At 47.5% G+C, this 131,563-nt stretch overlaps 12 protein-coding genes across 13 annotated transcripts; all 12 read right to left on the minus strand.

Annotated features, from left to right (window-relative positions):
* Nucleotides 1-564: 564 nt before the first annotated feature.
* LOC128940006 (keratin, type I cytoskeletal 23-like) lies at nt 565-11,141 on the minus strand. Its single transcript, XM_054281325.1, has 8 exons — nt 10,512-11,141; nt 7,024-7,106; nt 5,525-5,681; nt 3,525-3,686; nt 3,309-3,434; nt 2,368-2,588; nt 1,666-1,691; nt 565-1,052 (listed from the first exon to the last, which is right to left on the minus strand). Exons 1-8 carry the CDS (start codon nt 11,139-11,141, stop codon nt 949-951), a joined length of 1,509 nt encoding a protein of 502 aa, XP_054137300.1. The 3' UTR covers nt 565-948.
* A 3,327-nt stretch (nt 11,142-14,468) lies between these two features.
* On the minus strand, nt 14,469-19,262 carry LOC128940007 (keratin, type I cytoskeletal 15-like). Its single transcript, XM_054281326.1, has 8 exons — nt 18,651-19,262; nt 18,084-18,166; nt 17,118-17,274; nt 16,670-16,831; nt 16,409-16,534; nt 16,078-16,298; nt 15,258-15,283; nt 14,469-14,766 (listed from the first exon to the last, which is right to left on the minus strand). The coding sequence occupies exons 1-8, from the start codon at nt 19,194-19,196 to the stop codon at nt 14,684-14,686; spliced, it is 1,404 nt and encodes a 467-aa protein (XP_054137301.1). The 5' UTR covers nt 19,197-19,262; the 3' UTR covers nt 14,469-14,683.
* Nucleotides 19,263-23,344: 4,082 nt separating this feature from the next.
* On the minus strand, nt 23,345-28,195 carry LOC128940166 (keratin, type I cytoskeletal 19). Its single transcript, XM_054281473.1, has 8 exons — nt 27,687-28,195; nt 26,253-26,335; nt 25,777-25,933; nt 25,388-25,549; nt 25,129-25,254; nt 24,792-25,012; nt 24,058-24,086; nt 23,345-23,574 (listed from the first exon to the last, which is right to left on the minus strand). The coding sequence occupies exons 1-8, from the start codon at nt 28,113-28,115 to the stop codon at nt 23,555-23,557; spliced, it is 1,227 nt and encodes a 408-aa protein (XP_054137448.1). The 5' UTR covers nt 28,116-28,195; the 3' UTR covers nt 23,345-23,554.
* Nucleotides 28,196-35,207: 7,012 nt separating this feature from the next.
* LOC128940025 (keratin, type I cytoskeletal 15-like) lies at nt 35,208-40,942 on the minus strand. The gene is given in 9 exon segments (XM_054281351.1): nt 35,208-35,235; nt 36,592-36,596; nt 38,112-38,132; nt 38,135-38,338; nt 38,431-38,556; nt 38,720-38,881; nt 39,081-39,237; nt 39,391-39,473; nt 40,286-40,942. Coding segments are annotated over 9 exon segments (1,227 nt in total). The 5' UTR covers nt 40,727-40,942.
* Nucleotides 40,943-45,280: 4,338 nt separating this feature from the next.
* Nucleotides 45,281-49,042, minus strand: LOC128940371 (keratin, type I cytoskeletal 14-like). 2 transcript variants are annotated; one of them, XM_054281755.1, is made up of 9 exons: nt 48,974-49,042; nt 48,314-48,478; nt 47,478-47,560; nt 47,127-47,283; nt 46,766-46,927; nt 46,477-46,602; nt 46,158-46,384; nt 45,907-45,995; nt 45,281-45,490 (listed from the first exon to the last, which is right to left on the minus strand). In XM_054281755.1, exons 1-9 carry the CDS (start codon nt 48,974-48,976, stop codon nt 45,471-45,473), a joined length of 1,032 nt encoding a protein of 343 aa, XP_054137730.1. In that variant the 5' UTR covers nt 48,977-49,042; the 3' UTR covers nt 45,281-45,470. The 2 variants fall into 2 exon arrangements, with proteins under 2 accessions (XP_054137730.1, XP_054137729.1); XM_054281754.1 differs by lacking the exon at nt 48,974-49,042 and having other exon boundaries at nt 48,314-48,754.
* A 2,761-nt stretch (nt 49,043-51,803) lies between these two features.
* Nucleotides 51,804-57,648, minus strand: LOC128940367 (keratin, type I cytoskeletal 17-like). The gene is made up of 8 exons (XM_054281749.1): nt 56,956-57,648; nt 56,118-56,200; nt 55,520-55,676; nt 54,779-54,940; nt 54,305-54,430; nt 53,863-54,089; nt 52,556-52,911; nt 51,804-52,103 (listed from the first exon to the last, which is right to left on the minus strand). The coding sequence occupies exons 1-8, from the start codon at nt 57,646-57,648 to the stop codon at nt 52,078-52,080; spliced, it is 1,830 nt and encodes a 609-aa protein (XP_054137724.1). The 3' UTR covers nt 51,804-52,077.
* A 6,791-nt stretch (nt 57,649-64,439) lies between these two features.
* On the minus strand, nt 64,440-70,018 carry LOC128940368 (keratin, type I cytoskeletal 15-like). The gene is made up of 9 exons (XM_054281750.1): nt 69,434-70,018; nt 69,262-69,344; nt 68,627-68,783; nt 67,878-68,039; nt 67,471-67,600; nt 66,541-66,763; nt 65,901-66,238; nt 65,353-65,454; nt 64,440-64,465 (listed from the first exon to the last, which is right to left on the minus strand). The coding sequence occupies exons 1-9, from the start codon at nt 70,016-70,018 to the stop codon at nt 64,440-64,442; spliced, it is 1,806 nt and encodes a 601-aa protein (XP_054137725.1).
* An 8,111-nt stretch (nt 70,019-78,129) lies between these two features.
* On the minus strand, nt 78,130-83,006 carry LOC128940370 (keratin, type I cytoskeletal 19-like). The gene is made up of 8 exons (XM_054281753.1): nt 82,515-83,006; nt 81,570-81,652; nt 80,904-81,060; nt 80,360-80,521; nt 79,778-79,903; nt 79,402-79,628; nt 78,814-78,932; nt 78,130-78,264 (listed from the first exon to the last, which is right to left on the minus strand). The coding sequence occupies exons 1-8, from the start codon at nt 83,004-83,006 to the stop codon at nt 78,239-78,241; spliced, it is 1,392 nt and encodes a 463-aa protein (XP_054137728.1). The 3' UTR covers nt 78,130-78,238.
* Nucleotides 83,007-87,752: 4,746 nt separating this feature from the next.
* LOC128940369 (keratin, type I cytoskeletal 19-like) lies at nt 87,753-92,450 on the minus strand. Its single transcript, XM_054281751.1, has 8 exons — nt 91,881-92,450; nt 90,872-90,954; nt 90,370-90,526; nt 90,047-90,208; nt 89,482-89,607; nt 89,152-89,378; nt 88,702-88,847; nt 87,753-87,934 (listed from the first exon to the last, which is right to left on the minus strand). The coding sequence occupies exons 1-8, from the start codon at nt 92,448-92,450 to the stop codon at nt 87,909-87,911; spliced, it is 1,497 nt and encodes a 498-aa protein (XP_054137726.1). The 3' UTR covers nt 87,753-87,908.
* Nucleotides 92,451-99,108: 6,658 nt separating this feature from the next.
* Nucleotides 99,109-102,408, minus strand: LOC128940372 (keratin, type I cytoskeletal 19-like). Its single transcript, XM_054281756.1, has 7 exons — nt 101,884-102,408; nt 101,476-101,558; nt 101,094-101,250; nt 100,847-101,008; nt 100,420-100,545; nt 100,098-100,324; nt 99,109-99,196 (listed from the first exon to the last, which is right to left on the minus strand). The coding sequence occupies exons 1-7, from the start codon at nt 102,406-102,408 to the stop codon at nt 99,109-99,111; spliced, it is 1,368 nt and encodes a 455-aa protein (XP_054137731.1).
* Nucleotides 102,409-108,035: 5,627 nt separating this feature from the next.
* On the minus strand, nt 108,036-112,435 carry LOC128940378 (keratin, type I cytoskeletal 14). The gene is made up of 8 exons (XM_054281765.1): nt 111,873-112,435; nt 110,205-110,287; nt 109,774-109,930; nt 109,353-109,514; nt 109,144-109,269; nt 108,835-109,055; nt 108,459-108,508; nt 108,036-108,270 (listed from the first exon to the last, which is right to left on the minus strand). Exons 1-8 carry the CDS (start codon nt 112,377-112,379, stop codon nt 108,173-108,175), a joined length of 1,404 nt encoding a protein of 467 aa, XP_054137740.1. The 5' UTR covers nt 112,380-112,435; the 3' UTR covers nt 108,036-108,172.
* Nucleotides 112,436-116,957: 4,522 nt separating this feature from the next.
* LOC128940379 (keratin, type I cytoskeletal 14-like) lies at nt 116,958-122,717 on the minus strand. Its single transcript, XM_054281766.1, has 8 exons — nt 122,141-122,717; nt 120,588-120,670; nt 119,920-120,076; nt 119,252-119,413; nt 118,463-118,588; nt 118,154-118,374; nt 117,550-117,587; nt 116,958-117,189 (listed from the first exon to the last, which is right to left on the minus strand). Exons 1-8 carry the CDS (start codon nt 122,645-122,647, stop codon nt 117,092-117,094), a joined length of 1,392 nt encoding a protein of 463 aa, XP_054137741.1. The 5' UTR covers nt 122,648-122,717; the 3' UTR covers nt 116,958-117,091.
* Between the last annotated feature and the right edge of the window lie 8,846 nt (nt 122,718-131,563).

Raw genomic sequence — 131,563 nt, forward strand, 5'->3', positions numbered from 1 at the left:
CTTGAGTTTGGCTGAGGCCAACAGCTCTCCCTGATGTTAACATGCACTGTAAACACCAGTCTGGCCTGACTGCAGAACCCTTCCACAGAGACAGTGAACATTAATTTGAGACCAAATAACTGAAATGGTTTTTTGAATTACCTGGATCATCAAGAAAGAATGAGAGTCTGGAAAAGTACTTACAGGCTCTGAGGGAAAGTGTGTAAAGACAGTGCTAGAAAATTTCTCTCAAACTGAAGAATAAAGAAATGTTTCTGGGGGACTATTTTTAGTGAAGTGACTTTGTAACACTCCTACTCATAAAGCTGTTTCAAATGGTGACATTGATAAGTTGTGTATAGGGGAGCTGAATAGTTTTGCTCATGTAAATGTCACCTGTAACTTGTGTCTCCTCTTTTCTTTTTTGTGTTCTTCCTGTATTGTCCCTCCTGAAACAATGAGGCTTTGGCTGTCCTGAGCCATGTCAGTGACACTGCCACAGTGGACTGGACATATGTAAGGGAAAGCAAAATCAGATATTCCAAGGTTCAGAACAAATAATGCATAAAAATTTATTGGCTGCAGTGAGGTATATGATGAGAGGCATAAGACCAGGAAAAAAGTTGAGAGATTATTCCCCTTAAATTATAGCTAATTTGCAGAGCGATAACTGAATCCCAGATGGATATTCCTGCCCTGGGGAGATGTGCACAATACATATGCCACTAGCTCAGCCAGTCACTTTAATTCAACAGCTTTTTTCCAGCATTTTGATGACTAAAAGCCCCTTAAACTACCAAAGTCAGCTTTACCCAGCTCTGTGTGGCACTTTGCAGTGTTAGGCTGCAGATCATTTGAGAAGCACGTTCACTACAGGATCCCTGTTTGACCCAGGGGAACCAGCCCACAGCACAGTGTTCCAGAGGGGCTGTGGGAGCTGGGGAAGCTGCTGGTGGGCAGAGCTTTCCTTCAGGCTTGTGGGGGGAGCTCGTTGATGGTGGAGGACACCACCTCCCCATTCACGCTGTCGTGGACAATCGCTTTGAGCTTTCGGTTGCTCAGCTCAGAGTGTTCTGAAAGAAAGCAAAGTTTAATTAGCCAAGGAGCAATGCTGAGACAAGGTGATGCAGGGAAAGCCTTATTTACAGTCATTTGCCTGCTGCCTCCTCAACAAAATTTTCTCTACGTGTTTTCTTTAAAGTCAATATTTGTTACTGCTCTGTGTGAAATGTGCTGCCAGAAAGTCACCCTGGGTCTGGTCCAGGTCAGGGCATATGAATAACACAGGGAGAGCCCAGCCAATGCAAATCCAGCAGATTATCCTGGATGTCTGCAGGTCATGCCCATGCCAGAATACAAGTTTCCAGACATGCAGATTTTGGGTTTGCTCTCAAGCCCTAACGCTGTTTTAGTCACTCACTGGAGTCTCCTTGCCATATCCCAGGAAAGCTTTAGTCTGGAGCTTGAGCTGTGGCCACTGACAGGGCTGGGGATCAGGCACAGCCCATGGGCTCTGCAGTGAGCCCTTCACAGCAGCCAGGAACTGCTTCTCAAAGGCCTGTGTGAGCCTGCTATGCACACCTTCCACACTTCACTCAGGTGAGGTTAAAATTACCCTGAGTAAAATTTGATTGGAAATGACAGTAATTAAGAGTCACTACAGAGAACAAAGTAAGGAATTTTTACCTTTAGTTTCAGATTTTCTTGCTGTCCTGTGAAGATAATGAAATAGAAAAAAATGTTAATTATTCCGTTTCAAAATGTTATTTGTCCCCTTCTCACTGTTTCTAAGGAGACCTCATCCCACTATAAGATAAAACTTTTAAAAAAGAAGGAAAAAGAGCAATGCTTTTATGCCATGTGAGCTTTCCCTTTGGTAGATACTCTCACTGGAAACATCCCTGGGTACATTCACTACTGCTGCCAGGGACAAGTGCATTGGTTCTTGTGTATTTGGAGTTGCTCAGGTTGATCCCAATTTGGTTTTTGACAAATACCCTCACACTTGGGGCCCCTCTGTCCTGCCTGCCTGAGAGTCGCAGTTCTAAAGGCTGCTGCTCTTCCTTTTTTGACTTCATACAAATCAGATGAGAGAATAAAAATGGGGCCAGCATTCTGCTATGCTGAGATGGCCATGCTGTGGGAGTGGAGAATTTTATTCTTTTTTTAATAAAAAGTTATATTAATTTAGGTAATCCAAATTACATGGGTACCAGTGTCTGTACTCTAAGTAGCTCCGGCTTTTTATTATGATCCGTCACATTAAAATACCAACCCTTGATGTAGTATGGGACTCACAAGCTTTGATTGAGCATAAACAAACAAACAAATAAATAATCCAAATATGAGGACTCTTCATCTGTTCCAGTCGGGGCAGCTCTGCCTTACCCGTCAGCATTCCCTTCCAGCAGCAGGCGGTATGTGGAAATTTCCTTTTCCAGGCGTGTTTTGATCCCAAGAAGAACTTTATATTGGTTATTTTGCTGCTTCATGTCGTGACGAACCTGGCTCAGCTCCTCCTCACACCTGGAGATGATCTGCTGCATGTTTTGAAGTGCAGCAGCGTAATAATTCCGAGTGTCAGCCAAGGTGTCTTCCAGCATGTGTTTCTGATGGGGCAGATAATACCAAGACCATGATTATTATTTATGTGGTAGATACAACACAGAAATACCAGCAAATTTGGTCTCTAGCTAGAAGATTGCAAAATTAAAGCTGTGGTAATTTAAACACTTATACATTTGCATAACTATTCTTGTGAAGGCAGCAGAACCACAAAGCTGTGCCGTGTGTGCATGAAAGGCAAAACTGAGTCATTTATCCCTGCCATATCCGTTCTGCTCAAAGCTCTGCTCCTGACACTGCTGTCTGTCCTGTCTGTTCTGCATGAGCTATCCAGAATTGCTCCAAAGTCTCCAGGTCTTTGGGATGTCAGCTTTAACCTGTGTAAGGCTATGTAATATTTGTGAAAGCTCTCCACTAATATTTTTCACACTTTGTGTAATTCATGCCTGATAACAGGGCTTGTAAATATGAACTTTGCATTCTTTGTGTTACTGTTTTCTTTCTAGACCTGGAGTCAGCTATCTCTTCTTCTTCTCATATTTTGTTGTAAGGAGACATACATTTTTCACTTCCTGATCATGGTTGCTGAATCTATTTTGCATATTTTGGCAAAGTCGAGCATGATCTGAATTCCACTTTCCCTCATACTTTAACAACTGCACCAAAGTTTTGCTAGGCTGTGGATTTAAATGGAGAATAGCTCCATGACAACTTCTGAGAATACATGGAGTGAGTGAGCAACCCAAGATGTCTGCAGCAGATACCTTACTAATCTGTGCCTGCAGCTCGATGTCCAGGGATTGCAGAGTTCTCCTCAGCTCCTTGATCTCATTCTCGTTGCGCTGGATCTGCTCAGGATTAGGGGTTGCTGCCAGGGACATTGCTGCACTCTGTGGAGCAGAAGCAAGAGAAAAACTCAGACTCTGCTCAGGCAGGTGCAGCCACAGGGGGCTTGGAAATGAGCAGGGACTAGCTGTTACCTGTTCTTTGTACCAGTTGTCCAGGCTTTGACGATTCTTTTCAATTATGGCCTCATAATCTTCTCTTATTTCTGCCAGAATCTTGCCTAAGTCTGCAGGAGGGGCCGCGTTTACTTTCACATTGACTTTGAAGTCTTGTGAGGAGCGATTGGCTTCCATATCCTGTTCATGTGTCAGAGGGAACAAGCAAACTTGTTTATAGAAGTAGAAAGTTTTCAGAGACCCACAGAGTCCCAGAGAGGTTTTGGGGGTAATTGTTATATATATATTAAGTTAACATTATTTGAAAAATTTTTATATTGATAATACTGTGATGTGAATTAAACCAATGACATAGTTGCTTCTGAGGCAGAACTTAATAAAAAACATGCAAGAAGATATTTTCATAGAATGTTTCTTGAAGAAATGGACTCAATGAAGAAGCACTGGCATTTTTTTTATTTATTTATCTATTAGAAACCTAAAACCTTGATGAAAATCTAACAGTAATTTCATCTTTCTTACCCTTTATGTTAATATTTATGGAACTATAACTAAGTTTACAGGGGAGTAATGTAAAAGTTCTATGTAATTGTTAAAGGAATAATTTCTTGAAGAAATGGACTCAATGAAGAAGCACTGGCATTTTTTTTATTTATTTATCCATTAGAAACCTAAAACCTTGATGAAAATCTAACAGTAATTTCATCTTTCTTACCCTTTATGTTAATATTTATGGAACTATAACTAAGTTTACAGGAGAGTAATGTAAAAGTTCTATGTAATTGTTAAAGGAATAATTTCTTGAAGAAATGGACTCAATGAAGAAGCACTGGCATTTTTTTTATTTATTTATCCATTAGAAACCTAAAACCTTGATGAAAATCTAACAGTAATTTCATCTTTCTTACCCTTTATGTTAATATTTATGGAACTATAACTAAGTTTACAGGAGAGTAATGTAAAAGTTCTATGTAATTGTTAAAGGAATAATTGGATTAAAGCATATAATTACTGTGTAAACAACATAATTATAGGACCAGTTGGGCAGGTAGGGTAACATTCCTTTCGGTGTAGCACAACCTCATGTGCCTGGTACCATTTTCAAAGCACCCAGGCAAAGAAGCCTTTTGGGGTATGACATCATGGAATGCAGATCAGCTGGACACAGGGATGGCTCTGCTGGTCCCCTGTGTCCATGAACTCTCCTGGGCTGGAGGGGGGTCAGCCAAAGGCAGCTGCACCCACCACTGTGCACCCTGTGTTTAATTCTCTGCTTTAAAAACCCACAGACACTGAGCAGGATGTTTGGTCCGGTGTTGGGTAATAACTGCAAACAACACCAGATCAAGCGAAACTAGCGTGTTTCAAGCAGTGGAATTATAAATGTGGGAATAACAGAGAGCACTGAGTATAGCTTTGGAGAATTCAGAGTAGTGTGGCTTTTAAAAATTATCTAATTACTGTGTTTAGGATTATGCAAGAATGAGTAATTTTGCCTGACTTCACCAACCATTCTTTTTAATTTTGATCCTTCAGGAATTTGAGATCTGTTTTGCTCAGGTTAGCCTGTTCTGGGTGACTCTGCTTGAATTTAGGGGGGTGGATAAAGGGCCCTAAAGCGATCCCTTCCAACCCTCAACCCCTCCATGCTTCTGTGAGTATGGGAAATTATATATTCAGAACTGAGGAAAAAGTCTGTGATGACTAAAACCCGGCAGCACTCTGTGTATTTATATCTAAGTCTTTCTGAGAACATTTCTGTCCAATATGTCAGTTATTATTAGCCGTGTATGACAGATGGGTGGGAGAGACTCCAGCAATCTGTTCTCTCTGAAACCCCAGTGTAATTGGTGAAGCAGACACAGGCTTTTTGCTTCACCTGACTCTGATTGGTGCCTCAGAAACAGGATTAGGTCCTGAATCATCAATCCCACTTACAGATTGTGGGTCTTACTCAGTTAATTACAGAGTAGTAAAGATTTGTGCAATAGGATTTTACCAATTGGAACTTTTTCTACCTCCTCATGGTCTTTCCTCCTGAGGATGTGCTCTTCTCTCAAGCCTTCAATTTCCATTTCCAGATCTGTGGTAATAATGGTCATGCCATCGAGCTCCTTCCGCAGGTTCTCCACATCCAGCTGCACTCCCTGCCTGCGACACTTCTCGGCTTCGTATCTTTGTGAGGAAAGAGAAGACACAACCTGCATGTTGAGAACTGCCCAACTCAGGCTCTTGTATAAGGAGAAGTAGACTTGCTCTCAGTCTATATAGGGAACCAGAAAAACCAATTCTGTTTCTAACATATGTTATTTAAATATTTTTGGATAGTCTTAACAATGAGTTTTATTAGTTTGCTATTTACTTTCCTCTCTCTCGTATCTTCTCCTCTATGGTAGGAAATAAAATTTCTTTTTTGCACCTCCCTTTTTGCATGTTAACATTCACCCAGTTGTGGAAGCTTTGAGAATACAATTCTCTGAAAACACTGTCAGCAAGCACTGATTGCTTTAGTTTTTCCAAAATGGTAACCTCTGAGTCCTTCAGAAAAACAAGAAAAATGTGATGGAAGCCAGTTACTAAAATTCCTCTCTAACCTCTTGCAGTGTCTGTAGTGAGCCAAAGGAAGGGAGATGCTGCTGTGTGTTCCCTTGGGCATGGGAAGCAATTTCACACCTCAGCATCTCTCTCTTTACTCTGTGTTTTGTGGGCTCTATTGGTGCTTCTCCATTCACCCAGTGAACTCAGTCTGAGTTCCATCCCTCAAAGTAGTTCCACTGGTTCCTTTTGTGACACCACTGACTGATAATGAAAGGCTGGCAGTGCTCAGGGTATCCAAGTTTGTCACAATATTACCAAAAGCTGAGATATTTTTATAGCTGATCACCAACTGCTAGAAATAAGAAAAATCTTCCTGATTCCTAAGAAGTCTTACTTATAGAAGTGTCAAATCCTTTCCTGTGGAAAGACCTGCCTGAAAGTGTTCTGTACAAAATTGTTGTCTTTTCAGTTGATCTGAGAACTCTCTGTCAATGTACTGAAAATCAGACTGTGCTGGGAGCCAGTGATGCACCAGCTCAGTTACTGTGCTCAATTCATGGGACTCCAAAGCAGAAGCCACATGAGGACAGGTGTTCCCTGCAGAGCTGGACAGAAGAGGTGATAAGTCCAGGAAATAGATTTGGGCTGGACTGGGAAGTGCAGTGCTTAGAGGGGATAATTTGTAATCCCAGATGACAGTTTTAAGTGCCTTTTGTGGCAAGTATCAAGTGCCTGCTGTCAAACCTGCTCGTCAGGACCTGCACTAAGTATCATAAACAGGGTGACTCAAGGTTCTTCAGCAGTCATTTGTGGGTTTTACATGCTTTTGGGTTTTTTCCCCCTGTTCTACATTGTTTTTATTCATCCAGTTTCGGCAGAAAGCCTCAGTAAAATCTCTTCCCTATTGGATTAGCAAGAAACATAAATGTTTAGTTTAATCCTCTTTCAAATCTAATGAGGAAACCAAAGAAGAGCTTACTTGAGCCTGAAGTCTTCAGTTGCCATGTTAGCATTATCAATTTGTAAAAGGATGCTGGCATTGGTGATCTTGCTATCCTCAATCTGGAAAACAGAGAATCCAACAGGAGAGTTGGTGTTGCCATGGGATGACAGTAAAGAATCTGTGCTGGTTTAGCCTCTTTGCTGCTCAAAGGAAGCATCTAAATAGTGGAATTCCCATGCTAAGGAGACCACAGGAATAAAAGCATTTCAGTTTCCTTATTCACCTAGGTGTTTTGCAATTTTGCTCTGTAATCTTACTTTACTCTTTTTCTTACTTTTTTTGAGGGAATGAACCAGGAGGCATCATCTTATTCCTGCCAGGTAGAGGATATGGATTTCACACAAACTTCATGGTCTATTAGAGAGTAACACTCACTGCCTTCCTCTGGTTTTGAGACCAGATTCTGCTCCTGTTCAGCATTGCTGACAAAGCTGCCTTGGGCATCTTTAGGGCAAATTTCAGTAAGAACCATTAAGCTGTGTCTGACTACAATCAAAATACTGGAGTTAATGTTATGCTTGTGCATGAACACCCTGCTGAGCTGGTGATGGTGGCAGCCACTCACTGGCAGGACCCTCAACTCACCACAGGCTTTAGCCTGGAGTTGCATGCACAGTACCACTGGCATCTGGTTGGTGTGGTCCATTCAGTTATGCACCTATAGCTGCTCTGAAACAACCAGCAGCGTGCAGTGATTGATTCAGGTGTCTGATTTTGCTTTGGGATTTGAAAATTGCCGTAAAAGGTGGAGGATGAAGCATGATCTCATTTCTTTGGTGCACTCAGCACTCACTGGAAAGGCTCATGTGTCCCTGATAACATGGAATAGCTTTTAACTATAGATCTGAGCATGAAAAGTTCAGTATTCCATGCCAAATCTTTGAAAGAACTCCAGCAGGAACTCACACATAATTATCAGGAAATCATAAATGCAGGGCATCGTGTCCTTTTCTAACACAGAGGAAAGAGAAGAGTGGTTGCCATCCCACCAGCTGCCTTCCCTCAGCATCCACAGCGCAAACCAAGGGGCACTGTGGCCATACAGAAGTCATTTACAGAGCTGTCAACACCTTGGAGTAAATTTCCCACACCTCAATGAATCACAAAGAAACAAGGAAATGATAAAATTCTCCTTAAGTGTCAAAGGTTCAGCTCTGTAGTGAAGAAGAAGGTGCTGTGGAATGTTTAACTAATCTGCTCACAGACTGTGCATTGCTGCGCAATTATCCGCACCTCGCGTACTGCCCTGGGACACCGCCAAGGCCAGCTCAAGAACTTTAACAATGCCCTGAATGCCTGGCTGCCTGGAATTTGGTGACAAAGAAGAGGCAATTCTTGAATCCAGCCTTGAAAACAACACGAGTTCCTCAGCTTTGTGCTGTGTACAGAATTGCTGTGGGACTCTGTGCAATCCGAGCACTGGTCAGTGCTTTGCCCACTGCTGTGTGGCCCCAGTGGCTCTGCAGCCAGCAGGAGATCTCACATGTGCCAGTTATCTCTTAACAATCACATGGAATTCCTTACTGCAGCCAACAGGAACATTTGCAGACTCTAGTACCAGTCTGCAAACTGTCAGCTTCATTAAGAACTCTCACATTATTATTGTATAGGAAATACACTCCAATTCCTTCTCAAAACAGGGATTTCCCAAGAAGGCTTCCTGCACTGACTTTACCTCTCATGTCTCCTGTCCTTTCTTCCATCTCCTGGAATGCTCTGTAGATCACTTTGCTTATTTAGCAGCACAAGGTGTTTGAATGAGACAGTTACCTGCAGAACAGGTGCTATTTCATTGTGTATCTGGGTTAGGATGGAGTTGGGCTGGAGCAAGGCTTTTCTCAAAACTTGTTGCTCCATCAGGCATTAATCCTGAATTCTGGTATCCAGGAGAGTGTGGTTAAAAATGTAGAAGCCAAATGAGTATATGCCTCCAAGTTCAGACAGGCAGCATATCATAGACATGCTGGATTATTGGATATAGGACCCTAAATTTAGCCTAAGTTTTATTTTAGGTGCTAAATTAGTTTCACCCTTTAAATTAACATTTAATTAATTTAATTATGGTTAATAATTAGATGCTATATTTTCACTCGTTTTACTGGCAGACATGCTGCTAATTGCAATATTTTATAGAGAAAGTAAAAATTCTGGGTTCAATCACTGAATTGTCACCTGTAAATGATCCTTTCCTGGCCTTTCATTTCACATCCAGGACAGCCACCAGCCTCCAGGTGTCTGTGGCCAGGGACAGCTGTTTAAGGGGTGACTGTTAAAAATAAATGGTTTGGGTACAACCTACTCAAAAGTGAGGGCTTCACCCCAATCAACGTCATGGTTTTCTGCTTAATGTCTTCCTAAATCTTTCTGATTTACTAATTCCAAATCAACCTGAACACATGTTCTTGATGAACAAGTTTTTATTTCTCTTGCTGTTAAAAAGGAAAGTGCCCAAGTGCCAGCTCTGGGGACGGTGACCTTTCTTTGTCCTTAAAACAGAAATGGGTGATGACAGTTCTGGCTCTCCATACACAAGCTGTGGTCCGAGCACCTCACCTACTGCCTGGAGGCAACACTTTTAGCTGTGAGCATGGAGTTTGATTAAGTCCTTGGCCCCAGTCAGCAAAGATGTGAATTAATACAATTTCCAAGCCTCTTTTAAAAGAATTTCTCGGGATCTTGAGAATGCCAAGTAATTATATTATAAAAAGTAGAGGGCAAATGACAACATTGCTTTTGGAAGAGCTTTGGGTTTTGCCCCATATGGGTATGTAAAGTTAATTACACTGATTAGTCACACAGATGGTTACAGTGCTAAGGATGTTCATTATGAATACAGATTAATATTATGCTTAAATTTGAAGACACGTGAGTTTGGGAGATTGAAAGAGTTACTGTTGAACATTAATATTAACTACTGGCAGGAACCAGAAATTCTCCTTTTAATTATAGTGAAAACATCCACAAGGAATTTGTCACTGCTATTTTCTTAATTACAATGAAGTATTTTTCCATCTGATTACATAAGCTCATTGGTCCCAAAACTCCTGTAGTTTCATTGTCTGCTACCGCAGGAATCAAAGAGCTGGAATGCCCCAGTCTGTCTGGAGACAGCGGCAGGAGAGGGGCAGGCTCTGCACTCCTCCTGCTTTGTAATTTGCTCAAGACTTGTGCAGTCAAAAAGACCAAGTTCTGCCAGCAGCAGTTACTCAAACCCCAGTTTCAGTACAGAAAGGAACACTTGGCAGCACAGCCAGTCTCTGCAGAATCCCCCTCACCCCCTTCCAGCCTTTCTTGTGCCCATTCTCCTCCTTGTGAACACGAAGAATATCCTGGAACTGCCTTTCTAAGGATTTCTAGCATTTCAAAGGTTTTATTTAACTTTGTTAAAGGAAAGCCATCAGCATAAAGTAGAACCCCAATTCCTTAGAAGAGCACAGAATGACACAGTCCCAGCTCTGACTTACCTGTCTTTGCATGTCAGTGACGTTTTGCTCGTACTGGTTGAAGTCATGCCTCTTTCCATGAGACTTTGTCCTGTGCCACTCTAGGATGCAGCTCTCCAGCTGAGCGTTGGCTGCTTCTAAGGCACGGACCTTGTCCAGGTAGGCAGCCAAGCGCTCATTCAGGTTCTGCATAGTCTGTTTCTCATTCCCACCCAGGAAGATGCTTTCCCCATAGTGCTCGCCGAAGCCTCCCCAGGATGCCCCTCCTGCAGCCAGCCAGAAGGGTCTGGCAGAGGAGAAGGAAGGATGTGTGCTGCTGGCACCACCATCTGCACTTGATGCTCTGTAAGAAGTTCCTTGCTGGGCCAAACCACACCCTGTACTACCCCTCAGGGACCCAGAAAAAAACTGGAAAGGGCCTTGGCTGGTGCTCATGCTTAGCTCTGTGTGAATCGAACCCCAGGTTTGGCTGCCTAGCACTGAGCAGCCTCTTCGCCTTCCCTGAGCAGCTTTATGCCTTTTCCTGTGGGAGTTTCCCTTCGATGAATGACTACAGCAACAAGATTGTGTCATCACGAAACGTGCTTCCTCTTGGTCAATTCTGAAGCATTTATGAGCCTGCACGCTGTTGTTGTTTGGAATCAGCTGCATACCGGGTTGCTTTCCTTTCGCTTGTTTGGGTTTTTTTTTTCTTTTTCTTTTCATATGATAATAGTGAGGTGTGGCCAAAATCCGTAGGTGTGGAACAGGATCAGCTCTGCCTCAGACTTCTCTCTAACCCTGTAGTTAGTATGTTATGTTTCCTGCTCATGAAGAGAATAAATGGGAAGCTGGAGCAGGGATGGGGCTGTGCAGATACTTTCTGTGGTACTTCTCAGGTTGTAGAATTACAGCAGCCCTTGGATCCTCAAACCTGGGGATTCTCAAGTGCAGTGTGTCCTATCAGCTGTCGAACAGCTTAGTGACCAAACAGCTTCAGCCTGTGGGAGATGTGAGGCTTTCATGAAGTCATCCAGCTTCTAAACCAAATAAACCTCCAGTCCAGAGTCAGCAATGCCCAGCTGTTCCCTTCAGCTGCCCATTTCCAGGGGAAATACATGAGAATTACATACTTTAATACTGACTTTCTCATGATTTGAGGTGCAGTCTTGTTTCAGTGGTCTTGTCTCAATAGGCAGCAATGCAAAGGTTTCTTGTTCCCAGCATTAATACGATTAAGATATTTATCTTAGCTATAGAACATGTTTACACTATGAGTTTGTAACAGCACTCAAAAGATTCAAATGATTATTTAAAGCTACCAGCCCTAAAAACTGACCTGGCAATCATGCAGGAATAGTCTTTCTCAAAAGTTTCAGTAACTTTCTGCCAAACTGTATCATCCAACAGGGAAAGGTGCAGGGTGGCTGTTGCAGATTGTCCTGTTCCTCATGCTGGTGAGGGGCACAGACTGGGGAGTGGTCCCGTGGCAACTGCTGGGTGTAATGGGTTTGTTTTGTCTTGTTCTAGTCCATGACTGAGGGATGAGATAGAGGAGGAAGATTTGGGAAGAGACATGAAGCTGAGTGGGCACAGGCTCTCCCAGAAATGCTGCAGCTATTTCCTTACCTAAGCGAAGGCTAAACCCTTCCCCAGGGTCTGCCCTGTCCCTGCTGATCATCCTGACTGCTGAGGTCAGGGAGACTGCATGGAGCAGAGTTAAACTGTCCTGGGAGAAACAGGAGGAGATGTGTTTTTCCCTGTTTGTTTCACTTGGAAGGCTGCAGCAATAAGGAATTGCTGCACTCTGGTACCTCCGGCCTCATTCCTGTCGGAGCAGGATTCGGGCTCCTCCTTGTGGCTCGGCCTTGGCTCTGCTCAGCACCTGCTCCTTTCCTTTTCCCCGGCTCTCTGTACATTGAACACACGCTCCTCTTCCTTCCCCAGACACTCCCTTCTGTAGAAATCCTGTCATTTCTAACTATTTGGGGGAAGAATTCGCTGAAGATGAGGTTTTCTAGCGAGCACAAGGTTTGGCTGTCCCCAGATATTCTGGTTACAGCCACATAGCTGCAGTCTGGGGTCAGCCCTGCTGCTGGGGAGGGGGATGAGCTTGAAGCATCAGACAAAAACTGAGGCCCTAACTTGAAAAAAACCTCAAATTTTAATAGCACTGATGACATCCTGCAGATCTAACCAGAGATCAATTTCAGATTGAATTTTCAGTTTAGCAAGCTGGTGTCTGTGCCCTGTCACACCGAGATGGAATTACACAGGGGTGTACAGAATAGAATGTGAAATAAAATGAATCCTCTGTTTCACCAGAAATTACTCCTTGGCATTCCCACTCTGCCTGGCAGTGAGGCTGGCAATGTGGGAGACCACAGAGAATATAATGGAATTAGCACATCATGAAAAGCAGATTTTTATTTTCTCTTGCAATTAATCCAAAGTACAGGTCTAGGACATGGGAAGTGCTTCCCCTGCGGCTCAGCCTTTCCAAACTGGAAAAGATGCCACACAGTTTTGATCCACACATGCTGAGGATTGATGAAAAAGACCAAACAACTTCAAAATCTGTCATGTCTCTTTGTCAGGCTGTAGTGCTGAATTTGGGTTTAGTCACCTCTTTAATCCAGAACAGAGAATGGAAGTGACACCCGGAGTAAGGAAATAAACTGTTGTCAGCAGGTGGCACCCTTGGATGGGGACTGCTCTGCTCCCTGGGAGTGGTGCTGCTCCACAGTCCTGGCTTGCTCCATCTGGGAATTGTGGGTGTTTTACTGGATTGGAGCACGGGAAGCAAACTGAGCTGAATTTCGAGGCTGCAGGTTAAATACAGGCAGAATATTTTGACAAGTGTATTGTACAGGTCAATGTTCTGCAACAATCACTGATTGATTCAGCTCTTCCATCTGGAACACAAATGGATGGAGAGCTGCCTGTGGCTGTAGTATTTCCTCTCTTGCTCTGTGAGTCACCTAGGTTTTGGATCAGGAAAAATATCATTTATACAATTCAGTTTTCCTCTTTAGTGGATTGAGATGTTGCTTTGCTGCAGTTTCCCAGAACCTCTTCCAATCTCCTTCCAGTGGGAATGCCAGCAGGATGTGCATTTCTTACCAGCAGCACCCATGGTCTCATGGCCAAACTGGTGATGCCAGCAGTGTATCTTTCTTTTTCTTAAATGTCAGAAAATAGAAGACACAAGAATCGTGTCTCTATTTTTGGAAGGAAAATAGAGCTTGGAAGGAAAATCATATATGCAATTATAGAAATTACATCATTTTTGATGTACTATAATGTGGAATGAATGTTCAGTGATGGGGCTAAGGATGCCTTTTTCAAACATGTTTATGTGAGCAAAGTACAGCACTTAGGTAACTGCTTTGTGTGCTTCTGGGGTTCACCAGGCTCTTAAAGTTTTATCAGCATCTCTTCAGTTCCACTGGTGGGGGATTTGTAGCTGGGAGAAGGTGGTGTGGCTAAAACCACAGGCACAGCAGTGACATGGGCCGGGGATGTTCTTCCTGGTGGATGAAAACCAAAACAGTTGCAGCAAACTCTGAGCAATTTGTTTCACCTGGACTGTGCCTGCTGCTTCCTTAGGAGCTGAGGGAATTTGCCTTGGTGCTGCAGGCAGTAAGGGACACAAATATATGCAGTTTTTTCAGAGATGCACTTTATTTGTGCATAAACTGTAGCCCTGTTGTGCCCTTGGAATTGAGAACAAAGATCTTAAGGATTTTTTTATGCTATCTTCTCTGTTTCTAACTGATACCAGCTCCAGATGGCTAGCAGAATCTAATGGCACTTTATCTGTCCATTCATCACCATCTTTATTATTATTTTTAAGGTTATTATTGTTATTGCTGTTGTTATTCCCCGAGTATCCCCTGGTTGGCTTCCAGCAGCCCATGCTGGGACAGCCTGTGAGCTGTGTGTGGCACAATGGCTTCAAAAAACACCATTACACTGGATTCATTTGCAGAAGCAGAACAGAAACTTTATTGTTAGGACACAATAGGGCACCAGCAGAAAACAGGCTTGGCATCTCTGATCCAGCGAGCCAATGCTCGTGTACAAAGGCAGAGCAAATCTAAGGAAAGACATTCTTGGGTACATTCTTGTGCTTTGGGGAAGTGAAAGGTTCTTTATCTCAGCATTAGCCAGTGTGAGGCTGCACTGGGTCCAGGTGGAGATTTGGGATTTCTTTACGGGTATCTCCTGTCACGGGTAGAAACGGGTTTTCCATCATCATCTGTGCCAGAGCGACGTCCTGAACTGCTCCCAAATGCTGTTGTAGGGGGAATAAAAAAATTAAATAGGGAACAAAAAAACCACTAAGGCACTGCCAACACCCTGGGGAGCTGAACCATGAGGCTGTGTTTGTTTCCTCACAAGATCTTTCACATATCAAAGGCAGAACTGCCTTTACATCTTATTTACTTTCCCTCCTGATCCTCATCCAGAAAACCTTAGGAGTGCACATCAGATATGGGTTTGGATGCATCTTGAATGTTACGTGAATCAGCAGAGGAATGAATCTTTGGGAGATCTGGGTATTTTAGAATCCCATGAGCAGTTCATGCAATCATTTTGGAAATCTACTGGTTTCAAAAATGCACATAAATTAAAGTGTTATATTTTTGTCTCTACATGATACAGAACATGCTCATTTTAGGGAAAATGGAATCTGTGGTAGTAAGAAATCCAAGGCTAAAAGGTTTATTTAATCCTATTTTGCCGGTTCATTTCAGCCCCTCATTAAATAAAAATGTTTCTTACCATCCTTGGGGTTCAGTCCTGACAACCTGTGGAAAAGAAATATTTGATTAATGACCATTCCTGACTTGTCCCCTGAAACCATTGAACCATTTAGGAATTTGTGTGGATGGGCAGGGTTTCACAGAGCTGCTCTCAATGGCTGGTTCTGAGGTGCGTTGCTACTAGAGGTGGTGTTAAGGTGCTTCCAGCTTTGAAATCCACCCCTAAGTACTTGAAAGGGAATGGGAACAGTGGTCAGACCAGTTCCTTGTCCTAAGTGTCTTCTTATACTGCTCCTCTCCTCAAAATGCCTCTTCTAGTAACTATGTAAGGAGCTGATTCCTCCTCAGACATCAGAAATAATTCCATGTATAGATCAGATATGAGAAGTGGGCATGAAAATGCAGATTTTACTGAAATAAGCTGGAGTCTGTTGCAGGCTCTTTTCTTGCTAGGGATACTGGTGTGTGAGGATGAGTATTTATTTTCACCTCTGTGCACAAATTGAGACAACCAGGAGCTAAAGAAATACTGGCAGCAGGTTTTTATAGGTTGTCTCAGCCTGAAGGCTCTAATACCAGTGCAACCAGAGGATTAAGTGAGACATATATAGGGGGCCTGGTGCCTTTTGTAATTCATCATGATCAAAATGGTGGCATTTTGATTTTCAAATCCTCCACACCAGCGATGTGAGTGGTGGCAGTACCAGGGACTTTGCCAGTGCTCCAAAGGCTGCGTGTGCAGGGAGCGTGACCGAGCACTCCAGGGTCAGCCTGGCAGCCCCAGCTCCGGTGTGTTGTTACCCTTATCTGCTCATCAGGACCGGGACAGAGCGACATACTGTGCGTCCTGGCCCTCCAGCAGATGGCGGTACGTGGCGATCTCCTGCTCCAGGCGACTCTTGATGTCCATGAGCATTTTGTACTCCTGGTTCTGGCGCTCCATGTCGCAGCGCAGCTCGCTCAGCTGCTCCTCCACGCTGGTGATGAGCGCCTGGATCTGAGCCAGCTGCGCGCAGTACCGGCCTTCCGTGTCCCGCAGGTTGGCCTCCAGCCCGGCTTTCTAAAGTGCAGCAATGGCAGAACAGGTTACGAGGAAGTTTGTCGAGTTGAGGAGAGGGAGGAAGGGGACAGTGTGAGGCAGCGCCTCGTGGTGTCAGGACAGCTCCGTACCATGCTGAGCTGCGACTGGAGCTCGATCTCCAGGCTCTGCAGGTTGCGGCGCAGTTCCGTGATCTCTGACTTGCTGGTCTGTATCTGCTGGGTGTGGGTGGCAACTTCACGGTTCAGCTCCTCAGTCTGAAAGGAAAAATAATGTAAAATCACATACAAATGTATAAAAAATCAATCATTATGAGAAAGGGAGGTAGGGACCTGCCAGTGCGGTACTGCTGAGGCAGAGCACTGCCGTGCTGTTTATTGGTGTGACTGTACCTGAGTGAAGAACCAGGCCTCAGCATCCTTACGGTTCTTCTCAGCCAGAGCTTCATACTGCTCCCTCATCTCAGCAAGAACTCTGGTCAGGTCAATGCCAGGAGCTGCATCCATTTCCACATTGACTGTTCCACTCAGCTGGTTCGAGTACTCCTTCATTTCCTGCATGGGCAGCAGACAGAGGACACAAAAAGATCAGGCTCTCTCCCCTCACACTGCTCCTGCCCCCAGCAATCCCTGCTGTGGTACACAGTGCCTGTGCTATCAAGTATCACAGATGGAACACACATAAAACATTTATCACATTTACTTTCTCATTGCAACAGCTTCTCTGTCTCTGTGTACTTACACAGGACACACGTACTTACATGTAACTTACATGTATGTTTCATTTACAAGAGATAAATTCCAAAAGGGAGTGATCTCCCTGCACTTCCAGGACTCTCACCTCTTCATGGTTCTTCTTCAGATAAGCCAGCTCCTCTTTCAGTGTCTCAATCTGCATCTCCAGGTCAGCTCTGGACAGGGTCAGCTCGTCCAGGACCCGGCGCAGGCCGTTGATGTCGGACTCCACGCTCTGGCGCAGGTACAGCTCGTTCTCATACCTGCAGTTCAGAAAAGAAACAAGCACTGGAACATGTCCGAGTTTGTATTCAGCAGAGCTATAAAATGATCACATATGGGAGGAACAGTGGACTGCAGATGAAAACATACAGATTTAGAGGTGTAAAAGCAATAAAGCTGTTCTTTCCCAATATCCAGCTGTGGCATAAGGAAGCACAGACAATGCAGTATGATTTTGTTCCTGGGGAGCACATGACATTTCACCTTGCAGAACCTAATACTGATTAGCAGTATCAATAGAAACATTGTCACATAGGACAGGAGTTTTGCAGTATCCTCTCAGATTTGCGTAGGAAAGCACAGGTGGGGCAGGGCTGCCTGGGATACAGGAGAGAAAATAGAAACCTGCAGGTGCATTGCTGCAGGGAAGGCAGCTGCACATGGACCTTTATCATCTGATGTACTGCTGAGCCTGGGAGGTGGAAAAACCCCACCTTACTCTAAATTTCAGACTCCAGCAGAGAAATGCTGAAGCCCCACAGCAATCTCTTCCTGCCACTCAGTTCTTTCTAAGTGAAAATCCCACCTATTCCTGCCTTCTTTCCTCTATGATTCAGGCTACTGAAAATATTTGAGTATCACAAAAAAATGAAGACAGGGGCTATAACTGATCATGCAAACAACTCAGTGATTGAATGCTGTGTTCTGTCAGGCTTGTACTCTGAATTGGTCCTTCATCAATGGATTCTGCTTGCCAGGATGTTTTGTGTCTGAAGTTACTAAAGAAAAAACTGCTTTGGGAGAGTGAAGAAAAGTAGAGTGAAGACAAATGAGCTCCAGGTGAACTTACTTCAGTCTGAAGTCATCAGCAGCCAGCCTGGCATTGTCAATCTCCAGAATGACCCGGGAATTGTCAATAGTAGCAGCAAGGATCTGCAATTAAGAAACATGGAGAAAAGTTCCTGTGAATAATGGTAGAATATCTGGTCCACATTCCATGAGCAAACCAGAGGGCTGTGATACTCTGTGCAGCACAGATCAGAACCTTAACAGGGAAATGTGTTTGTACAACACCTGATCTTATCTGTAGCCAGGTGAATTACCTTTCCAGCCTTTGAGGCCTACCTGTCACATTCTTTACTATTTGATTCCTGAAAAAATGCATTGATCATTCTAAACATCTTTTGCTAACTTTTACTGCAATCATTTTAATTTCAACAAACATCACATTGTCAGGATAAGATATTTGGTGTTTAAATTGAGAAGAGGCTACTCTATTCTGCTAGAATGCTCACGACCTCAATGTATTTGGGATAAGGAATTCACTACTTCTTTTGTAATTATTTTAAAGACATGGAACAGGCAGTTCCATAATTCTCTTACCTTCTGATAACTCATCTACATATGAATGTCATACCTTGTCTCGGAGATCTTCAATTATCTTGTAATAATTGCTGTAGTCACGGGCGGGGCTGGTGGGAGCTTGTTTCTGGTACCAGTCTCGGATTTTCACTTCTAAATCAGAATTGGCCTCTTCCAGGGCTCGTACTTTGTCCAGGTACGAAGCCAGCCGGTCATTCAGGTTCTGCATGGTTATCTTCTCATTGCCAGAGAGGAGGCCATCGCCGCCACCAAAGCCACCACCGAGGTCAAATCCTCCACCAAAGCCAGCGCCGCCTCCAAAGCCAGCACCCCCTCCAAAGCCGGAGCCCCCTCCAAAGCCACAGGCTGCTCCCCCTCCAAAGCCTCCTCCATAGCCCCCCCCGAAGCCGTAGCCTCCTCCTGAAGAGGAGACGTACCTGGCCGAGGAGATGGAGACGCCGCGGCCGCCGGAGCCGCCGTGGATGCTCGGGGCCCGGCAGGCGCCCCCACCGCGCACCGAGGACAGGCGGCAGCTGCTGCCCCCGGCACCCCCAAAGCCACCCCCGTAGGTGGAGGAAGAGCTCATGTAGGAAGTGGCCATGGCTGAAGCGAGAGAAGGAGCAAAGGTCAGTTATGCAGCCTTGCAAGAGAAGACAGCTTGTGCCTTCGCTGCCCTGGTGCCTCTTTTATATCCTCATGATGGGGTGTTGGGAGACAAACCCCACTGCAGCCCTCCCTCCAAAATTCCTCCTCCCTAGAGGTGAGGCCAATTGTGATGACATTCCTGACAAGCAGTGCTGGCAGCACATCGCAGGGGCTTGGGCTTGGGGTTTCTTTTTTTAATTAAACAAAAGGCATGAATCAGATGTTTTTTCTTCAGGCTATGGTTCTGAAACTTGGAGTTTACTTCTCTGACATTTAAGAATGGAAAAACAAAGTGAGTTCTGCCCCACCCACTTGCCTATTTCCAATGCTCACCATGGCTACCTTCAGAAAATCAACTTTTTCTAAAAATGAGGCTTAAGTAAAATTCTCCTTTTGTTGAAAAATGTAGAGTCATCTCTTCTTCTCACCATTTTTCCTTCTTTTTTATCTGCATTTTTTCCCTTTAAAATTTTGGAATGGAATTAGAAATGTTCTTATTCTTGATTTTTTCTTGGAACTAATATTTGGATTTTGGAGTATGAATTTTTGTTACAAAAAGCATCTATTCATGGCTCTGTGTGAAGAACAATCATCATCCATTAGTGTGCAAGGGAGAGTGGAAACAGTAAATTTATCAATCACCTTGAAATAAACCAGAAAGGTAACACAGATTGAAACAACTCAGTTAAAAGAGTAAATGTGGGAGGACTAAGATTGTGTTACTTTGGAAAATGTAAAGAGAAAGGGTTTAAGATAACACAGTTCTGATAGCAATGCATGTGTTTAATGCCAACATGCATGAGGAAATGGAGTAGCATTTGAAAATAGGACTTGAGAAACTCTCAGAAGAGGCACCTTAACCCTTCATTTAAAGCAGGAGTCTGAAACAGAAATACATTACTGAGCTAATTGCCAGTGAAATTCAGGAATTCAGTCCTGCAGCCCTGCTTGCCTGCAGGGAAGGCAGATTTGGGCAGTGTGTGAGGGAGCAGGAGCTGCCCCTGTGCCCTGCTGGGGACAGGCTGTGGGCAGTGTGGAGTCTGCAGAGCACCCCAATCTCTGCACAGCACAGAGACCTCAAATAAAGCTTAAAGAAGAAAGCTGATACGTTTGCTAAAAACATCATAAGGAAAGCATTGTTTTTAGCACAGTCTCTGGCAGTACAGAAACTGAGCTTAGAACTCAGGATGGGGATTTTGGATAAGCCAAGGTTCACAGGAGTTGTTGGAACAAACCAAGGGGGTTTCTGACATTTGCAGCTGAGATGTTAATGCAGGCACAGGGAATGCACAGCATTTTCACTCAGAGATGAGCACTTGGGGGGGAAGAAATGGCAGAGTCCAGCTGTGATGTGTCCCCACGGGCTGGCTCTGGGCACGGCCACTCGCTCCAGGCTGAGCAGAGCACACGGGTGGGTGTTCACTGCTCTGGAAACATGTTCCAAACTGAACCTGGCCCTTTGCCACAGCCCTTCAGTTTTGCTGCTGGGTAGATTAATGGTCTGTGTACCTTGCCAGATCCCTGTGTCTCCAAGGGTTGGTGGCTCATGAAACAAGTTTACACAAGCCCTCCTGAAGACAAAAAAATGTCTTAAAGACTCCTGTAATCAATGCCCTGAAGTGTGTGCACTGCCAGGGGCTGTTCAACCGAGAGAGCCCACAATAAGTAAATCATATTCCATTTAAAAAGCCCAAGCAACAAAACCCCACAAAATTTAGTAGGAAACTTTGGGGAGTTTTCATTGAGTCTTCTTTCACTCAGGTGTGATAAGTCCTTTGGAAGGTCAATGGTGAAACACACTTTGCTGCTTTCTAACATGCCCCAGGCATCACCTGGATCAGTATCACATGAACGCTTACAAAAACCAGATAGCAGATAAAAGTTGTTCCTTTCTGTTGAATATTTACCATTGGGAAACAAAATAAATCATGCTGCCAGTGCAGATCATGCCCCATAACATAATTTAGGCAACAATTTCTACACATTTTTTCCTTACAGGCTGTACAGGGAAATAGAAGCCAATCACTTGCTGAAATAAAAAAAAAAATATCAAAAAAAGAAAGGGTCTTTCAAGCTTATGCCTTTATTCTGGTCTCACTACCTTTGCTCAGAGATTCCTTATCCAGTGACAGATGGACTCATCCTTTTGCACAGTCTCAGAATTGTACCTGTGGTCCCTGAACTCCTTGGTTTGTCATCTTCCAGAGGGATTTCCTGGAAGACATTCCCTGACATGTCTGTGCTGCACAAACTCTTTTGTTACCTCTGCTGTGGGATTAACGGGGCTGACACACTCCAGCCCCTCCTCTCAGGACAGCAAGTTCCAGTCAAGCAGCAGCTTGTTTGTCATCTCAGTGATCCCTCTGTGAGTGATAAAACCATCACTCAGAGGAGACATGACATGCCTTTAGAAAACACTTTTTTTCCCCTCAACCAGACGCTGAAATTATAGTGCCTGAGTGATTTATATCTAACAATTTACCAGAAATCCTTCACTCTCTTAGAGATAGAGGAAAAATTAATAAAATTATAAAATAAAATTAGAACTAAGCTGTAGAAACAAGAATTCAGGATTTTTATAGCTTGCATTCTTGGAGCATGAGAATTTCTTGTCAGACTTGCACATTTGCAATACAAGCTGGACAATACCAGAAATCTGCAACAGTGAGCTCCCACCCTGACTGGTTTTGTCACAAGAAATTGTTCTCAGGGAATGGGATTTGTTAAGATTAAAAAACAAACCTGGAGCTGTTTGTTCTTTCATGCAGGGAGGTTTCCAGGTCTCGGTGTTGCAGGGAATAAGTTTGGTACAAAGCATGTGTTAATGTGTCTGCACTCAGCAACTGCTTGTACGGAATGCACAAGTTCTTCTTTTCCTGGCTCTTCCAGAAGTGAACCCCACAGAAATGGGTGAGCTCCTGAAGGATCCCCTGCACCCCATGTGCCTCCCTTTGATTCTGCCCATCTTTCCCCCTGCTCTCCCCATCTTGTCCCTTTCTCTGTGTCTTTTTGTCTGTTCTTCTCTCCTGTCACTGTTTTCCCATGTCAAAGTGAAGCCACTGCTTAATGCCACCATGCTTCATTCCAGAGGCTGAGCTGGGATTGTCGGTGTTAGTAGTGACAGATGATGTTGACAGGTCACCTGAGTCACTGCTCAACCAAACCCAAGCCCCAGCACCTTTGGATTGAAGAGGATTGCCCCACCTTGAGAGAGAGATCCAGAGCTTGGGTGCTCTGAGCACACACTCCATTAATCTGCTGTGAACAAGGGATCATGGACATTCCCCAGGATCAAGGAGAGAAGTGCTGAAAGATTTTATGATGTCTCCCTGAATCACAGACTGCAAACTGATCCACTCTAGGGGAGAGCAGTGTTGGGATACTTTCAGTCTGGGCATATCTCTCTTTTCAGTCTCCCCCAGCTGTGGAGCAAACTGTGCTTCTGGTAACAGCAGGAGCTGGGAAGGGGCTGGTTGGGCTGGAGCCATGGTTTGCCTTTAGCACAATCCCTGAAGTTTCCTTGGATGTCAGTTTGGTAGCAAATAAAACCAGAGGGTTGGAACTAAAAGTGATTCCAGTTGGAATTTCAGCTGGGATAATATCCTTGCAATGGCATGGGAGGTAAGTGGGCTGAAATTGGTGCTGGTGCTTTGTAAGCCCTGTGTGAACAGAGAATGGAAATGAAGAATTCTCCCAGCTGCAGCTCACCCCTGTGTGCCCCTGCAGGAATTATCTATGAACCAGTATTTTACTTTGTATTTTACTCTATGAACATCTCCCAGCTCCTGCCGCTCTCCAGAACCACTTCCCATCCCAGTGCCCCAGCTCTGCAGAGTGCACAGCATCACAGTGAGACACCCAAGTCACTCTTGTGTCCCCTCTGAGGGGCTGGGGATGCCACTGCCTCTGTATTCCAAGCTCCTGCCAGCAAGAGGAGCCAGCAGAACCAGGATGGAGCCCAAGCTCCCCACACTGTGAGCTCTCTCAGGGAGGCTGGCTGGCTGATTCCTGCCTGAGTAAAGCCAAACTCCAGTGAAATATCACAATAACTCCAAAGAAGAAAAGATTGCAAGAATATCATCTTTATTTGAGTAGATGCAGCAATTTGACACATGCAAAACCTAGAAATAATTGCAAAGCTGACCCAATTTGCATCTTAATCACCGCTAAGTGAATGAATCTGCCTAAACTTTGTGTGGCCAAGATCCTTCTGTGCTTCAAGAGTCATTTCCAGCTGTTCAGAGTGATTTCTCCATCTCAATCCACATGTGTTGTCTGCTTTCTCTCAGTTTGCAGATGACCTTTGAAGGACCTTCAGTGCTTGTCTCTTTTGTCTGCAGTAACATGGAGAGAAAGAACAGCAATTATTTAAGCCCAGCTCACACAGACCACTCTGTGGTGGGCACTGAGCTTGGCTGGGTCCTCATCTCTCATTCCCTTCTCTCAGAACTTTTCCTCTCCATCACCTGGATTTGACTCATCCCTTTTATGACACTGCTGACCTCTAACAGCTCAAGGCAGGTTTTACTGGCATGTTCCTGCAATTCCCCCAAGCAGGCCAAGCTTCAATTCCCCTTTCATCTGGGGAAATGATTAAGTGTTTTGGGCTTTACTTCAGCAGAGTCTGAGATGTTTTTATGATATCTGACATATTTTAATTCATTTAATTTAAATGAAATTTGTTCCATTCTAACCAGAGACATCTTTTTTTTTTCTCTGTGACAAATTATGCAGACCCCAGTCTCTAGAACAGACACAACCACCAGTTATGTGGTTTTAGAAAATAAAACTTCTCCTGAAAGAGAAGGAATTCTTACCGGCAGTTCCCGAAAGGGAGCCAAACATCCTATGGAACAAAGAGAACAATTGGAAGAAGAGTTAATACAACAAATGCAAAATGAGATGAGGATTGATGAAAGCAAATTGTCTATCAATCAGATACACTGTGTGCAGTCAGGGAAGAGACGTCCATATCCCTGCACTCTTTCTCAGCAAAGGACAGGGAGTTGTGTTAGGAAATACATTTTTAAACTGCATTGGAAAAAAACACTATGGAAAAGAAGTAACAGAGCAAACCAAAACCTTTCAACCCCTGCCTCATTTTTTTCCTCCTTGAGGCTGTATGAGATGAGATTGAGCTGTGCTGCCATGTGGGAGTCACTCAGTGACTGCCTTCACTTCTCTTCCCAGTATTTCCTCCCACACTGATTCCTGTTGGGTAAGAGTTCTCCACCTGGTAACAGGGAGTTTATGAGGATTTGATATTAATTTTTATATTCTGTAAAACATTATTAATGGCACTTTTTCTGACTGTGATGCAGCTGATCACTTCAACTGTTAGTTGCAGTTAATCTACTGTGCTGCTTGTCAGTTCCCCTTCCTGTTTAGAAACTCTTTGAGGTCTCACTTCATGTAAATGAAAACTGCAACATTTCTAGCTCCCGAAAAATTAGTTTGTTACAAATTGTATAACTCTAGGAGTACTGTGTTTACCAAGGTGCTGTGGCAAATGAGCACCATGGCATGGTCAGGCTGAGCAAAAGGTTCTTACTGGGACTCCTGGCCTTCCAGCAGCTGTCGGTACGTAGAGATCTCTTGCTCCAGCCGTGTCTTGATATCCATGAGGATCTTGTACTCGGTGTTCTGGCGCTCCATGTCAGCTCTGAGCTCAGCCAGCTGTGCCTCGATGCTGCCAACCAGCCCCTGGATCTGTGCCAGCTGTGCCCCGTAACGCGCTTCTGTGTCGGCCAAGGTGCCCTCCAGCGCCGCTTTCTGTCAGGGCAAAGCACAGGCAGGAGAGGTTGCTGCCAGTGCAGGACTTGGTGTGGGGAGGGAAATATGGGCCCTTTTCAGTGGGGGGCAGCCAGGCAGTGCCAATTCTCACGTACCATGCTGAGCTGGGACTGCAGCTCGATCTCCAGCCCTTGCAGGGTGCGCCTCAGGTCAGTGACCTCGGACTTGCTGCTCTGCAGCTGTTCGGTGTTAACGGCGACCTCACGGTTCAGCTCTTCAGTCTGAGACAGGGAAAACACTACATGAGAAATGTGTGGGGCATAAAGCTGTCACAGCATTTTTCTGTGTGTTTTAATAGTTGTTTCTTTCATGGATTTTTGTGGTTGGTGTTTGTGCAATATGGAGGGGTTTTACCTTGCTGTGGAACCAGGCCTCAGCATCCTTCCTGTTCTTCTCAGCCATCTGTTCATACTGGTCCCTCATATCTGCCAGGATCTTGGACAGGTCAATGCCTGGAGCAGAGTCCAGCTCAACGCTGACTTGACCAGCTACTTGTCCTCTCAGGGCACTCAGCTCCTGTGGGGAAAGGCAGAGGAGACAAAAGGGGACACAACTGTAAACTGAAAACGTTATGAACCTTCTGTCCTTTCTTCAAGGGCTAAGGTTGACTGACTCCCTGGGATACTGGCAGGAGAGATCCCAGTCTACACAGGAATCTTTCCCTCACTGTTGGAGAGCCCAAGGCAATCCTGAGGGACTCCACTCTTCTAGTGCCACTTTCAAACATGTTTCTTGGGGTTTACCTCCTCATGGTTTTTCTTTAGATAGGCCAGTTCCTCCTTTAATCCCTCAATCTGCAGCTCCAGGTCGGCTCTGGACAGGGTGAGCTCATCCAGGACCCGGCGCAGGCCGTTGATGTCGGCCTCCACGCCCATGCGCAGGCCTTGCTCAGTCTCAAACCTTAAAAAAGCAAAACAAACCCATTCAGGTTCACCCAGGCCACAAGAAACACATCATGAATGCATCTGGGTTTGTAGGATTTATGGTGTAGCAAATGCCAGAAAGCATTAAACCTTTCTCCACATATCCCATATTCTTCACATAATGCAAAATTTTCACTGGTGTTCTTAGCAAGAACGTGAAGGGTTGAACTGCATGCACAGGATCAAACCAATATTCACACAGGGGTTCTAGGGGCATTCCATTCCTGTTTCACTGCCCTTTGGCTCAAGGATTTTTGCCTACTCATGAGTTCTTTTCCCTCTCAGAAATTACTCACTTGGTTTTGAAGTCATCAGCAGCCAGCCTGGCATTGTCAATCTGCAGCACAATCCTGGCATTATCAATGGTGGCATCAAGGATCTGCAAACAATGAGAGCTCATTGCTGAGGCTGAAACAACTGTTATCAGCTTCCCTGCTGTGCAGATAAGAGTGAAGAGTCTATTTCACCTGTAGCTACAACAAATAGAAGTGTAGGGAAGGATCCATGATCTACAGCAAACACATCATACAGATTTATCACATACTTCTGCCAGGATTCTGTTTTGGACACATCTTTGTGTCCAGTGTATGAAGCGAAAGCCACTTTAGGTAGAAGTTCCACAGTGAGACAAAACTACATTCTGGCTGAGAGGGAAAGGACTTTGAGATCTTTGATCACATTTTTATTTCCTAGAATACCAGGATGGTGTTTATTTATTATTTTAATGCATTATGAAAGCCTCTGAAGGAAATTTTATTTAAAGGAATCTCTGTTCAGTTTTACCTGGAAAGCATGTCTTCTATGCCTGCCACTCCTAAAACTCAAAAAGTCATCCACAGACCAGCTGTATGGTTTCCCACCCCTAACTAATGGGAGCAAAACAAAGGAGGGAAGAGAATACTAACAGGAGGAAATCCCATTGCCATCAGATTTTAAATCAGGAGTGAATGTGGATGGGTTGAAGCAAGGAGAAGCAACCTGCGTGGGAGCAGTCATGAACTCCAGGCTGAACTCAGAAAACTAAACCTCAAGTTTTCTTTCTTTTATTTACATAGTTAATCAGCTACTCCCTGTGTTATGCAGGGTGTGTATCACCTCAGCAATCTGTTATCAGGTACCCATGGGCTCTTGGGGCAAATCCTGCATTTATATATGGGATTGATTACTTCATGACTGCTGTTTCCTTTTTTCCTATGCCAGATCTTTCAGTTCACTTAATTCCAAGGTTGAGTATGGGAAATGTGAAAAAGAAATTACTCTAAACCCGTTTTTATTTTCATTGTTAAAGCAGTGTGTCTGGGCCTCTGAGGGTTTTCAAGCTCTATGGCAGGTGAGAGGTTGCAAAGACAGGCAGGTAGCTGTCTGTCACAGCTTGGCTCTCATTATAAATCAGTTTATATATGGTCATATATACATTAACTGGTCATATGTGTGTCCATGACCAGCGTGTGTATAAACATAGGCTTTGTTAAAAGCCAACATTATCAGACTTCAGTACTTGGGCATCCCCCCCTGACTGGTTTGTACTTCCTCTTGGCTAGCATTAAAAAAGTAGATAATTCCATATTGAATTGACTTTAACCCCCCCACCCATTCCTTGCATTTACATCTCCCTCTCCCTCCCATGACCTGCAATGCTTTCTAGGTGTTCCCTAAGGATTTTTTGAGCTTTTCATGCTTCCTTTGTAAGTGGAAATCTAAGATGACTTTTGAGAAATATTAACACCTACCTTGTCTCGAAGGTCCTCAATAGTCTTGAAATAAGGACTGTAGTCCCGAGCTGGGCTTGGTCCTTGTTTCTGGTACCAGTTCCGGATTTTGGTTTCCAGGTCAGAGTTTGCCTCCTCGAGCGCTCGCACTTTCTCCAGGTAGGAGGCCAGGCGATCGTTCAGGCTCTGCATGGTGGCCTTTTCATTTCCCGACAGGAGCCCGTCACCCCCATAGCTAAAGCTGCTGCTGAAGCTGCCTCCGCCATAGCCTCCCCCCAGGCCGCTTCCCAGGCCAGAGGAGACAAACCTGGCAGAGGACACGGACACACCTCTGCCACCCGAGCCCCCGTGGATGCTGGGGGCCCTGAAGCTGCCCCCGAAGCGGAGGGAGGAGGCTCCGGGTCCCCCCACCACGGAGGAGCTGGTTTGCCTGAAGCTGTAACTGGCCATGGGGAGGAAGAGCAAGGAGCCGACCTAAGCTGCACCTCAGCGATTCGTGATCCCGAAGCAGGAGAGTGCCCAGCTCCCCCACCGCACCGCTTTTATGCCGGTGACAATGGGAGTTGTCTCCAGAATGTGTTATCTGAGACCCATGGAATTTATCAGCCCTAAGCCTTCTGCCAACACGGCGGTTCCCCTTATTGGTCAGTGGCCGTGCAGTGGGCTGTTTCCTCCCCCAGTACCTCCACACGGAGAGGGATCCCCTCCCCCGGACCTCTGCAGCTTGAAGCGAAAGGTGGGATTTGGAGGAGGCGTCTCCTGCCGAGGGGAGCGTTCCTAAACCTGGTTGGAGTTTGCCTACGTGGAAACAAAGGGGTTAGGAGCGCACCCACTGCGGCCAAGCCGCGGTCAGAGGGAGTCACACAAAGCCTTGTTTTAACAGAGTGATTCAGCCTGATAACAGAGCTTGTAAGGAGCCCAGATGGTGAACAATGTGTGTGGACCTTCACGTTCCCACCCCTCTGTTTCCCTCGTTCCCCTTGAGAAAATGTCTTCTTTCAGAGAGGAAGTTTTCACTCTTTCTATCTTTACTCTTGGTTCCGTTTGGGCTAACAGAGAACGTGCTGTATTTTGAGAGTGGTTTTCTACAGACTCAAGAATCCTCCTGAAGCAGCCATGGCTGTACCTGTAGCAGAGAAAAGCAGTGACATCCCTGAGTAACTGGGGAGTGAGCAGAAACAAGTGTCTGATTACACACTGAGTCCTTTGATTGCTACTGAAAGAGAGAAGCAAAGAGAAGAAACAGAATCACTCAGTCTTCTGGTCTTTGAGAGTTATGAAAATGTTATTTCTAAAATTTTCAGGTCCTCTATTATCCAAGATGGATTTTCAAAAAATTGTGTTACTTCCTTCCTCCAAAACACTTCTGAGGAGTTCCATAGAATTTGGAGGGAATGACAAAGAAAGAGAATGGATGGAAAGCTCTGGCCTGGCAGCACTTGCAGCTCTTGGGAGCAGTCAGGCCTTTCTGTATCCATGAAAAATGCTCCAGGTGTTTCAGGCTACACAATGAGGTGCACTCCCTGTGTACAGAGGTGTCAAACTGCGGGGCAAATTCAGGGAGGGAAAGAGCAAACAGCAAATGGGAGGCCAGCCAAGGCACCTGTATCACCAGCTAATGAGGAGGCCGTAGCAGGAGGGATTCTGCAGTGACTCAGGTGTGGAATATATCACTGGATACACAGAGGATGTGTTCCACACTTCTGCCCCAGGACACCACAGCAGAGCTCTTTGCTCTCTGTGCAGATTTTGCCTCCCACAGCTCTCCATCCTGCACTGCAATGCTGTGCAGCCTTTCCTCAGAGGCCCAGGGATGCTCCTGCTGCCAGAGACACACCAGTTCCTTCTGGAGACCTGAATGTCCTGTTCAGCCCTGGGTGGGACAAACCTGCCCTGCCAGTCACTGCTCCAAGGGCTGGGAACAGATGAAATATTGGTGTCAGGAGGTGACTGAGAGAAAACTACTGGGGAACAGTTATTTTTTTGTTAAATGTAATATAATTAGAGCGTAAGAGCACCAATGCGTGTACTTTTCTTCACTGAACAGAAAAGCAAGAAGCTGAAAGAATAAATACCAGCGTGTTCTTTTTGAGATCTGTGTCCTGGTGCAAGGAGAGATGAACATGTGTCCCTCCAGGTATTCCTTCAGCATTCCCTGGACTCCCATATCAGGACCTCAATGCAGTGTATTTTTGGGTTGTGCAAAATGAAAAACTAATCTGTGGTGCTGCGTAATATTTTATGATCCAGCTCCTGAAAATTGGGATCTGGAAGGCTTCTGGATGCCCTCTGCAATACCTTGAGTAAAGTAAAAAGTAAAAGCAGCAATCCCCATACATTGCACTGTCAGAATATTGATCAGGTTGGGTTTGCATGAGCTTACAGGGAAGAATCTCCCAAAGAATGAACTGCAATTCTTAGTGGCAGTTTGGAGGTACAGCTGGAAGTGTCAGTAAGAAGAAAGGATTGGGACACACAGTCAAATGGATTAATCTGATTTATAACACCAAATACAGCATAAGCCCCTAGTACTAAATCAGTCCCTCACACAGCATTTTTGCTAAAACTTCTTTCTAAATCTTTCGACTTTCAATTTCTGTTTCACTCTAATGTTTGCATGTGTTTGTTTTGGTAAGGACTCCCTTAAGGTGAGAATGTGTATTTAAATGCTTGGAAAAGCCTTCAGTACAGCAAGCTGAAGAAGGTGCTGTTAGCATTCACTGTAAGTCTCTTGTTCTGCCAGTACTATAAACCTAATTTATGGTAGGGTCAGCTTTTTCCCAATAAGGAATGGTCAGCACCGGGAATTTCCCTTATCTGCACCTTATCAGAGGGGAAGGGAGACACATTTTTTCAAGCAGAGTCATCCAGACACACCCAAGCTCCTGGCTAAGACCTGGTTCTGCTTTACCTTTTATCTTCTCTGCTTTGCCAGTCGCTGCTGCTTTATAAAACCATTCAGTTGTTTCAGGGTAGCTTTATTAATTGTCCTGTAAATCCTTTTTTACTTGCCCTTGAGGACACTGCTGTATCCTTCTCTCTTTTCACATCCTGCTGAATTTGCTTCCAGGGATAGATAATGAATTACACTTTAATGAACTTACTGAACATTTTAAGCAACTTTGTTGGTGCCTGCAATTCCATGGATGCATCTATGAATGAATGAGCAAGGCCAATTTATTATTCTGGATTTATCTTTTCAATTTTTAACTGTTTGTCCCTTCTGGTAATTTTTCATTTCTGCCTTTGCTTCCATCAATGAAAATGTGCTGCTTTTTTTATGTGCACATTTTGAGTCTCCATTTCTTCTCTTGCTCACATGAACTTTTTCCACTCTCCCCACTGATCATGTCACAGACCCTCTTAAGATCACAGCTTGGGATGTTTTTCTCCCCTTTTAAAGATCAGAGGCATGAAGTATTTGCAGCTTTTTAATTCAAGCACAAAATTTTCTGTTTTTTCTTTTAAACTTCCTTGTGGGAAGAGCCAGTGACAACAAGCTCTGATCTGCAGCTGGTGCCAAGGTAACTGCAGTTATGGTTTACCCAAGATACAATTCTCAGCTGTCTGGCTTTTACAGCCCATAAATCTTTTTTTTTTTTTTTTTTTTTTTTTTTTAATGCTCAAAACCTGGCATTACTATATATTCTGTGAATGTGCCAATAGATTGTGAGACAAGAATGCTGCTGTGCTGAAGAGGCAGGTCCCAGCACATGCACACACAGCTGTGAGTGGCTGGAGAAGAGGGTTGGGGAGAGCAGAGCAACACTGAGAATTTGCTCAAAATTATTATTTTTGTGAAGCAGAGGGATTGTGGTGAAGGGAATGCACAGTTTCTGCACTGAAAGAGGTAAGAAACAAGGTTGTGTAAGGGTTCTGTGTTAACAGAAATTGTGAGAGTTAAGACACAGTACAAGACATTTCTGTCCAGGCTCTGGTTTGTTCGTGGCAGCACAGAAATGATGGATCAATGAATTCAGCTGATCTGGAATGATTCCTGCCCAAGCTGCTGCACTGCGATTGGGGCACAGAATTTAATTTGTCAATGATTGCCATTTATAGAACATTTAAACAGACTGGTATGAGGAAAATAAATAGAAGATCCTCCTGAATAGCTCAAGCACTTTAACTGGGAGCAGTGTAAATATTTCACAAATCCTTGAAACTGGCTGTGGTGTGGAAATGCTTCATTATTGTCCCTGTTTCCCTAGAAACATAACTAACTTTAAACTCCTGACTCCTCCATCATTCCAGAACTCTAATGATAAAGTAAATAGTGGAGTAAAGTACCTGAGACAGGAAAATAAACCAAATTTTCTTATCGTGTGATTAAAGATTGTGTGGGAAGGAAGGCTCAGCTGGGGCACCAAGCCCTGGGGAGTACAAATCAACTCACTGGATGTACTTCCACCCTTCCTTTAACCTGTTATCTGGCTGGTAAATCTCAGCAAGGTATGATTGGGCTGGAAACTATTATTTGAGAGTCAAACATCCAACTGACAGGAGGATGTGTTCCAAAAGTCAGGTTTGTGCAGGCAGCAGCAAAGGCAGTGCCAAAGCCCAAGGGACTGAAGCTGTCCCAGGCTGGGGCTGTTGGACTCTTGCCATGGCCTCTGCATGCTGCACTGAGGGAGGAGCCCTGGGGCTATCCACAGCGATCTTCCCATACACCACATGGAAAATTCCTGCTCAAAAAGAAATCCTAGACCTGGGAGGGACACAGAGTAGGATGGGGCTCATAGCCCAGAGCTGAGCTGTTTTATTCTGTTCCCATCAGTGAAGCATTTGTGTGTCTATTATTTATATCTCTGTGCTCATATATTTACATGCATATACTTGTATTTATAGACTTCTATATTATTATTTCTCTTGTTAATTTTGTAAGAATATATTCTGATCACAGGAGTAAGCCACAGCTTCCAGTAAAGGCAGAGATTTGAGTGTGCAAGCCTTAAACATTAGTTTAAACATTAGTTCTGGGTCTAATTAGAAAACAAGGAGCTCTCTTAGTACCCTCCTGGTGGATCCTTGTATTTGAACTTTCCTGATCCTGCTGCTGGTTTCATGCTCAGCTTTTCTTGACAGGAATTCTCAGAGCCTGAAGATCTCTGGTTGGGCTCAGTGAGACAATCCAAGAGAGCAAATCCTGCAGCCTCTGGTTTGTGGAGCTGCTGCCAGGGAGGTGCTGTCAACACTTGGTCCACATGGCAACTCTCAGCCCATGGAAACCCCTTTGGAGCCCTGCTTCTGCCTGCCCTGGCTGGTCACACAGCTTTTAGGGAACAAAGGGGATTTCTCAGTACTTTTGACAGTTTATGCCTCCTTTATAAAGGACTGAGTTACTCATGTTTGTGTGTACCAGGAAAGTCCCTTCCTGGGCAGTCCTGATTGTTATACCTTAACTAAGAGCTGTGGTTTTCGACCAGACTCTGCTACCCATATACCCATATCAGCTTTAAATCTTCCTTTAATTAAAAACTGAGGTTTGTGCCAACTGTCTTGTGTTTTGGGCAGCCCACCACCAGCAAAGCAAGTGACTGAAGTGCTTTCTGAGTGCTTTTTCATGCTTTCCTAATAGATTCAGCTTTAACAACTGATAAAAATCTGGTGACATGATTTCTAACAGCATTTTTGACAGAAAGGAGTTGTTGGAATTTATTTAAAATCTTTGTGTGTGTGTGTGTGTGTGAGCGCTGTGATTTTCAATAGTCTGACATCAGGCTGTGGGAAAGCACTGAACTAAGATTGGGAATGCTGTCAGAAAATGTTGATTGCTGAGGCTGTGGTGGCTTTGATGCCAGCCCTGCATGGGTTGGGAATGCAGGTGTGTGCAGGGAAAGGTGTTCCCTGGAGCCAGGCTTGGCAGAGCGTGGGCTCCCAACTGCTCCATTAGCAGTAATTGCAGTGTGCAGAAACCTCTCTTTAGGCACTGCTAAAACAGCTCTGAGAGTTCAGCTCCAGTGGCATTTTTGGGGTTCCCCGTGGCAGGAAAGAAATGATGAATCTGACTCCATATTCTTAGAAGGTTTATATTATATTATATTATATTATATTATATTATATTATATTATATTATATTATATTATAGAATTCCTTACTAAAACTATACTAAAGAATGGAGAAAGAATAAAGACAGAAGGCTTAACAAGAATCATAATGAAAACTCGTGACTGCTTCCAGAGTCCAGCCTGACCATGATTGGTCATTAAGTCAAAACAATTCGCATGTTGGATAAACAATCTCCAACCCCAACCCAAGAGAAGCAAATCAGATAATTATTTTCTTTTTTCCCTGAGGCATCTCAGCTTCCCAGGAGAAGAATCTTGGGCAAAGAGGAGTTTTTCAGAAAATATGACAGTGACAAATTCTGCTGTGCCTGAGACTACGTGTTTGCTGTCACTTGTCCTTTATCATAGGATCATGGAATGCTTTGGGTGGGAAGGGACCTCAGAGCTCATCCAGTCCCACCCTCTGCCCCAGGCAGGGACACCTTCCACTAGAACAGGTTGATCCAGGCCGTGAACACCTCCAGGGATACAGCAGCCACAATGTGGAAACACTTAAAGAAATTCTGAGTTTGTTAGGATTAGCACTCCAAAGTGTTATATGTGATGTGAAACCTAACAGAAATTATTACAGAGAGAAAGGATTTTCCTGCATGAATTCTCATATTTACTTAACTTAGCTGCTGCTATTTTTCATGGTGATGGTGGGCTGGTGAATGTCAGAAATGTCACAGGAGCAGCTTCCTTTCCTCTTGCTGTTTGTTACAGGCACAGTGAGGCAGAGTTTTTTTTCTCGTTCCTCGAGTTGGTGGTGGGCTGAGAGGGAAATCTGCCTTGTCACCTCTGTGGTTCCATTTCCTTGTAGCCAGGGGTGCCAGAGCCTGGCAGGACTGAGCACAAAGGCACCAGGAGGAGCAGTGGGCTGTGTGCCTGTCCATACCTGACAGCTGCCCTTGCAAATGGAAGCATTGCTGTTTTTTAGGTCTCAATCCTGGAGCTGTGTCAGAATCCTGATCCCCCTTGGACAACCCAGTCCACTCAGTTCTGGTTCTTTTCTTGAATTTCTGCCCATACAGCCATTTCACTCTCTTATCTTAATGAAACCTCCTGAAAATGTTGGATTATCCACCCGGAGATGATTAATTCCCAGAATTGAGTCACCAGCCGTGGGATTTGGGGCTTTGGGAAGCAGGAGAGGCACAGAGCGCCCCCTGCAGGCCCGGCTGTTAACCACAGCCACCGAATCCAAGGCATGACATAAAAATAAAAACAAAAACGCGCCGATTTTCCTGTTAATGAATCTGTTCTTTCCTTGTACTAACCGTGTCCCAGGCCCGAGGCTTTAATTTAATTTTGAGAGTGTTTCGAGCAGTTTGTGTCACAAAACCTACTTGTTGTTTCCTTAATTGCCATCAGAGGATGCCAGGGAGCCGACCCAAATGGAGGACACTCTTGTCACCCACAGATAAATCTTTTCCCTGGTATGGAGCTGTGGACACGCCACTGGAGCAGGATAAAGCTCAATAACAGCATTCCCTCATGCTGCCACTGCAAACGTGTCGGACCTAAAAGAGAGCAGAAGGGAAGCAGGAGACTCAGGAATGTTCCCAAATGGCTCCTTTCTGGGATTACAGACATTTTTCCTAGTTAAACTGTGCCTAAAGAAGGTATTTGATCCCAAAGTCCATTCTAGCTGGCTAGTGCTGAGGGGTTTTGGGATAGTCAGCATTGGTTGATAAGAGAGAGGAGTAAAAGGGATCATAAGGCAGAAGGATCTCTGTTACTTGCACAGGGCAGAAGAGTCCTGTTATGACTCCAAGGAGTGGCAGATCTGCTTTGACTTTACAAACCTTTGTTTCCCATGGAAATATTTTCTCTGACTCATCCCTTTCCTGCTGTGCTGAGAATTCTGCCTGGATTGTAACATGGAACATTTTGATGTATTTTAAAATAATACCTTGTTATCCAAAATGATGATGTTTTACCTGTCCTGACTCTTTGCAAGCCAAAGTGTAAGTGTAAAGCTGCATGACAGGATACGAAATGTGATTTAGGAGGTGTTCAGGGAACAATGGAGCCTCTGAGACCCACCCAGGGTCTGGGGCAGGGCGGCAGTCGAGTCACTCCCCTGCTATGTGGCTGACCCTGTTCAGCAGCTTCCTTAGCCCTGCAAATCAAACACTGAAATGCAGATTTCTGTTTGAAATGACTGAGATATTTCACCCATTTTATTCCTCTGTTGAGCCCAAATAAGCTGAGTGTGGAACACGAAGTGGGGCAGGTTTAGTAACAAAGCTTGAACCTTGCCTGTACCGTGCCATTCTCCATCAGAATTCCACACACCGTGGATCTGGGAATGACCCTATGGAATATAGGAACACACTCCTTCATGTGGAACTTCCAGATAAAATTCAGATTTTCCAACATGTCAGGAGGAATAATCCCAACAACTGAATGTTGGGTTAGTAGAGTTTTCGTACTCCTCACTCATTTCCTGATCTAACCCTTTGCTTAATTGATCAAGATTAGACAGAGCTCTCACTCAGAAGCTGGGAAGGGGCTGTCTGAATAGGACTTCTTGTTCAATGACTAAGGAAAAGTGGTTTTGATTTGACAAAATTTTCATGAAATGTTGGGGTTAATTAATCCTGATTTTTCATTTCTGTTGCTGGATTGGCAAATCAACTACTTGCAACTTACTTATTTACTTATCAACTTACTTATTTATTTTCCCAAGCCAAGGCTATTTTGCCTGTGTCTTACCAGGGTAAGACACCTTGCTGTCTTTCCCCTCCTGTGCTGTCCCTGTCCTGCTCATGATGGGGAGAAATGGTGGGCATTTCTAGCCAAGGCTGATCCAACACCACACAGATGTTATGGTCATGTTGCTCTGCACAGTGAAAAGGCTTCACAGAGCTTACACAGGCTGTGAAAAAGGGGTTCTGTGAAAAAGGGGTTCCCTCACGCCCTTCTATTCCCCATAGGTGTCACCCTTGAGTTTAATGTGGATGTGTTTATTCATCTCCAGGATTTTATCCAGTCATCATATGATTTAGAATTCACGTATTTCTTTGGAGCCATATTATGCAATTCACACAACCTTAATTTCTTTGTGTACCTGACTTGTTATACCTAAGTGTAAATAGGATATTAATATACCAAATAGACTGCCGGACACAGAGTTTTCTTTGCATTGCAGAAAGATAAAGCTTTATTTGAGGGATTGTTGTTTAGTAGAGAACCAAGTGCACTGCAGAGACCTGTGTGTGAGCACAGGGATCACAGTACTGGACAGGATCAAAAGGGAGGGGTAAATAGTTTTAGGAAAAGCCTAGTAATTATTAATTTTGATTTCATGGATAGCATTTGGAGAGCAGTCTGTGCATGGGGTAGGTCACGCCACGCTGAGGGCTGGCTGCTCCCACGGCACTGACTGGATCAGGGAAGTCCAACACGTTGGTGGTATCTTAACACACTCTTGACTGCCCTGTGGAAAGAAAGAAGAAACCATTGCTCTGATAGGGAAACCAAGAGTCTCTTTGCAGCACTGACATTTCAGATCCATCCACTATTTAAATATCCATTTGTTAGCAAAAGCATGGGAAAGGAGCTTAGCCTGTCTCTGGAATTGGAGCCAAACCACTTTGAAATGAAGAGCTTTGTCTGTGAATGGTTTAATCCCTGCTGTAATTGCAGATGTGGAAACCATAGCACAAGGTTGGTACTAACAGGAAAAGGGGTGAAACACAAAATATGAAAGCCATAAGTTTGGATGCTCTTTGAAAGATGTTTCTTAGCTGCCTTATCACTAGATTGACCATGACAGTGAGAACTAGAAGAGTAAGAGTGAGAGGACATACCTCCTCCTCCTTGGAGAGCTCCTTGACATGATCTGTAAAAGGAAAGGAGTTTTAATGAAGGGAGCAATAAATACATACTGACATCATATGCAGTGCATGTAACAGCTCAGCTTTTCCTGGATCTTGCAAATGTATTTTTATATATATATTTTCATTTCATTCAATTCAGCTGTATTTTCCAAGAAAATTATAAAAGCAGAGACAGCAAGAGACTGTTGCAGTAAAATTCTTGTACTCTCATAGTCCAGCTGTGCTTGTTTGTCTGCTGACAGAAGGAACTCCATTACAATCTGGTTTGGCACGGTGATTCCTCTCATGGAAATCACTCTGTGCAAACAGGTCAAGAGGAACTGATTAACTCTAAACCTGGCAGTAACAATCTGCTCTGTGTTTCCCTTGATGTTTGATTTGATGATGAGGTTTTCGATAGACACATTTCAATGCAGATGCCGTGAATAAAAGTTGCTGAACTGAGATTTCAGCTAGAGACAAGTAAAATATTCTGCTCTATCTCCTGTAAGTGCCAAGAGAGAAAAGCTTGTGATAAAATTTGTGCCCTTATTTGCAAACAGACAACATACACAAGATCCTGTTGCCCCTCCTGCAGCAGCGACCGGTACTGCTGGATCTCCTGCTCCAGGCGCATCTTGATGCCCAGGAGCATCTTGTACTCCTGGCTCTGCCCCTCCATCTCACAGCGGATGCTGCCCAGCTCCTCCTCCACGGAGCAGACCTGCGCCTGGATTTGTTGGAGCATGCGGCCGTAGCGAGACTCGGTTTCTGCCAGGGAGTTTTCCAGAGAGCTTTTCTGGAAAGGCAAACACAGGACATGAGGAGCAGAGTTCTACAGCTGCCTGCCCGAGCCAGGGAGGGAAGGGCCTGCAGATGCTGCCCCCGTACCGTGCTGAGCTGTGCCTGCAGTTCGATCTCCAGGTTCTGCATCTCGCGCCTCAGCTCGCTCAGCTGGTGGCTGCTGGTCTGGATGTCCTGGCTGCTGGAAGTGACCTGCTGGTTGACTTCTTGGATCTGCAGAGACAAAGCCCAGAGACACTTGCTGAGCCCCAAGGGAGCAGATTTGCTGAATGAGAGCTCACATCTGCAAGGAGCCTCTCTGTTTCAGCCAGTCCTGGTACCAGGGTGTCTGGGCTGTGCCACCAAAGGAGACTCCACTCTGGGCATTGCTACATACCTTGACTTCATACCACTGCTCCACTTCCTTGCGGTTCCTTGCAATGATCTGCTCATATTCATCTCTCAGGTCATTCAGGATCTTTGTCAAGTCTTGTCCAGGGGCAGCATTGACCTCCACGCTGACATCGCCACCAGTTTGGGACTGGAGCTGCCTCATTTCCTGCAGGGAGTGCAGAGAGAGAGACAAGAGCACACACAGGTCAATTGTTGTGCTGGGGACTGTGGGCAAAGCACTACAAAGGGACAAAGGAACAACAATCCCATGGCATAAGGGGAAATGGACTTGTTATGTGATGATGGGAGCCATGAAGAATCAATGGGTTGTGTCTTTGGCTGTGCTATTTATCATTGGATCGTACCTCCTCATGGTTTCTCTTGAGAGCAGTCAGCTCATCCCTCAGGGACTCCAGCTCACATTCCAGGGAGGACCGAGTGCTGGTGAGACCATCCAGGATGTTCCTCAGGCCATTGATGTCAGCCTCCACGGTCTGACGGATGACCAGCTCATTCTCATACCTGTACCAAAGGAAAGCAAAGCATTGCACACTCATTTAATTTCGATGTGTAGGCTTGATCACACCACTTTAGACAGGGCTTCATCCACCTCCATTCATGAGTCTCATAAAATTTGGGACACAGAAGAGGCAAGGTTCACGGGGAGCTACTCACTTCATTCTGAAGTCATCAGCAGTCATCTTGCTGTTGTCAATGTCCAGAATCATCCTGTTGTTGTCCACAGTGGCCGAAATAATCTGCAAAAGGGGAAGTAGGTGTCTTTCTGTGTTCTAGATTTCCAGAATCTAGAACAGGTAGAAGATTCTACCAAAGAACACTTTGGCAGAAGGAAAGCGAAAAGCAGAAAAAAGACACAAAGCTTTAGTAGAGTGTTACTGATTGTTTTATAGAGTAGTGCTGAGGCCACAGAAAGCTCCTCAATTGCCACAGGGACTAGTGTGCAAGGTTTTGGCTTTTCAGAGGTTTTGATGAAAGAGTATATTGATGGGGGAAAGAACAGAAGAACAATTATTTTGGGAAATGGCCAAGCCCCATGGGGTTCTGCACTCTGGGTGTAGGAGGCAGCGTGGGCTTTGCCCAATGCCGTAAGTCATCTCAATATGAAAATAGTTGGATGTAATGGAAGACCTCAGTCCTTCCACCTGGTGTCTGTAGGAGTGTGAAAGGACAAAGGGAGCTCAGATCCTTCCATCCAGATGCTTTGGCTTTGCACTCCATGCAGTTGATGTGGCTGGGAGCAGAGGGAAGCGCTGCAAACCACACATGGCTGGTTTGGAGGCAGCTGCACAACGTGGGATGTTCATGGCGTGAGCCAGCGTGTCTGTGGCTGTGTCCTGCTGCCTGTGGGCTGCTCTGAGGGTTTGCTCAGCCAGGGGATGGATGGGAGGTGCAGCTCAGCACGTTTGTGCCTGTGGTACCACCGGCATGGCCATCCCACAGGTGTAGAGCCCAGAGCTGGGGATGGAGGGAGGAGGAAGAAGCAAAGAGGAAGGAGGAAGGCCTTAGAGGAGAGAGGAGCATGTGGGAGATGGAGCCAGGATGATCTTACCTGACTTTGGAGTTGTTCGATGGTCTGGTAGTAGGAGCTGTAGTCCTTGGAAACGCTGGGAGCTTGTTTCCTGTACCACTCCCGGATGTGGTGCTCAAGCTGAGCGTTCTCTTCCTCCAGCATGCGCACCTTGTCCAGGTAAGAGGCCAGGCGGTCGTTGAGGTTCTGCATGGTGACCTTCTCATTGCCGCTGAGCAGCAGGTCCCCGCCGGGGCCGCAGCTGCCCGCAAAGCCCCCGCCAAAGCCCCCGGCCATGCTGCCCATGCTGCCCATGCCGCCCATGCTGAGGCCGCCGCCGTAGCTGCCCCCGCCGATGACGGAGGAGGCGTAGCGCCGGCAGGACACGGAGGAGCTGCGGCCGCTGCTGCCCCCGCAGGCACCGCCACCTCCTCCTCCGCTCCGGTACGAGGTGCTGGACGTTCTCTTGATGCTGCAGCTCATGGCGAAAGGATCAGATGTTCAGTAGTCAGCCCCAGGTGCGAAGCTGTGCACAGCGAGACTCAGGAAATCAAAGTGCAGCGGGCTGTCCTTGCTGGTGGCTATTTATACCTGCCCAGGTGGGTGTCACCTGCCAGGCAGTCCAGCTTCCCATGGGGTTTGCCAGCCGTAGTGCTCATGCAGAAAGTGATGTGCTAAGGGGAATTTCTTTTGGGGCTTGGGACAGCCCTCCCCCCAGGTACTGGGTTTGCATGCTGATTCACCCCAAGCCTGCACTGCAATTTCGGGTGGGTGGCTGTGAGTTAGATTTTGTTGGAGATAGCTCGTTGCTGGCTACTTAGTGACTGAGACTCATTTTAATAGTTGTTCTTTGTTCTTTGGAGTAATTTTCTTTTGTCCTCAAAACAGGTGGTGAAAGAACCACCTAATCACTCTGCTTTAATTTCAGATTTGGAGAAGTATGAACTCAAACACCCTTTGTGTGAGGCTGGTTCAAATTCGCCTCGGAACTGCCACTTCTGGAAACAGAATCTCTTCAGAATTTCTTTTTTAGGTCAGAATCTAGAGTTCAGGTTTAGAATTTCTTTTCCCTAGAAGAGAAAGCTCACTCTGGGCACTGTCTCTCAGAGTACTTAGTGGTAAATCACAGTAGAATGAGCTTAACAGCAGCCGTGTTATTTCTGTTCTCACCAAAATCTGGTGGTATCACTTACAGGAAATCCTCCTGTCTCATGCTCTGGTATGCATGCAGTAATGCCATTTTAAAGCTGTGAGTTTTTAAACATTTTTGTGCATATTTCTAATGACTCAGAGGTTATCTTAAACTGAAATATGTACGTGAAATCTATATGGCTGCATTGGCTGTATCCTGGGAAGGAGGATTTGGCTTGGCCAGAGAGTGGCTGAGATTATCAGCTGGTTCTTGAGGAAGGAGGTACCAGGGCTCTTTGAAATACAGAACAATCCTACTGTCCATGTAGGAAAGGGCACAGTCTGGATTTGAGTGTGTTTGGGCCGGAAACTAAGGGGAAATTTTTAACTATGGGAAGCAGAAGGGACTGAAGAGTTTCCATTGCAGGAGCTGTGGAAGGAAGAGAGAGTTTCAAATATGATCTAGTCAATTGATGTTGGGGATTTTATCCTTGTATAACAGAGGTAGCTGTGATGACCCTCGAAATACCCCTTACCTTCACTCCCTTAGTGCTGTACCACTGCAGCCTTTTGGTAAGGGGGCAGATTGTGATAAGCCCTTCTTTGGAAAGGAAATTTTGCCTTTAAATAACTTTTGGAAAATGTGAATTTAAGACTGAAAGACAAGGGGTCTCATTATGTGGGGGCTGAACTTTGATGGAAATCCATCTCTACTTGGAAGTTATAATTTACTCCAGTTTTTGGTGTTGGTTTCTCCATTTATGCTGTTACTTACACACACCCTGCAGTTGTGGCTCAAGCAGGATTTTTTTTTCTTAGCCACAGTGATTATTAGATCCATAAAGTTACTAATATGTGTTATGGCTGACTGAAGGATCGTGGAAAACCATTCACCCTCTTTCTTGACACACCACCACCCCCATATCACAGAGCCTTTGATCTACATAATTATGATTGTTGTTTTATTGGTAGCTCTCTAATTATCCACACGTCAGAACCAGGTGCTTTGCATATGTTATTGAGACTGAGTCATCTTTATTAAAAAATAAAAATTATTTTCTCACAGGGTGTGATTCCTTAGTCATATTTTCCTCATTAGATTGTTGAAATGCACTTTTATTCTCCCGTATGAGAAGTTTATTGCTGATTGGTGTTAGTGCCAGAGGTGTTGATTTTATATCTCCTCCTCAGCGTCGTTGCATCACAAAACCCGGCCCAACAATTTCTGACATTTCCCAATGCTGTAATTTCTTGCTGACACCATGTGCCTTTTCTCTGTCTCTCTGTTCCTCTCCTCTTTTTGAATAGGTCCTCTAACCATCCTTACTGCCATAACTGCATCTCAAACATTTCATCTCTGGACTGTTCTGTAACTTGGGGGTATTTCCGTGTCTCCATGTGCATTTCTGGCCACTGTCCTGTGGCTCTTGGCCTGAGTTGGCTGTTGTGAGTGAGTTTGGATCTGCTGATTTACTTCACAAGCCAGAATAGCCAAGACTGTTCAGGAGCCATTACCTTTCACGATGGACAAGCAGGTCAGACATGTTCTGCTGAGGCTCCTCTGCCATTCAAAGGTGCTGTAAGAGCTTTGAAATCACATTTTCCCCTGGCAAACCTTTTGTTCATAGTGTGCCCCATGGACCTCTGCAAGTCAGAAGTTTGTTTGAAGTAGGAGTGCTGTGAATCCTTTTCAGTGCTGTTTACTCACTGGTGAAGTTGGATGCTCCAAACTGTCAGAGGAACCCAAAGCAGCCTGTGGTTTCCACAGAGGCTGTGATGCCATTACTGGATGTATGTCTTCAGTGACACCAGAGGGAGAGGACAATCCTAGATACAATTACTGATAATTAATTGTTTTACAGTAAATGAGTCAAATGTGGTCTTGGTAAGAAGAGTACTACTCCCAAGAGTTTCATCAGGAACCCCATTTATGCATTCCTCATCCATTGTCCCGCAGCATCACTCAACGTGAGCATGTGCTCAGTTCATTCAGAGCTGTAGGATTTCCACAACCCCTCATTCTGGGCTTGTCTTCCTCTTATGTCACTCTGTGGGGTGGGCTCATAAACTTGTGTATGTATAGAAAATCCTACAGAAAATCCTATTAACTGTGAGCTATTTTAATTCCACAGCTGATCTAAATCATTACTCATAGTCCTTCCTACCAGTGAAAAAGGACAAATTTAGAGATGCTTCCCAAGGGAAATTAAGCTCTTCCAGCAGAAGGATCCTTTCCTGTTCCCTTCTCTCTTTCTGCTTCCATGCACTCCTGTTATCGATGATGGCAACTAATTGAATTCTACATTCCTCAGTTATAGACATTTTCTGTAGTTTAAGGTTCCATAATCTGGTTTTAGAAGATGTCTCCTTCAGCTGCTTTGGCTGCAGTAAACACAGCTGAGACCTGAGTGAGCTCTGGCAGCCTCCAGAGACAAAAGTCATGTTTGCATTTGCTTTACATCACTTTCTATACAGTTAAAACCTGAAATGAGCTTTTTATTCATTATAGACAGGCTTTTATTCACACAAATTCCTGATGCTGGACTGATAAAAGTCAGTTTTTCAACAGAAGTAGAAAATGTATTCTTTGTGGACACTCACTGCAGGCTGCAGTCAGGGTGCTGTGCTGGCAGAGCCAAGGCATGTGGTTACTGACAGAAGACCTAAGCAAAATCCAGCTCTTCTAAGTTGGTTGTGATGAGAAAATGTTTAATTGCATTACCTTAACAGATCAATCTTTCAGTGTGAAATGAAATGGGAAATACTAGAAACCAGGTTTAATCAGTGGGAAGGGACAAAAATGACAAACATGTATCAGTAAGTGATACATGGCTGATTTCGTGTGTCTGGTGCACAACAGTCAGAGTCTGAAAAGGGCTTCACTCTGATCTTCAGAAAGCAAAATACATCTAAAGGAGCTGCCCTAATTTAATATTGCTGTCTCATCTCTAATTTTGTTGCATATCTTATGTTCTTAAGCAGTAAAATATAGAAGATACCTTCAGTGAAAGGAATGTGTCTCTCATTTCTCTTAAGGCAGACTATCAACCAGCTGTGTGTACTAACAGAAATTGGGTTCTTGGTATTATATCAGTATTTCAATTGAAATTTCTATCATAAAACACTGGAATGCTTTTGGTGCATGACACTGAAGGGAACAGATCCATTGTCTTGCTGTCTGTTTCTCCCAACAGAAGTCAGCAAGATGTCATTCTCTGTGCAACAGAAGGTGTAGAAATACTTGTGAGGAAGCCCCTTCATACTGGAAGAACCTCTCCTGAGTCACACCTTCCTTCCCACACTACTCTGGCTGTGATGAGATTAATGGACCCAGATAACTCACAGTAGTACCATTGGCACAATTTAGTAAAGTAACAGTTCATCTCCTGATAGTTACCCATCATTTGTATTTTCTTTCTCCTTTCATTCATATAATTCATTCTTTTTAGTACAAATGTCAAGGCAAGGGGCCAGAAAGCAATCCCTTAGTGACCATTAAGAAACAAAATGGTAAATGGTTTTTAACATCTCAGGAAGGAAAAAAATTGTGTCAAGAACTGACAACAAGATTTCTCTTTGCAACCTTATATCTCTTGCTTGTGAAGAGAGAGTTCTGCCAGCCTCACCCAGCAGTTCCCCTGGCAGAGGCTGGCTGTTGTCCCACCTCACACAGCCGTGGTCACAATTCCTGATGTTTCCTTTCACTCAGTGGTTCTATCCCAGCACTGTGTCCATTTTCCTAGTGCAGAATGGACTGTTGTGGGATCCTGTACCCCATACAACTCCACAGCCTGTATTTACTGGATGATCTGGATAAGTACCCGCACGAGGTTGCTTACATTTATTTTCTCAGACATGTTGTGATTTGAATTGCAGACATAAAGATTTATTAGAGCAGAGTTACCAGCAGAGTGTAAGCTCTTTGACAAAGAATGAGTTGCCAAAGACAAGTTGAGTAAGCCAAGCATTGCAGGCAGGAGGACGGGGTGATGGGGCAGGTGACCAGGCTCGTCCAAACCCTTCCCTCGGCCGTGCTGCAGAAACTCGTGGGTGTCTCTCGTCGTAGCTGGGCGGTGCCAGGGTCTCTCCTGCTGCTCTAGCACACTCTTGACTGCCCTGTGTGAGCACAGAGCAAATCACTGCCTTCAGGGGAAGTCTGAGCATTCCTGCTGGGTGGAATTCTTACACCTGACAGTGTTAGCAGCAGAGGAGCAGAGGCTCCGTGCCCAGCAGCACTCTGGGTGCTTTCTCAGAACTGTATTTTTTATTATTCCAGTAAGCGAAAAAGTGTTTCCCATTCAATAAAGTTTATAAACTATATTTTATATTTAGGCAGAGGGAAGAGGAGCACTTGCTGTATTTTAACCCCTGATTCTGCTGCCACAGAGTAATGACGTTTCTCACTCCCAGGCTAATGGACCTCGGAATCTTTCCCAGCCCAAACAACAAACCTTTTTCTGACCAAATACACTGCAGCTATTGGGGCAGATGTAACCCACTAATAATAACATGCTTACAAAGTATTGACTTACCTGACATTTCTCCACACTGGGAATGAGAGAAGGAAGCAGAATATGACTGGGAGGATTTTCCACCTCCTTGGAAAGCTCCTTGGGAGGCACTGTTAAAAAAAAAAGCCAACAGAGAACTCATCAAAACCTACTAACATTGGATATTCAGTTGAAAGATATGTTGATGTAGCTTCAGGGAAAAAAGGTCTCTATTGGCAAATAAGTACATGAGGGTTTCTTTTGACTCCCTTGCCATAATATGAAATACATACACAAGATCCTGCTGCCCCTCATTCAGCAGTGCCCGGTACTGCTGGATCTCCTGCTCCAGACGGGTTTTTATCCCCAGGAGCATCTTGTACTCCTGGCTCTGCCCCTCCATCTCACAGCGGATGCTGGCCAGCTCCTCCTCCACAGAGTTGACCTGCACCTGGATTTGCTGCATCAAGAATCCGTAGCGAGACTCGGTTTCTGCCAGGGAGTTTTCCAGAGAGCTTTTCTGGAAAGGCAAACACAGGACATGAGGAGCAGAGTTCTACAGCTGCCTGCCCGAGCCAGGGAGGGAAGGGCCTGCAGATGCTGCCCCCGTACCGTGCTGAGCTGTGCCTGCAGTTCGATCTCCAGGTTCTGCATCTCGCGCCTCAGCTCGCTCAGCTGGTGGCTGCTGGTCTGGATGTCCTGGCTGCTGGAAGTGACCTGCTGGTTGACTTCTTGGATCTGCAGAGACAAAGCCCAGAGACACTTGCTGAGCCCCAAGGGAGCAGATTTGCTGAATGAGAGCTCACATCTGCAAGGAGCCTCTCTGTTTCAGCCAGTCCTGGTACCAGGGTGTCTGGGCTGTGCCACCAAAGGAGACTCCACTCTGGGCATTGCTACATACCTTGACTTCATACCACTGCTCCACCTCCCTGCGGTTCTTCTCAATGATCTGCTCATATTCATCTCTCAGGTCATTCAGGATCTTTGTCAAATCTTGTCCAGGGGCAGCATTGACCTCCACGCTGACATCGCCACCAGTTTGGGACTGGAGCTGCCTCATTTCCTGCAGGGAGTGCAGAGAGAGAGACAAGAGCACACACTGGTCAATTGTTGTGCTGGGGACTGTGGGCAAAGCACTACAAAGGGACAAAGGAATGACAATCCCATGGCATAAGGGGAAATGGACTTGTTATGTGATGATGGGAGCCATGAAGAATCAATGGGTTGTGTCTTTGGCTGTGCTATTTATCATTGGATCGTACCTCCTCATGGTTTCTCTTGAGAGCAATCAGCTCATCCTTCAAGGACTCCAGCTCAGATTCCAGTGAAGATCTAACCAGAGTCAGGTCATCCATGAGATTTCTCAGGCCATTGATGTCAGCCTCCACGGTCTGACGGATGACCAGCTCATTCTCATACCTGTGTCACACACACAGAGACAGAGAAATGGGGAAATTAAATACTGACAGTCAATAGCACACATCTTTCTAAGATCAGTATTCCAGTAAAACAGGATGACTCAGTAATACCACCCAGGGCAGTGCTCCCTTGTCTTCCTAGATGATGATGAGAGTGATTTAGTAAACATGCAAGATTCACAGGGAGCTACTCACTTCATTCTGAAGTCTTCAGCAGTCATCTTGCTGTTATCAATGTCCAGAAGCATTCTGTTGTTGTCCACAGTGGCAGAAATAATCTGCAAAAGGGAAAGGTGGAGAGAAGTCTTTCTGTGTTCTCTATTTCCAGGACAAGCAGTAAGAAGGCTCTAAGCTTTGGTAAGTTGTTATTGAGGGTTTTAAAAGTATTTCTTGCAGTAGTGCAGGGGCCATATGGAAGGGTAGCGATCCAGATTTACTTTTTAGGGAAGCTTGTGCTATCACAGACCATCCTGCCAAATCCATGCTCTTCTTTTTCTCAAGTTAGACTCAGCCCTTATGAGTCCCAAAGAGTGTTTGCAGCCCTTTCTATATAAAGTGCTTTTTCACAGTATCTGTTTAATCTGTTTTTTTGGTACTGTGTGACCGGATTGTAATGGAAGACCTCAGTCCTGTCTGCAGGAGTGTGAAGGGACAAAGGGAGCTCAGATCCTAGTTTGGCTTTGCATTTCATCCAGCTGATGTGGCTGGGAGCAGAGGGAAGCGCTGCAAACCACACATGGCTGGTTTGGAGGCAGCTGCACAACGTGGGATGTTCATGGCGTGAGCCAGCGTGTCTGTGGCTGTGTCCTGCTGCCTGTGGGCTGCTCTGAGGGTTTGCTCAGCCAGGGGATGGATGGGAGGTGCAGCTCAGCACGTTTCTGCCTGTGGTACCACCGGCATGGCCATCCCACAGGTGTAGAGCCCAGAGCTGGGGATGGAGGGAGGAGGAAGAAGCAAAGAGGAAGGAGGAAGGCCTTAGAGGAGAGAGGAGCATGTGGGAGATGGAGCCACGTGTGCCAGGATGATCCTACCTGATTCTGGAGTTGTTCGATGGTCTGGTAGTAGGAGCTGTAGTCCTTGGAAACGCTGGGAGCTTGTTTCCTGTACCACTCCCGGATGTGGTGCTCAAGCTGAGCGTTCTCTTCCTCCAGCATGCGCACCTTGTCCAGGTAAGAGGCCAGGCGGTCGTTGAGGTTCTGCATGGTGACCTTCTCATTGCCGCTGAGCAGCAGGTCCCCGCCGGGGCCGCAGCTGCCCGCAAAGCCCCCGCCAAAGCCCCCGGCCATGCTGCCCATGCTGCCCATGCCGCCCATGCTGAGGCCGCCGCCGTAGCTGCCCCCGCCGATGACGGAGGAGGCGTAGCGCCGGCAGGACACGGAGGAGCTGCGGCCGCTGCTGCCGCCGCAGGCACCGCCACCTCCTCCTCCGCTCCGGTACGAGGTGCTGGACGTTCTCTTGATGCTGCAGCTCATGGCGAAGGGATCAGATAGCCCCAGGTGCGAAGCTGTGCACAGCGAGACTCAGGAAATCAAAGTGCAGCGGGCTGTCCTTGCTGGTGGCTATTTATACCTGCCCAGGTGGGTGTCACCTGCCAGACAGTCCAGCTTCCCATGGGGTTTGCCAGCCGTAGTGCTCATGCCAAAAATGATGTGCTAAGAGGAATTTTGTCTGAGGTAAGTAAAAGGCATTACCATTCAGCGCAAATATGTCTTAGTTGATTCACATCTAGCTGCACTATAATTTATTGTGGGTGGCTCCTTGTAGGATACTTTGTTGAACAATGTCGTATGTCTCAGTTTCTGTTAATCTGGCAATATCGCGCTGGTAACGGCAGCTAATGAAGCTTCTGCTTCATTGTCTGTGGCCATTACTTTTTATGCTTTGAAGCTCAGTAGCTCAGCTTTAGTCTTCCACCTGAGATCACAGACATGATTCATAACACCAGCAGCCTCCAAGGGACTCTTCATTCATTGATTTATTTCAAATTTCATCAGCTTTATAGAAATCTACTTTAATGCAACAAAATTAAAACTTTGAAGACTACATTGCCTTGTCTGTTACAGAAGAAGACTTGACTCCAAATTTTTCAGTCTGTGTTGAATAAGCTCCTGATGGCATTCCGCTTTCTCTCAACATACAGCATGTGGATCAAAGTCTTTTTTCTTTTTGAAGAAAACTCTGTGTAACAGCCACGAAAGTAACATTGTGCAAGGGAAAAGATATTAAATCTTTTCCTATCTAAGAGCTCCTAATTTTATTGTAATGGTTTTAAATGGACTCGGAGGAAATTGAGAGGAGAAATATTTTACTTCGCATATTTTCATCACTGCATTTTAAATAGTAATTTCTCAGAATACATCCTTGAACTATATAATACAATGAAAAACTAAGTTTGATTAAAACAGCCAAAGATTAGATCTGAAAAAAATATCATCATTACCTGAGCTCATTACAGTGAAGGGTGTTTTGCAACCACGACAGAATACCTTGCACCACCCAACAGAGAGTCAGAAATCCTTGTGTACTTTTTTCCACTGCCCGTGCAATAGGGAATGGCAGTGAGCTGCTTTTTCCATCTTTACTAATCAGGCTCCTGTGAAACTGAGAAAAGCCTTGAAGAGAAACAAATTTTCAGATTTCCAGCTGTGCATTAAATATCAGCATTGCAGTTCTACAGAAGAGTCACTGGGCTGTGCAGAGGAAGCACAAGGAGCTGGTGGGACCTGCTGTGAATTGCCACATCAAAATCAGCTTATCTACAGAGAGGGAGGATGGATTCAACCTAGAGGTGTTTCAGGAAGAGGTTCCATATTACAGAAGAAGAACTAAGCCCATTCCTCTCTCTGGCTGCAGCTGTGCAGGTTTGTTCACCCTTGGTAGCTCTGTTACCCCGAGCTGCTGCCACCGTTGCTCAGGGGCAGCAGGGCCATCCTGGGCTGGCACTGGGGCTGTCCTGGGCTGTCTGGGGCTGTCCTGGGCTGGCACTGCCTCCATTGAGCATGAGGGGAGCTTCTGGCAGCTTCTCACCAGATTTATTCTCAGAAACCCCCCTGTATCCCCTGCTACCCAGACCTTGCCACACAAACCCAAAACTGTGCCTTATGGATGTAAAATGATTTGGAAATCCTTCCTTCCCTCCACCTGGGTCTCTCAGTAGCTGCTGTCTGCATTCTGTTTTAACCCCTTCTGGACTTCACTGTATGGTGTGTAGCACTTGGTGCCTGTGGGGCAGCAAAGTAATGAGGAATCAGGGAAATAAATACTCTTCCAAGGTTAGTTTAAAGCATGGTTAGTTTAAAGCCATAGTGGAGGTCCCTGTCCCTCTCCCTGCACCTGTAGGAGGTGACAATGCAATTCCCTCCCTTAGAGGGCTCTGGAATACACACAATTCTTAATCCTCAGTCCATCTATCATGAACACCATGGCTCTTTATGGCTGGTGTGTGTAGTCCAAGTTTCTAAACCAAAGAAAGAGACATGAGCATTACTAGAATCTCATTGTTCCTGTTGCATGTCCTTGGCAGCATTTATGCAGCACAAACTCTGTTTAACAAGCGCCTGCAAAGGCTCATTCATGCCAGCACAATGCCAGCACACTTTGGCTTGGTGTAAGTCAAGTGTTTCTGTTTCCCTGAATGCTTTCCAAGTGCTGAGATGGCAGTGTGACGTGCATTTCTGGAAATCAGTTTTGTATCTGTTCTCTCAATCCATACTTATGTGCATCTGTTGTGTTACTCAGCAGTGCTGCTCCTCTCTGTGGAACTCACATTTTGTTTCACTCTCAGCCCCAGAGGCCCCTCCCTTGTGTGCAGCCCTGCACCTGCAGCTCAACCTGCAAGACTGTGTGCAGGTGAGATGCACCCTCCCCTTGGGCAGCCTCACTGGAATTTTGGCCCCTCAGCTGCTGGGATATACTGGTAGCTGTATACAGAGGTGAATATTCCAGGCTCTTTTACATGTACTAAATTTCTCAGAGGTTAAAGGTAATTGCTGTCAATGTCAACATTTTGTGGAAATGAACTTTGTAAAGTTCTTGTAAATTATATTTCCCTTTCACTTCTTATAATTTCAAAACAAGATCCCTTATCTGTGCATTTCCAGGTTAAACCACGGAGTATCCATCAAGGTTTTGTGAATTGAAACATTGGTTTCATTTTATGACCACAGCTCTGTAATCATGAGTTCCTTTGTGGACACTCATGTGCTCACCATTAGAGTAATTGAGCACTGAGGTTCTGCAGCCCCTTTAAGGTTGATATTCATCTGTTGGGTCTCAGAACTTAGCTCCCAGGAATATCTGACACATTATTTAAAAAAAGGCACAGCCCAAGAAGATTTTGATCTGTACCTGTTGCTCAGAAATTGTGTTTTAACTCTAAATTTTGTTATCAACTACTGGAGTGTGACATCAACCTCTCTACCTGGGGGTGTGTCTTGGCATGACTTTGTGTTTTCTAAGTGTTTACACCCACAGAAGGAAAGAAAAACCCCATACCACATTCTGGTTGCATCAGACAGAAATTAAATTTTATTAGAGACATTTTCCTGATTCAGAGCAACCTGAGTACCAAACAGGTTGGATCTGTAAAGCAGCAGTTTGAGCGCCAATAACCAAAGCTGCAGAGCTTTGTGGGCAGAAGCAGCACAGAGCATGCAGGGCAGGGGGAGAGGTGGCATCTGCACCTCCCAGGAACTGTTCAGAGCATCATCTTTCCTTGGGAGTGTGGGGAATGCAGCGGATTTGGGCCAGTTTCATTTTGAAAGGTCTTGTGCTGGAGGATCCTTGATGCAAATTCTTAGTCAAAAGATTTTCTTCCATATCCTGTTTAGAGACAAAATAAGCACAAAATTCATAAGTCCTGGCACTGAATGTCTGAGATACCATTAGGATTATGTGGGAGTGGCCATAAGCATTCCAAAAGCAAAAAGGAAAACTCCAGCATGGCACAAAGGCTGCAGGATTTATGAGATTCTGCAAAGAATGAGACAGATGGAAAAAAAAAACAGCTGAGGTTAAACTACAAGATCAGCTGATACCACCTACAGAATGGAATAGAAATGGACTGTGTGCTCTGGAAGTGGAGTTGATCCTTTGCACACAAAGAGGAAAGAATTGTTAATAACAGTAAATCTAATTCTTCCCAGAAATTTTAGTTTACCCTCAATACTGTTTGCCTCTGGAAGAGTATGTTGGTATAAATTAGTGCATAAATTAGTCAGGATGTAACTAATTTAGTGACTGAGAGAACACTATGCCCACACCAGAGTTCTCACCTTGGCTTTCACCACCACTCCTGCAGGACTGGGACTGGGAAGATGAAGAGTAGGAGTGGGAGCTGCTGATGCCTCCTGAGGTTCTTCCTCCTCCTCCTCCTCCAATGCATCCGCCACCGCTTCCACCTCCCATTCCTCCACTTCCTCCTCCCATTCCTCCTCCACCACTTCCTCCTCCAATTCCTCCTCCACAACTTCCTCCTCCCATTCCTCCTCCCATTCCGCTGCTGCCACCTCCATATCCACCACTCATGCCACCACCTCCTCCTCTTCCTCCTCCAGAATAACCACCACCTCCAATTCTACCACCTCCCATGCCTCCTCCCATGCCTCCTCCCATTCCTCCTGCTGGGATTCTGCAAAGAGAGAAAAAGAAGGGGAAAAAAAATAATTAATCATTAGCACTTTGCCATCCAAAAGCCATTGAACTGCATCTGCTGCCCAGGAGCCAGCACCTCTCTGGGCCATACTGCTGGTTAGAGCCCAGCACTGCACAGCAAAACAACTGCTGTGCCAAAAATTATCCCCTCTGTCAACTTCAACTTGAAAAGCAAGAGCTTTTGCTTTTCTCACATTCTGCCTAGGGATTCCTTGCAATACACATTTACAACATGTTGCCTTTATAGTTTTACAGGATATTTACATTTGCTTAACAAACAAAACTAGGCTCTCTTACATGGTTTTCCTTGTCCAGCCCCAAACTGGTAGTTTAGAATTAATGTCATGGACATATTTTAAGAAAAATTCTTTTGCTAGGATCTTTTTCTCCTGCGAAGCTGAGAGGCCTCAAAAATGAAACGTAAGCAATAATTATCTGCTGCTGTGGAATGCAACAGGTGCGTCTGTGATTGGTCTCATGTGGTTGTTTTTAATTAATGGCTAATCAAAATCCAGTTGTCTTGGACTCTCTTGTCAGTCACAAGATTTTATTGTCATTCCATTCCATTCCTTTCCTTGCTAGCCTTCTGATGAAATCCTTTCTTCTATTCTTTTAGTATAGTTTTAGTATATAGTTTTCTTTTAATATACTATATATCATAAAATAATAAATCAGCTTTCTGAAACATGGAGTCAAGATTCTCATCTCTTCCCTTGTTGGGATTACCTGCAAATTCAACAAATTTCTGCATTAATTTTTCTGCACTTGAGTTACATTCTGAACAGAAGGAACTATCTCACACCTGGGAGGCCATTGGCCAAGCCAGCTGCATCGGCCTCATTTCAGTACAAAATCTCTTTTGCAAATCTCTCCTGTTACATTTCCTGCTGGTGACTGACCAGCAGCTGGGTGTTCTATCAGTACGTACACAAGGTCCTGCTGTCCCTCCTCCAGGAGTGCCCTGTACTGCTGGATCTCCTGCTCCAGGCGGGTCTTGATGCCCAGCAGCATCTTGTACTCCTCGTTCTGGCTCTCCATCTCACAGCGGATGCTGGCCAGCTCCTCCTCCACGGGCCCGATCATGCTCTGGATCTGCTGCAGCTGCATGTTGTAACGACGCTCTGTGTCATCCAGGTTGGACTGCAGAGAGTCTATCTGCAAAGGGAAAACAAAATGCGGTGGTTATGGGAATGTGGTGGTTTTAATTTATTTGTGTGGGAAAAGAGATCTTCACAAATCCTCAGGGAAAAGAGTATCATTGAAGGTAAGAAATCCAATATCCCATTCTCCTTGGATGGATTACTTGCTGGCTGTAGCTCTTCTTCTCACATACAGACTGTGTCACAGGTAAAGCAAATGCCTTTCCTTACCATGCTGATCTGTGACTGCAGCTCAATTTCCAGACTCTGATATTCACGCCTCAGCTCAGAGATCTGCTGGTTGCTTGATTGTATCTCCTGGCCACTGGTGTGGACTTGTTGATTAACTTCTTCCATCTGAAAAATTGACATCCAAAATTGAGGCATTTTTTATCATTAGAAGACACTGTTATCCTAAAAGCATCAGGAAATCGATTAATAAAAATAAAGATTCCATGCAGACTGTTTATTTCCCACAAGCCACTCTGCCAACACCCTGGTAATTCACTGGCTGCTGGAACACAGAGGCTCTACTTGTTTTACCACATAACTGATACTCCAGGACTGACCTGTTGTAGAAAGCTGCCTAAAGTAATTGAAAGTTATTGTCCCTTAAATAACACATGATAAGTTGCCTTTCACCAGCTGTAAATAGGTCCAGTACTTTGTGAAGGATTTAATTAGCCAAGCCTGCCTGTGCTTTACCTTGGTTTCATACCAGCTCTCCACCTCCTTCCGGTTGTTCTCAATGAGCCTCTCGTACTCAACGCGCATTTCATTCAGTTTCTCCATTAAGTTAATGCCAGGAGTAGCATTGACCTCCACATTGACATCTCCACCAGACTGGCCTTGCAGTCCTCTCATTTCCTGGAAAAAAAAAAATCACAAAACCCCCCATGAGGTTCTCAAAGAGTGAAGATAAGGAGGAATGGCATCAGTTCAAATAAGGGAAGGAAAAAGACATGGATCCTCACACAAAAGGATTCCATCAAAAAGGCCTTTCCTGCCCTGGCCATGGAACAATTCTGATATTCCCAAGGTTCCAGTGCTCACAGCCAGGCACTGCATGCATGGTGACCCTGGCATTGCCTCCACAGGGTTGTAAGGAATTCTATGCAGTGGGAATCTTTTCTTCTCAGTGGGAAATCTCATTGAAGAAAGTAAAAATGCTTTCTTTTGACTCCTCCATATAGTCTATCCAATTTTCCTTCCATGAGTTCAGCAAGCAAACTGTAGTTTGTACTGAAAGCCATTCATCACCCTGGTATCACGTGTTGACCTGGTGTCTCATGCACCAGCTGTGGGCAGCTGTGCCCTCTGCACACTCCTCAACATCAAAGCTGGCTTGTGTCAAGTTGGGTGATCAAAACCTGGTTGCTGGTGGTGGAAAAATCAAGGGGAAATTCATTGAGTTGCCTTTAATTATTGAAGTGTGAAGAAACTTACCTCTTCGTGATTCTTCTTCAGGAAGATCAGTTCCTCCTTCAGGGACTCAAACTGTGTCTCCAAGTCAGATCTGGACAGAGTCAGTTGATCCAAAAGTGGGCGTAATCCATTGATATCACTTGCCACACTCTGGTGGAGGGTGTATTCAGTCTCATACCTGAATACAGACAAGAAAGAGAGTAAAAGTGCTGCCAGACCTCTTTGTTTGGTATCTCAGTTATGGACAGTTCCCATTTACATCTGTAGTCAATTCCTAGAATAAAGGACCCCATTCTCTTTCTATCTCCAATAGCTGTGTTTGATTTCAGTCCAGTTTCTCTCTGTGACATTTATACCATGAGGATTATGCTTATAAATCTACATACAAGGATGGAGAAACTTAGAATGGAGTCCCTCAAATGTGTCTCTTTAAGAACTTATCTGGAGAAAAATAATAATGAAAACCCAAAGCAATCCTTCTCAGAATGCTTTTCCCAACAATTCTCTATCCTGTGATTGTAGCCAAAAGTCTCCAGCTTCCACAAAGATTAATTGGTAATAGAAACTAGAGGGGATAAAGGAAGGCAAAGTGGATGGAACCAGGAAGGGAGTGGCTCACTTCAGTCTGAAGTCATCCACAGTCATCCTGGTGTTGTCCATGTCAAGAAGCATCCTGTTAAGGTCCACATTGGCACCAACAATCTGAAATGGAGAGGCAGGTGTTATTCAGTCAGTTGTCTTTTCAGTCTGATGACAGAGACAAGAAACACCCGTGCACAAACACCTTGCAGAAGGGATTTATGGCAATGTCAAGCCTTCAAACCTGACTAGAGCTGCAGGAGCTATTGAGAGAGATGAGTTTATTGATTCCAGATAAAAGAAAGTACCTTTACTGTTAAATATCCATTAAAAATACCTTCTTGGAAAGAATAACTAAATTAACTCCTCATATTCAATAAAAAAAAACCAACAAACAAGCAAAAAACCCCAACCCAACCAACAAAAAACAGCGAGAAAGCAGAATCTCCATTACTTTTGAGAATAGCCATGTTCACACAAGAGATACATGACTGTTAAATGGCTGAGGGCTGGAACAAGACTAACTGCACATGCTGACTCATCCTCTATATTCACAAAAACATCCAATTAATATGGCAATAATAGCACAACACAACCAAGGATGAAGTCTGCTGTTAAGAGTGAAGAACGAGTGAGCAGCAGCCCAGCATTGAAGGGAGCATGGCACAGGCCGTGTGATGGGCACTGGTGCTGCTCTGCCACTGCACCCAGCAATGCTCCCTGCACCAAATACATGACAGCAGCTGGTCCCCACACCACTCTGCTTCCTGACTAAAGCCCAGGAATGGGAATATCACCCCAAACATGGGCCTTGTGCTGCATGAGGAAAGCGCCATTCCAATAAGAACCTGTTCTAAGTTAATCAAAGTACATCATACCTGGTTTTGCAGCTCTTCAATTGTCCTGTAGTATTGGCTGTAATCCTTGCTCTGAGAGGGAGCCTGGCTTTTGTACCACTCCCTGATCAGCTGCTCAAGCTGGGAGTTTTCCTCCTCCAAGCGCCGCACTTTATCCATGTAGGAGGCCAGGCGATCATTGAGGTTCTGCATGGTCAGCTTCTCGTTTGTGGAGAGCAAGCCAGAATCCTCCCCAAAGCCCATGCCACCAAAACTGCCTCCTCCATAGCTGCCACCACCACCAAAGCCACCACTACCCCCAAAGCCACTGAATCCACCTCCACTGTATCCACCACCTCCATAACCACCTCCCATTCCCCCAAAACCACCCCCTCCTGATCCAAGTCCTCCTCCCATGCTTCCACAGCTCATTCCTCCTCCATAACTGCCACCACTCATTCTGCCCCCATAGCTGCTGCGGCTGATCCTGCCACAGCTGCCACTGCTGAAGCCTCCTCCATAGCTGCTCCTGGAGCCTCCTCCACCAAAGCTTCTCCCAGAAAAGCCCCCGCTGCCTCCAGAAGAGGTGTATTTTCTTGAGGACATGGAGGAGTATCCACCAGACCTACTCCCTCCACCACCTCCACCACTGCATCTTCCACCACCACCACCACCACCTCCTCCTCCACTGCTAATTCTGATGGTACTGCTCGAAGATTTGGTGCCACAGCTCATGGTGACAGCAGGAAAGAGTGAAACCGCAACCCCAAATTTAGCTGCAGAACCTGATAAGCTTCAGGACTACAAGTGTTCATCCCCAGCTCTCTGTATTTATACATTTGACACTGGGTGTCACCATCAGGGTGTTTCCTTCTCCCAGGGCATTTACCAAACTTCTTGTTTGTGCCAAGAATAATTTGCTGAACAGTATTTTTGTGCAGATATCTCAGGCAATCCAGCCCACAACTGGGCTTCTGAGGCTTGGTTAAGGTTGAACATCTCACTTCTTTTGAGTGACATATTCTTTTCATTTAGAAATTTCTGGAATAGGTAATTCCTCTGCTAAGGTTTTGTAGCTGCTATTGCTAAAGATTGTTGTTTGTTCTCTTTTGTTCTTTCCAATTTTGTGCATTTCAGATTTTCTACTGCTTATGTACATTCTACAGCTTATGTTCCATTTCTCACCATACGTGGTAGTGCAAGAGTTTTATTAATAGGATTGTGTGACTTGTCTGTGAAGATTGTACTCATGTATCCCTGCCAGCACTTAGAGAACATCTTATTTAATAGGAACAGGCTATTTCAAACAATGCAGAGGGATTCTTGTTTAAAAATCAAGATCCCTCCTTTGTGAAGAAAGTGCTAGGGCAGCTCACAAGCAGCCAAGTCCTAGAATTCAAAAAGAAAAATAATCCTGAACTCTTTTTATCAAAGCACTGTTGATCTAAAATGAATGAAGATCAAGGAGGTGTTAATTGTATTATAAAGTCATTTGTATCCCAATTAGAAGCTCTTTTATTTCAGACAATGATTTAAAAACTAGTGTGTGGGAAGACTTTTTATCATTTAATATAAAGCAGCTCACTCTATTGTTAATGTGTCATATATTGTAGTTGATAAAGTAATTATATCTACTGTTCTTAAAGCAAAGATCCTTGAGATTAAAATAGCATCTTGAGAGAAAAGCTGAAAGACTTTTTACACAAATCAGTAGAAATCAGATTGTTGAGACCACAAAAGAAACGACCCCACACTTCAGTGTTGCCCTGATCCCCAGATCCCTGATCCTGGATGGAAGGGTTTCCATCCTCACTAGGTAGGTTGGATTCCAAAGCCAAGTGTCTGAAGGCAGATGTGCAAATAACAGCACAACACCAGCATTTGTGTCTTGCTATAGATGGACCCAAAGTGTCCCCAGTTTGCCCAGGAGAACATGCACGGTTTCCCAGTGACAGTTCTGTTCTTTCTGAAATGTCTTCATTGCCTGCTCTCCTCTCTGTGGGGTTATGGAGCCTTTAATGACTTATAGGGAGTTATAAAATGTACCAATCTCCCTAAACCTCAGGTGTAGGAGCAGAGGGCTCGCCCAAGGATCTGCCATTTGTGCTCTGATCTCCTTCTCCCAGCCAAGACCTCCTGGAGATGACAATGCAGCACAGTCCTTGCTTTCCAAAGGCTGCCTTGGTGGGATGTTGATTGTAAATTCAGGATTATTTAACATTTCCTGACCGCATCCTTTGTCCTGCCATGTCTGTGCCAGCATTGCTCTATTGCTGCTTGTGCAATTGCTTTCAAAACCTCCTGATTTTATCTTGCTATTTGATCTCTCAATGGCTGAAGGATGATGAAAGATTCCGAGCACTTTGGTGATGGAATAATTTCTCCTGATTCTCAGCTGTAGGCTGGTAGTGACACCTCAGCAGCATAAACAGTTTCTGGGCTTTAGCACAGTCTGTTATTGGTACAGAAAGAGGGAGTTTGCTACAGGCAAAATGGTTTTTCTTTTCTTGTGCTGTTTTGCCTCTGGGTCTGGGTAGTGCTGCTTTGCTCAGTGGGACCCTTTGTCACAAACTCTGCTGTGGTGAGTAAAATTGATTCTCATGTTCAAATTCCCATCAGTGATTCCAGGGATATGCCTTAGACGTGCTTTTCACAGCCAAGATAGAAGATCTGTGAGTTTGTTAGCGATAGCAAATGCAAAATTCCCCAGAATGATTAAAGAAAGAGTAAAAAAATTGCCAAAATAATATCTTAATCTGTTTCTTTATCTTCTGACAACCCACATTATTTCCTATTTTACTTACTGTGTCTTTTTCCATATGTAACTATTCACAGCAGGGATTTGTCCATATGTAAGAGTTCTTCTGATAAAGGTAAGTCTTATTGCAAGCTTGGAAAATACTTTAAAAAATAAGAACAAGGAAAGGAAAGATTCAAACCACTAAGTGGGGAGAACTTCCACTCACCCTGACATTTCATTTTAGCGTCGTATTTTTACCACTCTTTGTATGTAAAAGAGGATCATAAATCACAGATTTTGCCTATAGAGCTAAGGTAATTTTTAAGTCACATGCGTGTAGGGTGCTCCTGTTTTGTCTTTAGCACTGCTGCTATTTCATTTTTGTTAGTAGTTCCACCTGGGTGTGGAACACCTTGGTTTACAGGAACCCTGCTGGCCATGAGGCTGGGCCATATTCCTGTGTATTCCTGGAGCTGAGAACTGCCCTTGGCATGTTTGGTTTCTGTCACAGTCACTGTGTGTCTCTCTGGTGCAGGACGCTGAAGTGCCTCAAAAATACAGGTGAACTATGAATACTTCATCCTCCTGTAAAGTTGCACACACTGAATTCCCTCCTGGCTTATTTTTAAACACTTTTTGATTATTAAATATTTGACTGTGCAAATACTTGTAAACCAGAGAAGATCTGTTCTGTGGACAGAATGAATTTTTGATTTCTGAGCTCATTAGAAGGGCCTTTAAAGATATTTGTTCTCTGATGCTTTTCACTAATATATTATATGGATGATGTAATTTATGGAATTACCCAAAAAGGAACCATCAGGTTTAGGACCATCTCTCATCTCTTTCCCCTGTGTGATGCACAGTGGAATGTTCTGAGTGCACAGCCTCTACCCAGGCTCAGCCCAGCCGTGTTCCTTCACTCTCACTCTGTTATTGTTCTCCTTTTAATCAGGTCTCTGTGGTCCATATCAAAGTGACTTCCAACCACCAGAGTGCTGACAAACGCTGGGAGCAGCCCATGCTGCAGAGCTGGGAGATTCTCCAACAGGCTGGAGCTGCTGCATTCCAAACAGACCTGGAGAAAATGTGTTCTCCCTTTTGTACCTGTGTGCTGAAAAATGGAAACATTTCCCCTTAATTCAATGTCATTCTGCTGCCTCAGGCAGCTACCAGAGTTTCTTTTCTTCTGTTTAGTGACCTCTTCCCATCATTCTTACCAGAAAATTTTATAAGAAGAGAGGGTCTGTTTTCACCTCAGAGACGGTGCTCACTCCTCATTCCTGCTTCAGCTCAGAATGTTCTAGTGAAATCACTGTTGTTTCTGAAGAAATTTAGATTAGACCCAGCAAAGCAAACAGGAACCCCTAAGGCAGCAGCGGGCTTGTTTGTGAAGTTTAAAACTTCCAGCACTCCCCCAGCACAACTTTTTGTGTAGGATAACCTGAACCCTCCATGCAAGGAGGCTGATGGGAAGAACAGATCCTAAAATTGCACACGTGGGCTTTGCCATGTAGCTGTGAGAGCTGTGGGTCAGGGGGTGTGTGCCCCACTGCTGGGGACACTTTGCAGGCTGCTAATTCCCTCCTGTCAGCTGCCAGTGTTTCTAGCAGTTTCTGAGCCACAATCAGAGTGGTCCCACTGTATTTCCCCAGTCTCCTACAGGGTGAAGGAATTAGATTGGAATAATTCCTTCTGCTGGTACCAAAACAGAACAGCTGGAGGGCATGGTCAGAACACCAAGGTCCCTGCCTCTCTCTGAGGTTCAGGTACCTCAGTCCATTTGGGCTGTGCAGCCTCAGAGCCCCCCAGAGCTGTGGGCACCCACACCTGGCTGGCTCTGCTCCGTGCGGGGTCCTGTGAGATGGCGCATGGAGGGTGGCACTGCTGTGGCACGTTCTGCTCATGCTGGGTGGGGAAGGAGGACATCCATGGCATCTGCTGTCCTTGCAGCACAGCAAGGGAGGAAGGTCTTGCTGGGCTGAGCTCTGCAGAGGATTTACACACTCAGGGACAGCCCAGGTGGGCTCTGCCTGTCCCCTCTGCCACGATGTACCTGCTGTCCTCATTCTGCAGCCCATGAAGATGGCCTGGGGAGCATTTGGCAGCTAACAGGGCTGACAGTGAATGCTCAACAAAAGAGACATCAGCACAATAGACACACAGGCAATTTGGAAATGACATCTGTGCTTTCAAATGGACACATGGATTGCTTGGGAGCTCTGAAGCCAAACACAGGAGTGTGTGCACATTGCTTTTTGCCTAAGGTTGCTCTGAAGGTCTTGTCCCAACACGTACGACAATTATCTTCTCAGAGCACTAATAGGAGCACCAGATAAGTATCCGAATTGCAACACTTTGTGCTCATAAAATTAAAGCTTATTATGCTGATTAATGACTGCATGCAAATAAAAAGTGCAAAGTTCTTCTCACTCCTCAGTATTGCTGCTGCCCCACTTTGAGCCTCCCCAAGCTTTGACACCTGACACTACAATGTTTGTATTTTTTACTCCTGCTTTGCAATGGTTTGAGTTTTCCAGCTCTGTTCCTCCATGTAAGCCTGTTTTCTCAGTAAGCAAGTGCCAGTGGTAACCCAGGTGCAGATTTTGTAATCCAAAATGTAAAAAGGAAAGAATCCTTAAAACTGGCTTTTTCTTCTGGGGTCTGGTAAGAAACTATCTCATTTTAGTCTCCTTTTTGTCTGTAATGAGTGCTAGTTCCATGATTAAGTAGGGGGTTTTGTGAGCTTATTGGTGGTTTGTATTTATTTTGTCATATACCATAGCATGCAATAAACCATATTATAAAGCTGATTTACACTGTAGAAGATGCAAACTCATTAAATGTATAAACATTATAAAAACATCTTGTTAAGAAAGCCACAGATTTTAGATAAGGAAAAGATGTACAATCAATGCTGAGTAGCAAAAGTAGTAGTAGTAGTAATATATTATTTATCCTTATGGCTCAGAAATTGTTACTGATTATAACATATCAAAATAAGCATTTAAATCAGCAGCAGAAGTGCACTGAGTATTGCAACATGCTGCGCCCTGGTACGTGTCTGTGCTCAGCACTGGGTTCTCAGCCCCTGCTCTGCCTCACTGCCCTTCCCACGCTCCAAATCCCAGGTTCTGCTTTGCTCCTCCAGGGGTCAGTTCAGGAGAATTTCTTCTGCAGGGTTAAATGCAGAGATGCCTGATAACCAGCAGTAAAATACTAAAAGTAAGTTGTATTTTTGGAAAGGACAGGAGCAAGAGGTGTCAGTGGTACCACAGTGGCAGAGAGCAGTGAAGTCCAGCACGGACAGGCTGCTCCTCTGAGTAAATCATATCCAAGCACCCCAACAGCCTCCTGGGTGTCAGTGTGAGGCCAGAGAACTGTAAATCACCATGGGACAGCCAGGAAGCAGGCAATGAGCAGCAACATTTTTGAGGTTAACTTGGCAGGCTCCTAGGGGAGGGATGAGAAGCAGGGCTCCTGGATTGGGAATATTCCTTAATTTGGGTTGTAAATTGAGTACCCTGAAGAGTCTGAGAAATAGCTGTCATCACCTGCCAGAGGTGGAAAACAAGCAGAGCAATTGGAGATAGTAGGCTCAGGGTACAAGTAGCAAAACAGAGACAAGTGTGATGTGATGCTTCAAGGGGTTAAAAATGAAGAAGGTGATTTTGCAACAGCTGGAGTTGAGGGTATCCTGACAAACAATCCCCACCATTGCTGTGATGTCAGGCCAGGTGCATCAGCACATGCCTGTGTGTGCAGGAGTCCTTCATGCAGGTGAGCTGGTTCCTCCACCCCCCAGAAGGACACTGGTCAGGAAAAAAATCAGATTTTTTTTTGTTTTCCAATAGTAATTCATGGCCGAGAGCCCAGCATAAGGCAACACTGTGAATCACTGGCACAGATCTGCCTGGAACTCAGGAGTTTGGGATTCCTGTTCCCACGGTCTCCCACTCAGTCTGGCTTTCCCAACATTCTCCCATGAGTGATGCCTTCCTCAGAGGGAAAAAAACAAACCTCATGCTTGTAAAACTGAGAGAGAAAGGCTCATAGAGTGATTGTTCTATTTGGGCTTAAGCAGGTGAGGGGAGAGGTGTGCACAGGAGAAAGGATGAATCTGTGAGCAGGTGTTGTGTAAAATACAACATAATATACAAATATACATAATATACAAATAACCCCCTGGGTTATTTTCAAGTGAAATTCCCAACAGAGCTCATATTTTCAAGAGGTTTTATAGGGAATAGTCAGTTCCTTAAACCCACCCTTTTGTCCCTGATGGAAATCAATAGCAGAAGGGTTTTGACTGAGCATTGTTCCTGGCAGTGCAGACTGCAAAGCTTTGCCCAGTGAGTGGTGAATATGTCACTGAAAACTTTGGGTCTTGTGGGTAATCTGATACATCATTGTGTATTCCACAGGTAGAGTTTGATATTTATAACTGATTCAAACAAAAATCTCTGCTAAAGGAACTTGGACTAGACACAGCTTTCTGGTTGCATCAGAGAGAAGCAAAGATTTATTAGCATTTATTCCACAGGAGCACCAATCACAGTGGAGATTAACTCAGGTAACAGTGATTTGGAGCAGAAACACAGATGGAGGAAGCAGACAGAACATGCAGAGAGCTCTGAAGAGCCCCTGGAGTGAGCAGAGTTGAGTAAGTTGGACAAATGTTCACTCCTGCTCGTGGCAGGGGACGTTCAGCCTTGCTCAGTGGAGTCTTGCTTGGTCCAAAGGCCTCACTGGGAGGTTGTGCAGTGGAAGATGCTGGTCTTGCTCATCACTCCTCAACCTTTCTAAAACTCCCTGTTGAAAGATGGAGGAAAACAAGAATTTCTTTGAAGAATTCAGCATTTTTAACCTTATGTTACTTCCTAAGTATCACCTGTGCAGTTCTCAATGCATCAGGGTTGTTCCCAGCCTTCTGGAAAGATCCAGACAGTGCCAGACCTGAGTTTGTACAGTGTGTGTGCAGATTGAGCAATTAACTACCTGGATCTGCTTCTGTTCTCAGCCATGGCAGTGCAAATCACTTAAAATTAGTGTGGCTGCAGCACTACAAACCAAATACAGGTGAACTTAGAACCTGCATTTGTGTGTGTATGGATATTTACAGTAGATTTTTATAAGTTAAAGAGAGATGGCACATAATATGCTTTAATCTTGCCTACCAAGCATTAATATAACATTAATATTAATATATAACATTCCACTGCCCTGGAGTGTTGCAGGGCAGAGGGGATGTTTCATCAGAGGAACAACTTTTTGCAGAGGAATTTGCAAAGCCTATGTAGGATTTTTTTAAAAACCTAGACCTCATCTACACCAAATCTTACCAAATAATCTTCCTCATGACACAAAATCCTCCTGAATTCCCTGCCTTGTTTTCAGCATCAGAAGTGTCTGTACAGGGTTCCTGCTGTTTGCACTGATGGCTTCAGGCCCTTTGGGTGAGAGCCAGCTCTCATGTCATGACTGACTGTCAGTCTGCAGTGGAAACTGTGTCTGGGACAGAGCCTGACTGAACCTGGTCATTATAAGGAATGAATGCCAACCTCAAAGCAGGACCATTTTCTGTCTTTTCATTAAAAATCATAAAATGGAATTGAATATTTCTAAAAATGACATCTTTCTGCTCATTTTCACCACTTTCAAGCTTTTGTCTGAGGTGCTGCCTGGACCTGGACCCTTACCCCGTCTCATCTGTTTTATGGCTTCAGACACTTCCTCCATGGTTGCTCCTCTCTCCAATGTTTTATTTCCTTCCAGGCAGAGCTTCATGTTTTCAACACTTCCTGGAACCAGAGCCAGGAAGTCAGATATGGATCAGACCCTTTGGTCATTCTCCATCATTTGCTGCTTCAGTATTTTGCAGCCAATGACACTTTTAAATGTTTTGAATGTTCCAATTATTCTATTCTGCTTTAAATAACCCCTGCTTAATGCCAGTCACATTTCTAACTTCTGACTTTCCTAATTCCCTGCATACTTTGGATTTGGCACTATTTTCCCTTTTCCCCCTCCATTTCCTCTTTTCACCCATCCTCTGACACAACTCTTCATGCCATCCTTCGTGCTGCTCATGTTGATTTATCACTAAGAATAAATGTCACAGTGGCCTTAAAACAAGACTGGGAAAAAAAATAGCAAAAATATTTCCAGGAAGGAAGCTGTTAGATCCTTTCCTGCTATTCAGAGAGAATTGTGGAATGCAGGATGTGTTTTTTAATTCAATTTTTACCTGGGCTTTCACAAGAGTCGCCAGGCTGGGACTGGGAAGATGAAGAGCGGGAGAGGCAGGATTTACCCCCTCCTCCTCCTCCTCCTCCACTGCCACCTCCTCCACCTGAAGTTTTACCACAGGTTCCACCTCCTGAACTTCCTCCTCCACTCCCTCCTCCTCCGCTTTCAGAAGAGGAAGATCTTCCATAGGATCCTCCGGTTTTTCCTCCACTGCTTCCTCCACCTGAGGACCAACAGCTTCTTCCTCCATGACCTCCTCCTCCTGAAGATCCACTACTTCCTCCATGACCTCCTCCTCCTCCTGAAGATCCACCACCAGCTCCTCCCTGTGAAGTGCTGTAAGGAGGAAGGGGTGTGTTATTTCTTTCTTACCTTTCATTTTCCCAAAAAATGGCATCTCCTGATGTGCCATCACTTCCTGATTGTACTTAGGGGAAGAAATGGCAAATTACAATTCTAAACACTTTTGTACAAGTACAGCTTTGCATGCTGCCAGCTAAGATTTAGATTCCATGTGAATTCTTGTGCTTGTAGTAAATATTTTGATTAATCCCTTGCACCAGTTCCTAATACAAACATTACTGCTGCCCTCTTTCCCTGATGGCATCGATAGAAAGTTAATTAACTGATGTCTGTACCTAATGCCCTGCTGCCCCTCGTGCAGCAGTGCCCTGTACTGCTGGATCTCCTGCTCCAGGCGGGTCTTGATGCCCAGCAGCATCTTGTACTCCTCGTTCTGGCTCTCCATCTCACAGCGGATGCTGGCCAGCTCCTCCTCCAGGGGCCCGATCATGCTCTGGATCTGCTGCAGCTGCATGTTGTAACGACGCTCTGTGTCTTCCAGGTTGGACTGCAGAGAGTCTATCTGCAAAGGGAAAACAAAATGCAGTGATTAAGGGAATGGGGCAGGATTAGATCATTCTCATGCCCAACATGAGAAAAGTCCCACATGGTGTCATATAGAATTTGCAGGCAAGCCCAGCGAGGGGAGAGAAATGATGCATATTACTCCATCTTATCAGAAGGCTAATTAATTATTATATTTATTAAATTTATTTTATTTATTATATTATTCTATACTATATTTTATAATATAGCATAGACTAATATAATAAATAATATAATGTAATAATAATGTATATAATGTATATAATTGTAATACGTTACATCTAAGCTGAATCTGTCAAGCACTCACTCTGCACACACTGCCCAGAATCTCGTGACTGTCAGTGACAGTCCTGACACACACAGACACACACCTGGCCCTGATAGGCCAAGGAGACAAAACATCATCACTGTGGGTGAACAATCTCCATGTTGCATTCTACTTTTGGACAAACACGGGCACAGCTAATGATAAGAATTGTTTTTCCTTTCTCTGATGTTCAGAGAATGTGAAACCCAGAAATATTCCTGGGGAGAATTGTGCCTTGTTTTTCTCTGTGAAGAGAAATGTGGCTACAGTGTCAGGTGTGCCAAGGATGCTCACTGGCTGTCACAGCTGGCATCCTGGCATTCCAGCAGCTCCTGAGTTCTTTGCTCACCAGGGGATGAGGAGCAGTTGTTACCTACCTGACTGATCTGCGACTGCAGCTCAATTTCCAGGCTCTGAAATTCACGTCTCAGCACAGAGATCTGCTGGTTGCTTGATTCTATTTCCTGGCTACTTGAGTGGACTTGTTGACTCACTTCTTCCATCTGAAAAATGAATGTAGGGAATTGCAGCTTCTGAGTTTTACTTACTATGCCAACATGGCAGTTTATCATGGGACCATCTGGAACACAACAATTTGCAGAAGGGGCACTGATAGAATGGAGCTGTTAAGCTTGCTTGTGTGGCTCTGCCAGAGCAATTCAAGCCCACTTGTGATTTACTTCATATTGACCAAAGGGACTCTACTGTTATTTTGTAAAATCAATGGATGTTGTGTCATTCCTTTACAGGAAGTTCTTACCAAGAGCTGTCACCATTTACCTTGCTTTCATACCACTTCTCAACCTCTGCACGGTTTTTCTGAATTATAGCTTCGTATTCTTGTCTCATCTCATTCAGTTTTTTCAGCAGATCCTCTCCTGGAGCAGTGTTTATCTGCACATTCACATCCCCATTGGACTGGGATTGCAGCTGTTTCATTTCCTGCAGAGAAAACCCAGGCCCAAGGACAATGAACACAAATGGAGCCTTTCAACAACATACATATATATGACAGTAATTCCTACCCAAGAATTCATAAATGTTCACTCTATAGTGAGGGTACAATGTGTTTGGAATCTTTTGTCCTCCCACTAAAACAGCTGTGGGTGCCTGGGAGCAGGAACTCCCATATATATATATATATATGTATGTATATATCTGTATATGTGTATATGTGTGTGTGTACATACATATATATACATATATATACATACATACATATATATACACATACATATACATACATACATACATATATATATATACACATACATATACATACATACATACATATATATATATATATATACACACACACATACATACATATATGTGTATATATATATATATATATATATATATATTTGGAGGGTTTGTGTTGCAATTATTTAGCCTTGACTTTCCAGTCCTTGTTTGTTGAGGGGGCTGAGCTCAGGGGCACCCTGGAGCAGCCTGGCCGTGCCCCTTGGTCAGTGTTGGATGTCAGATTCCCACATCTCCAGTGTGCATTTCAAGGAGCTGGCTCTTACCTCCTCGTGGTTCTTCTTGAGGTCGATGATCTCCTCCTTCAGAGACTCAAACTGCATTTCCAGGTCGGATTTGGCCAGGGTCAGGTTGTCCAGCATGGGCCTCAGGCTGTTGAGGTCGCCCTCCACGTTCTGCCGGAGCCCGCTCTCCATCTCGTACCTGTGCCAGGGGCAGGCACAGAGGTCAGCCATTTAATTAATAATATTACTTAATAACATGAAGTTATTATTCTTTATACTAAATAAATGCAAAGTTTAATATTAATATCAAACTTTAGTATTAAAATGTGTTCTGTGGTCTCTTTCATCCTCTCTTCTTACTACAACTTTGTGCAGATTCCATCTATCTAGTTAACCTGACTTTCAGTGATAGATAATCCAAATATTTATTTTCTTAAAAATAAAACTTTCTGTAAGCTCTGGCTCTGCAGCCATAGGCAGCATACCCATCAAAGACCACTCTAGGAATACTGAAAAATTTGAAGGTTCACAAATTATTTCAGTTGTGCTGTCATGGAAGCAGGAGAAAGTCAAGTCCCTGTGGATTGATATTTGTTTATGGAATGAATCTATGAAGTTAAGTTCAGGAAAGCAGGAGGAAGGAAGTCAGTGCCTGTAAAAGAGGAATATATATTTACTTTATTCTAAAGTCTTCTGCAGTCATCTTTGTGTTATCCAGCTCCAAAAGTACCTTGTGGGTTTCCACAGCTGCAGCCACAATCTAGAAGAGACACAAAATGTTAGGAAAACATTTCCTGTGAATCCCTCAGTCTGTCAGTGCTACAGCTTCTCTGGCAAAGAGCATCCTACCTGCTTTTGCAGTTCTTCAATTTTTTCATAATAGTGGCTGTAGTCCTTTGGGCCAATAGGACCTTGCTTCTGGTACCACTCCCTGATTAACTGTTCAAGATGAGCATTTTCCTTTTCCAAATTCCTGACTGTCTCCATGTAGGAAGCCAGGCGTTCATTGAGGCTCTGCATGGTCAGCTTCTCATCGTAGGAGAGAATTCCCACATTCCCTCCCTGAAAGCCACCACTGCCAAAGCTGCCCCCACCGAAAGCAGCCCCACCTCCAGCAAAGCCCCCAAAGCCACTCCCAGACCTGAAGCCCGTTCCCATGCTGCTGTGGCCCATTCCCCCTCCATAGCATGCACCCCCCAGTCTCCCTGCACAGCTGCTGCTGCTCATTCCTCCTCCATAGCTGCTGTGCCTGCCATAGCCACTGCCCCCAGCACAGCTGCTCCTGGAGCTTCCTCCACCACAGCTGCTGCCAGAAAACCTGCCACCACCACTGGTCCTGGAGGTGACTGTCCTCGAGGAGGAATGAGAGCTGCCCCCTCCACCGCTGCTGCCCCGCAGGCAGCTCTTGAGGGGCTGCTTGGAGCCACAGCTCATTGTGGCAGCAGCAAATAACTCAGGAGAAAAGTCAAAGCTGGTCCTACAGTTGTTCTGGAATCATAGCTCCAAGTTCCAGCCAGCCTCCTCTGCATTTATACCTGAGACAGTGGGTGTCACCGTGGAAGGGAGTACCCGCTTTCCATGTGTGGTTACAAGCCTTAATTTGCCAAAGGGAGATGCTTGGCAGTGACAGGAAGCTTAACCCTTCCTCTAAGTGTTTGTGACCATTTGTTTATTACCACAAAACATGTAATTTCTGTTGGGTGGCTCTGAATTAGGGAGATCTCTGTTGAGATCTAGTGCATGGGCTGACAGTCACCCGAAACAAATTCATCCCACTCACCTCGTCCTGGTCACAGCCCTCCCAGCACAACACCACACTGCCACAGTACAGGACAGCAGTGGATGTTCCCATCTCTCTTCTAATCCTCAGATATTTCTCAAGGAATTCTGGCTGATTTTTTTTATAGCTAACTGAGATTTTCATAGGTTTATTATTATCCTATGCTGTATGCTCCTTATTTGCAATCCTTTATTACCTTTGGAAAGCCCACTGCAGGGTGCACGTTGTAGGTGCACAGAACCACTCTGACTTATTTGTAATACCTCATAAAAACTCAGTGAATAATGGCAAATATCACATGGCAGCAATTATTTCAATCACACCTCTATAATTGTGTTTTATAAATAACAAATTAACTATGAAAAATGGTATCACAACAACTGCAGAACTGCTCTGTGTCAGGCTGAGGGAAGGAAGTGTGGCAAGCTGTGGCAGGGAAAAACCCTTCCTTGGACCAAGTGCAGGTACAGGATGGTTGAGAGACCTGGTCCCTCCTGACAAGGCTGGGAGTGTCATTGGTCATGTTCCTGAAGGGGATTTGGAATTTTATCATGATGTTTTCCCTATGCAGCACAAAGGCAATACTTGGAGGAGAAAGGTAAAATTCCTGGTTTGGGGATTAAGTCAATAAACGACATCAAAACAGCATTTTTCCTTCAGATTTGATTTCCATTCACAGACGCAGCATGGCCAAAAGTAGGAAATATCTGCTGTCTTCCATTTTCTTCTTTTAAGATTGTATCTTAGCCCAATGCAGTGGATAGTTCAGCTGTACATCTGCCCTGTGAGCTCTCACAGCACCCTGAGCCTCAGACATTTCTCCCCTGGGTATCTCTCACCCCTCTCCTCCTGCCCAGGTACCTGATCCTTAGCAAATCCCAGTCTGTTACCTTGTAGGTGGAGCTGTGACACCCAATTTCCTCTATTGATTTGGGATATTACTGTTTTCTCACTCAGCCTTTGTGGTGGTGCTTGTTGCTAATTAAGTTTTGTTTGTTACAGCAACTGTTTATGGAAACAGCTTTTGGTAGAGGCCCCTCCCAGCACACCCTGGCCCACGCAGAGGACATGCCTCACGTTCCACCTGCTGCTCCCCTTCATCTCTGAAACATCTGAGGGAGCAAGGCCTCCCCTGCATTCTGGAAATTTCAATGGTTCACCTCAGCACTCAGTGGAGTCTGGGGGATCATTTTCTCCACTGAGAAATCCTTTTCTCCCAAAGGGAATGAAATTCTCTTGTATACTCGCAGCTATTTTGGCTCAAGGAGCACCTGGGTTATGTCCCATTTAACTGATACAGAGACATGGGAACAAATCCATGTTGTTCTGTATAATTCTGCAGAAAGGGTTTGTTTGTTGGTTTGGGGGTTTTTTTTAACCTCTATTACTTTACCTTTATTACATCTTCTGTATCAGTAATTTCTTTTAGGAAAATCAATATTCCTGTCTTCCCTTAACAAAAGAACATTTTTGGATGGTTTGAATATCAGTGAGGATGCTTGTGTGCAATTTCATAGCTTCATTTTTAATACATGAGAGGAAGATTTCTTGCCATTTTCCCCCTAGAACTTGTGAAGGCAATGTGCTTCAAGAGTGAAACTTAGCTCCTTAAAACTGAAGAAGCCTGACAGATCCATCATGTCTGGAAATCCTGGCCAGGATCAGAGATAGAAGTTACAGTTCCTGAAAGGAATGTTTTATTTCAGAGCTGTTGTAAGATGGAAGCTGGTTTATGAGCTGGTAATTTTCTCTGCAGTTCTGTCTCAGAGTATTGTCTAGGCCCTTGCAACACACTGAGCTTCCTGGTGATCTTAGATAGTGATTCCAGCAAAATCCAGAGATGCTGCTGAAGTGCAGCTGGAGGGTTGGGAAACCTTCACATAAAAATGATTGCAATAAACTTCAGGAACTGGAAGGATCCCCAGCAGTCCCTGTGAAATGGGAGAGTGAAATGTTACAGAATCTGGGCTGGTGCTGCTCACTGCAGCAGAGCCAAAAACTGGGATGGGAGAATGGAGAGTTTGGGGGATGTGGATGTGGAGGAGGAGGAGGAGAAGGAGGAGGAGGAGGCAGATGGCTCCACAGTTGTTTCAATGAGGCCTCTCCCTTTGCCTGTGATGAAACAATTACGAACTCTGCCCAAAGAGGAGGATGGACTATTTAAGCCTGAGCTCCTGCCCAAAGAGGAGGATGGACTATTTAAGCCTGAGCTCCTGCCCAAAGAGGAGGATGGACTATTTAAGCCTGAGCTCCTGCCCAAAGAGGAGGTGGGCTATTTAAGCCTGAGCTGCTCACCCAGCACCAGCAGGAATTCTCCCAGGATGGGCAGGAATTCATCAGCATTTCAATGCCCGGGTTCTCTTGTGCTCTGCACAGCCCAGATTGGCTGAAGCAGAGGCTGCAGGAGAATTTTTTCCTTTGGCAGTGTGGCAGCAGGAAGGGGCTGGGGCTGTGGCTGAGCACACAGCAGCTCCTCTCAGCCCCCAGGACCACCTTGCTGTTGCCTTCTGGAGCAAGGCAGGCGACCTGGTTCAGAGAACAGCACGGTGGCCCACTCACCAGGGCCACTCGGGCCAGTGACACACGCAGACATCAATGTGATGGACGGTCAAAAGGCGTTTATTATCTCATCTCTTGGGTTTTTATAGTCTAAGGGGTCTCTACGTCAGCATGGGTCTGTCTTTACCATCTATGGTTAGTAAGAGGTGGACTGTTACTGGGTAGGGGATGGAAAGTTACTGGAATTTGGTTAAGGGAGGCTACCCTCCTATGTTAGTTTCTTATCTATGGGAAGCAGATGGTCTTATCTAAGGGGATCAGAGGGTCCTGGCTTTCCGTGACATCGCGAGATCTTCCGCAGCGCCTTTCCCTGTCTACCACACCTTGCCCAGCTCCACACCCTCCCCACTCTGTTGTATTTGGGAGAAACCACCAAGGCTGCTGAGCACATTTGTGGGGTCACAACTGGACTGTTGTCCCCCTTTCTGGTGCTTCATTGGGATCCTTTTCCATCCTTCCTGCTTCTGGTCAGGTCTTGTTGGAAAATTCAATTCTTCTATGCTGCTACACAGAGAAAAACTATGAAATATTTACCTGGGGAATATGACTCATTCTCATAATTATATGTTATAAAATAATTCCCATTATATGATCATCAGGCAGTTTTATTATCACCAGGTAATCCCATAGGATTTCTCCATAGTAGAAAAGAAAGCCAGGCTGTGCAGTGTGACTGTGTTGGAGGATGAACATCATTCTTGTTTGTACTCTGCTCTTCATTCCAGTGAGCTCCAGCTGCCTGACACATAGCATTAAGCTGTTCTCTTCCCCATTAAAATTTAAATGATGAGGACATTTTTCTTATCCAATAAAAAGCTAGATGTTTGAAAATGGAAAAATCGGATTTAGATCAGTTGTAATGTATTAGAGCTCAATCACATTTATTCTTTCAATAGCAGATTAACTGAGAGTTCTAAGCAAAAAGTAATTCCTACCCAACAATTCATAATTGCTCACTCTGTAGTGAGGGTACAATGTGTTTGAAATCTTTTGTCCCCCCACTAACACAGCTGTGGGTGCCTGGCAGCAGTTCTGTCCAGAAATATTTGAGGTTGAAAATGCTCAGTTCCAACAATTTCCTGTGAAAAGTGTGATTTTCTATAAATGTGTTTTTATAATTAGAAATAATTCTGTCAAAAGATGGTGTCTCATTCTTCTCCAGGCATGGGGCTCCTAACCAGAATGCTTGGGTTTGTTCCCACAGCCCAAAACACACAGCATTGTTTTAGATCTCAGTGGTATTCTGTGAAAATCATCTGCAAGTGGTGGCTTTGGCAGTGCTGGGTGAAGGACTGGACTTGAGGATCTCAGAGGGATTTTCCAACCTAAATAATTCTGTGATTCCCTTATGCCAAAAAACTATTTATGCTCTTCTTAAGCAAAGGGTTTTAAAATATCTGTTTTGAAGTGAGAAAGTCCCGCCTCTCCTGAACTATTCTGCAAGACAGGGTGTAATCTTGGTGTCCACCCACACCCCAAGGTGTGTGGTCACAGGGAACATCCCTGGAATCTGTCCTGTTGTGTCCAATGGTCCCAATGCAGCACGTTCAGCCACTGCTCAGTTAAAGCTGGGCTTGGCATGGACAGCTGACCTGCTGCCCTCTGGGAAGGGCAGTGGGAGAGTCCAGTGCAGCAAACATCCCTCCCTTAGGAAAAGCATCATTCCTGCCCACATTCTGCCTGATCTGTTACTCATTCCCTATTGCAGAGCCGAGCAGTGATGAAACATTAAAGAGCACCTTCAAAAGCTCCACCACCCAACATGAGAGATGGTGGTTGTGATAGGAGCAGTAATTAGGTGAGTCAGGGCTCTAAGAGACTTTCAGAGCACAAACCCTTTGGTTTGGAGCTGCTTCATTGTGGGTCCAAACAGCCCCTGGCCCAGCTCTCTCTCTGGGGTCTCAGCTGCAAGACCCTCATTAGCAAAGAGTCATTACAGCACATTTAGAACCCGTGGGGAGATCCTGCCTTTCACTGTGCTCCCACTAACGACACAATGCAAAATACTCCGGCGCAGTTTGGAAAACAAACAGGTATTAACAAACTAGTGAGCGAGTTTCAGTCTGCGCCCATCCCGCACACCCCCGCACGGGAGCACAAACACCTGGGATGTGCGGGAGGAGGGGGACACCTGCACCTCCCTGCAGTCACACACAAACCCGGGACACCTGCACTGTCCCTGCAGTCACACACAAATCCGGGGCACCTGCGCCGTCCCTGCAGTCACACACAAATCAGGGTCACCTGCGCCGTCCCTGCAGTCACACACAAATCAGGGTCACCTGTGCCATCCCTGCAGTCACACACAAATCCGGGACACCTGTGCCATCCCTGCAGTCACACACAAATCCGGGACACCTGTGCCATCCCTGCAGTCACACACAAATCAGGGTCACCTGCGCCGTCCCTGCAGTCACACACAAATCAGGGTCACCTGCACCTCCCTGCAGTCACACACAAATCAGGGTCACCTGCGCCGTCCCTGCAGTCACACACAAATCCGGGACACCTGTGCCATCCCTGCAGGCACACACAAATCAGGGTCACCTGTGCCATCCCTGCAGTCACACAAATCAGGGTCACCTGCACTGTTCCTGCAGTCACACACAAATCCGGGACACCTGCACTGTTCCTGCAGTCACACACAAATCCGGGACACCTGCACCGTCCCTGCAGTCACACACAAATCCGGGACACCTGTGCCGTCCCTGCAGTCACACACAAATCAGGGACACCTGTGCCGTCCCTGCAGTCACACACAAATCAGGGTCACCTGTGCCGTCCCTGCAGTCACACACAAATCAGGGACACCTGCACCTCCCTGCAGTCACACACAAACCCGGGACACCTGCACTGTCCCTGCAGTCACACACAAACCCGGGACACAGCAACCTCGTGAGAGTGTGACCATTGAATTCCAGCGGGGCTGGAGCAGGATGCCAGGGCTGTGTTCGGGGCACTGGGGTGTCCCCAGCACATCCCGCTGGGAGGGGACCAGCCGAGCCCCCAGCGCTGCCTCTGCCGCAGGAGCCGAGTGCCCTCTAGAGAGCACCTGCAGCGCCGGTCATTCATCCTGCGTCTCCAAAAAAATCTCAAAATATATGTGTGCTGACACGTACAATGTGTCGGGATCGCTCGGCATGGTGGGCGAGGTGGCACAGAGGGAGCGCTGCCCACCCGGGGGGCTGCACAGGGCTGAAATTGCTGCAGACCCTGGATCAATGCATTTTTATATCATTTTAATCACATATTATTGTACTTCTGTTGGATAGGCTAACAGCAACTATTTCCACTTAGCCACAGTCGGGATTAGCCCTTATTTAACTTAGCGTCTCTGGGCCCCTTAGGAAAATGTAAACTCGGTTTTAAGTAGTTTCAGACCTTGGTCTCAGGTTACAGTGTTTGCACACCTGGGGCAGAGCAGGGACAGGACGGGCTGGGGACAGGACACTGACAGGTCAGTGTTTCCTTGGGATCTGCCAGCTGGGAACAGCTGACACCTGATGGAGAGAGCTGGGAAGTGCCAAGATTTCCCAGACACTTTCTCAATTTCCTTGTTTTTCAGCGCAAGAAGCATTTGCAGTTAGTCAAGATTACTAATTATTCCAGCTTCTGTTATTTTTTTTTTCTTGGTGACTTTAAATACAGAAATGCAGTGTTAATGGCAAACCTCTGCTTCAGACTCGGCCCAAACTGGACACTTTTTGGATTGGCCAATTTTGCCCTTTTTTTCTCAGGCACTCTCAGTGTCTCTGGGGAAAACAAATAAAATAAAACCAACCCAGTACAGGTCTTTTAAATTTCTCTTTCCTCTGGGAAAAACAACCAAACCCAACCCAGTGTAAATATTTTCACAGGTTCTTCAGTTTGGTATTTCACTCTGTGGTACAAGAGGGGCAGTGCCGATGGAGCAGAAGGTGAAAAGTCAGATGCCAAATTCCCAGGATTTTAGTTTCGATGAGCATCTGCCTCTCGCTCACGGAGGATCCGATTCACGCTGTTCTGCTGGGAGGAGCGAGCAGCAGCTCTGGGGCGTTGCTCAAGGGAGAAATTCGAGTTTGGGAAGAGCAGGAGGAGACCCTGGCCCGGCCCAGGAAGGTACAGCGCTGCCGGCAGGATCCCCGGTTCGTCTCCTGTCGGGATGAGCATCTCCCGGCCACCAGGGATCACTCTTGTCCCTTCTCCGCCTCCTCACTGCCAAAATTCCGCCCTCCCTCTGCCGCTTCTCTGCTCCCGGCTTATTCCGGCCACAGCAGACGCAGAAATGTTCCTTTACACGCGCGTGGCACAGTCAGGAGCGGGACTTGGGGAAATGAATTTGACTTTATGTTTCAAATGTTTTTTAATTTCTCAACAAAGGAGTCCAAAATATTCCATACGTGTTTAGGTGTGAGAAATCTTTGTAGCAGGTCACATAGGGTACAAAACCAGCTTACGGCTTCCAGACCATTAGCTCTTTCTGTCCCGTGGGTGTCTCTGCACAACTGTGGATGTCCAACCACCCCTCGGCTGTCTGAAGGGCAGAGGAGCTGAGGATATCTGCTGCCCTGCTGGCAGGGACACTGTCCCCTCCCCGGGCAGTGGTTTGACACAGAGGAGGTGAGCCTGGTCTGCCCAGGGGCATCTCCCTGCTCGGACATGCCCACACTGCACGAGTCTGGGGACAGGCAGGGCCAGGAGACACCTGCTGAGATGTGTGTGACAGACACCGTGCTCCCCAGCACCAGCACATCTCCCAGTTTAACACTGACACATCTGGAGATGTGCACCCGAGATGGCTGCTCAGGTGGTACCTGTGTGTGGATTCACACCTGCCTGAGCCTTGGGAATTTCTGTCACTGTTCTTTCTCTGACTCTTCCTGTGCCACACAGGAATGGGCAACATCTGCCTCAGGCTGTGACAACAGGGAGGAGCTGGACAGATCAGCAAGGCCGCTCTCTCCTGCTGGCAAAGCAGCTTTGTTCCCAGTGCAGGATGATCCTGACCGGTTTTGGTGCCCCTTGGATGGATCAGCAGCTGGTGTTCAAAAGGAACTCAGTTTCAGACACAGGTTCTTGATTGCATTAGGCAGAAGCAAAGTTTTATTAGAAACATTTTTCACCAGCAGGTGCATAAGTGACCTGACTAGCTCAGGTAACTTCTAGAGGTTACAGCATTGCAGAAGAGAAGAGCAGAACAGAGGAGGTGGCTCCTTACACCCCCTTCAGCTACGTGGCCAAGCATCACTGAGTTACTTCTACTTTCTCTGCACAGAGGGTGCAGTGAGCAGGGACTGTTCTCTGGGTTTCCCTGTCACCTTCCAGTCCGTTTCTCCTTAATCACAAATTCTCCTGCAGGTCACTGGAGAGGAAACACAGCAGTGTTATTGGATTGGAACACAAGCAAAATCCTTCACATAACAGATATCAGATCCTGGTAGTGCCCTTGTTTCTGGAATGTACTGCTGAGCTGATGCAGCTGGCAGCAACCCAGGAAGCTCCAGAAATTCCCTAAATAATTTGCTTTAATGGGAATTTTCACTTGTAAAGTTAGAGGTTTACTCTTCACTCTTTCCAGACTCTTTTGCTAAGCTTTGGCTGTTGTCTTCTTCACATCTTCTTCCAAATTTTCCCATCATGCTTTATCTCCCTGGCCTTCTCCTCTGCATTATACTGCTCCTTTTTATATACATTATACTCCTCTTTGCTTCCTTTATTCCATGTTCAGCCCAAGCTCTCTAAACCCATTTCTCAGTGACAGCACCACGGTATCAGATCCCCCCATAGCACAGTGACTCTGAGAGGATGCCTGTGACACATCCAGGAATGTGCTGTCTCCTGGCCTCAGTGCATGAGGAAATGAACCAAGCCAGTTCTCCTTTTGTGAAAATGCAGCCCTTACAACACTTACCTTGTATGTCTCCAGTCTTGCAGGGTGGGACCTGGGCCTGGCAGTGGGCACCTGAAGTTGTTGTGTAGGTGTGGCTCGTCCTAATGACCCCTCCACCAGTTCCCATTCCTCCTCCGTGACTAGTGGGATAAATTTGGTGAGAGAAATAGGGAATTTTAGAGCTTTACATGTCACTGCTGACTGACTTCTGACACAAAGTCTCAAATTATGGCCTTTATAGGCATTACAGTATTTACATCACATTTTCTTTCACTTGCAGAGTTGCTTTACATTTGTGCTCCGCCTTGGCATGGACAGTTCTCACCCAACTCACTATAAGAAAGGGACTGTCACCAATGCTGACATAATGCCAGCAGTGACGGTGTTGTCACCAGCAGTTAACAGATTTGGTGTTCTGCTTTGCAGATCCCAAGCACTGACATTTAGTTCTGATTGACATGTTAATCACAAGGAAGTTGTTAATGAAGCAACTTTTTCATCTTAGAGAAAGCCTTTAAGCAGGACTGAAGATCAGGCTGGATACCCAATCTGTAATGCAGATCCCTGACATTTTCATTTATTTTCTAGTGGATCTGGAGAGGTACTTACATGAGGTCCTGCTGTCCTCCTTCCAACAAGCACCGGTAGGTCTGGATCTCCTGCTCCAGGCGGCACTTGACGTCCAGCAAGGTCTTGTACTCTTGGTTCTGACACTCGATTTCTGCTCTTATTTCAGCCAACTGCTGCTCCACACACGTGATCTGGTTCTGTAGCTCACTGAGGAGAGAGTTGTACTGGCACTCCGTTTCAGCCAGAGATGATTCCAAGTTATTTCTCTGATAAGATAAGCAAAAAAACAACAATGATTTTAGTGTAACCCTCCAGTCCAAAAATGAACAGGCCATTCTCCACCATTGTGCTGGTTGGTTTCTGCTGAGAAACCCAGCAGTGACCAGTTGGAGCTGTGAGTCAGCTCATCACCCACCTGGCTGAGCTGAGCTTGGAGATCGATTTCCAGGGTTTGCAATTGGCGTCTCAGTTCAGTCACTTGGTTGTTGCACGTCTCCACCTCCTGACCGCTCGTAATAACCTCCCGATTCACCTCCTCAATCTGAAATCACCAATCCAGGGTAAAGAGCTTTAGGCACATCTGGGTATGCTGGATTTGCTTTGATAGGGGCAGAACATGGTGAGTAAAAGGAAACAGGGAGCAAGGCAGGTTCTCTATACACAGGGTGTTCCCTACCAGCTCCCCTGCTTGTTCTTTTTACAAATCCCATTAACCTCGTGGCTATTAAATCTCTTTAATCCAAATGTGGAATATCTCTGTTCCAACAACACACCACAAGGCCTTGTGGCAAATGCTGCTGTTCCAGATGGGACATAACAAACTGGTCAGACAGGCCTGTGGCTCCTGTGGAACACAGGGTATAATAAGTGCTGCTCTTGGGCTTCACTGAGAAGGAAGAACTGCTTATTGTCTCCCTGTCTGGTCTCTAAAAGGCTCCTGGGCCCGGGGCTGTGTGTGTCAGTCTGGTTTGCAGCACAAGTTTTGTTTGTTGCTTACCTTGCACTCGTACCAATCCTCGACTTCCTTGCGGTTGCGCGCTATCAGTGTTTCATACTGGCATCTCAAATCCTCCAAGATTTGCCTGAGATCTGGTCCCGGGCAGGCATTGACCTCCACACTCACATCTCCAGTGGATTGCTTCCTCAGGCAACTCATCTCCTGGAAATAAATCCCAGATCAGATCATACTGGTTTTTGGAAGGCAGCACAGAAGAGCAAAGCTCAGTGGCCAAGAGCTGCCCTCACTGTCAGACCTTCCTCCCTGCTGTGGCTGTGAAAAGCACTGGAGGATGGTGCAAGTGTTTTTCCAGGGAATCTGTTGCCTTATTTATTTCTTCAACCGCTGCAGTCAGCAGCAGCTTTCCCCTCTGGCACTCCCAGTGTGAGCATAGCCCCTGCCAGATCTCCCTTCCCTTCTGAGGCAGAGTGCTCTGAGCCCCAGAAAGTTCGATGGGAAAGCTGTAGCCTGAAAGTGGATAATTTAAATAAAAAAACCAAAAGCTTTCTGCCAGGGCCATGATGCAGGGCTGGGCAGGACCTACCTCCTCATGGTTCTTCTTCAGGCAGCAGAGCTCCTCCCGCAGCGACTCCAGCTGTGCCTCCAGGTCAGACCTGCACAGCGTCAGCTGGTCCAGCACCTGGCGCAGCCCGTTGATGTCGGCCTCCACGCTCTGGCGCAGCGCCAGCTCCGTCTCGTACCTGGGTTGTGACATAAAGCACAGATTCAGGATGGGGATGTCCCACATGGCTTCTGTTTGTGCCAGGATCTCCTTCCCCAGCTGCATGCTTTGACCTGCGTTTTGCTAGGTTTCTGCATGCCTTGGATTTCTGCACCACTTCGTGTCCGTTAAGCTTTTCTTCCTCGTGTTTGTTTTTTTCCCCTGCTCCTTCTCACTGTATATTTGGTGTCACTTACTCAGCTGCATTTCTGCTTTGTTGATCCCATCTGTGCTGGTCTGGGGTGAAAATGAGCCACTCCCTGAGCTGCCTGTCCCCAGCCTCACCACAAACGCCGTTGCTAAATGTTTTACCCAAGAACACTAATTAAGGGAGGGCTGGTGACCAGGAGCAAAATGCCTTTCATCATCCTGCCCTACCGAAGTGGTGTGGGGAGACGTGTCTGGAGCCTCTGTAATTGGTGCTCTGAGCCTCTCAGGGAGGGGGAAAGGAGCAGGGGGGAGGCAGCAGGTTCATAGAGGGGCACTCACTTCACACGGAAGTCATCAGCAGCCATCCTGCTGTTATCAATGTCCAGGATGATCTTGTTGTTATCAATGGTTGCGCAGACAATCTGGAAAACAGTAAACCATGAGAGATGTCTCCTCTCTGCTGTTCTACTCTATAGATTTTTCTGCCTTGCAATTAGGTAGGAACTCTTCACATTTCTCTTTTTCTGTTGCTTTCTTACATAAGTAACCTTGTCCCTTCAGCAGAGAAGCTGAGGGAGGTGGCTTTGCCTCCTTTACTCACAGAAGAAAGGAGATCAGCCACACAGAGCTGGGAATTAAAGAGTTGTGGGATGGAACTTTCCAGTTTCAAGATCTGAAGGCAAATTCCAAAGACGCTTCAAAAAATAAACCTAAAGAACCTTCCTTAAGATAGTAAATCTCAACTGACATTCAAGCTGGCGTGTTCTGGGCTTCACATTTAAGGACCTTCAGGGAACCTGGAGGGAAGGGGTCTTTAAGCCTTAAGATCAGCCATACATTTCATTGTGGACTTATTAATGTCAGGCTGTTTGTGTCACTGTGACAATCAGTTTCAATTCTCAGCTTTTCCCACCTAGAGATTCATAACATTTCGTTTGATAAAACATCCAAAGTGTATGTTTTTCATTGTCTCATAGTTTGCTTTGCTCTCCCTGTGGGGCTGACACCACTACATTTCCTCAGAGTACATTGGTAATATTACATTTACAATTATATAGTCACATACAATGTACCAAAGCACCCTGCTCCTCTTTCAGAGCATTCTCCCACCCATACCACCTTCCAGCACCCACACTCAGCAATGTCACTGGGGAATTTGCCAAAATTCCTGTTTGCAAAGACATTCACAAGCACCAGAGTTCCCTCCCACAACTGCAGTAGGTTCTAAACACAAACTCAGGAATAAGCTTTCCAAAGGGGAAGAACAACCTGAGGGGGGCTTACCTGGTTCTGAAGATCTTCAATCTCTTTGTAGTAGCAGCTGTAGTCGCGGGGCTCGCAGGACAGGCCCTGTGTTGCATACCACTCTCTGATCCTGCACTCCAGCTCAGCATTCTCCTTCTCCAAGCACTTCACCTTGTCCAGGTAGGAGGCCAGGCGGTCATTGAGGTTTTGCATGGTGACCTTCTCATCGCAGGATGAAAGCAAGCAGTCTCCACCAAGACCCCCAACAACCACACCGCCTCCGAGGCCAAACCCGAGGCCGTTGCCATAGCAGTTGCCACCTCCATAGCTCCCACCAGCCAAGCTCCCAACACTCAGTCCCCCTCCATAATTCACTCCACCGCAGTAGCTCCTTCCAGAAAAACCTCTGCCACTGCCTATGCCAAAGGAAGAAATCCGTGCTCCACCACCACCACCACCAATGATGCAGCTGCCACCGCTGCTCCTGCCTTTGCTAGACACAGTAATGGTCTCCTTAATGTTGCAACTCATGGCGACAGCGGTGGGAAATGCAAGCAGAAGCCCAAAGCAAGATGCACAGCTTGATACGAAATCAGACTGCGAGCTGGCCCTGGCCGCCCATCCCTATTTATACCTTCCACAGTGGGTGTCACCTCTGCTCCTTCTTCCCATAAGGCTGGCTACTCCAGCCATTGGTGCCAAGAATAATTTCTCAAAGGGAAGTTTCCTTTCAAGAAGCCTGGTAGACAAGGAAGATGCTTTACATGTCTCTTGCTAATTTCAAAAATACATTAGCAATAATGTTTTATGAATCATCAGCTTTTTGTTTATGATGCAAACTTACAGCGTTAAGCCAGGAAAAACACTGTCCTAAATTACATACCAGGAAGAAATCATTAAAGGTTATTGCATCAAAGAGGTCTTTATCTCTCATTAATTTATTTTCATTTTATTTTGAATTGAATAAGCAGTTTTCATGCAAGGTGCTGAGGTTGGAATATGTAAGATGAAAAAGAAAGAAGAAATACTAAGTTTGCTTTTCGAGTGATGTATGAAGAATGATGTAAGAACTCTGGAAAGATCAGAGACACAGAGATTAACCTTTAAATCTCTCCACTGCCAAGATGACAAATCTGAAACACTCTGCTGTGAGACAAGTGAGACCAAGAAGGGAGCTCATAATGGGCGCGGATGAAAGGTTCTTCATACATGATTGTGGCTCTCCAGTAATCCACAAAGGATTTGTTTCATTATGTGGAGTGTGTAAAGGAAGGTAAAAGTGCTTTAAGTATTTCCTGTTGTTCAGTGAAAGATAATTTCTGCACTTCTCCTCATTATGGATTGTAATTGTTGCTGGGAAAGGGTGGGTTTGAAGCACTGGATGGGAGTGGAAACATCCTATGGCCAATTTCTCTGTCAATACATGCTTCATTTTAATCAGAGCTTTGGGATTGCTGTCCTGGGACATATAAAGACAGAACTGCTGATAGAGCTGCAGAGCAGTCACTGCCCTGTGCAGTTCTACCTGGGCTGGAGAATCTGGATTTGGTACAAACTAGAGACTGTCTATCAGTAATGTTTCCAAATCTTAATTAAGCAAAGAAAATAAAAAGTAAGAATCCTTTCACACTCTTGTAATCAAAATTCAGGCTAAGCCTCTTTTCTTGAGATGTTTTGCTGAGGTTCCAGAGCACTGGCCTTCTCCCTAGGGAGCCCCTTTCCAGTGGCCATGGAGCAAGGGACAGGCATTCCATGGCTTTCTGAACCCAACAGCTCCTTGTAAGAAATTCTCCAAACCTCCTTCAGCAGGGAAAAGTGAGCTCAAACTCTTGCTGAAATCCTCACTGAGTGTCAGGATTGTGGATTGGAATAGCTATTGTTATGGCAGGTAAATGACCCCTTTACCTAAGGACTGACTTTCCCCGGTATCCATGGATTTACCCATCACTTTTTTGCTCTTATTCTTATTTCTGTTGAAAAGATGTCTCCCCTTCTCTTTGCCTCCTTGGATATTCCTTATCCATGCCATGAAGGCAGAAGCATTCCAGTGATCTCTCCAGCAGGCTGGAAACAGGTGAGGAGAGGCTTCCCACAGTGATTTACTCCAAGCTGGCCGAGCTGCAGCTGGACCCAACACAGTGCCTGCACATCAGCCTACCCTCCCTGACACACCGGGCCTCCCTCTGGCCCAAAACCACACAGAAATAAAGCTCAGAATAGCTAAAAGCTCAAATAAAGTTTATTGTGTATAGGAAAGAATCACCAGATTTCATTGCTGGGACTGGAGAAGATAATTGGGAGTCAGGGTGTGGTGGCAGGAGCAAACCGAAACTGCTGAAAGCTGCGTCGCTGGAAGCTTCGCCTGCTCTGCGGATGATTCCTCAGGAATTTCCCAACAGCTGCGTGCAGCCAGCATCTCCTGAGTGAGCACACATTCCTTCCCCAGCCCCGCAGTTATCACCGGGCACATCAGTGTAGCTCAGGCAGAAACACGGGATGACTTGTGCTCCGTGGGAGTGGAGGGTGTCTGCAGGCTGGGGACGCTCCTGCTCCTCCAGGACACCTCAGTCCCCTCTGCCCCTCACAGCTCTGGGTGCCTGCAGCAACCCCCTGTGCCCAGAGCTTCTCCTGCACACACTTCCCTCTGTCTTGTTATTTATCCTGTTTGTCTCCAGGAAATGAGGGCACTAAGACAAAACTAAGTAATTGTTCCTTAAAAAATTAAATTAAGCTTTCCCTCATGTTTTCATTCAGTTATTTGAACTCATGAGCTTCCTGGGTCTGTCTCATCAGCACAAAGAAATAGGAAAATCTTATGGAAATGTAGCTTCCAACCTTTGCAGCTCCATAATTTGCAGCTCTTTAATAAATGAAGCGTTTCCAGGGTGTTTTCTGCTGGGGAACTGTTAATCACAACCTGCCTCTCCTGAGCTGCCTTCAGGACTCAACCCAACTTGTAGGTCCACAAACAACATCAGAGCGTCCCAGGAGCTGAGGCTGTACCCCCCAGGGCCTTTCCAGAGGCATATTCATAATTTCTGGATCATTAGAGTCTCTTTCTGACCGTGTCATTAGTTCTCTTTCACCTCTCAGGAATTCAGGACAGCTCCTTTATGAAAGTGCATGCTTTGGACCTGCTGGATGTGGTGGAAAGGGTGGGAAGGTCTTTGATATGAGCCCAGGGAATCTGGAGGAGCAGCTAGATGTCAGTAGCAGTTCGCAAGAGGAGGAACCAGCCCACAGCTGGTGGGAATCAGCTGGGGCTGCCAGGAGAGACTGGGAAGCTTTTACATACCACAGGTAGCCAAGAGCTTCCAGAAGAGTGCAAACTGGAAGAGTCTCAGTGCAGTGTCTTTGTATTTCTAGAAACAAGAGTGTGAGGACTCAGATTGGGAAGGATTGAGGCCAAAAAGTGCAGCAGTGGGTTATGTCACTGTCTGTCTTTGCACTGAACAAGGCGGGAGGAGACAATGGGAATGGAAAGGGAAAGATTTGCTTTTCAACTTCTCAGCCAGAGGTCTGAGAACAACGGGGATATCCACTGGAGTCCAACACAAGGGAATTTGCCATTATAGCCACAATTTGTATCTCTTTTGAACTCTTGTGAAACACTGGCCATACATATCTACTGAAAGAATTCTGCATCAAGTCTGGTACTTCATGCAGGGCTGGAACTGAACTTTAAATAAAGCTTAATTTGTTTTGGTTTAAAAACTTCTACCTTTGGCCACTCCTCTGAATCATTGCAGGTGTTCCAGCACTGCATTATCTTGTCTTGCCCATGGATACTATTAGTGTCTGGTAGATGAAATAAAGAAATATCACTGGAACATCTTCTCTCTGTGGCTCTCACAACAGGAGAAGGGCACCTTTCACCTGCTCCCTGAGACATTAGTGGTTGAACTTCTTCAGGCACTTGCTGCCATGTTAAATTTCTGTTTCATCAGAGAAACTGGTGTCTTTATAAAAGAACTGGCAGTAGAAAAGTGTGCCACACTATACTGTATGTCCAGTCCTGAAGTGGTTTTGTCTTTGTACCTGTTCTCCTGTCCTGAGTCTGGCTGTTCCATAACTCCAGCCTTTGATGGAAAAGGAATAACCAGGAGTTTTGCTTTACTGGGTCATCTCACAGGTGAATGTGACTCTGTAACAGCCACACCACTACCAAAACCACCACTGCTTGGCTTTCTGGACCAACAATTTAATCCTCAAAACACCCTCATAACACTTTGAACTGCCAGTTCTCCAAACCCAGTGACTCTGCCAGCTCAGCGTGGCCCACGGCTGCTCTGCAGGTCAGGGCCAGGACAAAACCAGCTCAGCACCAGCTGCTGGTCAAGGCCAGGGAGGGACTGACCTGCCTGGTCTGTCACAATTGGGTGGCTCTGGGTGTCCAAAGGCCTTGCCTGGCTTTTTTCCTCAAATCTATTCTCTGATAAGCTGCACCTTTTCAGTTCCCACCCTGCCCTCTGCAGCTTCCCAGACAAGGAGTGTTTAACACAGAGATGATCTTTCAACCACTCTTGATGTTCAGGTTGAAACTCTTGGCAATCAGAGAATGACCAGTAAATGACTCAGTCCCCGTGTGAAAAGAGAGGAGATAAACCTTTTGCCTGCAGTCCTTTTCCCAGTGTGAAGATTCCCATAGAATGAAAGGGATAGGTTTGAACATAAGCCATGTCAGCAGAAATGGAATCAGTTTTGGACACCAAGATTTCATCGTCAACAGTCCCCGGGCTGGGAGATGGAACATGAGAGTGCTCAGCCCAGATCTGTCAGCACTAGACTGGGACCAAGGCAAACTATCTTTGGATGTTCCATCACTGACTTTCAAAGTTCTTCTAAAACTGTGTTTCACCCAATGCTGTGTGGGAAGGACACAGGCCTGTCCATGGGGGTCAGGGCAGGTGTCACACAGGAATGGGCAACATCTGCCTCAGGCTGTGACAACAGGGAGGACAAGCTGGACGAGACCTGCCAGGTCAGCAAGGCCACTCTCTCCTGCTGGCAAAGCAGCTTTGTTCCCAGTGCAGAGTGATCCTGACCAGTTTAGGTGCCCCTTGCTCATGGATCAGCAGCTGGTGTTCAAAAGGAACTCAGTTTCAGACACAGGTTCTTGATTGCATTAGGCAGAAGCAAAGTTTATTAGAGACATTTTTCAGCAGCAGGTACATAAGTGATCATAGCCCTGGCTGACTACAGCAATAGTCTTGGTGCTGGGCCACACACAGCAATACAGACTGAAAAGCAAATAGCAAAATAAAGCAGAATGTGGCTCAATGCTCTGCTCATCCCTCTGACACATTGCTTAGCATGGCTGAGCAACAGAGGAGCACGCTCCGTGCTCTCTGCAGACACATGCACTAAATATTCTCTCTCTTCATCTGTAGCTCTGCTTCAGGCTTCTCTTGTTGGATATTCTCGTTTCTCTGCTTAATCACAAATCCTTCGGCAAGGCACTGGAGAGATCAAAGGAAACATTACTGTGTTTATAGCAAAAATAGATTCTTTCCCACACTGTCATTCTCTACACGTGATCGTTTCACAAGCCAATTCAATTAGAATTTCAGATAAATACTGCCCCTTCCTGGGAAGATCTGATGGCTCCTGCCAGCCTGGCAGATGGATCTGTCACTGGCTGCAGCACAGGCTGCATCAAAATGCCAAAAGGTGGAAGCTGCAGACACTGCTCCAGCAGCGATCTGGATGAGGGAATGGCATTGGGGTCCATGCTACATCAATGCCCCTGCTCACGTCATTCTCCTGGCCCAGCTGTCACTATATTTCCTTCTTTGCTTTTCAGTCTGGCTGGAAGTTTTGCTTTGAATGAGGGCTAGTAGTTATCTGCCAGTATTCCCATGATTCCTGCCCTTTTTTTGCCCACCTGGTTTCCGAGTACCTTTCTTTTTCCTCCTCTTTCCTTTATCCCTCATTTCTCATCAGTCTTTTCTCCATGCTCTCCATGGCTTGCCTGCCTGCTGGCTCTGTCCCTCTCCCTTCTATCCCTCTTCCCTCTGGAAATTTTCATGCATCCCAGCAGAGTCCCAGCTCCCAAAATCTCTCCTCTCAGCCACTCCTCTGTGGCTCCTGTCCTGTATTTCCCAAGGGCCCCACAATAAAACTTTCAAGTAGCACCTGTAAGTTACATGGGAAAGATCTTCCAGCCCATCAGTGTTGGATAGAGCAGAGAAGACTGTGGAAATGTTTAGAGTGGAACAGTTCTTACCTTGGATCTCCGCAGCTGCACAGGATGGGATCTGGGCAGACGAAGTGTAAGTGTGGCTTGTCCTAATGATGCCTCCTCCTCCTATCCCACTGCTTCTTGCAACTCCTCCTCCTAGACTTGAAGACTGACCAATTCCTCCTTGCTGACTGAGGAGACAGGAAAATGACATTTTAGTGACAGAAACAACAGATAAGCTAGAGCTACAGATTGTCAGCACCCCTGCTGCTCTCAGTGTGCTTCCATTTTCAGCAGAAAAATGTTGCAATTCTAATTCTCCTTGTGGCACCAACAGCACAGGAGAGGAAGCAGCTCACCACCCCGAAACCAGCAGGCCAAATAGGTCAGTAGGGGAGAATGAGCTCAGCAGGTCCTTCACTTTTCTCTTATGTTGAAATAACCAGGACACAGGTATTTTATTGTATTTTTTTGGTGTGTCCCATGCCCACTTACATAAGGTCCTGCTGGCCTCCCTCCAGCAGGCAGCGGTACGTGTGGATCTCCTGCTCCAGGCGGCACTTGACGTCCAGCAGGATCTTGTACTCTTGGTTCTGGCACTCCATCTCTGCCCGCAGGTCACCCAGCTGCTGCTCCACGCAGGTGATCTGGCTCTGCAGCTCAGCAAGGTGGTTGTTGTAGCGACACTCCGTCTCCGCCAGCGAGGACTCCAGATTGTCCCTCTGAGGGGTGACATGGGACATAAGACAAATACAGGCAGGAGAAACACTGCATTTAGCTATGACTTCTGTGAGATGGATGAGGTTGCACCAGCTCATCACCCACCTGGCTGAGCTGAGCTTGGAGATCGATTTCCAGGGCTTGCAATTGGCGTCTCAGTTCAGTCACTTGGTTGTTGCACGTCTCCACCTCCTGACCACTCGTAATAACCTCCCGATTCACCTCCTCAATCTGAAATCACCAATCCAGGATAAAGAGCTTCAGGGAATGTGCAGTATGAGTTGGATCAAGTATTAAGGAAAGAGCAAAGAAGTTAGCAAAGACATGAAATGAGAAAGGTTTGGGTGAAAACTCTCATCCTAATGGCAGTGTAAAACCTGGCTGGTCATTCCTCTTGTTCTTCTAATTAAGCTGCTTCTTGTTCTTCTCACCACTTAACTGCTTTGTAGAGAATTCATACCTCAAGTCCCAACAACATGCGGCGCTTCCTTCAGCCCGTGACAGGGACACAGGGTGGCAGTGTCCCTCCCCTGTGTCACTTGGTCAGTGTCAAGAAATGCTAAATGTTCTTACAGGCTTTTTTGTGGTTTTTACATGCAATAAATCCCTGTGGGCTGATTGCTTGGGAGTTAGCCAGGGAAAGTCAGAGCTGTGGGAATTATTTACTCACCTTGCACTCGTACCAATCCTCAACTTCTTTGCGGTTGCGTTCAATCAGCGTCTCATACTGGCACCTCATCTCCTCCAGGATCTTCCTCAGGTCTGGGCCAGGGCAGGCATTGACCTCCACGCTCACATCTCCAGTCGATTGCTTCCTCAGACAGCACATTTCCTGCAAACACCATCCAGATCAGGTCAGGTTTAAAACAAAAGAAAGAACTGAGGGAGCCAAGTTCAGAGCCCAGGACCTTCACAGCTCCTGGGTCACACGATGGTCTCCATCACCCCGGGGTGATGGAGTGAACGCTTTGTACAGGAGAGGGCAGGACCTACCTCCTCATGGTTCTTCTTCAGGCAGCAGAGCTCCTCCCGCAGCGACTCCAGCTGTGCCTCCAGGTCAGACCTGCACAGCGTCAGCTGGTCCAGCACCTGGCGCAGCCCGTTGATGTCGGCCTCCACGCTCTGGCGCAGCGCCAGCTCCGTCTCGTACCTGCGAGGGAGGAGGCAAGCAAGAAAGAGCACTCAGTGTCTGACACCACTTGCATTTCTGAGCTCTGACAGGAAAAAACAAAACCTTCCCCTCTATAAGACAGTGCATGCTGGAGCAGCAGCTTGGCTGAACCCTCGCTGCTCCCAGTCTGCAGATCCCTTCTGCTTCCTTTAATCTCCACTCTAAACCAGCTTGGCATCCCAAACTCCCCCTCCTGGAACTGCCTCTAATTAGACACTGGATGAGAGAATTCTTCTGCACAGCCTCAGCCTGTCCTGGGTCACAGGAGAGCAGCTGAGAGCCCTGAGGGTGGTGACAGAGGAGGGGACAGCCCCAGGTACTCACTTCACTCGGAAGTCATCGGCTGTCATCCTGCTGTTATCGATGTTCAGAATGATCTTGTTGTTGTCTATGGTTGCACAGACAATCTGGAAAAAGAATGTTTGTTCCTGGTCTCTGATCCATGTCCTTGGGCTCAAGGCACCCATTGCCAGGAGCAACCACACCCTCTTTCTCCCCCTCTTTTTTTAAAATCCTGGGTATGATGGATGGGGACCTGAGGAGTGCAGCACTCACAGGGATATTCAGGGAAGGGCAGTGAAATCATTAAAATGATAAAATTCATGGTTCAGGTGCAGAGAGTCCAGGAGGTGTAATTACTGTCCAGCACATGCTACAATGCACCTCAGCCAATTAAATCTAAATCTTATGAGATTTAAAGTTTTATTTCAAGAATTAATGATGAGCCTATCTTCTTCAGTCTCTTTCCTGGATTCTTTTCTCTTTACTCTTTGTGCATTGACATCTTAAATCTTTGCCAAACACTTTGCAAAGATTTTGAATTTTAAATTGCCCATTCTAAATGTGTTATGGCCATGTTCTCTTTTTTCTTAGTTTTAATTAGATGTCCTATATTTCCCACTTCTATATGAAAGAGTAAACTAATAAGGAAAAGGAGATAAAGTTTAACTGAAATTCTGCAAGACTATGACAATAACATAAATTCAGATAAATTAATGTCATCCCTTATTTATTTATCTTTTAGTTCTTTTCTTGCCATATATCTACTTGACCACTTTGGCACAAACTAAATTAAAAAAGACAACTGAGCCCATCCAGGTGTATTCCATGAAGTAACATTTTCCCCTTCAATATATCTGATGAATAACAGCAACAGAGACAAACTCTCCAGTTTTATCTCTGAGCTCTGGGCTTTCCACAGGCAGAAGTTGTAATTGCTGTTTGCAAAAGACATTTTACAACAATGATTTTTTACTCCTGATAATGGACTGAGTTATGAACCAGCACCAGAGAGAGCCTTGCAAGGGAGAAAGCAGCTGGGAGGGGGTGTTACCTGGTTCTGAAGATCTTCTATTTCTTTGTAATAGCAGCTGTAGTCCCGTGGCTCACAAAAAGGGCCCTGCTTGGCATACCACTCCCTGATCCTGCACTCCAGGTCAGCATTCTCTTGTTCCAGGCACCTCACCTTGTCCAGGTAAGAAGCCAGGCGGTCATTCAGATTTTGCATGGTGACCTTCTCGTCACCGGAAAGAAGAATGCCATCACCAGAAAAACCACCTCCACCAAGACCCATCCCCATGCCACCTCCCATGCCACCGCCAAAGCGAGCGCTGCCACCACTGAACCCCATGCCTGGGCATCCTCCGAGGACGGTGGCTCCTAAGCCACCTCCAAAGTTCCCACCGACCAAGCTGCCGGTGCTCAGTCCCCCTCCATAATTCACACCACCGCAGTAGCTTCTCCCAGAAAAGCCTCGGCCACCGCCTATCCCGCAGGTGGTGTATCTTCCAGAGGAAACCGAGGAGATGCGCGCCGCGCCACCACCGCCGCCACCGATCACACAGCTGCCGCCGCTGGTCCTGCCCCTGAGAGAGCCAGTTGTCTGCTTAATACTACAGCTCATGGCGAGGCCCAGCTGCAGCGCCAACCCACAGCCCAAAGCAAGATGCAGAGCGTGATACTGAGTCCGACTGCAGGCTGGCGGCTGCTGCAGGTCTCCATTTATACCTTCCAAAGGGGGTGTCACCTGTGGGGTGTTTCTTCTTCCCACGGGGCTGGCTAGTCTGGCTGTTTATGCCAAGATTAAATAGCCCATAGGCAGTTTCCCTCTAGAAATCCCAGTTCACAAGGAAGATACTTTACATGTCAGCAGCTTATTCCAAAAAGTAAAATAGTGTTTTATGAGTCATCAGCTTTTTGTATGATGCAAACTTTGCAACAAGTCAAAGAAAAAGTTGCCCTAGATTATGTACAAAGAAGAACCATTGGTATTTATAACATCAAAGTGCCTTTTATCTTATATTAATTTGTATTTATTCTTAGTCCAATAACCATTTTTTATATCACATGGTAGAGCTTGTGTAACAAAAAATAGAAAACTAATACAATTTCTCACTTCTGAAAAGTGTGAACAGTTGTGACTGTAGTAGAGAACAGACAACAGACACTGTGGTGTGGATGTTGGTCACCTGGCACAGCTCTGAATACCTGCTCTATTGTGAGATTTCCAAAATCACTGAGGTAAATCCCCCATGGATTTAGTTCCCTATTTATGGCTTAAATGTCTTTAGTTATGCAAACACAAGAAGTCAAGTTGCTCGCACTGGGAAGCTCAGGCTTTGTATGAGTGACACACGGGTTGATGTCAACTGCATGAAGGACCTTGCTGAAGTTATTTTTCAATTGCTTTAATTGCTGTCCATGCTTTCTCCGTTTGTGGTGATGATAGATAAAGACAGAGATGACAGGAAAGGGAGTATCCACAGGTGATATATCCAGATCCCTGGATACGAAGATTGCCATTACGAAGATTGTGCTGCACACCAAATTAGAAGGAGAAAAGCTTTCTGCATTTCTTATGGAGTTTTTCTGAGCAGTAGCAGGTATCAGCACAGCCTGGCTGGTCAGAGGAGCACAACCTCCCATCCAGGCAGGCAATAGCCAAAGGAGAATTCAGAGAACTGGCTCCACCAGTGCCAGTGTCCTTCTCCAGCCGTCGCTGTAATGAGAGGATATTCCGCTCTCCGGGGGACGATGGCTTCTGTTCCCTACAGCATGGAATTTCCATTCAACTCTTACTCACAAAGGAGCCTTTGACTGGAGGATGTCCATACGCACAGGAGCAGTTGTGACAGATCCCTGTTGGCAGTGAGGGTGACACTGCAGGAGCTCTGAGAGCAGCGTCCCCTCTGGGAGGAAGAGCAGAGAAAACCAACGCTTGTACCCTCAGCTGCTTTTACTCATGAGAAGTTGGTGACTGCTGTCACCATGGCAGGAGGATGTCCCCAAGCACATTTAGATAGGATCGTCTTCACACCAGCATGAGTTAAAGCTTTCCACTCTCCAGTGGGATAATTTATTTCTTTACTTAGATCAAAAATGATAAAAAGCCGCCTACCCAAGGCTGGCGGCATCCAGGAATATTCATTATTCATATGGTGCAGGGAAATAACTTGCTTAAGGACAGAGCTGAAGTCTGTCAGAGCTCGGATTCCTCCCTGAGACTGCAGTGCCTGAAATACAAGTCCATCCTCCCCCAAGACACAGCCCCTGTGCTCCCCACACAGCCTAGACTCACAGTCGGGAAAATCATGAACAAAAAGGAGGAGAGGGAGCAAATCTGGCTTTCATCCGTCATTTTGAGGAATATAATTGAAGACAGGGTGTGGCTGTTGGAGCCAAGAGAAATTAATATAATGCTTGCTTGGAGCTTCGCTTCTGCTGGAGAGGTTTTCAGGAGTTACCCAAGAGCAACCTGCAGAGATGGGGCTGGGGGTGCCTTTCTTTCCCTTGCAGATTGCTGAATTCAGGGGGAGACACTGCAGATGTTGGGCATTTCTCTACAGGTGGGCATGGAGCACCCAGCCCCGCTTCCTTCAGCAGTTCTCTGATGGGAGGAAGGAGCAGGTCTTGCTCCACAAAACAAACAGCAGCAGCACTGTACAACCTTTCCCTCATGTCCTGGTGGAATGGTCCACAGACTCTCAAATCCCAGTTTACCAGTGAAGATTAGACATGAGCATACAATTCTTTTCAAGAACTCATATTTGGGATGCAATTGCATTCTTTGGAGTTTTTGTGGACTCCTGCCAATTTCACTGGGGCATGGAACATGTGTTTGATACAGCAAATGCACCCAGAAGCTGGTCCCTGGCTAACCTGGTTGTATTTTAAACACAAACTGTGGTGTTGTCTCTGTCCTCATGGCCATGTCAGGCCTCCAGGGCTCGGCATCAAGACAGACAGGGCTGTGCTCCCTCAGTACTGGCTTTCCCCCCACTAAACTGATTTCTTTACCTCCACTTTTGTTATTACTCTATTCCTGTAGCCTTGGGACACAGCCTTGGGGCAGAACACAGGGAAGGGACTGTGTGTGTCTAAGACATAAACGTGTCCCTAAAGGATTTACCAGCTCAGTGTAGGACTGGAGGAAACAATTGGTTTCAGGTGCAGGAAGCCAAAAGAGGCCCTTGGCCAGGACAGCCAGCAGTGGTCACACACAACGTCAGTGCCGGTGCTGCTGAGACTTGAGTGCTTGATGGACGAGAAAAGAGAGTGAAAGAGGGGATAAAGGTGAGTATTGGTGCCCAGGCATGGAGAGGCAGGAGGATGCCACATTCCCAAGGGGTGCTGTGGGCAGGACAGTCTGGTCCTGTGGCTGTCGCTGTGCCCAGCCCGGCTCCACACGCTCACCTCGCTTTGCTTATCAAAGCTGATAATGTTTTCTTGTGTCAACTACAAGAAAGGTGTGTCTGGTTCAACAGAACTTTGCTTTCATAAGCATTGCCTCAGTGATGTTTGTGCAACCACACTGGAATATGATTTTATCTTGTCACTTGTAATTACCATTAATAATTTGCATAATGGCCATTAGGCATCACTTATTAAACTCTTCTTTGATGTGATACTGAGCCGGCTCCAGGCCCCATACTCCCATCTTTCAAATCCAGACCACGACTTTTCCCTGGCTTGTGACTCATTGGTTTATACCACCATGTTTAGCCAAATCCTGTAAGGCAACTGAAATAATTACCACAGTGGGTTTGGTAACAGCACAGGCTTAAATACACCTTGGAGACCGACTCTGTTCCAGCTTCTTTCTTGCTGAGTGTTCACATCTGCACACTCTGAGCATTTGCAGTGCTGAAAGAAAAGTTCAGCAGGACACGGAGGTGGACACAACCAGGTTTTTTCCTACCAAAGTTCAGTCTCCCCTGATTCACTTGATGAAGAGTTTTAAATCCTTCCAGAACCTGCCAGGTGCTGACAGTGCAGTCAGGCCTCCAGCAGGTGCATCTCTGGTGGCACTGCAGGTTATCACAGCAGAGGAGAGACTGGAGAATTTCTTAGGACATGTGGGAATAGTGATGGGTGATGAAACTGCAGCAATTCCATGGAGAGCTGAGCCCAGTGCAGGACAGAAGGGAAACCAAGGCTTCAGCCTGTGGTCTCTGCTGCAGAGCCACAGGATCAGGTGGCTCTTGACAACCTGGAGTGTTCAGGTGCTTCCTGCACTCAGACATTGTCCAGTGGTGCAAGAGAGCCAGGCAGGCAAAGGTGAAGGGCAGCCAGAACTCCCCAGACCATCTTCTTTTATCTTCATGTCATACTTGTGCTAAAAACTCTCTTAATTTCAATACACTTCCATTATGTGGCTCATACTGGCAGTTTAGGTTCTATTATTCAGTGTACTGAACTGAGAAATCTCCTGTTGGGTTACAGCAGCAGTTTGCTCATCTCTTGCAATTCTTTACAAATGTTACATAGCCAATAAACAAAAATCTAAACCCCACAAAGAGTTGCTGTGGGTGTAGGTCTGTACCTGTCTGCATACTCTATGAAACAGACTTTTGTAGAGAAATTACAGTTTATGCATCACACCAGAATATGGCCTGCTTTTCCAAGTGCACTGTGCCTGTAATCAGAGATAATTGTCTGTGCCATGCAGTCTGGAACTCGTGGCTGATTTCCAGCATTAGTAATTTACAAAATTATTTGTTTTCTTCCCATTTCTTCACTGATCCCTTAAAGCTCTGGTGTGTTAATTCCTCAGGGGTTTTTCCTGATGGTGGTGTAATTCCCATGTTCCTGCTCTCTTACAACACAGACACATCTGCTGAGCTGTCACAGTGCATTTCACTGTCTGCTTACCAGCCCGAGTGCTGCTATCACCACTGCCTCTCCCAGGGGCATCCCCCCTTGCTCTTTGTATCCTTGGGTTCCTCTCCCTGCCCTGTACCTTCAGCCCAAGTCTCTCTGCCTTGGAGTTGCTTGTTTGTTCTTGCTTTGAAGATTTGCATGTTACAGGAGGACAGAAGGAGCTCAGATGAGCTGCACAACCCGTGAGCTGCTGTGCAGTGCAGGTCCCAGCTCACTCCTGTTCTGCTGTTGCATGCACTGTGTCCTCCCCATTTCATTAATTTCCCTTCCCTGTCTTTTCCTGTGCTGTCTCCACAGCTGTCACCTTTTCCCATCCCTGTCCAGGTTATAAACACTGGCCAGGGAAGGCAGAGCTGTGTTTCTGCACAGATGCAATGCGGTGACCTCAGAGGTGCTGTGTCAGCAGTGAGGTGGGTTAAATCACCCCAAAATGCTCAGCATAATTAGTGCTGCAGGAATGGGAGATGCAGAACTGAGCAGGGAAAGTAACACAGAGCTTGTCCAGGAGCTCATTAGAGCAATTACTGCACAGGGCTAACAAGTGTCCTGGACAGAGCCCAGGAAGAGGCCATTCCAGGGCTGTCTGAGCTGTTTCTCTCTTTAGAAACAGGCCCTAATTCAGACTCATTGCATCCCCCAAAGCCTCCTTGTTAGAAACCTTCATGTCTAAGGTCACTCATCAAACCCCATCCAGCATTTCATAAAGAAAGGCTGCCAGAGCCCCACAGTGAGGAGCAAGGGTTGTGCCACCACTCCCAGCCCATCCAACCATGGCTGGGACACTGCTGCCAGTGAGGAGGGACAGGCTGGATCCTGAGCCTGGGCTTGCACACACAGCAAAATGCAGCCGTGTTCCTAAATGTGTTTGCCATTCCTTTCTCTGGGCTAATAAAATGCCAGAAGGTTTTTTCTTTCTGTCTGTTTATTGTGTCTCACTTTTAAAAAAATTCTCTCCCACATATTAATTTGTCTCACCCTTTTATCTTCCTACATGTTGCCAGCTGGTTCTTCCTGTTTGCCTTTTTTACAAATCCATTTAGAGGTTCTTTATTTAGTGTTTTCTCTGGGAATTGTTTTCCTCCACCAGAAAGGAGTGGAGAGTCCAGCAGAGCCTGGCTTTCAAAATTCCTGCTTTGGTTTTATTTGAGAAAACTTGTTGTTCTTGATTTTATCCTGTTAGTGTGCATCTGTAATAACTCAAAGGTGTTGTGTGTTACATTATACTGTGTGATATTATGTATTCTATTCTATTCTATTCTATTCTATTCTATTCTATTCTATTAGCATATGTCTGCTTAAGTGAAGACTCCCTTTTCTTTCTCTCGGTAGCAGACTGTCAGTCAGACAGCCCTGAGACTCCCTCCCTGCCCTCTGCCCAGCCTCCCTGGGTGTTTCTTTCCTCACCACCTTCTGCTTCATGTCCTGGCTCCTGCTACCTCCTCTGGTAGCAAATATCCCTTTCCACAACCTTGTCTGGTCTTTCTCCTCCACCCTCCATCCCCATCCTCAGCCTGAGTTCAGCTGGAGCACTGATGGCTTGTTTTCCTTTATCCCTGTAGTGATTGCTGTGTGGTTGAAAACTGAAGGTGGATTTGTAATATATTTTTTTAAATACTTGCACATTGATTTACTTGTAGAAATTATTTCTCAGGTTCAAGGCTGTATCAGCAGGAGCAAAGTTTTATTGGAGACAAGTCTTGGTCTCTGTTAGAGAATGGCCACAACCCAGGGGAGGCAGGAGGTGCTGTCCTGCAGAGTCCCTCTGACTGCTGCTGGAGCACAACTGAGAACTCCCAGGTTATTTTTGCCTTGTTTTTCCAAAAGACTTTTTCTTCAAAGAGCTCCTCAGGGGATGTGCAGTGGGGCTGGCAGGGACTCTCTGGTCTGCAGTGACCTGAAGGAGAATTAGAAAAATAACTTTTTCAGCATCCTGTGCCTTTCTCTTACACCCCTTCGCCTTTTCTCTTTCCCTCTACTCCAAGCTTTGTTAAATTTTATCCTTGTTGAAAGATTTGTGACTGATTCCCCTGCCAGTTCCTCCTTCCCATGTTGTGCTGGAAGCCTTGTTTAAACACACATTTACTGCTGGGCACCCCCCCAGTGTCAAACACAATTTCTGTGCAGAGGTTTATAAATAAATATCCCATAGCTGCATCCCTTATCACTGCTTCCCACTACAGCCCGGTTAATCCCAGTTCCCTCCCACCAACAATCCCAGCTGGCATCCCGAGTGTCTGACTCCAGCCCAGCCTCTCTCCAAAGAAAACCCTCTCCAGCCTCTCTTCATCACCCAGAAAAGCCTGGAGACCTCTCATCCTCCTGGTACCCAGCACTAAAGAAGCCATTCCTGGTCCCCCTTGCCTGGAGACCCCCTCACCTGTCAGAGCCTGGCCGGGCAGGGCTCAGGGCAGGCAGGGCTGGCACAGGCTGCCCTTCAGCCCCGTGCTTCTCCCAGCTGCTGCGGCACCAACTCCTCTTCCTGCCGCCCCTCTGTGGAAAAAGACAGCTCTGGACACCCAGACCGCAGCCCTGTCCCCCCGGGGATCTCCCCCTGCCCTCCTCACTGCTTTAGCTCTGTCTCTTCAGCCACAGCTCCCCCTCCCAGCCCCGAGGCCAGCTGCAGCCACCTCTGTCCCCCCTGTCTTTTGGTGATGATGCTTTTCCATCTGGCACTCAGGGTTACCCCAGACAAGCACTAACAGTGCCACTTCAGCCCTTGCAACAGGCATTTTGGAACAAAAACTGACTTTTCTTGTAAATAATTTAGGAGTGGAGAGTCCAGAGGAGCCCACATCAGGGCACCACCATTCCAAAGGCTCCTCTCCCAACAAAACAAAAGGAGTAGGTGGGTGCTCAGGGCAGTTTTGTGTGTGTGCAGCCAATGTCTGGAATTAACAGCCGGGCTGTTTCAAAACCTCAGTCAATGGAAGGCAGGGCAGAGCCAACTGCTTTGCATACAAATTAAACTTCCAAAACTTTAATTAAACTCGTTGTGCGAAACTGAAAATGTTTAGATAATTCATCGTTTCAGTTAAATTAGCTGCTAGTCCCTAATCCTGTCTCATTCTGGCAATCCAATAAAACTCAGTTACATGACTCTTTGTCCAGCTCCTGGTGAAGCTGCCCTTAAAGAGCTGCTGAACTGTGCCAGGGGCTGCGACAGCTCTGGGGGCTCTCCCAGCCCATTCCCTGACCAGGAATGGTCTTTGGTGTGCTCCCTGGACATTTATCAGAACCAAACCCTCAGATGCCTCATGGTTTTCTAATCAGCCCTGTCTGGAAACAGGTCAGCACTGGTTCCTCACCACAGTGTTGCTTTTCCTACTAGGATTTTCATATCCCTGTAAGGCAAAGCACAGAGATTTTAGGGTGCCCAGCTCTGTTTGCATACATGATGTCGTGTTGGCCTCCCTCCAGCAGGCAGTGGTAGGTCTGGATCTCCTGCTCCAAGCGACACTTGACGTCCAGAAGGGTCTTGTACTCCTGGTTCTGGCACTCCATTTCCGCTCGGATCTCAGCCAGCCGCTGCTCCACGCAGGAGATCTGGTTCTGCAGCTCAGCCAGGTATTTGTTGTAGCGACACTCGGTCTCCGTCAAAGAGGATTCCAAGTTTTCTTTCTGAGAGTAGAACCAACACACAGGTACCTGGTTTGGACACAGGTACAGCCCTGCTCACGAGAGCTGGAGCTGTGAATCCTTGTGGCATCACCTACCATAGTGAGCTGGGCTTGTACATTGATTTCCAGGGCCTGCAGCTGGCGTCTCAGCTCAGTCACCTGCTTGTTGCTCGACTCGATCTCCTGGCTGCTTGTGACCACCTCCAGATTCACCTCCTCCACCTGCAAGGTCAGAAAAGAACAGTCCTTTCCTCACCTCCCTGCTGCATCTCATGGTGTCCAGGACCTCCCCACACCCTGCAGTGCTCTGAGCACATCCAAGGCTGACACCCTGTTTATTCCATTCTGACCCAGTGACACCACGTGGTGGCCCCTTTGCCATGGATGAACACAGAAATCGGGCAGTACAGTTAGATCTGAGCACATCTGTGACACTTGTTGTTATTAGGACACCTCCTAATCCCTCATTTTTCCCTTTCCCCCTCGGGGCAGAGCTGGCTGCAGCTCTGAGGACACGAGGTACCTTGCAGGCGTACCACTGCTCCGTCTCTTTGCGGTTGCGCTCCATCAGCGTCTCGTACTGGCACCTGAGATCCTCCAGGATCTTCCTCAGGTCTGGGCCAGGGCAGGCATTGACCTCCACACTCACATCCCCAGTGGCCTGTTTCCTCAGACAGCTCATTTCCTGCAGGAAACACGTGCCTGTATCAGTAACATCCATCCACCTTTGGGGAGATTTTCCTTCTTCTCAGTGCCCTGAGAGAGCTGACCTCCTCGTGGTTGGTCTTTAGGCAGCACATCTCCTCTGTCAGAGCCTCACACTGCAGCTGCAGGTCGGTCTTGCAGCTGGCCAGCTGGTCCAGGACGGGCCGGAGGTTGCAAATGTCGGCGTCCACGTTCTGCCGGAGACCACACTCGGTCTCGTACCTTAAACCAAGGTCAGCGTGTCAGCAAAGCAGGGCAAGGCCTTCCGTTGAGGTTGGGGAAAAAAATGAGGAACAAGTTCTTTCCCTCCACACATGCAGTGTTATGAACATTGCCAGTGGTGTCAGAGATCTGTTTTACTATGCAGTGTGACAGGCAGAGGGTTGGGATGTCCCCATCACCACCCTTCACCTGCCCCTCCATGGGCCAGCAGGAAACTTTACTCACTTCACTCTGAAGTCATCAGCAGTCATCCTGTTGTTATCAATGTTCAGAAGGATTTTGTTAGTCTCCATGGCTGCACACAGGATCTGGAAAATAAATCATAAGAGGATTATGTGGCTTGCATCTTCCTCTGCCTCCAGAAGACCCTAGAGGAAGCACTTACCTGGGGTATTTTATGATAATTCCATATATTGGGGTTATTAATCAGGGAAACCCATGTGCCAGCTGGGTGGACCCAGCCTTGCTGAAGCATCAGTGCTCAGTAAATGCAGAATCCCCCTCCCACAGACCATCATTTCATATAAACCATTGCTCCAGAGCTGTTCCCTCTGCCCTTTGACAGGGCTGTGTGCACATATGAAAGCAAAGCCCAAAGAAATAGCAGGATTTTCTTGACAAACAAGGGTTTACCTGGTTCTGAAGGTCTTCGATTTCCTTGTGGTAGCAGCTGTAGTCCCGTGGCTCGCAGATGGGCCCCACCTTGGCGTACCACTCCCTGATCTTGCACTCCAGGTCGGCGTTGTCCCCCTCCAGGAGCCGCACCTTGTCCAGGTACGAGGCCAGGCGGTCATTGAGGTTCTGCATGGTCGCCTTCTCGTTGTTAGCAAACAGGATCCCATCCCCACAGCCAGCCCCGGCCCTGGGGAAGCCACCTCGAGTGCAGACTCCTCCTGTGCTGAATCCCAGGGCAGAACAAGCCCTCTGGGTGGCTCCGAAGCTGCCACCGGCCGCGCTGCCGGCGCTCAGCTGCTTCCCGAGCAATCCCTCGCTCACGCTGCCGCCGGAGAAGCTGCCAACCACAGCGCCCAAGTCATAGGCAGCGTGTCTGCCCGAGGAGGCAGAGGAGACCCTCCTGGCAGTGCCAGCTGCATTGCTGCCCGTGCTGGCCCTGCCCTGGGTGCAGGTGGTGACGACCTGCCTGACAGTGCAGCTCATGGTGTGCGTGCGGAGCCAACAGAGCCCAAGGCAAGTGCTCAGGTGGCTGCAGGATCCAACTGTGATACCTCTGTCCCCTGGTCCTCTATTTATACCAGTCCCAGTGGATCGTGCCACTGGAGAAGGGCTGTTTATTCTTCCTCCTTGTGACCTGGCTAGGAGGTGTTTTCATTTTTTTTTTCAGCCGGAAATAATTCCCCAAAGGCGTTTGTCTCCAGAAATCCCACAACAGAAAGATGCTTTGGTTAACAGAAGCGTGTTTCAAAACTACATCAAAAATGTTACTTCCTGAATCATCAGGTCTGACTTGTGATGACAACTCAACAACAGTGACACAAAAACCCGACGATACCCAAGAGTGCCCGGGGAATGAAGCACCACAGCAATTATCCATCCCCGGCGTGGGCGAGCCTACCCGGAAAGTGAAAGCTGTGGGAAAGGCATCCTATCTGACAGAGCCTGTTCGACCCCTTTGTGACCAGAAACGAGGGTGTCCCCTCACTCAGCTGGCCTCAGTCCCTGGCACCAGGGCCAGGAGACCACCCTGGGCCTGCAGCAAGGTCTGTTCCATTCCACGTGGTGTGGAGTGGCCTCCTGGTCTGGTCTTTGGACCTCAAATGCTCCAGGAGAGCGCAGAGGAATATTGCACTGGAATGTACCAGGGCTGGTTTATCCCTTCTCTTTATTCTACATCCATCAAAACATCCCCTTGAAGAGGTCTGGGTTGTTTTGCTGCTTTAAAGAGTAGACAAAATAGTCAAGTATTTATCTAAAATATGAAAGGATATTTCCTGGACACCAAACATGCGGTCCACTGAATATTCACTGCCACACAGGATGTTTCATAAGATTTCTGAAGCAGTAATGTGGAGAATTTCAGGAGATGCATGACTCTACAGAAGTCTGATCCAGTTCTAACCAGCACCGTGAAAACTCCCCAATACAATCTAGGTGTTAAATTTAGAAAGGACAACAAAAAAGATATTTTTAAAAGTTGATTAAATTAATTTTTTAGTTCTGGAATGATAAATTGAGGAAGAAGGGAAATAATTAAAATGTTTTGTCATCTGAATCTTTCATTTTATTAATAACATTAATATAACAATGCTAATATTGGCTGGCTCTCACCCACGTGTGGTTCAGCTTTGGGTTTGGCATCCAGGTCACCTGGACACGTGGCATTAAGAATGTGTCAGGTGCAGCTTGGCTCACAAATATTGCTTCTGCCATTTGGGCAAGTTCATTAAGCTCAATTTTATCTTGACACTGCAAGTCCAACACTCCTGACCTCTGGGGTGGTTCTGTGGGTGCCCATCCTTTGTTAGAGCCATCATCAGGAAGGGAAGCCAGGGTACTCTGGTGCCACAGTGATGGCCAGACCCTGCCTGGAGCCCACCTGCAGCCTGGGCATAACTGGTCTTTTTTCTACCAAAGAATTATAAAGTGACTGCTGAGTAAACGTTTAATTTCATTTAATCAAGATTTATATGGTTCTTCATTTTTCAAGGCCAGGTTGGATGGGACTTAGAGCAACCGGGTCCAGTGGGAAGTGATGGGGGTAGAATGAGATGGTCTTTGAGGTCCCAACCCAAACTTTCTTTTTCTTTCCTTTCCTTTTCCTTTTCCTTTCCTTTCCTTTCCTTTCCTTTCCTTTCCTTTCCTTTCCTTTCCTTTCCTTTCCTTTCCTTTCCTTTCCTTTCCTTTCCTTTCCCTTCCTTCTTACCTTCTTACCATCTTCCTCTCTCTCTCTTTCTCTCTCTCTTTCTTTCATTCTCTCTTTCACTCTTTCCTTCAGGCTTTACCAAAGATGATTAGAATTCCTACAGTTTTTGTAAAGGAGAACAGTAATTTATTATTATTTTCTTGGAATTGTGCGTTCTTCATGCCAGCTTTATTCCTTTCCAAAATTCAACATTTTCTTTAAAACCAGCTCTTGCTTTTCCATGAGAACCAACCTCAAGCCCTGCCAGCAGTCACAACCCTCATTTTATTAAAGCCATTTTCACTTTGTGATGAGGAGATCTGCTAATGATGGCATCTCCATGCCTAATGGAAGGCTCCTGCCAGAATTAGCCTTGATTGACTTCCTGGCTGGAGTCTGCAGACGGAAATTTGCTCCCCACATCCCTGCAGGCAGCCGGGGGCAATGCCCTGATGAGCTGTCCTTGCCTGACTTGGGAGCCCCTCGCAGGCACTGCTGCACCCCAGGGAGGAAGAGGAGCAGAGGAATGACAGGGGAGCCGAGGAATGACAGGGGAGCAGAGGAATGACGGCTCATGAGGATCTCCCGTGGGCATTTCAGGAACAGCAGCACAGGTCTGACCAGGAAAAATTACTACTTCAAGTAACAAATGAGCAGAAGAGCCTCCCCCAGGCAAAGGTGTTGCTCCCACGTAATGAGCTTTGTACAAAACAGAAAGGAAGGGATCGGATTTCAGGTTTCCATCGGCGTCCTGGGCTGTGTGACAGAGTGGGGTGGTGGCAGAGGATGGACATGCTGGAGTTATTCCCAAGAGTCCTCTACAGCAGAATTATCAGACTCAACAGGGCAATGGAAATGGGAAAGATTAGATTTCCCTGCAGGGAAATTCTTTGGGAGTCTCAGGATATCTTTTAAGGCTTAAGACTGTTTCTTAGGCTAATGCAGATGAAGTTTAATGTGCCCCCAAGAAGGAGATCCAGCATTTCATGTTACTACAAACACTCCCTGAATCACCAGGTGTTTTCACATCCAAGAGGATTTCCTTGGGGACGCAGTGACTCAGACGCAGCACCAAACTCCAAATCCCTGCTGGTGCCCAGGCACAGGAGGGCCAGGGGCGGAGCTGGAGCCAGGCATTGCCAGCACCCACCAGCCTGGCCAGGGAGAGGCTCCTCCAGAGGCACCCCGAGCTCTTCTCTCTCATTGCCAGCTGAATTTCCATGTTAACCTATGGAAAATCCTGGTGTTCTCAATTTACAAAGTATTTACAAAGTATTTGCTTATCTGGCTGGTGATGTACCTGTCATGCCACTTTCTGTCAGCCTGCTATTGGCTGTCCTGGGGCTCATCTCCATCTTCTGGTGACACCAGGTGCTCCAGGGTCTGATCCCAGCTTTGCAAGTCACTCCAGGCAAATCATTCAGCTCCTCCAAGTCTCGATTTCATCCTTTGTAGGATGGAAACAACAATAACAACTATCCTCCTCCTCGAGGGCATTGTAAAAACAACTGTCTGAGGAGCACATGGGGCTTTAGAGATTGGAAAGATGGCATTTAATTCAGTATTATTCATTGTGTTCTTGCTGTTTTATATTACTCTTGACATGGACACGTCCCATTGATTTCTCTCTATGTCTCCATCATGAAATACCTTTAAATGATGTTTTCGTTTCTTTTCCATTTTAAAGTTTCCATTTTTTGTTTTGTTGTCCATAAAGTTTCACCACCATTCACTGAGGTCTTGCCTCTGTGATTCCCAACTGAATCCTAAAAGTACTTGCAGCTTGCATCAAATCTGTAAAATGCTCTCCAAAACCAGTGTTTGTCCATCTCTTGGAGAGACAATTTGTCCCTGTTTCACAGACACAAATGAGCGTAGCAAAGGGTAAATAACAAGCAGTAAGTTACCTTATAGTTCTGTGGTACTTTCCTTCTTCAGAGCACTATAATGTCACACAGAGATCATTTGTGCTGAGCTTGGACTTTGCTCTTGCCTGTGATAACAGGGTTACACTGAGCTGTATGCAGAATTAAAGCCTTTTTCATTGATGCAAATATATGTTGATGAATATCCCCTGATAAGGTCCTCCCAGAGGAACTGAATCCACTGGTTACAAACCAGGCTCTTCCATCAGCTCTCCCAGCTCTCCTCAGGATTCATCTCTGCTGCTCCTGCTGACTGATGGAAATATCTCAGATCCCAGAGATGACTGAGTGTTCTGCTGGATCCATCTCTCCCCTTTGCCCTTTTGGCTGCAGAAGGGGCCACATCTCTCTGCGCTGCCAGCACAGAAATTACTCTTGGACTGATGTCTTCTTTTAGCCTCCTACTTCTATTTAATCAGTTATATTTGTGGTTTGCAGAAAGCTTTTCTTTGTTCATACACTTGGGGCATGCTGCAGATGGTTCAAAACTTAAAAAGCCATTTACAGCTAAAGTATAACAACACTTCTGATGCCAAAAAAAAAAGGCAGCACATTAGCAGTTTGCTCAGAATTTCCAGCCTGCAGCTTTGCCTGCTGCCAGAGAGTCTGAGATAACTTGAGGCTCAGGTACATTTTTCCTTGATCTGGTTTTCATTTTTGAGATAGCTCTGGTTTGTTTGGCCTGGAAGACTTTCCCCAAAGAAGATCTGTCATTCCAGCAAAGGGAGAAGCACAATACACTCCATGAACTCTGCACTCTCTGTGTCTCGTTTCCTGCCCTTTTCTGTAATTGCTGAATGATGATACACAATGATAAAATCTCACACTCCCTTCTCTGGATAGACCTGGCAGGTTCCCCACTTCTTCGATCTCCTTTCCTCTCCTTTGCCTGTCCTGTCATGCCCAGTGTGACATCATCAGCTCTTTGCAAACCTGCTGGGGCCAGGGAGCACCCTGGGGGCTGTAATGCTGTGGGGAGACTCAGGGAGGGTGAATGAAGCACTGATCACCCAAAGGATGAGCAAGCTGAGCCTCAGCTGTCCATTGCTATAAGGGAAGCTGATTTAACGCAAACTGTTCCCTCTCACTTTGGTCTGAGCACAGATCTGTATCCTCCAGGTGTGGGATGGACATAAGCTGATGCACAGGGCTCCCAGCTACCACAGACTAGAAAGCATGAAGTTGGATCAAAGTGATTCCATCAGGTTTTTGGCTCTAAAACAATTTCCTCTCCTCTCTGGCTCTCCCTTGGTCGCTCTCCAGCAGGCGAGTGGGCACAGGCACAGCCAGAACCTGCTGCTGCCCAGCTGAGTCACTAATCCTGAGCAGCAGCTCAGCCTCAGGCATCATTTCTACCTCTCAGGTAGTTTCAGGAAGGTTTTAGCAGTGATCTGTTACACACGACAGTGATTGAAATTATTGCTGCTCATCCCTGTGCAGATTAAGCAATGGTTACTTTAGTTCCTCAAGTGCAGCCCTGGGGCAGCATGAATAGCCCTGTAAAAGTTTTTGTGCCTGACTGTGTGATTTAAGACAGTCAAAAGAGACAGCAGGCCTGTAGGGATGAGGTTTGCCAACCAGCTGGATGCTGGGCTCACGTCTCAGGGAGAGCATCTGACAGCAGCAGCCTTGCTGAAGCCATCTAAGTTCAGCTTACAGGAGAAAGTGACTTTTTATGATCCTAAGAGTGTGAGAACTGAGCTTTACTTTGTTGGCTTTAATTATCAGCTGTGTGGCACATTGACCTCAAACCTCATCATTGCATAATTGCCTTCATTTTGTATCACACAGTTTATGTCTTAGCCAGTCCCATGCATTTACAAGCACTGAGTTCATTAGGAAAAAGCTGTCCCAGGCAGAGCCCCTGTCCCTCCATTCCCCTCCTCTCACTGGCTTCTTGTGGTTTTTCAGGACTTTGCCTGGCATGAACACAGAGCCCAGAGGCTTTGAGGGATCACATGTCAGTGATCAGACAAGTCTGCAGTTGCACGAGCGAGAAGAAAAAGCTTTATTAAGTGTGTCCAGAGACACCTGCATGGAATGAGGGCAGCACATGAGGAAGAGCAGGTGAAGGGAGCACACATGGCCTCAGGCACTTCTTGGCTCAGTCTGATGCTCTCCTGGGCCAGGGGCTGTCCTAGCGAGTGGTGAGGGCCACCTGCTCCCGGGAGGACACCACCTTCCCGTCCTGCACCTCCTCCACGATCGTGCGCACCTGGCGGGACGATGTCACGACTGCAAAGGAAAGGGTGACGATTATTCACGGCAGGAAGGAGAGAAATTTCTTCAAACATTATCAGATTGTGAATATTCTTCAAGAGCTGGTGGGAATTCCACAAGGGAGTGGGAAACGCTGCTTTAAACAGCCCTGCTTTGACTGGGAATGGGAAGGAACCAGGCTGAGTGGAAAGGTGGGTTCTTACCGTCTCTGCCTGAGTGTGAGGACATGGCCGAGGAGTACTGGGAGGAGATGCTGCAAGAGAAGCACAAAACCAAAGAGATGTTAGGGACCAACACTGATTATCGCTGCTACACAGGCTCTGTGTTCAGGCAGGAGAAAAACAGAGAAGGCTCATGGAGGTAAAAGTCTTGCTCCACTTGGCCTCTCCTGAGGGACAGAGGAACCACAGCAACACCCCACTACAGCCAGACACCAGGCACAGAGCACTGGGCATCCGCAGCTGGTGTGAACACAGAAACCAGCCCTGAAAGCTCTGACTGGGCTGACACCCTGGGCACTTTGTGTCTGTCTGTGACCCATCTCCTCCCACCACCCTCCCAGCAGAGCCCCTCACGCACTGGGCGTCCTCTCCCTCCAGCAGCCGGCGGTACGTGGCGATCTCCTGCTCCAGGCGGCACTTGACGTCCAGCAGGACCCTGTACTCGTGGTTCTGGCGCTCCATGTCGCAGCGCAGCTCGGCCAGCTGCTCCTCCACGCCCGTGATCAGCATCTGCAGCTGGGCCAGCTGGGTGCCGTAGCGCGCCTCGGTGTCGGCCAGGGTGCCCTCCAGCGCCGCTTTCTGCGGGACGGACACGGGGATGGGCTCAGGGGGTGGCCAGGGTGGGCACAGCCCTGCATTCCCCTCCCTGCATGCCCAGCCCCGGTACCGTGCTGAGCTGCGACTGCAGGTCGATCTCCAGGCTCTGGATCGTGCGCCGCAGCTCCGTGATCTCCGTCTTGCCGCTCTGCAGCTGCTCCGTGTTGATGGCCACCTCCCGGTTCAGCTCTTCCGTCTGCAGAGAGGCAAAGCCCTCAGAGCCCTGGCAGCAGCCACGAACCCAGCCCCAGTGCTCAGTGCTCAGCCCCTGCTCCTCACCTTGCTGAAGAACCACTGCTCGGCGTCCCTGCGGTTCTTCTCCGCCAGGCTCTCGTACTGCTCCCGCATCTCCGCCAGGATCTTGGTCAGGTCGATGCCAGGAGCAGCGTCCATCTCCACGCTGATCTCCCCACCCACCTGCCCGCGCAGGGCAGTCATTTCCTGACACAAAAAAGACACAGCACACGTCAGAGTGACATGGCATCTTCCCATGGTGAGAAATTTCTTATTTGAACCCAGCGCAGGAACCCCACAGACGTCCTGGAGGTCCCTGCCTGAAGGGATTATTTCTCTCCCCTTTCCTGCTCAAGTGTCTCCTGACAGCTCTAATTCCAGAGACTCCTGTGTGTTTGGCCTGACTGTTTCCCTGGTGCACAAGGAATGTTTGTAGGTCCTACTTTGAGCCCTACTCCGTGCTCACCTCCTCATGGTTCTTCTTCAGATAAGCCAGCTCCTCCTTCAGGTTCTCAATCTGCATCTCCAGGTCAGCTCTGGACAGGGTCAGCTCGTCCAGGACCCGGCGCAGGCCGTTGATGTCGGCCTCAACACTCATGCGCAGAGCCTGCTCCGACTCAAACCTGGGGACAACACACACAGCTGCATATACCCACCTGATCCAGCACTTTTCTTATCTTTTCTTCCCCAGCTCAGTGTATTTTTGCCAACAATCTTTAATTCAATGTGTGTGCACAGCTCTCACGTGAAGAAATAGCAACGCTGTGCCCAGGAAGAAATGAACTATTCCCAAATCTCCCACTCCAGTGGAGCAACCCCAGGTGCAGATAAAAAGCACCTTGAACAGCCAGGATTTCCCCCCTTTTTCACAAAAGCTCTTGGAGGTGTTGGACTCACTTGGTTCGGAAGTCGTCTGCTGCCAGCCTGGCATTGTCGATCTGCAGGACGATGTTGGCATTTTCAACAGTTGCAGAAAGAATCTGATGGGGGATAAGTGAAAGAGTTCCAAAGTCATTTCAAACACTGAGTGATCCCATCCAGAGAAGGGCTGGAGCAGCACTGGGCCATGGACTTGCATGTGGGCCCTGCAGAGAAGGAGATGGGGTGCTCGTTTCCATCTCCCATCAGCACAGGCTCAGTCCCCTGGGAACACTGCCATGGGCACTGCCATGCCCAGGTGGCACCTCCAGGTGCTCACACCATGCTGAGCCCTGGCAGCACTCCAGGCTTTGGGAATGGGAGCAGCCCAGCTAAGAAGGAAAAAGGGTTGAGGAAGGAAGGGAGTGCCTTGTGCCTACCTCATTTGGCTTTCATAATTACACCTGAGGTGCAAGTATTTGCTCTGACATTATGAAAATGATTGGCCATTTAGTGAGCAGGAATTTCTGTAGCCACGAGCTAATGAAGAACTGTAAATTCTCCTGCTTCAGAGGATATCCAAGGAATAATCCAGGAATATTGATGTGGTCATTTCCCAGCTGACAGGGGAGAGGGAGGGAAGGATCTGCCTTCCCCTGGATCAGGAGCAGAAGGTTTCTGTGAGACCCAGCACTTCATCACTCAAATCCACACACAGCTCCTGCCTCCAGATGTTTCTGTGCTCCATCAGAGCACACTGACATGCTGGAATCTGCAGAGGAGCTTTCTGCATCAAGGCAAGCCCTTTCCCCCAGGGTGAAGCCCAAGAAATTTTAGGAATGTGAGTTCCCCCCAGGGGCTGACCCTGCCCCATTTCCCAGGAATTTATTTGTACAGACCAGATATGACATTGCCCAACCGCCCACACCTCATTCCCTCAGCAAACCTGAGCTCACTCAGGATGACTGATAAGGGCTGAGGGGGGCAAGCAATGGCAGGCCAGGGAGGGATGGGCAGATTCTGGTGTTTTGGCTGAAGGACTTTTGTTTAAAATCATCCAGGGAGCTGCTAAGAATAGAGAAATTACCTTGGCCATGACTTCATCTGCTGAATTTTACAGCAGGGCACACACCTGATTTCAGCACCTACCATAGCCCAGAGTGTTCCAATCCTGGACTGGATTCTGTGTCTGCAACTCCCAAAGAACAACATCCCATAGGACAGTTTCTTTCTACTTTAACCTCTACCTTTACCCTCCTCAAAGGATAGGGGACAGAAATCTGATTCGTAGGATATTTGTGAGAATGACTATTCATCTCCATCTGCATATCACTCAGCAGTGAACAGGGCCAGGAGATAACAAGTCCTTGCCTGCTGAGAGCTCCATCAGGAGCCTTACAGGGAGCAGCTACGGGGCACAAGCAGTAAGAAGGAAGGCAGGAGGTGACAGTGTGGCAGCAAGTATCATCAGGTAACCTAAATCTATCTGCCTCCTTTCCCGCCCCATCTTTCTCCCTACACCAGAACAGTCAACAGAAACCCCATTCTGGTGCCTGGTCCATAGTGACTGTTGTTCCAAAGCTCTGCTTTTCATTTCACACTAATTATCTGCTATTTGATAAACCTCTCCCCTCCAGCTGTTACGAACAAGGTCATCTCTTCACAAGTGACTTTGGTGAAGATGTCACCTTAACACCAGCATCCTACCTTGTTCCTGAGCTCCTCGATAGTCCTGTAGTAGGAGCTGTAGTCACGGTCAGGACCAGGCGCCTGCTTCTTGTACCACTCCCTGATCTTCACCTCCAGGTCGGTGTTGGCCTCCTCCAGGGCTCGCACCTTGTCCAGGTAATTGGCCAGGCGGTCGTTGAGGTTCTGCATGGTCTCCTTCTCCCCCGCCGGCAGGATGCCATCGCCGCCCGCAAAGCCTCCAAATCCCCCCGCAAAGCCGGCCCCGAAGCCGGCCCCATAGGCGCCCCCGAAGCCGCCGCCCAGGGCCCCTCCTGCGCTGCTGCAGTAGCTGCCCCCGAAGCCGCTGCCGAGCCCCGAGAGCACGCGGGAGGACACGGAGTAGCTGCCGGAGCCGCCGTGCACGCTGGGGGCCCGGTACCCCCCGGCCCCGGCACGCACGGAGGAGACCCTGCTGGAGCCTCCCCCCAGGCTGCCGAAGCCCTTGAGGGACGTGGAGGACGAGTACTGGCGGACAGTGGTGCTCATGCTGGAGGCTGCAGGGGCACAGAGAGGCGGCTCGGAGCGCAGCAGCAGCAGCAGCAGCAGCGAGTGCTCGCTCCGCTGCCTCGGGGCCCTTTATAGCCCGGCCAGGAGGCGTTGCCACACCTTTTTTTTTATTTTTTTTTTTTTCCTTGCATTCCCGATGATTTCCATCACTCATAAAAGCTGAGCCAACTTCCAGAATCGTCATTTTTCCCTTTGTTCTATTCACGCTTTTTGTCGTATTGCACTTGAAGCTTTTTCTCTTACAAAGGGCATCTTTATGCTTCTTCCGTTTCCAAGTAAATTGTCAGGTGTGATTAAAAGGAGGAGGCTCCTTGCTCAGGGCTATGATTTAATTCCCTCTGCGCTGTGAGCTTTGAAACAGAGCGGTGCAGGATTTGAGGGAATAGCTCAGCATCTCTTTTACTGTGGCTTTTTGTCCCAGCTACAGCTTCCTGTCCCTGCTTGGGCTGCACACACACACCTGCAGGGACAGCAGCCGCGTTGTGAGACCCTGAATGCACCTCCAAACCCCCTGAGTACAATGGTGCTGGAAGGAACTTGGCTGCCAATCCTGGAAATACAAGTCCGCTCTTTTATCCACAGGGAGAGGGATGAGCAGTCATGAAAAAGCAATGCAAAGGGAATTTGTGCTCCAGGGCTCACTGGAGTCTTCAGAGACCACCCAAGAGTGGGGGACTGTGGAAAGGTGATAGGATGGGTTGTTTTCTTTGTGAACTTAGCAAACCATCCCAAAAGGACAGGATGTGGAGGCTAGCTGGAAATTATGAGATCTCAAGGGAAAATGTGGGACAGCAGAAAGTAGATGAAGGACATAAGGAAAAAGCTTTTGGTGTGTAAGCCCTGTGAACAGGAGCACAGCTCAGCAGCTGGTGCCAGTGATGTTTGCTGTGATGTTTTTCTGTCAGTTGTGAGCAGGCAGGACAGCTTCACTGTGAATTTGGAGTTTACGCCTCCCATCTAAACAGAGCTTCAGGAGAGACAGAGATCATCTCTGGCGAGCAAAAAGGCTCCAGAACTGAGCACAGCGGTGTGGCCAGGCCCTGCTGACCCACAGCCCAGGCAGAACCCACCAATGTGAGTGTGCCTGGCTCATCCTGCAGGGTGTGGAGGGGAAGGGATTGCTCATGTGTGCACACGGTGGATTGTTGGGCTGTCTCTGCAGACAGGCCCCAACAGCCCCTTCCCAACAGCCAAGTTCTTCCTTAGATCATTTGCCAAAGGAGGGGAGAAAGGGTATGGAAGGAAGAACAAAGGTACATTGCTGAGGAGCTCAGAGGGCACAACTCCCTCCCCTCCATCTGCAGAAAGCTGGAGACGGTACAGGAGTGGGACGTGTCCTTGGAATATCAGGGTTGGCTGCTCTGGAGGTTCCCTATCTTCACTGGTGGATGGAGACAAGTCCGTGCAGCTCGGAGAGCTGGAGGATCGGAGAGCTGGAGGATCAGAGCTCTGCTGGCTCTGGCTCTGTCCCCTGGAGTGTTGCTGTCGTGTGAGCGCCGGGCACCGTGCCAGGGGACGCCCACTCGCCGCTGTCCTGCCCAGGTGCAGATGGAAAAGGTGCAGCAGCAGGCGGGGGCGGCCGGGACGTGGCAATGCCAGGAATGTGCTTCGTCCCCATCTTCATTTCCTCACCTCTGCCCGGGCAATGCCGCGGTTTGTGCTCTCTGATTGCAGCGGGGATGTGGGCAAAGGGCAATCTCAGAGACAAAACCAGTGCAGAGCCCCTGTGTGAGTCCAAACGCTCAGCCTTGCCCTGAGCAAAGCCCTCAGAGTGGCACAGTGTCACACTGTCACCTGTGTGTCACACGGGGGATGCACGGTTCTTCCTCTATGGGGAATTGCCTTTCCTTTCATCTTTTGTTTGCCATTGATCTGCTATGCTGTAAAAGCCCAGAATATCTATGATACTTTGGTAATGCCACAGGGCAGCAATTAAAATCATGAGCATTAATTAAGACTTAAAACTACATTAAGCACTCAAGGACGTTATTTCCATGACCTCCCATTGAACACAACCACAAGGACTGCATGTTGTTTCTATCACACCCTTTGAAGTAAAAGGCTGAGTATGAAACTAGATCCTGCCACTCTTCTTAAGCACGTGCACACTGTAAGCTCATTTTTAATATTATTCAAAATCAGAATTCCAGTCCTACAGCATAACAGCAACTTAATGGTAGCACAATTGTGTTCAAACATACAATTGGTCTTACTTTAAGGGAAAATGGAGGTGAAGTTCTGGGTCCAAAATTACATATCAGCAGATGCAGATACCACCTGGATAAAACCATTTCCCTCTTTTTATATGTTTATAAAGTTTGCCCTGGAATCAAATTATCATCAAAAAGTTTCCTAAAATGAGCTGAGAACCATGCATTAACGCATGTTTCTAAAGTGGTCTTTTCTGTGAGAGGAATTCAGTGTTGCCTGAGAAGTCAAACCATCTTTCTGGACTAAATTCCCACTTTCTGAGACCTGCCTCTAGCTGCTGCTGCCTGTCAGCATGAACCACCCCTGCAGCTCCCTCCTCCGTGGGGTTTCCTAAGGTCAGGACTAATTATTAATGCTCAAGGCAGGAGAAAATTGACATCTGTTTTCCACACCTCCCTCACACTCTGCAGGAGTAATTAAAGCAGGGGATTTCATTAGCAAAGTGTTGTTTGTTGTTTCTATAGGAACACAGGTGTGCCAAGACTTTTACCAGAGGAAAATATAAAGCAAGGGTGAATTCCAGAGAGGCGCCTCAGCATCCCTGCACTGGGTTTTGCAAAAACCAGAGTGGCACAGGCATGGCAGGGGACTCAGAGGGACTGCAAGATGTGTTGGTGGTCCCTGCACCACCCGTGGGGACAACAAGGTCCCTAAGAGGTGACCTGGAATGGGGTGTGGCCGTGCAAGCTGTGTCTGTCCCGACCCTTCTCAGGTATCTGATCTTGAGCAATTCAGCCCTGTCTTTACCCAGCTCTGGGACAGGAATTCCCCCAGGGAGAGTCCCCCGGCTGCTCTGGGCTCCCTCCTCGGGGCTGTGGGAGTGGAGGGAGCACAGTCTGCAGGACCATGGAGGTGCTGGGGCTGGGAGGGTTGGGAATTGTGCTGCTGCTGACCCATGGATCAGTGATGATGTGCAGCAGCCTTTATCCCAACCCACTGATGAGCACGCTGATCATCAGCATTAAACTTCAAACCAAAACCAGGGGATGCTGGGGATGCTCAGGGCAGCCAATGCCCCACAAGGGTCACGGGGGTCTGCTCCAAGGGGACAGAATCACAGAATCACAGAATCCCAGAATCTCAGAATCACAGAATAATGAGGTTGGAAGAGACCTCTAAGATCATCAAGTCCAACCTGTGCCCTAACACCTCAGCTAGATTATAGCACCAAGTGCCATGTCCAGTCTTTTTTTAAACACATCCAGAGTTGGTGATTCTACCACCTCCCTGGGAAGAGCGTTCCAGTACATTATTACTCATTCAGTGAAAAACTTTTTCCTAATATCCAACCTATACCTTCCCTGATGGAGCTTGAGACAGGGGGGCACAGCCCAGGCACTGGGCAGAGCTGCAGGGCAGGGGCTTGGGGGCCTCAAAACCATGGAGCCCTGCCAGCCTGGCTGCAGGGCAGATGATGCACTGCAGGCATCATTCCAATGTTTGGGGGAAAATAAAGAATTCTCTCTTATCTCCTCCTACATTCCAGACAGATTTCTGTAGAAGGGTTTCAAAGCTGTGTGGCCAGCTCTGCTCTCGCTCTCATTCAGTCGCTCTGCTCTGATTCATTTCATTGAGTTAGAAGTTGGATTTACAAAGTAATAAATGTGTCAGAATGCAGCCAAGAATGTGTCTGGACTGGCTTTCCAGGAACGCTGGGCTGGCTGTCAGCAGTGGGAACTGCTGTGTCAGGAGGAGCCACCGGCAGCCGGGGAGTGCCACAAGAGCTCCCAGAAGAATTTTAATCCTTTTTCTTGCACAGACCATACCCTCCTCTTCCCATCACTGTTTTCCTCACCCTTCAATGACGCCCTTGGAAGCAGGAGCCCAACTGAGATGAGTTTGGCTGTCTGGAGGGACAGCAGCCCCTCCTGACAGATCCCTGTCCTGCCTGCAGATCAGACTGTTTCACCCCAAAGTTGGGATCCAGAAAGAGGAGCAGCTGCTGGGGCAGAGCTGGGGTGTGGCATTTGCAGGGTCCTGTCTGCACCATTTGGGCTTTGTTCACTTGCTTGGCCTCGCTGGGTTAAAGCTTCAGCCCTGCTGCTGCTGGGCATTGCAGCGGGGGCGCAGCGCTTTGTCCAATCTGTGATTCTCACAGGCTTCACCTCCCACCACTTTGAGATCAGCTCCTTTCCAAACTCCCCCCACACCCTCTCCCTGAAGCTGCCAGGTCTCAGGAATTACAGAGGTGTTGGTGTGCAGGCCCCACAATCAGGGTACCAAGGATGGAGAATATTGCTCCTCCCAGCTTTGTCCCACAGCTGCAGGGGTGGGACAGCCCAAGAGCATTGAGACCAGACCTGGGTTTGCAGGAATGCAAAGAGAAGCTTTATTTGATTTCTGTGAGAGAAGGGTGAGAGAGGGTAACGAGGGGGGTGATGGTGGGAGAAGGTGCTTTTGGTGATCCATATGGCAAGAACACGTCAGCTGGGATCTGCTTGGCTGTGCTGGGCAGGGTCTGCAGCAAAAGAGGCAGTGCCTCAGTGGGCAGCCTGGGTGATCTGCTCCCGGGAGGAGATCACCTTCCCATCCTGCACCTCCTCGAAGATGGTGCGGATCTGGCGGGTGGTTACTGGTCCTGCAGTGGGGAAAGAAGGAGATGTTACTGCCGGGGCAGCAAGGAGGAAGTGCCTTAAAGACCTTACAGATTTATTACTACAGTCATCACATCAGAAACCCAATATAGCACCACGTTCCCACTGCTAAATTGTACAGATTCAGTCTGTTCAGATAATTTCTGACACATGTTTTGGTATATCGTGATATTTGTTATATAATAAATTTGTTGTATCGTAAAATTTTTGTATATATGTTCAAATTTTGGAAATATAATCAAATAGTAACTTTAGTAGAAAAGTAAAAGTAGTCTGTGCTAAGAAGGTGGGTGAGGGTATGAGAGCTGTGTATGATCAGGGTTTCAGCCAAGACCTGTCCTTACCTTCTTTCACAGGCTGCGAGATGTAGTGGGAAGACATGCTATGGGAGAAGAACAAGGAAAAGGAGGTGAGAAACAGGAAAAAAGTGAGTAATGTCCACAATGAGATCATTATTTAAACCCTGCCTTAATACTATGTACTAATACATGATTCAAATGCTTCTGGAAACTGCCAGTGTCCCAACTGAAGGGAGAAACTGTTAAGGATGGGTGTGTGACACAGGAATTCAGACACCAGTGCAGCACCTGCCTGGGATCACACAGACATGGAAGGGTGGCAGCTGGAACCCAGGGATGCTGCAGGGCTGTTAGAACCACTGGGCTGTTGTGGACTGCTGGGACTGAAAAGAGAGCCCCTGTTGCATGCAATGATCAGGGAATGGGCTGAGAGAACCCTCCAGGGGATGCAGGTGGTTCACTTTCTATTTCCTTTGCTATGACCCATCTCCTCCCAGCCGCCCTCTGTCACTGTCATACTTTCTGAAAAATCCCTTCGCCAGCATTTCTCCTCCTGGGAAGCTGAGAAACCTCAAAAAAGAAATCCTGGTGAGAGGATTTTTCAGAAAACACGGCAGTGACTGCCCTCCCAGCAGAGCCCCTCACGCACTGGGCGTCCTCTCCCTCCAGCAGCCGGCGGTACGTGGCGATCTCCTGCTCCAGGCGGCACTTGACGTCCAGCAGGACCCTGTACTCGTGGTTCTGGCGCTCCATGTCGCAGCGCAGCTCGGCCAGCTGCTCCTCCACGCCCGTGATCAGCATCTGCAGCTGGGCCAGCTGGGTGCCGTAGCGCGCCTCGGTGTCGGCCAGGGTGCCCTCCAGCGCCGCTTTCTGCGGGACGGACACGGGGATGGGCTCAGGGGGTGGCCAGGGTGGGCACAGCCCTGCATTCCCCTCCCTGCATGCCCAGCCCCGGTACCGTGCTGAGCTGCGACTGCAGGTCGATCTCCAGGCTCTGGATCGTGCGCCGCAGCTCCGTGATCTCCGTCTTGCCGCTCTGCAGCTGCTCCGTGTTGATGGCCACCTCCCGGTTCAGCTCTTCCGTCTGCAGAGAGGCAAAGCCCTCAGAGCCTTGGCCTTCCCCCTAAGACTAGCCACCCTCCTAACAGGACTGCAAAACCAACCCTCCGCCCCATTAGGCCACCTCCTGCCAGAAGGCACCCCTACCCCACTAATCCCAGCCCTAATCCTAATGGAAACAACGAGCCTAGTTAGCACTGGGTGTACACCTAACAGCCAACCTCACAGCAGGCCACCTTCTCATCCAACTCATCTCTACAGCCACAACAGCCCTACTTTCCACAATACCAGCAGTTTCGCTTCTAACTCTACTAATTCTCTTCTTACTAACCATCCTAGAGGTAGCAGGAGCGATAATCCAAGCCTATGTCTTTGTGCTCCTACTGAGCCTTTACCTACAAGAAAACATCTAACTCTCAGTGGCACACCAAGCACATTTTGTCACATAGTACACCCTCCCTAGCCCCTGACCCATCCTAGGAGCAGCTGCTGCTCTCCTAACCACCTCAGGACTAACAATATGATTCCACTACAACTCCTTATTCTGGGCCTACTCTCCACTATTCTCGTCATGTTCCAATGATGACGTGATGTTGTACGAGAAAGCAGATTCCAAGGCCACCACACTCCCCCTGTACAGCAGCCCCAGCCCCAGCCCTGTGCTCAGTGCTCAGCCCCTGCTCCTCACCTTGCTGAAGAACCACTGCTCGGCGTCCCTGCGGTTCTTCTCCGCCAGGCTCTCGTACTGCTCCCGCATCTCCGCCAGGATCTTGGTCAGGTCGATGCCAGGAGCAGCGTCCATCTCCACGCTGATCTCCCCACCCACCTGCCCGCGCAGGGCAGTCATTTCCTGACAGAAAAGGAGAAGAACATCATCATAATGCAATTCAAGAACCAGCATATAACATGTTCCCCTTGAGAGAGAGCTCTTCAGGAAAGTGAGCATTTGGGGGCTGATCAAAAGGGAGCAAATTGGGGTATTTGCTCCATGGCCACAAATAAAATGATTCAAATTCTTGTGAAATCCCCACTGGACTTAATTCTCCACAGAATAAAGCAGTGCCTGTAGTTGGTTCATTTCTCAGGGAACAGACCTTCCCAGCCAGAAGCTGCCAGGGTTGTTAATAAACCTCTAACAGCCACAATGGGTATTACTGACGTGTCAAATGGTGAATGGGATTTCCACAGGCTCCAGGGAGGATGTGCTGCTGTCCAGAGTGTATCCCCTCTGCTGCCTCACCAGCACTTCTCACCTCCTGCCCAGCAGTTCAGAACCCAGCACAGCCTTAAAGGCTGGACCAGAACTCAAATTTCACTACCCAGAGTGGCCTTTTTGGAGCCTGACTCTGTGCTCACCTCCTCGTGGTTCTTCTTCAGATAAGCCAGCTCCTCCTTCAGGTTCTCAATCTGCATCTCCAGGTCAGCTCTGGACAGGGTCAGCTCGTCCAGGACCCGGCGCAGGCCGTTGATGTCGGCCTCAACACTCATGCGCAGAGCCTGCTCCGACTCAAACCTGGGGCACAAACACACTCAGCAAAGCTGCACCAGCCCTGCCAGCTGGACACACAGCTCCTGTCTGTGCCTCCACACTGCTGTTGGCATTGTGGCACTACTACATGGCCCCATTGACAATTTTCCTAGGGGAAGCTCTGAGCAAAGTGGGGGGAAACTGATAAAGAAGTGTCCACCCAAGTCTATAACATCACCCTGCTCCTTACACCAGGCTTTGGCACTGCCCTGGGCTCTGTGGAGTTGCACACACACATTAAGAGCACAGTGAGGCACAGGGCAAGGTCTCTGTACAAGAGATAAATCAGCAACAGGAATAAAATTGTAGGTTTGGAATGAACCAACATAATCCCTGTGGGCCTGTAAGGCTGAGAGAACCATCTGCTTTGGAAATTGCACCCTCATTTTGAAGGCTTTGCTTCATTGCCTTTCTAGGTTTTGGATGGGATTTTCTCCTAATTTCATCAAACTTCCCTGCACACTTTATTCCATTTTTTCCAGGAAATGTGTCTTACTTAGTCCTGAAGTCATCTGCTGTCAGCCTGGCATTGTCAATCTGCAGCAGGAGGTTGGAATTGTCCACTGTGGCCGCCAACACCTGGGCAGTGAAAGATAAAAGAGTGTCAGGAATTCCTGCTGGCTGAGTGTTGGGACAGGAGCAACACTTTTGGGGAAGTTTGGCATTTCCTTATCAGAAGTCTGGAATCAGGACAAGTGAGATGCAGCTGAGACTGACTGCTGGTTACTCCATGACCTCCCTTTCCAAAAATCCACCAGTAAGCATTTCAAAAGGCAGTGAGGCCACATAAGAAGTGTGAGATCTGATGGTGGCCTTTGTTCCTATCCTCCAGGGCAGGTGTTGTTTGTGGAAAGGTCAGCGGGACCAGTGGGGTGTCTGTGCTTGTTACACTTTATTCTGGGATGGATTTAATTGGTTGTCAGCAGAAACAGAGCAAAAGGCAGTGAGCAGGTGCCTACAGATTCTGATTTTCATATTACCAAAGCAGGAGCAAATAACCCACACTGGGAGGAGAACTCTGTTGAGGAGAGGGGGGAAAATGAGCTCCCTGCATCCTCTGCCAGCACTCCTGCAGCTCCAGCTGTCCACAGCTGCTGGAATCCCTGGGGGCAATTCATGCATGGGAAGTAACAGAGAACAATGTAAACTGGAGCATTTCCTCCAAAATGGTATGCTGGGACTCCAATCAAACAGAGAGGAATCCCCCCTGAGCTGCCTGGGCTGGAGACTTTGTACCATTCCAGCCCTGGGGCAGAAATTGCCAAAAGAGGCAAAAAACTCTGACTCTTATTGGTCAGATTCATCTTTTTATCATCTAAATTTCCACCACAGGAGGAGCTGAAACAAGTTTTCAAATTCTTTGCCTGAGTGCTTCCAAATATGACATCAGTGTTTCATAGTTTGCCCACAGCTGCAAATTTCCCTGCACCTTAATTTTAAACTCCCAAGAACTCACAAGATCAGTGCAGACTTGTCTGTTTTCTTCATTTTTGCCTTACATCCTCTTAGATCTGTTCCTGCCAGTGAAAGCTGCCACTTGTCCCACTCAGGAGGATGTAACCAAAAGCTGACATTGAGACATGTCTGATTTCCAGCCGGGAACTCCACACATGCCACTGGGACGCTTTTTACAACATAATTAGTAATGACTAATTACAGAGGTAACAGTCATCTTCTCTGCTTCCTCTCTGACACATCCCACAGTGATAATCCCAGCATCCTACCTTGTTCCTTAGCTCCTCAATATTCCTGTAGTGAAAAGGAAGGCAGGAGGTGACAGTGTGGCAGCAAGTATCATCAGGTAACCTGAATCACTATCTGACTCCTTTCCTGCCCCATCTTTCTCCCTGCACCAGAACAGTCAACAGAAACCCCATTCTGGTGCCTGGTGATCTGCTGTCCATAGTGACTGTTGTTCCAAAGCTCTGCTTTTCATTTCACACTAATTATCTGCTATTTGATAAACCTCTCCCCTCCAGCTGTTACGAACAAGGTCATCTCTTCTCAAGTGACTTTGGTGAAGATGTCACCTTAACACCAGCATCCTACCTTGTTCCTGAGCTCCTCGATAGTCCTGTAGTAGGGGCTGTAGTCGCGGTCAGGACCAGGCGCCTGCTTCTTGTACCACTCCCTGATCTTCACCTCCAGGTCGGTGTTGGCCTCCTCCAGGGCTCGCACCTTGTCCAGGTAATTGGCCAGGCGGTCGTTGAGGTTCTGCATGGTCTCCTTCTCCCCCGCCGGCAGGATGCCATCGCCGCCCGCAAAGCCTCCAAATCCCCCCGCAAAGCCGGCCCCAAAGCCGGCCCCATAGGCGCCCCCGAAGCCGCCGCCCAGGGCCCCTCCTGCGCTGCTGCAGTAGCTGCCCCCGAAGCCGCTGCCGAGCCCCGAGAGCACGCGGGAGGACACGGAGTAGCTGCCGGAGCCGCCGTGCACGCTGGGGGCCCGGTACCCCCCGGCCCCGGCACGCACGGAGGAGACCCTGCTGGAGCCTCCCCCCAGGCTGCCGAAGCCCTTGAGGGACGTGGAGGACGAGTACTGGCGGACAGTGGTGCTCATGCTGGAGGCTGCAGGGGCACAGAGAGGCGGCTCGGAGCGCAGCAGCAGCAGCAGCAGCAGCGAGTGCTCGCTCCGCTGCCTCGGGGCCCTTTATAGCCCGGCCAGGAGGCGTTGCCGGCGCCTTTCGACACCCCTGACAGCCAAAGCCAACTTCCAGAATCATCATTTTCCTCTCCTTGATTTCGCATCTTTTGTCACATCCACCATGGGACCTTTTTCCTCTTTGATTCCCAGCACCTGGCGTGGTGCAGGTCCCTGCTCCGGGCTATGTTTTGGCATTCCCAGTGTCCGTTCCTGCTCCACCCGCTGCTCCCTCATGGAGTAACACAAGTGAATCCTCTGTTATCCGCCAAGTCACCTGCTAGTATCATTGCAAACATCTACAAATCTGTTTGTTTGTTTTTTCAAAGAGTCTAAAGCCAAGGAAAGCTTTTTAAAAGAGTCTAAAGCCAAATACACACAAGAGCTCTGTGCATCCATAATCTTTACATGGGCCAAGCCAAAGCCGGATGGAAACTTTGGATGGAAACTTTCCTGTCAGGACCTTTATTGCAGGACAAGCACAGACCTGGCAGGATTTGTGTACTGATAGAGGATTTGGCAGAAATCTTACAGCTCAAAAGAGAATAAACTCCAGCAATTTCTGCTTATGTACCAGCCTGGGCTGAATCTCCCTACAGAGACTGGAAAGTCCCTACAGTGGTGGGTTTTCAGTCAGTTTTAAGGGTGGATGAGTAATGTTTCCCAGCAGTACCTGCTTTGCTCCACCACCTATCCCAAATCCCACAGAAACTGCCTGTAACTTCTAAAAAATGTGTAGAAGCTAAAAAATCCTGTGCCACAACACCGAGGCAGGGTTTAATGCTTAAACATCCTAAATCAGAGGAGAGGGACTGAAACTACAAGATAGAGGTAGGGCAGAGCAGGTTACTGGCAATTCCTGATGGGAAGAGAAGGATCAATCCTTATCAATGGGAAGAGTAGAATAAATCCTTATCAGTAGGAAGAGTATGATCAATCCTTATCAGTGTTTGTGCTCTAGGCTTTTTCCTACAGATTTGCAGCTGAAGACAGCGATGCCAATGGTAGCAGGAGCAGCATCACCTCTATCAAAAGTGGTGATGGGCAAAGCCCAACACACCCCAACCCTGCAAACACCAAGGTTTGTCCACTCTGGCACAGAAGGGAGGGACAGTGCTGGCCACACCTGCCCCAGGCCACTGAAGGACCGAGCAGAATGATTACAGTAACATATCTGGACAGGTATTGGCGTGGAAAAAAACCAGCAAAGAAGCAGGAAATGTGGGACTGCTCTGTTTTATTCTTTCTTGGGGAAAAAAGCCCTTCGCTGATGTGACGCCAGCTCTTGTTGTGTGCGGTGGAAAATCGCACACCCAGCCCGGCCTGCCTGGCTCCAGCCATGGCATTCTCAATAAAAGAAGTTATTTTAGCTTTTCTCAGAGGTGCCTGTGAGGTAGTGAAGGAGTTATGGGGATTAGGAACCCTTTTGTGTTCTCGCTCCTGTTGTGAGCTCCTTCCTTCCCAGCCCCCTCCGGCTGTTTTCACGTTATAATGCACTAACTGATTTTGGAGGTGCTCAGATGTTCCCAGAGCCTCACCCTCGGTAATTCATGGTGCCTCCTTTCTTTCATGTTCCCCGAAGGACACAGGAACAACAAGGCTTTATCTGCCTCCTGTTAGATCTCAGGACTTCACAGCAGTCACGCTCCCTTCAGCAGCTCCAGGGGCGTGGGGTGACTGTCTGGGCAGCCACCAAGCCACAAGAGAGAGACTCTGGATCCTCCCATTCAAGGGTTCTGCTCTATGGACAGCATTCCCTCACTCATGGGCTTCAGATTTGGAATTTTGGCTCCCCAAGCTGCAAAAACTGAGAGGTTGGAATGCCCACGTTCCCTCAGAGAGCTGGGGAAGGAGGGACCAGGGCACAGCCCAGCACTGGCAAAGAGCAGAGCAAACAGAGGACAGTGCTCAGCTCCCAGCACCATCCTGGCAGGGCCCAGATCAGCTGTTCCTGGCTCATTTCCCTCTGCTCTGGGGGCACAGGATTACCCAACACCCATCGTGTGAGAGCTGTGCTCCAGAGCCACCCTGGGCCACCCCTGCTCCCAGCTCCTCCAAATGTGCTCACTGCTCCAGCAAACACCCTCCTGCTCCAGGCAATTCCCTCCTTGGCCCTGAGCCTCCCACATGGGCTGAAAGCTGTGCTGGGAGGTCCGACCCCCCTCAGGTCACCCCCACATTTTAGGCCAAGTTCCAAGTCAGCCTGAAGGTGCCAACTGCCCTAAAACACAAGGCAAAGCCCTTCCACAGCCCACAGGGAGGGGACACCTGGCCTTTTTACAGCTTTTCTTGTGTATTATCACAACCTCAGCCCAGGTTTCAGTTCTTTTACCAGCTGTGGCAGATGTCACACAGACAATCTCTGGAAATTGTCCTGCAATATCAGCTTTTCCCTGGTCTTTTCTGACCAATGCTCTTGCTGGTCAGCTGCTGCCCTGGCCCCTGGCTGAGCTCCTGAACAACAATCCCACACCTGGAACACCAATCCCACACCTGGAACACCAATCCCACACCTGGAACAACAATCCCACACCTGGAACACTAATCCCACACCTGGAACACCAATCCCACACCTGGAACAACAATCCCACACTGTTCTGACGTCAGGAACCCTCAGCACAGAGCTCCCCTGTGCTGGCTGTTGACATCAGGACACACAGGAGCAGTTCTGCCTCAGCTATTTCATGCTACCAGAAGAATTCAATCTCCCAGGCTCTCCTGAAGCACTCACCCACAACAAATTCCCTTGAGATAAAAGAAAAAAAGAACATCATAAAGCTCAGGAGATGGTATCAGAGTGTGTTCCACAAGAAGCACGCTGGAGATGCAATCTGTGCCTCGTGTGCTGCAGCAGGAGGAAAGGACTGAGCTCCTCGGTTTGCTTTGGAGGGGAGGTGGCATTTCCTTTCCTGCTGGGGTGACCCCGCTGCACACGCAGTGCCCAGAGTGGGAAAAGCTGCTGTGGAACGGCCAAGGTCAGTGTGTTGCATTTACCTCAAACAATAACGGCTAATTGTGCTTTTAATGTCATGAATAAGAGCTAATTAGGAGTCATTGCTTTTCCCCTGTGGGCCAGCTTCTCCCAGTGCCTTCCACAGCGATTCCCAGCTCAGCTGGAGCTCACTGAGGGCTGCAGAGCTGGGAAAGGAGCACTCCTGAGTGTGAGAAATGGCAGGCACAGGCTCTACCCTTGCTGCTCTGTGAGTCTCAACAACAGAAAATAGGGAACAAATATATCAAGGTGTGGAGTGACACATGATGTCTTTGTTTCTATCTCAGCTGTCGATTCTTTACCATCTGCCAGGACGTGTCCTGACGGCCCCCCCACATTATCTGGAAAAAGCCATCGCGGCTCCTATTACCATGAAAGGAAACAGCGCTTGTGTGTGCAATGGAAACTCCCTCTGGGCTGCCCGGGGCACTTTGCCATCAGCCAGCCGGGCTGCAGGGTGGGGGAGATGCCACCCCCTTAAATCCCCTCCTTCCACACCGAGAGACTGAGAGATGGACAGCACAGCCCGGCCCAGAGGGAAGGAGGAGGCAAAGGAGGCAGTGGGGAGAAGGGAAGGACAAGGAGTGACTCTGGATTGTCCCTCTGCAGGCTCCAAACTGCAGCAAAGTCAGATATTGCTGTGCCACTGCCCTCCAGCTGCTCCACTGGCAGCCCCAAATCAGGGCCACCCTGGGCTACTGATGAGCCCCCTCTCCTCTCCTCTCCTCTCCTCTCCTCTCCTCTCCTCTCCTCTCCTCTCCTCTCCTCTCCTCTCCTCTCCTCTCCTCTCCTCTCCTCTCCTCTCCTCTCCTCTCCTCTCCTCTCCTCTCCTCTCCTCTCTGTGGATCATGTGGAACAGGGTGATGTTCCTGCATTTGGCCCAGGGTGATGTTCCTGCATTTGGCCCGCGTCCTGAGTGCTTTGCAGAGCATCAGGTGAGGTCCCAGCCCTGTCATTGATGCTTCATGAGCCACCTCCCTTGCTGGGGGAGGTGAATGCCCAGATCTGCAGAGCCCAGAGCAGATCTGGGCATTCCCAGAGCCCAAGGCACAAGCTGCTCTGATGCTGGGTGGCACCAAGGATCTGTGAATCTCCCCCAGCTGACCAGAGGAAGAAGGACAGATGGACACACCTCAGGGCTTGTTTTACTCAGACAGAAGAATATTTCTATGTCTGAACAGAGCTAAAGTCTCAAGCCACCAGGAATTGCTTGAGCTCCATCTCCATGACAAACTCCAACCTCTGGAGTTTCCCACGTTACCTTTTCAGCATCTCCCAGGCAGCAGCAGCTCTTGCATTTTCTCATGTCTCATTCCTCGGTGTGGCAATGCAATCACACCCTGTCTGCTCATCCTGCTCCCCTCACTGGGCATGGCAGGGAGCCACATGAGCATTCTGCTGACTGTGGGCAACGAGCAGCAGCTCCCACACTCATCCTGCACCCACACCAGCCCCAGGGCAAGGTCTTGAACCAGATGGGAATCCCAGCTTGGGACACCCGAGACGTTGGAGGTGGGTGAGGCAGGAACCAGCACTGGCCTGGGGACACGTGTGCTCACAGAAGGGAATCGTGATTTAAACCCCACTCTGGGGCGAGGCCAGTCACGCCAAAGGACCCAGGGGGATGTGACAAACCTGCTGCTGCTGGTGACAGGGACTCCACCAGCCCTGTGACTCCTCCACAGGAGCCTCTGCTGGCATTGAGTGCCCTCCTGCATCCAGAGCTTGTCCTGGCTCCATGCAGACCCTTCCCAGCAGCACAGCTCTGATGTCCAGGAGGATGGGCAGGAGCAATGGGAACTGCCCCACAGACTGTGATTTCCAGCTCCCACAGACTGTGATTTCCAGCCCCACAGACTGTGATTTCCAGCCCCACAGACTGATTTCCAGCCTCTACAGACTGTGATTTCTAGCTCCCTCAAACTCTGATTTCCAGCCCCCACAGACTGTGATTTCCAGCTCCCACAGACTCTGATTTCCAGCCCCCACTGACTGTTTTCCAGCCCCACAGACTGTAATTTCCAGCCCCCTCAGACTGTGATTTCCAGCAGACTGTGATTTCCAGCTGCCCCAGGGAAGCCCCTCTCCTCACTGGGACCCCAGCTGTGGTCTCTGTCCCCTCTGGCACAGGGCTGTGACCTGGCCCCTCAGGCAGGACGTGCTGTGTGTTCTGGATCCCTCCTGCCCTCCCTCTCCCCTGCTCCTCAAGGGCTGATGGTTGTGGCAGGTGTTTCCTGTGGGGCTGCACCATGGCCTTGGTGCAGCAGGGCCTTGTCACCTTGTGCACTTGAGGGGACAATGGGCCACCAGAGCTGCTGGGAGGGGAGGGGGCTGCCCAGCCCCTGTGCTCAGGGGATGCACCCCAGAGCAGTCCCTGTAACCGGGCTGTGCTGTCACTTCCCACACGATGGAAATGACTTGGCTGCTCATTAATCTGTGCTTGGCAGGGAGTTTTATATGAAGTCATTAACAAGACTGGAACACTCAGTGCCTACCAGAGGCCCCTGGCATTAAACCTGCCCCATCCCTCCCTGGCTCCCCCCAGGGACCTGAGCCCCCATCCCCAGCCCTGCTAAAGCCCCTCTTGGGACCCCATCCCTGCTCCCTGGCCATGCCCAGGCACTCCTGGCCAAGGAACACTGCTCCACCCTGGAGTCTAATGACACTAATGATTTTCTGAACACGAGCTGGGAGTGCAGAGCCAAGGCCCATCAGGAGGTGATGGCTTGCCTGGGCCTGGCACACGCTGGCCCCGCTCTCGCCCAGAGCGTGGCGGATTCTCTGATACGTAACAGTAATTAATGCTGCACTCATTAAGAGATTTTCCTCTGTTATTATTCTGTTAATCCGAACTCCTGGCTCAGCCCAGTGCTGCAGGACCAGCGGGTGCTTGGGATAAACTCTGTACCCTACAAGGATGTGGTTCTGCACCTCCAGGGCTGGGCTGAGACTCTTGGGCAGAACCAAATGCTGGGAGCCCCAGTGGTGCCAATGGTCCCGATGGTCCCTGTGCCCCTGTGCCCCACTGATCCCAGTGGTGCCAGTGGTCCCGCTGGTCCTTGTGTCCCACTGATCCCGGTGGTGACAATGGTTCAGAAGTTCCCATGTCCCGGTGTCCTGGTGGTCCCGGTGTCCCGGTGTCCTGGTGGTGCCAATGGTCCCAGTGGTCCCTGTGCCCCAGTGTCCCTCTGATCCCAGTGGTGCCAATGGTCCCACTGGTCCTTGTGCCCCTCTGATCCCAGTGGTCCCAATGGTTCCAGAAGTTGCCATGCCCCAGTGTCCTGGTGGTCCTGTTGTCCTGATGGTTCTGGTGGTACCTATGGTCCCAGTGGTTCCCATGCCCTGCTGGCTCAGTAGTCCCGGTGTCCCGGTGGTGTTGGTGGTCCCAATGCCCCAGTAATGCCGGTGCCCTTCAACCCCGGGTGTGATCAGATTGCAGCTGGGCATCTGGGCTGGGGAACGGTGCTGGGAACCCGCTCTGGGCTCTGGGCCGGGCCACAGGGACCCGGTGGGACTCCTGGGGAGTGGAGGGATCCGAGGGGACCCGGTGAGACCGGTGGGGCCGGGAGGATCCGGGGGTGCCGGGGCTACCCAGTGGGACAAGACTGGGATCGGGGGTGCCCCGTGGGGCCGGGAGGATCCGGGGGTGCCGGTGGAGCGGGCGGGACAGCCACAAACAGCGCCCGGTAGCGCCGGGCCGGGCACGGGGGCGCGATCGCTGCGCACGGGCGCCCCCTGCTGGCAACGGCGGGGACGGGCACGGGGCGGAGCGCGGCGGGAACGGCGACGGGAACGGGAACGGGGATGGGAACGGGGATGGGGACAGGGACAGGGCAGTTCTGGGTGCTCAGGGGGTACCAATGTGTGCAGGGGTGTGCGGGGGGTACTGGGGTGTGCACAGGTGCCCTGTGGGCAGCCGGTCCCTGCCCGCATCCTGCCCGCGCTGCCCCCGCGCCCCAGCCGTGCCCCCCTCAGCCCCCGGTGCCGGTGCCGGTGCTGCAGAGCCGGAGCGGGTGCTGAGCCAGCACCGGAGTCCGGCCGGGCAGAGCCGGGCGGAGAGGGGAGGAGAAGAGCGTGAGCAGGTGTGTGAGGTGGGTGAGGCGTGTGAGGTGTGAGAGGTGTGTAAGGTGTGTGGGGTGTGTGAGGTGTGTGAGGTGTGAGGTGTGTGAGGTGTGTGAGGTGTGTGAGGTGTGTAACGTGTGTAACGTGTGTAACGTGTGTGAGGTGTGAGGTATGTGAGGTGTGTGAGGTGTGTAAGGTGTGTGAGATGTGTAAGGTGTGTGATGTGTGAGGTGTGTGAGGTGTGTGAGGTGTGTGAGGTGTGTAACGTGTGTGAGGTGTGTGAGGTGTGTAACGTGTGTAACGTGTGTGAGGTGTGTGAGGTGTGTGAGGTGTGTGAGGTGTGTAAGGTGTGTGAGGTGTGTAACGTGTGTAACGTGTGTAACGTGTGTGAGGTGTGTGAGGTGTGTGAGGTGTGTGAGGTGTGTAACGTGTGTGAGGTGTGTGAGGTGTGTGAGGTGTGTAAGGTGTGTGAGGTGTGAGAGGTGTGTGACGTGTGAGGTGTGTGAGGTGTGTGAGGTGTGTGAGGTGTGTAAGGTGTGTGAGGTGTGTAACGTGTGTAACGTGTGTAACGTGTGTGAGGTGTGTAAGGTGTGTGAGGTGTGTGAGGTGTGTAAGGTGTGTGAGGTGTGTAACGTGTGTAACGTGTGTAACGTGTGTGAGGTATGTGAGGTGTGTGAGGTGTGTGAGGTGTGTGAGGTGTGTAACGTGTGTAACGTGTGTAACGTGTGTGAGGTGTGAGGTATGTGAGGTGTGTGAGGTGTGTGAGGTGTGTGAGGTGTGTGAGGTGTGTGAGGTGTGTAAGGTGAGCACGCTCGTGTGTTCGCAGTTCTGACGCACACCCGAGGCTGCTCCGCACACACAGACCACAGGGAGAGCCCCTCTGGCACCGGGCACTGATCGGACCCCGGGCCTTGGCAGTGTGGGCTCTGCTCTGCCCCAGCCCCGTGCCTGTGACCGACCCCAGGAGCACAGCACAGGGCTGAGAGCCTGGCTGTGGCATGAGGGAACAGTGCGGGGCTCCTTCCCGAGTGATTCCCCTGGGGATGCCCCCAGCAGGCTCACCCCGAGCCCCTGGCCCTGAGATGCCACTGAGCACTGCTCCATGTCCAGCTCCTGCTCCAGCAGCACAGGCTCCCCTGAGATGGGTCAGACCCTGTCAGTCCTGTGCAATGACCCTCAGTTTTGGTTTTGGTAGCCCCATGAGCAAAGACCCTTCAGAATCCACTGCCCACACGTTGTGCATTGGCCCAGTGACAATGTCCCAGGGATGATGCCTATGGAATTGGTCAGGGTGAGGGACGCCCTGAGGGGGCACAGACCAGACCAGCAGTGCCCTGTGTGCTCAGACCCCTCACAGAGCCAGGGGGGCACCTTCTCCTGGGACTGGGACACTGCTGGGGTGAAGGCAAGGCTGTGTTTGGCCGTTCAGCCACCCCATGGCATGTCCAGGCTGGAGAACACGGGGTCCCACACCTGCATGAGCCCACACCCAGCGCCTGGCTGGTCCCTGTGAGTCACAGACATTCCTGGGGCAGGAGGGGACATGCGAGCTGCAGGGACAGGCCGGCTACGTCATCCCCTGCTCCCACGCCCGCGGCCGGGGCGGCCCAGCTCCAAGCTGAAACTTGTCTGACACTAATTACAGGGGAGATGAGGACTTCAGAGGATTTACATTCCTGTTGGGCCACGCCTGGGAAAGAACTTTCACCATCAGCCAGTTCCTGAGAAATAGCTTTCCACCTGCGTGGCCCAGCCACAGCCCTGCCCAGGGAGCCCAGTGG

Source organism: Melozone crissalis, unplaced genomic scaffold (genome assembly GCF_028551555.1).
Source record: "Melozone crissalis strain CALT ecotype California unplaced genomic scaffold, PUWL_Pcris_2 ptg000032l_1, whole genome shotgun sequence".
In the NCBI taxonomy this organism is placed as follows: Eukaryota; Metazoa; Chordata; class Aves; order Passeriformes; family Passerellidae; genus Melozone; species Melozone crissalis.

Excerpts from the sequence above, each read along its gene's own strand:
- LOC128940372 (XM_054281756.1), bottom strand. The coding sequence starts at position 102,408 with ATGAGCTGCACTGTCAGGCAGGTCGTCACCACCTGCACCCAGGGCAGG. Across the intron at positions 101,251-101,475 it reads GCTGATGACTTCAGAGTGAA|GTACGAGACCGAGTGTGGTC; the intron begins GTGAGTAAAGTT and ends CCTTGGTTTAAG. Across the intron at positions 100,546-100,846 it reads AGCAGTGGTACGCCTGCAAG|GTGGAGGAGGTGAATCTGGA; the intron begins GTACCTCGTGTC and ends CTGACCTTGCAG.
- LOC128940367 (XM_054281749.1), bottom strand. The coding sequence starts at position 57,648 with ATGAGCTGTGGCACCAAATCTTCGAGCAGTACCATCAGAATTAGCAGT. Across the intron at positions 56,201-56,955 it reads TTGAAGAGCTGCAAAACCAG|ATTGTTGGTGCCAATGTGGA; the intron begins GTATGATGTACT and ends TCTCCATTTCAG. Across the intron at positions 52,104-52,555 it reads GAGTGGTGGTGAAAGCCAAG|GATATGGAAGAAAATCTTTT; the intron begins GTGAGAACTCTG and ends GTCTCTAAACAG.
- LOC128940369 (XM_054281751.1), bottom strand. The coding sequence starts at position 92,450 with ATGAGCTGTAGTATTAAGCAGACAACTGGCTCTCTCAGGGGCAGGACC. Across the intron at positions 90,955-91,880 it reads TAGAAGATCTTCAGAACCAG|ATTGTCTGTGCAACCATAGA; the intron begins GTAACACCCCCT and ends TTCTTTTTCCAG. Across the intron at positions 89,379-89,481 it reads TCCAAGCTCAGCTCAGCCAG|AGGGACAATCTGGAGTCCTC; the intron begins GTGGGTGATGAG and ends GTCACCCCTCAG.
- LOC128940371 (XM_054281754.1), bottom strand. The coding sequence starts at position 48,754 with ATGAGCTGCAGCATCAAGAGAACGTCCAGCACCTCGTACCGGAGCGGA. Across the intron at positions 47,561-48,313 it reads TCGAACAACTCCAGAATCAG|ATTATTTCTGCCACTGTGGA; the intron begins GTAGGATCATCC and ends TCCCTTTTGCAG. Across the intron at positions 45,491-45,906 it reads CCAGTGTGGAGAAATGTCAG|GGCAGTCAAGAGTGTGCTAG; the intron begins GTAAGTCAATAC and ends GTGCTCACACAG.
- LOC128940379 (XM_054281766.1), bottom strand. The coding sequence starts at position 122,647 with ATGAGCACCACTGTCCGCCAGTACTCGTCCTCCACGTCCCTCAAGGGC. Across the intron at positions 118,375-118,462 it reads TGCAGTCGCAGCTCAGCACG|AAAGCGGCGCTGGAGGGCAC; the intron begins GTACCGGGGCTG and ends TCCGTCCCGCAG. Across the intron at positions 117,190-117,549 it reads CTCGCAGCCTGTGAAAGAAG|GACCAGTAACCACCCGCCAG; the intron begins GTAAGGACAGGT and ends TCCCCACTGCAG.
- LOC128940166 (XM_054281473.1), bottom strand. The coding sequence starts at position 28,115 with ATGGCCAGTTACAGCTTCAGGCAAACCAGCTCCTCCGTGGTGGGGGGA. Across the intron at positions 25,934-26,252 it reads GCTGATGACTTCAAAACCAA|GTTTGAGACTGAGCAAGGCC; the intron begins GTGAGTAATTTC and ends TGCTTTTTTAAG. Across the intron at positions 25,013-25,128 it reads TGCAGTCCCAGCTCAGCATG|AAAGCGGCGCTGGAGGGCAC; the intron begins GTACGTGAGAAT and ends TTGCCCTGACAG.
- LOC128940368 (XM_054281750.1), bottom strand. The coding sequence starts at position 70,018 with ATGAGCTGTGGCTCCAAGCAGCCCCTCAAGAGCTGCCTGCGGGGCAGC. Across the intron at positions 68,784-69,261 it reads GCAGAAGACTTTAGAATAAA|GTACGAGATGGAGAGCGGGC; the intron begins GTAAATATATAT and ends CCCCTGGCACAG. Across the intron at positions 65,455-65,900 it reads CGACTCTTGTGAAAGCCCAG|GAAGTGTTGAAAACATGAAG; the intron begins GTAAAAATTGAA and ends CTCTGGTTCCAG.
- LOC128940378 (XM_054281765.1), bottom strand. The coding sequence starts at position 112,379 with ATGAGCACCACTGTCCGCCAGTACTCGTCCTCCACGTCCCTCAAGGGC. Across the intron at positions 110,288-111,872 it reads TCGAGGAGCTCAGGAACAAG|ATTCTTTCTGCAACTGTTGA; the intron begins GTAGGATGCTGG and ends ATCCCCCATCAG. Across the intron at positions 108,509-108,834 it reads CTGGAGGGAGAGGACGCCCA|CATCTCCTCCCAGTACTCCT; the intron begins GTGCGTGAGGGG and ends CTTCTCTTGCAG.
- LOC128940370 (XM_054281753.1), bottom strand. The coding sequence starts at position 83,006 with ATGAGTTGCAACATTAAGGAGACCATTACTGTGTCTAGCAAAGGCAGG. Across the intron at positions 81,653-82,514 it reads TTGAAGATCTTCAGAACCAG|ATTGTCTGCGCAACCATTGA; the intron begins GTAAGCCCCCCT and ends ACTGTTTTCCAG. Across the intron at positions 80,522-80,903 it reads TGAAGAAGAACCATGAGGAG|GAGATGAGTTGCCTGAGGAA; the intron begins GTAGGTCCTGCC and ends ATTTATTTCCAG.
- LOC128940006 (XM_054281325.1), bottom strand. The coding sequence starts at position 11,141 with ATGCAGCTGATTCCAAACAACAACAGCGTGCAGGCTCATAAATGCTTC. Across the intron at positions 5,682-7,023 it reads ACTGAAGACTTCAGGCTCAA|ATACGAAGCCGAGAAGTGTC; the intron begins GTAAGCTCTTCT and ends TTCCTCACAAAG. Across the intron at positions 3,687-5,524 it reads GGAGGAAAGACCATGAGGAG|GATATGGAAGCCAATCGCTC; the intron begins GTAGAAAAAGTT and ends ACACATGAACAG.
- LOC128940007 (XM_054281326.1), bottom strand. The coding sequence starts at position 19,196 with ATGGCCACTTCCTACATGAGCTCTTCCTCCACCTACGGGGGTGGCTTT. Across the intron at positions 17,275-18,083 it reads GCTGATGACTTCAGACTGAA|GTATGAGAACGAGCTGTACC; the intron begins GTAAGTTCACCT and ends TCTGAACTGCAG. Across the intron at positions 16,299-16,408 it reads TCCAGTCGCAGCTCAGCATG|AAAGCCGGGCTGGAGGCCAA; the intron begins GTACGGAGCTGT and ends GCTGCACTTTAG.